The sequence below is a fragment of the Phoca vitulina genome, unplaced genomic scaffold, assembly GCF_004348235.1.
Source record: "Phoca vitulina isolate PV1807 unplaced genomic scaffold, GSC_HSeal_1.0 scaffold53, whole genome shotgun sequence".
Lineage (NCBI taxonomy): Eukaryota > Metazoa > Chordata > Mammalia > Carnivora > Phocidae > Phoca > Phoca vitulina.
Window position 1 is genome coordinate 2,016,580 of NW_022589756.1, and position 143,504 is coordinate 2,160,083.

A 143,504-nucleotide genomic window follows, 5' to 3' on the forward strand; every position below is an offset into this window, starting at 1 on the left:
GTACATACTGTTCTCTACCTTGCTTTTCTGCACTTGACAGTATGTCTTACACGTCATACAAAACTTTCTATTTCCTGTTTACAACTGCATAGTACTCCTCGCATGGGTGAAACATTGTCTCCTAAAAAGACTCCTCTTGATGAACATTTACATTGTTTCAAATCTTTTCCCATTGCAAACAAGGCTGCAACAAATAGCCATAAAGATAGGCCCTTTGCACTTATGCAAATATATTTGTAGGATAAATTCCCAGAAGTGGAATCGCTGGGTCAGAAGATCTATGTATTTATAATGTTGATAGCTCTGGCCAAATTGCCCTCCATAGAGGCTATACACATTTATCTTCCCATGAGAAATATGAGAGTGTCTGTTTCTTCACAAATTCACTGTTAGAGTGTATTATCAAATTTCTGGACTCTTGCCAATCTGATAGGTGAAAAAATTATTTATTTATAAATAAAATATTATTATTATTTATCATTTAATTTTTATTAAAAAATTATTTAATTTGTATTTCTCTTATTCTGAATGAGATTGAACATCGTTGTATACGTTTAAGAGCCATTTGTATTTCCTTCCCTTAGATGTACTTTGCTATCCATTCATCTCTTTTGGTCTTCACAACACCCCTGTGAGAAACAGAAGGCAAGTATTAATAAGATCGGCATTTTAAAATGATAAAGCTAAGACTCAAAGCATTTAAGATACTGGCTCAAAGCCATAGGCTGGTACGTGGCAAAGCCAAATTTCATCCTGCATTTTTCTTCCGTCTGCCGTGAATCACTCCCCACTGAACCCAGAACAGTGCTGAGATGCGGCCAGACAAAGGGCCAGGGGACCAGGAGCCGGACCTGGCTTCTCACCGTGGCTCCGGAGTTAGAGGCTCCGTGCCTTTGGGCCAGTCCCTCTTCTAGGGGCAGACTTTCCATATCTATAAAACCAAGATTTGAACTAAATCACTAAGGTCCCTTCCAGGAAATGATTATAGTGGGAAGCACTCCATGAATCTTTTATTATTATTTCTTTTTGAGCGGAGGAAATAAAACTGTTTTCAAACCTCCCAAGATGAGAACTTTCAAATCATACCCGTTCACTTGAACCTAGTCTAATCAGAAGCTTTATGTGAGGAGGCAGGGGATGGGAGAAAGGGGGGCTTCAGGCAGGGTGGGGAAGGAAGGGGGGCCTGTTGCTGGGGCGCGCTGGAGTTGCTCCATTTTGAGAGCCGATGGCAGGATTTTCGGGTGTTTTGCAAGCCAATTGACGTCAAACTGATGACTGAGAGATGGCTATATATGGAATATTTACACCATGGAAATCAGCAAATGCTAGAAATAATGGCCTCCCCATCTACTACCCCCGAGCCAGTTATTCAATATCTCCCGGCCCTTCTCTGCTGGAGAGTCTGCAAAAATCATAAGCAACAGGGAGACTGGGGAGTTGAGAAGATTTGGGGGAGTGTGGAGGATTCCAGGACTGTGCTGAGCCCACCAACGCCAGCACGGTGCTCAGGCCGGGGCAGCTAGGCCACCTCTCCTCGTCACCTCGGGACCTCCAGGGGGAGAGGATGACCATGACTGCTGGAGCAAACCGCAGGGCTTGAAGCCCTGCTCCCTCATCCTGGCAGTGGGACCTTGGGTAAGTGGCTTACCTGCTCTGCCTCAGGTTCCTCCTCTGAAAAATCAGGAAGTAACAGCCCACCCACCTCCAGGGGGTTTTGTGAGGACGCGGGAGTTAATCCACAGAAAGCCTTTAGAAGAGCGCCTGGCCCAGTGAAGGCTCAGTTAGCGCCGGCTCTTGCACAAGAGCCACAGGCAAGCCTGCTCAGGAGAGCCCGGGGAGGGAAGCCTCCCTGTGTGTTGCTCTGGGACCTCGGGCAGCTCTCTGGGCCCCTCTAGGCCTGTTTCCATGCCTGTAAAGGACTGGATTGGACTGAAGTGGACTGACTCGTCCCTCCGCTTCTCTAGGGCCAGCGTTCCCTGATCCCGCTGTGTCTGCCCGGGAGGAGCACAGCTCTCTGAGGCATGCCACCCCAGGCTTGCTCCCTCCCGCCCTGCACCCCTGCTCCTGCTATGCAGCCTTCTACCCACCACAGTGATCCAACTCACCAGTCTCTCGGCCTGGAGCAGCCCCCTTTTCTCCTCTCCCAGGTTGGGAGTGCGGCGGCTGCATCACCTCCCCCTGGAAGCCTTCCCTGATGCCCGGGTAGAGTCAGGCCTCCTTCTATGAGCCAGGCACCCACACTCTGGTGCTATGTGTGCAGACCCCTGAGCACTTAAACACACCATGCCTTGAGTCTCTCCCCATCTCCCCACTAGACTCCTTGAGTCAAGAATTTGTTGCTTTTTTTTTCTACCCCTTTACCTTGTCAGAGAAGACCCTCAATGATGGAATGAGGGAGGGAGGGAAAAGTGAATGGAGAAATGGACAGAGGGAGGGAGGGAAGAAAGGAAGGTGGGAAGGAAACCAGGTACTTTCTGAAACAAGCCCTTGCCCCCCACCTCAGAGTGCTATGCCAAACCTTGACTTTCTGCCGCAAGGTGACCCCTGTAACTCCACAGAGCTCCACCGTTCCCCCCCGCAAATCTTGGTATGAAAAAAAAGAGAAATCACCCAGATTAGGGCTGGGTAATGAGCCATGCGAGGTGAGCAAGCACCACATTCCTCACTCATCTTGGCTGGTCCAGAGCTAGCAAGCTCCACTCACTCGTTCTTCCTGCCAGCCGGGGGAACATTTCCAGCTGGTCTGCCAGGGGGCTGGCTCCCCACAGTCTTCTCTGCTGGGACCCAAGAGCTCTATGGATCTTGGGGCTTTAGTGAAGGAGGAGGTGGGCAGGGACAGATGGCAGGTCCCATGGCACTTGCACACCTGAGAGTGAGTGCCTCAGGTCTCAGCGCTGGCAAACGCCAAGAGGCTAGCTCTTTCTCATAGCCACACCCCCTACCACGAGGTTTGCCCCTCCTCCAGCCGTAATCCTAGCCCTTCCCTGCTTGATTCTTCCCCATAGCACAAACTGATATCCCATAAATTTTATTTGTTTCTTATTTGTTTATTGTGCCCCTCTCCCAAAAGAATGTGAATCCCACAAGGGCAGCGTTTCATCTCTTCTGTTCACTCCGCATCCCCAGGACCGAGAACACTGTTTAGCACTTCCCGCATGCTTGATCAATACTTGTTGAATGAATGGAAAAATATATCTCCCACCATCAACCCAAACACACACACGTGCACATGCACACTGATACCTCTACCCAGACCAAATTTCTGGCTGTTATCTATGTCTCACTAAAATGATAATAACTGAGATGTTGGCCAATAATGAACTTAAGGCATAACTACTTTATAGAGGTATTTACATTTTATAAGGGAGGCCTTTGGAAATGATAAAACCTTTCAAGAGCAAATGGAGTGAAGCTATAATGGTGGATTATATGGGGGAGATATTTGGGGGCCCTCTCCTGCCCTGCTCAGAGTGCCTCAAGGCAGATGAGCACAAAGTGGGGAGTCAAGCCCCCAAATTTCACAGCCAACAGCTGGGCCACCTCTAAGTCCAGTTCAGCTCTCCCCGATTCCCGAACAAGGTGTATCAGCTGTCCAGCTCTCTCCTCTTCCCCTGCCTAGCCCCCACAAGAAGGTCTCATTTTGTCTTTTTCTAGGTAGCCACAGCCAGGAGTGAGTTCAGGAGCATATGGCTCTCCAGAGCAGTGGTTCCCAACCAGGGCCAGGAGTGGCCCAGTCTGAAGCTCCTGGAGGTTCCCTGGCATTTTAGTTAGGTGTTACTAGGTCCAAAACCTCAGGTGCCCAGAAGAGCTGGCATGCTGGCACTCTGGGCTTCAGACCCCACAGTGAAGGTCAGAATGTTCATGGATGAAGCGGGAGACTGCACAGAGCAAAGGGGATACGTGAGCCAATCAATGACAGCTTCCTTACCAAGCATCCTATGAGTGCAGAGCACTTGCTTGGGCCCCAGGGAGAGGAACGTCCTGTGCCCCAGGTCACTGTCTCCTCCTCCCAGCACCCCCAACAGCTCTGATCGGGCCAGGTTCAGGCTGCTTCAGGGGAGCCAATCCAGAGGCTAGCCTTGGGAGGAGCCCCGAAAAACAGAGAGTGCTTCAGATTGTGCCTTCACTTAGGAAGATCGCCCATGTGGGGGATGTCTGAGCTTGCCCATCAGGGAACCCCAGCCTACTGAGGCAGCTCTATCACTCCTCTTAGGGGTGCCGTGAACTGCTGGGGAGGGTTTCTTGAGTCCAGACCTCCCGGAGAAGGAGCTGATGGTGTGATAGGGCTGTCCGTCCTGCAACCCCACCTTCTGGGGGCAGGAGGAGGCCCTGAAGACCCAAGCCATCAGTGACCTAAAGGTGCCCACACTGGCCAGCAGTGATAAGCCTGGGACATTCAGAATGTGATGGCATCCAGATGTGGCAACTGAAGGACACCCTCGCACCCCCACCTGCTCAGCTTTACCAAGGGCACACTTTAAAGTGCCAGGATGCTCTCTCAGATGGAGACCACACCCACCCCCTCAGTTCCTGAAGAGCATAGCCTGGGTGGGGGGTGGAGAAGGCAGTAGAGAAGTCTTCTGGGTTACCCTAGAGTGGGGGTGGGGTGGGAAAGGGCGCTAGGCCTCCAGCCAGAACTGCTCTATTCTCTGGGAGCAGGGCAGTGTATAACAGGCTCTGGGGAGCCCAGCCACTCGCCGCCAGGACCCCTAAGTGCAGCCCCTCCATTCCGATAGTCTCCACTGATCTCCTGGAGATTTTGCCAGTTGGTCAGTTCTCTATCCCATTTCTTCTTGTGGCTCCAATCTCCTCCTCCTCAGGCCATCCATCCTCTGTCCCCCTGTCTGGATCAGCAGTTAGGGGCAGCCTCTTAAAGGAGCCAGGCCCAAGCCTCGGTGTCCCATCAGCCTTCCCACAGGTGCCAAAGACTCCCTCTGCCCTGGCACCTTTACACTGGGTCTGGCTGTTTGTGCTGCCTCCGCCAAGCTTCAGAGGGAGCTGGCTGGCCACACCAAGGACAGAGGTAGCTCCCACCTCCCCGCCATGGGGCCATCCTGTGTGCCATTCACACTGCTCTCAGTCCCGTGCCTCTCAGAAGCTCAGTGGCCCCTGAGATAGGAGCTGATAAGAGTTCAGGCACCTGTTTGCCATGGGGGACTCAAAGATGATAATGACTCATGATGGAATAGAGGCGCACGATTTCTACTTGCCTTCCCAGCTAATTCTCCTCCCATTCTCCCACCCTGCCTCTCAGAAGTTCTCTCATCACAAAGGGTGCCTGGTGCCACCCACCATGCAGGGTGCATGCTGGGACAGGCTTGGCTGAGTCCCACATGGCCCCTTAGGAGCCTCGTGACCTTGAGCGAGTCATCAAGTCTCAAGTCTGAACTTCAGTGTCCCCATCTATAAAATACAAGAACACTCACTGTTTTGAAAGAACAGAGGAGAGTATGGAATGCTCTGGATTCTAGGAAGCCCTGTGTCCAGGAGGGGGGCTCTCATCCCCTCCACTGCTCCAGCTGGTACCCACACCCAAGTGCTCGAGATGACATGATACAGTGTGACGGAGCAGCCCCGGAGGCTGACTGTGACTTCCACAACCCAAAGCTGCCGTCTCCCCCTCATGACTCCCTTTGTGAAAAGAACAAAGAGGACCAGGCATATGGCTGAGAGGAGAAGCATGGAAGAAAGCTACATGGAGCAGAGAAGGGTTCGGGTCAAGGGTGAGTCAAACTTGGAGACAGGCATTCCTGGGAGCTGAAAGAGGGTGAGCCCAGCTGGGAGCATGGGAGGGAGGAAAGGCAGCTGCACTGCGGGAGAGCTTTAAGGCCACCTGCCAAGGAAGGTGATGAAGGATGTTACAGCCCTTTGCAGGCACCTGCTAATGAAGGACCCCAGTCCATGATGAGTGCCCTTCAGATGTTTATGGCTAACCCAGGTACTGGCTGTCTTGTCCTCTAGCACTGATGCAACCTCCACTGAGACCACCATGCCTATGTCTTCTGCTCCTGCACTTCTGTGTCCACTGGGCACCAGAAACTCCTAAGGGATCTGCTGACAGTGCTCGGCAACCTGTGGCAAAGCAAGGAAACTCTCACTTTCCCTTTTCTGTCTCAACCCCAACTGTAGGAAATGCCCAGATGTGCAGCCAGTACTCCAAGTGAAAGAGGGGTGCTGAGAGACAAGACCAAGAGATAGACACCCAAGCACAGCTCCACTGTGGTCTATGTGAATGGCACCCCTGGACTTGTGCAGTGCACAGCCTGTGGCACTATACGGTGGCCACGTAGATGCTGTACAGTCCTCAAAGCACTCCATCTCTCTGACAACTTGTGTGCTCTATTCCTTGACCAAGCTTGTCTCCTTGTTCATTGCCCAACCTGTACAACCATACACAGAGATGCTGCAATGCCATCTCCTTCCTTTATGGTGAGGTCTCTTCCAGAAAGCTCCTCTGTCTCTCATGCTAGAGGACCCACCCTACCAGTTCTCTAGACACATCTGAACCCCAGCTGTGGGCCCACTATATGTTTAAATTAAGATTTTGAATTCATATTTCCCATACTCCCTCTTGTTGAAGTCATTCCTGCTGCCTTGCTGCCTTGGCAATTGCCCTAAAACAAAGGACTATAGAGTTAATGGTCTTCTAATCCAGCTCCGTCACTTTGCAGATAAAAAAAAATCAGGGCTCAGAGAGGGGGTGTGGCTTGTCTAGCATCTCATGGCCAGTTAGTGGCAGAGCAGGGATCCAGACTCCTAGTTCAGTGCTCTGTCTGGTATCCCATATTGTCCCCATCATGGACATACAAGGTTAAGAGCACAGAGTTGCTGAACAAGCAGAGATGCCCCAAACCCAGAGCCCTCTGTACCGCTGCCCCCCTCATTGCCTTCGCCATCAAAGGAATCAAAGACTTTTTTTTTTAAGGAGGCAGCTCTGTTTTGTCTACTGGGCAGCAGGACCCCGTGCTGAGCCAGCCAAGCCAGAAAGCAGGAGCAGGAAAGCACAGGTTGGCTATCAGGATCTGACAAAGCCTGAAGGTCCAAATGCCTGTAGGGAGGTAGGTGGCCCAGTCCCTGCCTTAGGTTCAGGCTGGGCTTGGCTGCTCAGTTCTGCCCAGCTGGTAATGCAGGCCCCAGACACTGGATGCCTGGCTCTGAATGCCAGTTCTTACTGCCTTCAGGTTCCTCTCCAGCCTCCTAGGTCCACGAAAGCCTGCTGGGTGCTCTGTGCCCCTGGTCTATGCCCAGCCAGGCCCAGACAAGCCCACCCTGGCGGGTCATGCTCGCCTGACCTCCTCCCTTCCTCCCCCAGCACCACCTCCCACCCCCAGACCCAGCCAGCTTCCCACTCCATCTCAGCCAGCAGTTCTTGAGAACCAGGGTTTTTCTCACTGGTTCTCAGGCATAACCCCAGGTTTGAACAAACCAGCCTCCTGGGCACCTGGCAGCACTGGATCCAGGCTTTGGTGACCACTGTGCTGTTCACAAACTGTAACTTCTTGAGGCTTCTCCTTCCTTTGTGACCAGGCAACGTGGTCTTATCCCAACTGCTCTCCCCCAGCTCCCCTAGGGATCCCCCCTCCCCATCTTGCTGGAAACTCCGGTCCCTTGCCCGGTCGCCATCTCAGTTTGTTCCTTCTTATGTCCACATCTTCCCGTCCAGCCAGGTCCAGCCATCTGCCTCTCCCCGCTCCCTCTCCTCCCCACCAATCCTTCAGCTGCCCTTGCCCCATACGCATTCATGAAGCAAGTTGTTGAATTGTTCCTGTCTGCAGGGGGAAGTGGGAACCTGGGAGCCCAGAACCAGCCCCTACCCTGCTGAGAAAAGCTGCTGCTGGGGATTAGGGTCAAGGATAACACAGGCAAGGGAGGGGGAGTAGTTATTGGAGGAAAATAGAAAGAGAATAGGACCGCATAGCGTTCCTTTCTGTATGGGTCAGTGAGGTAACCAGCAGAAAATGAACAGCCTCGGTCTAAGCTGCCCTTAATTAACCTGGGCCTCTGGCTCATACCCCTGGGCATTTGCTCAGGGACTTGCAGGGGTGACATTGGGGGAGCGAAGACAGCTTTGCTCAGATATCATCGTTGCTAGGAGAATCAGGAATCCCCACCCTTTGGTCCCTCCGCCATGCACCTAAAAGACTGAAAATGATCTGCCTGTGGGTGTCACAAGACTCGACATCGCGATGTGTTCCTTTGCATTAAGCACAACTGTAAATAATTTCTAATGAAATGTAAATACATCTGAGAGAGATTAAAAATTAACTTGGCCTCAGTTTCCTTAAGTGGAAGATAAGGACTCAGGCGAGAGGGTTGCTAAGGCCCCTTCGGGCTCTGATGTTCTGCTCTTTGAAAAGTCACAGGAGAGGGGTTTCTCAGCCCCCGGGGCACCCAGAGGGCCCCGCTCTGGAGGAGTCGGGCTGAGATGCCCAGGTGGGCACAGGAAGACAGGTGGGCACCAACAGGGGAAGCCTGCCAGTCCACCATTCTAGGCAGAGGTTGGCCTGTGAAGAAGCTGGCTCTGCATCCGGGGGTCAGTCCCCACCAATCCCTTCTTCTAGACCCCAGTCGGCCGCTCTCCCCCTCAGCCCCTCCTCCCTGCCTCCCCCAGTCAGCTGGCAGACTGTGCTTCTCACTGGGCTTCACTTTGCATTTGTAAAGGCCGGTGCTGGGATTCCTGGAGTCAGTTGGGGGAATGTTTCTGGATGGGGAGTCCCACGGTTCCACAAACCATAACACATCGGGGACCACCCTGAGGTCCCCCCCCAAGCCAAGTGGGCTTCCTTTGTTCTTTCCATCAGGAAATAGTTATCTGTGCCTCCCCTGCACGGGGCACTGCGGTCGCTCGGTGCCATGGGTACAACAGTAAGCTGGGAAAGAATGAATCCGCCCTCAGGACGTCTGCAGTCCAGTGGGAGAGATGGCCAAGTCCCTCAGAGATCTCTGTGTCCCTTCTGCCCCCTTCTCCTCAGCCTCCCCCTCCCACCGCCCCTCTGCTGCCTGCAGGGCAGCAGCTCCAGAGCCGCGTTTTGATCCTGCCAGGTGGCAGGCCGCTCCAGCCCGCCGGTGCCCCTACCGGGCAAGGAGCCTGCGCCTGCCCTGGGGTCCCAGCTGCCGGGCCATGAGTGGGTGCAGAGGCTCGGATGAAAGGGGGAGACCTCGCCTGTGGCTTCTGCTCTCTGGCTGTGCCTCAAGCCGGTGGCCTGCCAGTCTATGAAGCAACCTACTTCTAAGCCCTCCCGCTTCTGGGCATGAAAGCGCCAGTCAGGGCTGCTGTGCCCGAGTGCACAGAGTCCCCTCAGGAGAAGCCTCGTAGCCAGCGCTGAGAGGCCTTTGATGTGGCCCCCTCCCCTCTCCTTGACTGTATTCTTGCTTTCTGTCAAAGTCCTACCTCTCCTTCCCAACAGGTCCTCCCGCTTCCACAAAGCCCACGTTCAGCCCCCAAAGGTAGGGGGCTCTGCTTCTCTACGCTTCCACGCCCTTGCTTATGAAATGGGGGCAGCTCACCCTGCCTGCCTCAGCGCACGGCTGGAAGTACAGTGAGGCTGTGGGTAAGACAGGAGCTATGTATGTGCCTGGCGCTGCTCTAGGGGCTCTGTGCTTATTCCCTCACTTAGTCTTCCCAACCAACCTCCGAGGAACATAGTAGAGTAGCTCCATCTTACAGATGTGCACATAGATGCTCAGAGCAGATGCGCAAGGACACGCAGCAAACAAGTAGCAGAGGCAAAATTTGAATGCGGGTCTGTGTGCCTCGCCGACTACCCCAAACTGCCCCCAAAGCCGCTTATAAATAACGAAATGCTGTACGGACTCAAGAGCATTATTATCATCCCAACTGCCGTGGTCTCTTCAGGCACACCTTCACACCACTCCCCCCAGCTCTGTCTGAAAGCAGAAGGCTGACCCCGTGCCCGGATGCAGGTCCTGGAATTACTCAATTCCAGCTCCCCACAAGATCCTTCCGAACCTGGTGCTCCCCCACCCACAACCCCTCCTGAACTCACCAGCTACCTCTGTCTGGCCCTGGGATCCAGGAGCTGGTGTCGAGAAGAGGTCTGCAGACGTGAGAGAGAGGCCAGGAGGAGAGGAGCAAGCCTGGCCAGGGCCGGGAGATGGATGGGCCCTGCTCCTTGCTGGCTGGCATTGGACCGGCCTGGGAGACGAGGATTGGAGCAGGGCAGTGATGTGCAGCTGCTGGCCAGGGGAAGCCAGCCTGATGCCTAATCAGATCAGATGCCCCTGCCCACAATCACCACCCCCCGCCCATTCCTCTACCTCCCTCTGTCACTCACTGACCTCCCCCCTTGCTTCCCAGCCTTGCCCTCCCTGAGGTCTCCAGCTGCCCTAGCTGATTTTATAAATGGCCCTTGCAGGAGGTGGGCACCTTGGCTAATTGAATCAGTGCCTAGGAGGCAGGAGGCTGGTTAGCATCACAGCTGAAAGGTGGTGGCAGCAACAGCTTGAGTGTGACCATTAGGGAGGAGTCTAAGTGAGCAGAGTGGCCCAGGCAATCTGGACCTCCGTATATTCCGAGGTGTCAAGGTGGGAACTCACCAGGGGGCCCTGGATGCCCCCACCATGAGCCCAGAGCAGACTCACAGGGTAGACCACAGGCCAAAACACACATGCACACACACATACCACTCATGCTCTTGGCAAAAAGAAAATATAAGGAGGGCGAGAGAGAGAACAGAAACAGGAAGAATGACATAGACTGCTTGCGTGTGTATCTGCGCACCTATGTGACTCTGTACACATGTCTCTGCTGGGCACCGCTCATGAGGCCGTTCTTCCCTGCCCCAATGTCACCTCTGCATAATGATCAGCCAGTAAAAGCAGTTTCTAAGTGTCCCGGTCACAGCAGAGCATCTCATGGCATCAACAGCTGCCAGGGAGCAGACCCCGGCGCCATGAGGACCTTTCCTGGAGACCTGTCACTTGGTCCCCTGGAGACCAGTCTGTTCCCTTACCTATGAATTTGCCTCTGACAGCCAGGCTGGCACAGAAACACTTCAAGGAAGGCTTTACCTCTGTGTTTCTGTTTGAGATGGATCCCTAAGGCTCACCCGGCCGTTAGTCCATTCAGTCAGCATCCCTGGCATAGCCACTCTGCGTGTGGGCTGCACGAGGGCAGGGGATGGGTCTGTGTGGCTCCCCCAGCTCCCCCACTCTGGGCGGGGTGGGGACATGGCACGGACTAAGGGTGGTGCCCACGTCCTCGGCGACAGTGCGGTTGCGGCTGGCTGCCCTGGCACTCTCTGTGGGATGACCCACCCACCTGGTCACGTCTCCGGAGAGGGACACCGATGGCACGGTCATTGTCCTTAACAGCTGCCTCAAGGACTTTCATTACCCCTCCCAACTTCCCCAAATGCTCCACTTCCCCTGCCCTCCCGCCCTCACACCCACCTTTCCCTAGGGCCCCATCTACCACTTCCCTTTAGAGCAAAGAACAGAAGAACTCAGAAGTCCCTGGATCTCCAAGGAGAGGAAAGCGGGGAGGAGGGGGCCATTTTCAGCTTAGGGGCCCCCACCAGTAGGAGGCAGGGTCCGCAGGGCTCCAAGTGGGATTTGAGCATCCAAAGGGGCAGGCTCCCACACGCCAATTCCTAGGGTTATCCTCCATTCTTGAGCAAACACGGAAGTTCCCTGTCAGCGCCAAGCCCCCACACCTGGTGCCGCTAAGCCCCCAGTGGTCTTTTCCACAGGCTAAGACTGCCCCCTGCCGGGGTGAGCCAGGACATCCACCTCAAGTGCCGCCTGAGGAAATCAAAACTGTGGCATCCTGGCTTAGGAGTCCCCCAGCTCCTGTCCCGGCCTGGGGAGGGGAATGACGGAAGCACTTAGAGGCCTCGGCCTTCCTGCTTCCACTGTATTCTGAGGCTGGGACTGGACGGTGGCAACAGGGACAGCCCTTTGGCCCAGACAAAAGAGGCAGGGCTCTGTCTCTGGCCTGCTCACCCATTGCCTCAACTTCCCTTAACAAGGGGCAAAGGCCTGGTTTGAGATAAAACGTCGATCACAACACACCCACACCGGAGAGGCTCTGTCTCATTTCCCTCCTGAGCTCTGGCGCCCCTTTCCAGCTGCTTTTAGGACTCTCCTGGCTGGATACAATAAAGCCATCTTAACCTCTACACGTCAGAAACCAAGCTCACCTTCTTCACCAAACCTGAATCTTTACAGAAACTCCATTTCTTGGCGTTCCATGCCCAACATGACTCCAAGATCTGCAGGCCCGATCTCGACATCTTTTGAGTCCATTCTTTTCTGAATTTCTCCTTCCAAGGCAGCCTCAAACCATTCCTATCGCCAGTCCCATTTTCCACAGCGCTGGTGGGGTTATTGCCCTAATGCACAGCTCTTCTGGGACTCTGCTCAAAAGCCTCATCGTGCCTCCTTCCTCTCGAATCCCTCCTTCCACAACATGGTTGGAAGCTGCCTTCCCAAAAAGATGGCTGCGTGTTCCCTCCCCTCTGAACATGGAACTCCTGCCTGAGCACCTACATACCCCCACACATCCTCACTTTTCTGCCCATGATGCTCTCTTCACACACTCCTTTAGTCTTCATCAAATTCCTTCCCACCCTTGGAGATCCACCTTCCAGATGAAGTCTTTCTTCGTATGTCCCATGATAAACAGCTGCCTCCTCTGGCCCCCAGGACCCTGGTTCCCCTCTTGTGGCACTAATGCCCCCCTCTTGTAATAGGCCCCTGTGTCCTTGTCTCAGCCCCCTCTGGGCTGCCAGCATCTTGAGGCCAGGGCAGTCTAGAGCCTGACAATGCTCCATAATATTGGCAGAATTGGTTGGTAGCAGAAGTGTACTGACACGACATGGCATAATACTGACATCGACTGAAAGCAGGTTTTGATGAGAGGGAAGGGTACAGGACAAAGAGGCTGACCTGTAGGGAAGTGGGATACTGAGGGCCTATGGAGAATGACAAAGCAGGAAGAGTTCTCAGAGCCTACGTGGTGGACAAAGAAGGCAAGTCTTAGGAAGGCAAGGAATTGATCCAGGGCCACACAGCTCCTTAGTCCCACTTCTAGTGCATAAGAGGCTCAGTGACTGCCAACTCTTTCCCACCCTCCAGTACAGCTCTTCGCATATATACCCTGCTTCCCCACTATTTTCCTGGGGTTGACCCTAAGCTAACAAAGGGTTAGAGATGCTTAAACATGCTTCCCAAGCTGCCCTGACTTTCACAGACCTGCTACTCTGTGGACAAATGCTTGGGACCCAGCCTAGGCTCAGAGAGGATCTTGCTGCTGGGACAGGAAGTATCAATGGTGGCCAGTTGAAGCATTCTTCCCCAGGAGGGCTGTGGCTGTCGCATCCCATCCCCACCCCACAGCACTGATGCCACACAAAAATATTCCAGAAATTTTAATGCCACAGAGAAGTCCAAAACCTACAGAAAGCGACAGCCATCCTCCCGGGTGCCTGGAGCCAGGGCTATCCCCAGCAGGCAGGAGGCCCGCACAAGCCAAGGAACCAGGGCAATTTGCTGACATCCTTTTGTCCTCTGCCCTAAATGCCCAAGGTTCCTTTAGGCCGGGGAAAGAAAGAAGAGGAAGTGGAAAGGGGTAGGAGGAGGGTGCGTCGCTTTCAGGCACTCTTCCTGCATTGGGATGGTGACTCATGCAGCAGGCCCTGGGAGGGACAATTCCTCAGACCAGACTAAGGTAGGCCAAGCCCAGGGTTCCGGAAGGAGCAGAGGGAAGTTCCTGGAATGCAGCAGCCAGGAGGAGTAACCAGCAGAAACTAGAAGGAAGGCCTGCTGCCACCCTCCCGCTCCTTCTCACGGACCTCTGACCCCACCCCCAGGGGGGACAGGCAGGCTTCAGCACCCACAGGCTTCAGCACCCGTATTTGATAAGGTCTACGCCTTCTCCACCCCCATCACTTTGGGCCTTTCTTAAGAATGACATTGTCATACTCAGTTCCCTGTGGCCAGCCAGAGGCAGAGAAGTCCTGCCCTGCTGGGTAGACGTACTGGAGGCTGCCAGGGTCCCTGTCAGCTGTGGCCTGCCTCCTCCAGGCCTCACCCTGGGGCTCCTGTGGGCTATCATACAGGGACAGGACAGCCACTCCCTCAGGCTCATCATATATGTGGTCAGGTCGCGGGGGTGGGTGCTCCTCAATGCTGTCATACAGAGGGTCCGTGGCGGGCTGGGGAGGGACCGCCAGGATGCCCCTCAAGCTCTTCCCCAGGTTACGGGCCACTGCATCGAAGGGCACTGCATACTCCCCCTCTGGGCCCCGTGGCCGGGCGGTGGGCACTGGAGTGGAGGGCGACGGAGGTGGCAGTGAGTCGTGGGGCCGGGAGTAGGGGCTTTCTGGCCGGGGCAGCACCGCAGGGACTGTGGCTAGCTGGGTTTGGGGCCCAGGAGGGGCGCTGTTCTTCTGGGCAGAAATGGCTTCTTCCAGGGCCAAGAAGATCTCGTTGCCTTGCCGGGTTTCGAACTCAAAGTTGCCCTCTCCAGAGACGCAGCGCCGGCCTGCCTCGAAGGAAAAGGTTACCTGGGTGGAGGGGAAAGGGAGATTATTAGCCAGGCCCCAGGGTGGGGTTGCTTCCCCTGGACCCAGCTCCCAACCACAAACCTGTCACCTCCAGCTTCCCTCCACAGGAACTGGGGGAGCTTCTCCCCAAGCTGGTTCTCCTCCCTCTGGGTTTTTTCCTTAACAAGCAAAGCCCTCACTCTTCTCCTTTCTTTCTCCCTCCCATCCAACCAAGTACAGAGCTTGGTATATATTCAACCTCAGGAATGCCAGCCACCGTTCACCCCTCTGACCACTCTACCTCTTCCTGTTCTCCTGTCCTTCCACCCCACCTCACTCTCCCACCCCCACCCCCACCCCCTGGCTCTCTCCCCACTAGCTCTTTTTCTTCTGCTGGCTTTTATCTCTGTCTTTCCTTCCTCCTCCCATTCGCTCCTCCTTTGAGGGCCCCTTTGCCCTCTCCCTGACAATCTCTTCTCTCACAGCTCTCCTTTCTTTCAACCTGCCCTGTGGCGGCCCCTGCTCACCTTGTCCCGCCCAAAGCGCCTCAGAAACCTGTAGGGCCACTCAAACAGCTGGGTGCCCAGCTCAGGGCCACTCCACAACTCCAGGGCAGTCTCCCCAGCCCGGAGGGTATAGGATCCCCGGAGCCGGCACCTCTCACTGGCTTCTGTGGGTCTCATGGTCACAGCAAACTCCTTGCGGGGGACTACTGGCGAGGAGACGGGAGAAGGCGGTCAGTGGGAAATAGCTGGCCTGCCTCAACTCTGCCCTGCTCTAAATGAACGTGCCAGAGGCCTCCAGAAAAAGCATTAGCCATGTGCCCATGACCCCATAGCCTGTGTCTTGAAGGCTGAGCTGCCCTAGGACAGGTCATACTCCCCAAAATGCCAGATACCTCCACCCCCTCCCCTAGTCGGCATCATGCCCTAGCCACACGCACCCCGACCTTGTGCCCACATCCTTCCTGCCCCTGTTGCCAGAGCCACAGCCTTGTCTTCTCCATCTAATCTGCCCCCCCGACGCAGCCACCTCCCAAAGTCCTACTGTCACGGCTGCAGGTGCAGCCGACCCTGCCCTCCCAGCTCTCAGCCTAGCCACCCACTGCTGACGCCATCCCGCGCCTTCTGTGAGGTGGGGCTTGAATGTCACCCTGTGTCCATCTGCTCCCCCCACACAGCCAACCTGGTGGGCTAGACGTCACAAAAAGGGACTGCCTTGTCAGCAGAAAGCTCCCTTGCCACAGGACACCTTAAATCCACAGAAGCAAAACCATTCTCTTCTCAGACAGAGAAGGACAGAGAGTCCAAGAGCAGCACCTTACTGAACCCCCCCAGCCTGGCCCTCTCCCAGCAGCAGGGCCTGGGCAAGAGGGAGTGAGCTCAGGGCAGGCCTGGCTCCCCCACCTCGGCCTCTCCCGGAAGCGATGCAGAGAGACTGATAAGGGGGCTGGCCGGGACTGGGGGCAACCACAGGGCAGGAAGACTCAAAGGCGGCTGTCGCCCACAGCCCCACCCCACCACAGCCCTGGGGAGGCCACCCCCCGGAGAAGATGCAGCCCCTCACCTGCAGTCGTGCTGCTGTACAGTTCATTCTCCTCCATGCAGGGCCGGCTGCCCTTCCCCCCAGGCCCCAGCAGCTCCTTCCTCTGGCCCTGAGGAAGACGCCAGGGTCTCACCGCTGGCCCCCATGCCCAGCCCCACCTCCGGCCCAGGCCTTCCTCCAGACACACTCAGCCTGCTGTCCCTGTCTGCATTCTGGAATGGGGTCCCCCCCTGCAAGGAACTGCCCCCAGCATCCTGAGCTTGGCTCTTACAACACCTGCCCACAGCAAGTACCGAGTGCCCCCCTCCCACATGCCATGCCCCCTCGCCCTTTCTGCACCCGTGGATGGCTCACAGGGAAGGCCAAGAGGCAGATGGCCTGGATCCAGTCACTGCGCTCTGTGGCGGGGGCTGCCAGCAGGTAGAGGCGCTCCTTGGTCTCCAGGAAGAAGGCGCTGGTGTCCCGGGGGCTGCTGGCCTCCCCGCCGGCCTCAGCCACCCGTAGGCAGTCACTGAGGCGGATCACCCTCCTGGCAGCCTCTCCCCGGCGCGGCTTCTCTGGGCCCTCCTGGAGCTCCAGCCGGGCCAAGGCGCAGTCTGACTCTCCATACAGCACAGCCCCAAACCGGCGCCATTTCTGAATCCAGACGCATGGCAGGTGGGGTGCCGAGAGGGAGCCACCGAGAAATGGAGAGATGGTGACCAAAGGGGAGAGGAGGAAGCATGGGAGAGGTCATGGGGCAGCATTCAGGTACAAGGAGAGAGGTGAAGATCACAGGAGACCCAAGGAGTCAGAGAGAATAGCAGGGACCTTAGCAATTAGAAATCATTGGAGATCTGCCCCCCACAACCAAGGAAGAGACAGTGAGAGCAGGTAGAATGCCGAAGACAGAGAGGCACCACGGTGAGCCCATGGAGGCAGACTGCAAGGCAGGCCCAGCCAAGACCCAAGTCAAAGGGCAAAATCCTGTAAGTCCCTGAAGCCCAGAGGAGGGATGAGAGGGCAGCACGAGGGCCCTGACCAGAGACCATGGTTCTCACAAGGTCCGGCAGAAGGCCCCAGGCCAGGAACTTCAGTCCACCCTCTTGAACCTTCCTGCTTCATCCCTTGACAGGTTGGGTCATGAGAGAGACAGAGAAGCCCTAGTGTGAATCAGCTGAGGGAAAGAGGACTTCCTCATTTAAAGAGGCCAAAGAAGGAAAAGGAGGCTGGCCACAGAGACCCCCGCTCAAGCTTGTCACCAACCAAAGTCACCCCACCAGAGCAGGAAAGGGAGAAGGAACCCCACTGCAACCCCGAATTATCCCCTCTGCTGCTCCTTCCCGTCCCTTCCCTTCCCAAGCATCCCCGTGACAAGTTACCACAGAGCCAAAGAGGCAAGAAATGGAGTTAGAGCCCTCCTTTACCCCCCTCCCCATTGGTGAACTGAACAGCCGTCTGCAAACAGCACAGTCTGGGGCCTGGCTGGGGAAGCAAGCGGCTGCTGAGGAAAGACTCCTCCCAAGCTTGAGCTCTGGGTCTAACATGGTGGGTGGCACAGTGCCTATCTTCCCATAAGGGTTTTGAAACATTCGGGGGCTCCTCTTCCTCCCCAGGGATTTCTAGCAGCCCCCCAGGCCTTCTGCCCAGTCCCAGCACAGTCTTGCTCTTACCTTTCCAAAAGTCTGCTGCTGCAGCAGGTGTAAGAAGCCCTGTTTCACTGCCACTTCTTCCATCCTCCCACCGTACCGGCACCCCAGCCCTTCAGCTCTCTCCTTCCACTCCAGCCCTCTTTTTCTCCTCCCGCCTGTGTGTTCCCCCTTCTCTCAAGTTCATTTCCTCTCTGCCTAGAGTTTTCTGCACTGTTCTCGTCTGCTTGATGACGACAAACCGATGGGCCCTGTGGTTTCTTGGCTCCGTGTGTGTGTGTGTGTGTGTGTGTGTGTGTGTGTGTGTTTGACGAATGAGTTTCATGCACAAGCTTCCTGCATTTTCACTGAGTAAGATAATTTCTGAAAAGCTAATTTCCAGTTTTTCGGCCAGCAACAACTCAGGTACAGAAGCTGGCCGAGGAGTCACCAAACAAGGGAATGGCTGACCTAGAGCAACAGAGAGACCCAGAACCAAATTCAACAATAAAACCAATAGCAAAAGGCCCTCATACTCAAGTGGGATGCTCAGCATGACACAGTTGGAAGAGAACTTAAAAATCAACCAGACTAAGTCCTTAATTAAAAAATGAGTAGACTGGGGGCGCCTGGGTGGCTCAGTCGGCTAAGGGTCCGACTCTTGATTTCGGCTCAGGTCATGATATCAAGGTCTTGAGATGGAGCCCCGCGGTCATGGTCATCGGGCTCCACACTCAGTGGGGAGCTTGTCCCTCTTCCCATACCCCTCCCTCTGCTGGCTCGAGAGCTCTCTCTCTCTAAAATAAGTAAATAAACCTTTTTAAAAATAAAATAAAATAAAAATGAATAGACTGAGGCTCAGGAAGATCTGAGGGACGCGTTCAAGGCCACCAAACCGGAACCCAGGTCTCTCAGCTCAGTAAGAGCTAAGCCACACATACACACGCCCAGCATACAGAACACATCAGACAGAGCTCACCACTTTCACACACAGCTGCAACTGTGTTTCATTCCAAGAGGAGCACTCCCTGCCCCAGACAACTGCACAAACACACAGCACCTTCTTGGGATTCTAGAAACATGAACATCCCCACACTGAAACATGCTATATTCCTAGAGCACATCCAAACAATTGGAGTTCACCTTCTTTCCAGCCTTTGTGAGCATTATAAAGGCACTAGAGCTTCATCTGGGGATTATCTTTTTAAGTTACAATAGCAATCTCTTATATTAAAAAAATCAAAAAAGCCTTCATAGTTGCCAAAACAAAAGTACTCCTTAGTTACTAGAGCTTCCAGGCACACAATGTCACCAGCCATACTATCTATCCCTGGAAAAAGGGAATGCAGGTATGAACCCACCTGTTTGCAACTCCCCTGAGGTCACAGGGCTGGTGGGGACAGGAGAAATTACCAAGGCTCCTGATTTTTTAAAAAGATTTTATTTATTGGGCGCCTGGGTGGCTCAGTCGTTAAGCGTCTGCCTTCGGCTCAGGTCATGATCTCAGGGTCCTGGGATCGAGCCCCGCATTGGGCTCCCTGCTCCGCGGGAAGCCTGCTTCTCCCTCTCCCCCATGCTTGTGTTCCCTCTCTCGCTGTCTCTCTCTCTCTCTCAAATAAATAAATAAAATCTTTAAAAAAAAATTATTTATTTATTTATTTATTTATTTATTTATTTATTTGAGAGAGAGAGAGAGTGCATGAGCGAGCATGAGGGGGGAGGCAGAGGGAGAGGCAGGAGCACACTCCCTGCTGAGCAGGGAACACAGTGCCAGCTGGATCGCAGGACCCAGGGATCATGACCTGAGCCGAAGGCAGACATGTAACTGACTGAGCCACCCAGGTGCCCCAGTGCTCCTGATTTTTAACTCAATGATCTTTTTATTGCTGGCCCCTAAGCACAATCCCGACTCCATGCAAGAAAATACATTGCTTTGGGGAAATCTAAGGTCCCCAGAAAATATTTAACTTAGAGCCAGATGGTTTAGAGAAGCAATCTGATGGAGGCATGGTGCAGAAATGTTGGGGAGCCAGAGAATTAGACAAGCACTCTTGGGGTAACCCCATAACGGGTGCTTACATAACCGGGCCATTTCCTCTACCACAGGGGTTTGTTTGCCTTGGGAAGGAGAACAGAGCAGTGTACTGCTCAGACCATCTGCTGTATATGCCGTGTGCTTTACCAAAACAGCTTTAAAAGATGAATGTTATGAGCTCTGGGAGGAAAGGGCTGAGTCACGTAAAGCTCACGGCACTCAGCCCTGCTGCCTGGATTTGAACAGGTTGATCCAGAGATCAAGGGAAAACCAAGGATGCTGGTGTGTGAAAAGCTCCTTGGGAAGTGGTTAGGAGTATGGAAATGGGGCAGGGTCTATTCTGTCTCTTTAGTCCCGAAGGAGAGGCAGTGCTACCTGGGAGCTGTTTGGTCTTTGGCCATCAGCATCTCCTTATGGAGTGAGAAGAGCAGAGCTTTTAGGGTCATCCTGGAGGCTGCCAGAACAGTGCCTTTCCAACAGTAATGTGAAGATCCTGTTAAAAGTGCAGATTCTGATACAGCAGGTCTGGAGTGAGACCAGAGATGCTGATAGTGCTGGCAGGTGGGCCAGACCTCAGTTTGAGAAGCAGAAAAATAGAAAATACCGTCCCCCCCTCATTACTCTGATTGCCTTTCCCTAAGGCAAATTGGATACATTCCACTCGGAACCACAGGGGGGCACCCGAGCTTACCAGATTACTTAAAAGTTATTTCTACCTGGAGGCCTGGGCCCCAGGTATTCCAGACAACCACATGCCATCCCTTGCCTCTGGTAGCTGGAAAAATTCTGTGGCTGTTGTCTGCAAATGGAACAGCAGGAATGTACTATAAGCAACACACTTTAAAGGCCTCCCACTTTCCCTGGCAGGCCTTGCGGGATCCCTGCAGTGGGAGTACTAATTCCAGTACCTTCCGTCTGGCCACAGGCAAATCCTGTGAGCAGAGACCCAGAAGACAGAGCTCCAAGACACAGCAGAGGGGCAGAAAATGAGAGGCCCTTAGGTTACCCAGGCACCGATGATGGGAAGAGAAAGCATCCTAAAGGGAAGAGTCCCAGTGGTTTATACTGAGGCACAAGTGGGGTTTGGAGTGCTCTTTGGTTTCTCTTTGCTTTTATTGGAAAGTAAGGGACATACCACACCTCACCTGTGCTTCAGTGTAAGCCAGGGGATCCTTTCATTTACACTGGTTTCTCTCAATAGGAGTTAGGAACCATGCAGGCCAGAGAACACAGCTCCAAGAGCTTTGCAACTTTTTGTTATTATTCTCACCAGTGATTAGCAACTAAATCCTTAACACAAAAGGGCTTGTGAGCTTGTCTTTGGGGGCCACAAAGGAAGGAGCAGAGAATGTGTCTGATTCCTTGGGCACACTTGGAGATTAGGTGACCCCCAAGCGACGGACAGGTGGAGCACCTACCCCAGTGGTAGCACTGGGCACACAACAGAAAAGAAGGTTTACAATGGGCACGGAGCTGGTGTGGGCCTGAGAAGGATGGAGAACTGAGGAAAGAGATACGTGACCTGGGGTCATAAAGATCCTCCCCTGCTTCTCCCCAACCCAGTGGATCCTGACTGAAGGAGGGAGCACAACACCAGTCTCTCGAGTTTTGTTTCTAGTCTCACCCTTTCTCCATTAAGTATTTCACTTCTCCCAGTACAAGGAAGGAGAGACCCAGTGCTTGAAGCTCTCTGAGAAGAAGGGCTTATAATAGAACGAAATAATTATGTTACTTAACATTGACATAACATTCCAAATGCTTTATGTTCTCATATGAACCCACACACAACATAGAATGAGACAGAGATATAAATAAGTTAATTAACTCAGAAATTATTTACTGAGCATCTACTCGGTACAGAGGGACTAGGGACACAGCATAAAGATTAGAAAGTGGTTACTTTCTAATCGGAGACCCTGACAATGAAAAGAGTAAGCAAGTAAATAGCTTTGGACCATGATCAATGCTGTAAGTATGGCAGGGATGGGGTCAGAGGATCCTAAGTGGTGAGAAGATAACAACTGAACTAAGAAGTCAATGACAGCTGGGAACTAGCTACTTAACGATCTGAAAAAACATACCAGGCAGAAGTGACACCAAATGCAAAGGCCCTGAGACAGAAACACTGTAAATGTGAGGAGTTGCAAGAAAGCCAGAATGCCCAGAGCATTGTTAACAAGATGGAACATGGTAGAGATAAGGTCAGATTATGTGGCTTCTTGGGCCACAGCAAGGATTTGGAATGTATTCTAAACGAAACTGAAGGCCACTTAAGGATTTTTAAGCAGGGGTATAATGATCTAATTTATGACTTTAAAATGTTCTGCCACTGGGCGCCTGGGTGGCTCAGTCGTTAAGCGTCTGCCTTCGGCTCAGGTCATGATCCCAGGGTCCTGGGATCGAGTCCCACATCGGGCTCCCTGCTCGGCGGGAAGCCTGCTTCTCCCTCTCCCACTCGCCCTGCTTGTGTTCCTGCTCTCGCTATCTCTCTGTCTGTCAAATAAATAAATAAAATCTTAAAAAAAAAAAAATGTTCTGCCACTATATGGAAAACAGATTATCACAGGGCAAGACAGGAAGCAGGAAAACTAGTTAGGAATCTATTACCAGACCCCAAGAAAAATGTGATGTAGCTTAGACCAGGGTGTTAGCAGTAGAAATGAAGAGAAGTGGCCAGATTTGGGTATGTATTAAATATAGATTAAATGGGACTTGCAAGTGGATTGGATATAGGGAACTGTTGAGATGCTAGGAATCAATATAATTCCTGGGTTTTCAGTTGAGCAACTGGGTAAAGTGTGGTACCATTTACTGATAAAGGGAGGATGGAGGGAGAACCAAGTGTGAGGAGGAGGATTGATGGAGGAGTGGTTGGGGGCCTGGACCACAGAGAGCTGTTAGTTACTCCCACCCAATCAGGCAAATAATGAATTGGAAGACTGCCACTGCAATTGTGACTCCAAGAATATACCACTGCAGCTGCTATGCCAAGGTCAGGAAGCCCCTGACTCACCACCACCCCTCAATACATTCAGGGAGCTTATGATTGGACACTGGAAGGTTGTTGGGAAAACAAAACACAGCACAACACAACATTCCAGGGATTAGGCTTGCCAGAAGCAACAGTCAAAAGCTTCTGCTTCACTTCTACCTCCAAAATCTCCCAATGAATCTAATTGGCAGAGGCAATCTTGCATACAGAACCCTAGCTGCAAGGAAGTCTGGGTAATGTAGTTTTTAGGTGTCCTACGTCCGCAAACCAGAACGAAACACTAGGAGGACCCAGGTTGAAATGAATGCTGAGCACCAGTCCACTCTATCCACAACAGAAAGTGCTTCACTACCACCTTCATTTCCATTGCAGGTGGTAGCCCCCAGTCAATATAAACTTCAAACAACCAATACTCTCAGAATCCAGCGAAAATTTAATCTGGGGGCCTTGATTGGAAGCAAGAGTGAAATTCAACGGAAAACAAAAACCAGCATTATCTAACACTGATAATTCCCGGTGGAAAAGATTGGAATTGGCCTCAGCGGGCAGGGACTGACCTGATCTGACCCAGGGGGTTGACTATCCCAGTAAGACTGAGCCCAGGGGTCCTAAAACCCCTTTATCTGACCCACCACCACCACCTTTCCCAGCATCTGACCCCTCTCAGGAGGCAGCCTAGAGTACTGATTAAGATAATAATCTAATTGTGAAGACTGGAACAGTGCCTTCTGCGTGTTTCCATTGTCACCACTATTTGGCGGCTATTCCCATGAACGTTTCTGGAGGAGAAAAGGACAGACACGAAAACAGGGAGATCACTATTCAGGTTGCTGGTAAAACACAGGATCAGAGAGCAGTGGCCCTTACCACTGGAGCAGAGAGCTAGAAAGACACTAAATAAATTCGGTCGACGTCGGCAGTTCACTGGCAAGTAAAGAATAATGCAGACATCCTAAGTAGGGGGGTGGGGGTGGATACCAGCGGTGGACGCAGGGAAGACCGTTCGGGGGTGTGATGTAACAGCAGTTGCACGGTGGGGGTGCGGGGAGCATCCAGGGAGAAGTCGAAAGGAGGACAACTCGGGAAGAGAGGACTCCACCAGGTGCTGGGTTCTGGGCGGGGACAGGTCCCAGCCCCCCTCCTGGAGCCCTCACCAAGCCTACGAGCAGCAGGCAACCCCAACCCCCGCTCCAGCGCCCGCCCGCCCGCAGGAGCCAGCGCGGCCCCTTTAAAAACCATGTAAACAAAGCTTTGTTCCCCCGGCTCCCCCTCCCTTCGCGCTCCCCCAGCCCACTCCTTCTTCCCACCCCCCGCGTCTCCGGGCCGCTGACGTTGCCCGCGCCTTTACGCCGTCCCAACGGCGCTGCGCATTCTCCAACCGCGGCCCCGGCCGTCGAGGCCTGCGCAGCCGAGCAGCGCTACGCCGCGAGCGTAGCGCGACGAGCCCCCAGCGCGCAGGCGCAGCGGCGACGGCGGCGGCGGCGGCAGCGGCCCCGGCCGAGGTGCGCGCTGGGGGGGAGGGGGGGCCGGAGAGGAGCATGAATGGAGCAAAATGGCGGATCATGTGCAGGTGAGAGGAGCCGCGGGGGGGGAGGCGGCGGCCGCGGAGAGTGGGGAGTGGGGGGCGCACGCGGACCAAAGGGCTCGAGCCGGCTCGGGGCTCGCCAGGCCCGCGCCACCGCCACTCGGGGCTCCGGAGCCGCCGCCCGTCCCAGAGCTCCGGGGCCTTTCCCGCCTCCCGGGCCGGGGGCCTCCTCCATCCCCTCCCACCCGGTCCCACGCCTCTCGCGCGGGGCCAGAGGTGCAGGAATCCGTGCCCCGGCGCGCACAGCTTACATCGTTTATCAGTCACTGTCTTCCCGCTGGAAGGAGGCCTTCCGCAAGTCCTCTTGCCCCCCAAGACGGGGTAGGGAGGGAGACCCCCTTGTCGGGTCCGCCCTGAGGGGTCTTCCCCATTACATTCTCCAGCTCTAAACAAATAACAAAAAGAAACCTCACACTGGTAAATCTCCCTCTCCAGAGTATTTCCCGCCGCCTTCCTCTTCACGCCCCCGAATACAAGAGACCCCCCCCACCCCGACCTGGCCTCCTTCCCCCTCCCACGGATGCGCCCTTCACTCCCACACTCCCAATCGCACAGCCTATGGGGCCGAGCTCCCCAATCCTCCCAAAATGGGTGCTCAGGCCTGGGCCCGCCCGCCCTCCTGTCCCCCTATCCACAGTGAAGGAGTTGAGTGCCCACATCTCCTATGAAACGCGGGGTGGAGGGGGGTGTGTCTGAAATGAGAGATTCAGTGTTGGGTGCAGACGTTGCTGTGGAGGGTCTTGATCGGGCTCAAGAGCTGCCCCAGGCGTGCTTTGGGCCCAAGCCACTTTCTTCAAAGACATGGCACAGGCCCTAGGAAGGGACAGCCCACACCAAACCTAGTAGTAGCTGAAGGAGTGCAGGGTTATTTCTTGTAATCTCGATAAAGTTTTTCTCTCTGTGCTCTAGACATGATATTTTTATGACAGTTTATTGGTATAAATCTGTTGTCAGAGGCTTTCAGATTTTCTAGGTAACTGCACAGATTTTGTGTTGTGGGAAGTATAGAGAGTATAACAAGTGTCACCTAATGTTGGATACTATATAGTATCATTTCTCAAGTAAAAAGAATGATCTTATTCCTGATATGATGTGTACAAGAAACTAGAGTGGTGTGACTTCTATCAGTTGTTTAATGGGAGAGAAGGCACTAATTTTCAGGCCCAGGGATCAGTGGAGTAGATCTTTGGAGTATGAGGGACAAGTTATCAGGATAGAATTATAAAAAATTGTAACCGCAGATGGAAAAACCACAAGATTTGTGTTTTAAAACCAGTATCATGGCCTAATTCAGAAATAGCAGTAAAACTTGATACACGGTGATAATAGTAGTAATAGTGCAGCACCTTGAGTTTTATAGCAGTCATTTCTAAGAAACATAAAGGATTTTATGTGATTAAAAAAAAAATTCTTCCATCCTAAAAGAGTAGGTAGGTAAGAATTATTTCTCTTTTTAAAGGCAAACCAGAGTACAAAATGATACGAGATTTATGTAAGATCCAGCTAAGAGGCCAAAAGCATTTTGACTCTGGGTCTAGTGTTTTCTACTGGGGGAAAAAACAGTGTCCATGAGCATTCCAAAACATGGTTTGAATGGATAGTCTTTCTGAATGATGATTTGGAAAGCAAAGGAAGTCAGTTTGCTTTTATGAATATACATTTGTTCTATCTCCTGTAAGGAGTATCTCTTAATATAATCTCTCTCATACCTTGAACCCAAAAGGCTGTCATTTCTCACAAGAGGAAAGTCAAGCCGCATCAAAGTAATTAATCTTCGTAGCATTTTTGGCTCAAAGGAGGGTCTGTCGTATTTTTAATAAGGTGATATTTTTCTCCCACCTACCCAAGAATAAAAATCTACCAAAGTTAAGAATTTACTAAGTTTTCGAAACAAAGGGGAGTATGCCAGCCAGTGTTTTATTTTACTTTTAAGAGCTGTAGTGTGTTATTCTTTGTATTAGCAGTCTTCATCGCAAGAGAGTAAGTTTGTGAGGGAATTTTTTTCTCTTTAGATAGATTGGGGCATGTTGCTTTACTTTGTTAGACCACTAAATCAGTTTTAGTATTGGAGACTCACAGATTTTTCCCTGGTACTTCACTGTAGCAGAAAACCTTTCCAAGATGATGCTCTCCCCATTATGGAATGAGTAAATAAAAGGATTAAAGGCAAATCTGAAGTCGGTTGAGGGGTGATACTTTTCTCATAACATTACTGGAACATGAAGTTTAAAAAGGAGTCTGTTACAGATTCAAGACAGTGATTATTTGAAAGTTTCATATGTACTGCTAAATAGTTGAGTCATTTTGTGTCTAGTACTTTTCTGAACCACCAGGGTGAGCAGTTTTGTTGTTGTTGTTGTTTTTGGTTTTTGGGTTTTTTTTTTTACTGACACTAAGCAAGTGTCATATGATTCTCAGGCTGAAGTCCTGAGCATCTCTTCTGATATGTGTTTTATGGAAGACTTAAGTGTTACAAAACATTAGTAATGGGAAAATTACAGCATTTGCTCTGTCTTTCAGCTCTGTCGTTGTCATAGTCAAGCCTCTTTAGAAGAGTGGCAATAAGCAACTCAACTTAACAGTGGTGGGTCTCTTGTTCCTAGATCACCTTATCTAACACTCACCATGCAGACAGTGATTACAGAGCATTGACTGTTAAAAAAAATCAGACTCATTTGTATTTATCTTCAGTTGCTCCCTTTCCTTTTTTTTTTTTTCTTTTAAATATCTAAACTTAGATGAAGTTAATGAGGATTCAGTATCTTCAGTTACTGGCTAGTTACTGCAAAGAGAAGACAACGCTTAGTGTACAGTGGTAATGAAAAAGATTAAGAAGAATCAGATGTTAGCTTTAATAGATCTAGCTGGTGTTCAGGATCTTGAAGGCAAAGGAAAGAGCATATAATATTATACATAATAATATACATTACTTAATTTTTAAGTATATGAGTATACTAAATATATAATTATAATAATATAAATGAAGGATAGTTCTGGGGTTTTGTTAGATTTATTATATTGTTATGCTGGGCCTTACACGGAATCTTAAAGTATTATTAACTGGGCTCTGCATTATGACTGTAATAACAGAAGATACTGTTTTCAAATAGTCATATTTTATTTTAAATTTAAGGTATGGTAATTAAATATTGATCACTGATGTAACTTTAGGGAGTCACACAGAAGAATTTTTACAACTGGCAGGTTAAAATTTAAGGGTGTAAAAGTTTAGCCTGATGATGGCAAAATTGATAGTTGTATTTTCAGCTTTCAAAAATATGTCAGGAAATGATTGGAGCTATGGGTAGTCCCATTTTGAGAAGGGAGTTCTGTACAACTTTTGAGAATTTTAAATGGAAAAACTCAGTAACTTTTGCAACTTTTTTCAGTGATACCATAATGCTTAATGTGTACAAGGCCATTTGCTGTACTGTACACTGCAGAGAATTCAGAGCTGAGAAAGACACAGGAGCCAGACTGCTGAAATATCAAATTCTGCTGCTCTCTTTGGGCAGGCTTCAAAAGTGCACATACAAGAACTAATAACATTGATTTCAAAACATGCTACATTTGTATTGGATGATATTGAAATAGCTATATTCCCTCATTCACCCCATCTCCCTCTTCTGTGGATTTATATAAGGGATTTGTCTGTATTTTGGAACATATTTAATTTACTTAATAATTCTGACTTTAGTATATTTCATCTTGTGAGAAAAGCCTTCAGAAAAATTAAGGTATGCATGTGATATCATTCAAACACTTACGCAGTAAAACATAAAACATTATATTATAATGGAATCTCTAATTTAGATGGAGGTAGGAGAAAGAAGCATTGAGAAGATCCCTATTCTGTATCTTACAGAGAAACTAAATTCCATTTGATGCAGAAATTGGTGTTCATAATCACCAGCTATATTTTCTTTTTTCTTGGTTAGGTTTTTGTTTTTGTTTTAAGATTTTATTTATTTATTTGAGAGAGAGAGAGGGAGTGTGTGTGCGAGTGGTGGGGAAGAGCAGAGGGAGAGGGAGAAGCAGACTCCCTGCTGAGCAGGGAGCCAGAGGTGGAGCTAGATCCCAGGACGCTGAGATCAGGGCCAGAGCTGTAGGCAGACACTTAACCAGCTGAGCCACCCAGGTGCCCCTCTTGGTTGGGTTTTGAAAGCAATATTGTACAACAGCCTTTCGAGAAGGAAATATTCCCAATTTAAACCAATAAGCTAATGTCTCAGGTACAACTACTGAGGTTTTTTTGCTCACGTCAATATATATAAGGAAGGTAGTGTTTAGAAATTGCATCACCTTTTTTTTTAAACACCAAACGTATATTATCCCACAGAATTTCTGAGTCAGGAATCAGGAAGTGGCTTACCCAGACCTTTCTAGTTTAGGGTCTTTCATATGCAGTCGGTGTGTCAGCTGGGGCTACAGTCAGTCTCAAGGCCTGACTGAGGTTGGTGAATCTGCCCCAGTTAGTTACTTGCACGCCGCTGGACTGAGGGCCACTGTGCCTCACTGGCTCTTTCACAGGGAGGTTTCACAGGGGCCTCTCCTAGTACATAATTTTGAAGTACTTATTTTTTACATTGTATAACGATGTCTGCTTTGTATAAGTGACCCATCTTTGTTACTGTTTTTTTTTAACCTCTTAGTGAAATATACCTTCAGACAGGTACACAAATCACGTGTTCAGCTTGATGAGTTTTCACAAAGTGAACGCTTGTGTAGCCAGCATCCAAATCCAATATAATCAGTGCCTCAAAAGTCCCTCTGATGCCCCCCTAGATAACTATCCATACATCCTCCTAAGGGTAACTACTATCCTGTCATTTGATTTTTAAATACACTTTTAGAAGTGAAGCTGAGTAAGACCTGTCTCTGAGAGCTTGAACTTTAAAGCCAGAGAAAACAGTACAGAGCAGTGGTTCTTCACTTTTTGGGGGCAGTTTGGTTTTTTTGTGGTGTGTGTGTGTGTGTTTGTGTGTGTGTGTATTTTAGAATGTGATGGAAGTTGTGTGCTCTCCAGGAAGGAAAAGCATACCTACACAAAAATTTGCCTATAGTTTCAGGCCACTCTTGAACTTTAGAACTAAAATTTAAAGATAACGTTTCTTTTTAGGTGAAAATGCTCACCACATTTTTTGAGAAACTAATTTGTAAGTGTTTCTCTTTTGACCCATGTGAAAGGGTAGTTCAGGATCACAGTATGTGTTCCTGGAGAGTTCCATGCAGGTTGGATTTTTAAATACTGAATTCTCGAGACTGATTAATAGAGACTATTAAGTATCTGCTAATGTCCTGTTGCTAGTGCTATATAGACACATGGAAAGAACTATAAGATGTGATGTCTTATTTTTAGGGGCCTTGCATTTTAATTGGGGAGATAACAAGCCTGGGTTATTGAGTTGTGAATTTATAATGAGACCATGGTTTTTTCAACATGTCCCTGAATGAGGGGGCTATTACTCCCATTACTTCTTCCCCCCCCCCATTCCAGTACATCTGAGCTCATGCCTCACATTTACAGTGACTCACTATAGCAGGGAATTCTCAGTGGAATGAGATTGGGGGGGGGGAGGTATTCCAAAATCCTGGGGAAAGGAGGAGAATTGTCAAAAACCGGGTCCTAAAGTATGTCATATTTGCATCCCTGGCCCTTCACCCCTTTATAAACATTCATGTGTCCTCACACAAAGACATCCACACTCACACTCTTACTACCATAAATGGAAAGGATGTCTTTGAGAGAAGGCAGAAATGGAAACTTTATGTTAGCATTTATTGGATTTTCAGCTGCTTGCCACTTTACATGGTCTCATTTAACGCTTACAGCAACTCTCTAAGGTAGGTATTATAGAGATCATAGTCATGGAATTTTCCTTGGTCTAGGCTGATGAGAGGACCTGGTTTCTCTGGAAGGCTGGAGAACTGTTGGAAGCTTTAGGTGATGATTGTGATGGTAGTTATTGTCAAACTTAACTGGTGTGGGATCTTGGTTGGGGGAGGGAAAAGGGAGATGCCAACATAATTATTGAGCATCTGTTAGCCAGGCATCTTGCTAAGTCCTTTTATGCCAATTAATTGGGCAACTTATCTTGTCTTTTTGAACCTGGATTAGGTGATCTGTTAAGTCTCTTACACTTTGAGCATTCTGACGGGATTTCCAGTTGTCATCCTTACCATTCTCTCCCAAATAAACCACCCTGTTCTTAATACATACTTAATAGTATACTGAATTTTCCTTAAACATTTGTGCTCATACTAATATTTCCATTTCATCTCTCTTAAATATGCCTTCCTCTATCCTCCCTCCCAATTTTTTAAACTCCCAGAGTATTTTTGAGTGATTATCTGTAACACTTCACAAATTGAGCTCCAAATAATAAGTAAAGAGGTCTCTTAGTTGAACAATAAGCATGAAAAACCTTTCTTTTGGGACAAGGAATTGACATTATTAGTGAGATGTTGATGCTAGTATACTAAAAGTTTATTCTCACTTAAAAGTCCCTGGATATAGGTGCATGGGTGACTCTGTTGGTTAAGCATCCAACTCTTGATCTCAGCTCAGGTCTTGATCTCAGGGTCGTGAGTTCAAGCCCCGCATTGGGGCCTAGCGTGGAGCCTACTTAAAAAAAATAAAAAGTTCCTGGATTTAAACTTCTCTTAAAGAAAGATTAGTTAGATGAAAAACAGTTAGAATGCTTTCTTATAAATACCTCTGCAAACAGATTAATGAAATATCCCTTGTGCTACATCAGGAAGTTGTAATTTTATAGCTGCACTGGCCTTTTAATGTTTAAGTGTATGAACTTATGTTGAACACAAATACCAATATCCTTGGTACTTTGTATGGTAAGTTATGATACTTGAAATGTGTAGTCTCCAAATTGAGAGTTATGTTAGACATTTGCCTGAAAGCTTGAGTCACTTGTACAGTTAAAAGCGTTGTGTTTAAGGCCAGAAAAGGGAAACGCAGGGTTTTTTTAAGTGTATTTTTCAATTCTCTTTAGAATTCTTTGCAGAGTTTTGAAAGTATATATTATTTCAAAAGGCAAAAGTCATTTCAGGGCTTGGGTTCTTAACCTCATTCACCTTCACTGACTCCTGATTTTGGTGTTTTATTTCTCTCTTCCAAAAGGACATTGTCAGTCAAGCATGAAATTAATTTGACTATAGGAAGCTGTAATATATAGTTCTCTCTGAAAAGAATCTGGGAAGCCAGATGTATATTTCACATACCTGTACTCAGCTGAAAAAAATTCATCCAAATTTTGCCAAAGATATAGCCACAAATTATTTAGAATATTATTTGTTATGTGTTAGTAGATTTTTTTTTTTTTTTTTGAATCATCAGCTTGTCATTGACCCATCTCAGGAATCCTTATAAAGTCTTGTCAAAAACTAGTCTGAGGAATACCCAAGAATTTGAAAGAATACATAAAACTTCCTGGGAAATGGGACCTTGTTTTCCTTATTAATATTTTGAACTGATAACGTTGTTCCATAGATGAGCAAGTTTCATCAAGCTTTCAAAAGACCTGTAATGAAATGTTTTTAAACAAATTGAACCTGAGTAACAAGGTGTATTTAAAATAAAGACATTATCCCAAAGATGTTACGAATGAAAACCTATTATAATGTAAAAGATTACTTACTAATTCTTGGAATTCTACATTGTAGTCTAACTTAAAAGCCATGTTCTAAACAGGGAGATCAGAGTGTTGAAAACAGGAAAAGTGTAGGTTTACAGAATTCCTAAAACCTTTCCTCAAAGCTCTTCGATTTGCATACCCTCAAGGTACCAGGGGCACATTTTCAATAAGAAGTGATAGTGTGAGACTTCAGACTAACTTCAGAGCAGGCTCTACACCCAGCACCTTGCTTACCCCTCTCCGGCGCCCTAAATGGCACTTTTTTTTTTTTTTTTTTTTTTAAAGTGAGTATGTCAGTTCCTGAAGATTGCTATGTGTAAATCTGATGCCAGTGGAATCAGATATTCCTTTAAATTATCTTTATGTGCACAGTAAATTGCATCCATTTAAGATGTACAGTTTAACAAACACATACCTGTTACTCCTTCACCATGATCGAAATACAAAACATTTCCTCCTAACTCTGCCCATCTGTCCTTCCCCCAGCACCAGACAACTCTGATCTGCTTTCTGTTACCATAAATTAGTTTGCATTTCCTGGAATTTTATGCAATAGACTTATTGTGTATTCTTTTGGGTTTTTACTTCTTTTACTCAGCATGTGATTTTGAGATTCATTCAGGTTGTTGGGTAGTATCAGTGGTTGCCTACTTTTTGTTGCTGTGTAGTAGTCCATTGTATGAATAAATGGATCACATTTTATATATCCATTCACACCTTGGAGGGATAGTTGGGTTGTTTCCAGTTTTAAGTCACTCTGAATAAAAGGGCTATAAATATTCACATGCAAGTCTTTGTGTAGACATATATTTCCATTTTTCTTGAGTTAGGTTAGCCTCGGAAAAGAATGGCTGGGTCTTATGGTATATTTAACTTTTTATTTTTTATTTGTTTATTTTTTTAGAGGGCGGGGGAGGGTCATAGGGCGAGAGAATCAAGCAGGCTCTACACCCGGCACCAAGCCCAACGTGGGGCTCGATCTCACGACCCTGAGATCATGACCTGAGCCGAAATCAAGAATTGGACACTTCACCAGCCGAGCCACTGAGGCACCCCAGTATATTTAACTTTTTTTAAAGAAACTGTCAATTTTCTTAAGGAACTGTACCATTTTACTTTCTCACCTGCAGTGTATAAGAAAGAATTCCAAATGTTACCTGTCTTCACCAACCTTTGATATTGCCATTCTAGTGAGATCTTACTGTGGTTTTAACTAGCATTTCCTCTCTGACTAAGGGGGTTGAGTATCTCTTCATGTGCTCACTGACTTTTCATGTATTTCAGAGGTTTGCAAACCAGGCTGGTGGTTTGGCCCCACAGCCTGTTTCTGTATGACCTGATAACTTAAGAACAGTTTTTAACTTTTTTTTGATGGTTGGAAAAAAAAATCTAAGAGTAATATTTCATGGCACACAATAATTATATGAAATTCAAATTTCAGTGTTCTTAAATAAAAGTTTCATTGGAACATAGCCATACAAGTTCCTTAACCAATTGGCTGTGGCTACTTTTATGCTACAGTGTCAGAGTTGAATAGTTGCAACAGAGACCTGGTTGACTTACTGGCCCACAAATCCTAAAATACTACCTGGCACTTTACCAAAAAGTTTTGCAGACTTTTTGCGTATTTGTCCCTTTAGATCTATTGCCTGACCTTTGGGTAGGGGAGGCAGTAGCCCAGCGTGGTTCTAACCCAAGCCCAGTTTGATAGGAACCAGATCAGGCTATACTTTTTTGTTGACAGTGGCATTCTCAGATCTCTGCTGCACTGGCCAAAATGGTAACTGCTAGCCACATGTTACTATTTAAATTTAATTAATTTAAAAATTTAGTTCTTCAGGGGCACCTGGGTGGCTCAGTCGTTAAGCGTCTACCTTCAGCTCAGGTCATGATCCCAGGGTCCTGGGGTCGAGCCCTGCATCAGGCTCCCTGCTCAGCGGGAAGCCTCCTTCTCCCTCTCCCACTCCCCCTGCTTGTGTTCCTTCTCTCGCTGTGTCTCTGTCAAATAAATAAATAAAATCTTAAAAAAAAAAAAAATTAGTTCTTCAGTCACATTGACCACATTTCCATTACCCCCTAACCTTGTGTGGCTAGTGACTACCATATTGCACAGTGCAGGTAAAATACTTCTTTTATCACAGAAACTTCTATTGGACAGTGCTACTCTAGAATAAGAAAAGCTTGCCAATGAACCAAAGGGAATGGAAGCAGAAGTGGAATGTAGGTTATAGAATTACTTTCCTGGGTGCCTATAAAAGTAAGCTAGATCCTCATTCTTCTAGGTATGTGAATGCAAATGCCTATTTTAAGGTGTTTATTTAAGATTAGTTACTGTTTATACCCTGAGCCTAGGATATGTTCTGTTCTGTTAGCCAAGTGAGGAGAGGAAGCAGTCAACTCATAAAAGAAATTCAGAATTTTACTGATAGGAAGTAGTGTCTTAAGGACTTTAACCAAAAAAACACCCTAAGCATGTATTCTTCCCCAAAGCACTTGACAAAAACAAACCTAAAATTCCTGTGTATTTTGAAACCATTTTACAGATCAGGCGGAGAATATTGAGGAAGGTATTAAACCATGAAGTCATTTATTCAAGGTGCTAAGCCTTGATATACTAGCAATTCTGGTTTCTTTCAGCTACTATTTTTAAAATATTACTGACCTTAAAATTTTTCATAATGATAGCATTAGCTTTGAAAATAACTCAGAGGGGCGCCTGGGTGGCGCAGTCGGTTAGGCTTCCGACTCTTGGTTTCGGCTCAGGTTGCAGAATCTGCTTGAAACTCTCTCTCCTTTGCGCCTCCCCCTGCACATGCATATTCTCACTCTCTCTCTCTCTCTCTCTCAAGTAAATCTTTAAAAAGAGAAGAACCCAGAAATAAGTTAAAATGGTTGAGATAGCCTATTTTAAGATTGAATTTAAAGGCTTTCCTTCACATCACTAAAAACTGTTTTTTGTGATTCTGCTCTCGGGGGCAGGCAAAACTAATTATAAGTGGACGTCAACAAATATATTACCATATGGTCATCCTCTTCTTTGGCAAAAAAAAAAAAAGAAAATTATGTAATTATTATACCTGATGAATTATCTTGTTTGTAACATAGAGATGTTTATAAGATTTTGTGATTGGTCATGTCAATGTGATCTATCCTAGAAATACATGTTTTGCTGAAGTAAGAATCTAAATGCACAAGCTCACACTGAGAAAGTGGCATATGGGTGTTCTGTTGATGTTCTTGTATATAGACCTAAGGAAATATGTAACAAAGGGTATTTTAGAGGCTTCCAGAAAGATAAGATTTTTAAACAACTCTTGTCATTTTGGTTTCAAACATAGTTCTTGTCACATTCTTGAATTGACCTGATGTGTCTCATATGTACCCTCGATGTGTCCCCTATTTGCTATTTGACAGAATGTTGTTGTTTAGAATAGTATCATCCTCTTGGTGAATTGGTAAGATAGGAGAAATGACAACCAAATACACAGATCAGTAAACATTACTTCATTTGGCTGATATTTTTTGATTGTGTGCTGTGTGCTAGGCAGTAGGTATATAAAGGTGAATAAGGTATAACATCTACACTCAAGGACCATAATAGCTAGGAATATATGCCAGTAAGGGAAGTAAAAAGATACAGGTGATATGACACATGTATGCATAGAGTATAATGAGACACACATGTCAGTCCTCCCTTGGAGAGCCAGGAAAGTTCTTTTTTTTTTTTTTTTTTTTAATTTATTTACTTTAGAGAGAGAGTACAAGAGGGAGAGAAAATGTCCAGCAGACTCCGTGCTCACAGGGCTCGATCTCACGACCTAATCAGAAACCAAGAGTCAGATGCTTAACTGACTGTGCCACCCAGGCGCCCCCAAGCCAGGAAAGTTTTCTTAAAGTGGTGAGTGCTTAAGCCAGATCTAAAAAGACATAAAAAAATGAAATAAAAATAGGGCGCCTGGGTGGCTCAGTTGGTTAAGCGACTGCCTTCGGCTCAGGTCATGATCCTGGAGTCCCGGGATCGAGTCCCACATCGGGCTCCCGGCTCGGCAGGAAGCCTGCTTCTCCCTTTCCCACTCCCCCTGCTTGTGTTCCCTCTCTCGCTCTCTCTCTCTCTGTCAAATAAATAAATAAAATCTTTAAAAAAAAAAAAAAAAAAAAAGAAAGAAATAAAAATAAATAAATAAAAAGACGTAGTGTTCTCTAGGTCAATAAGCATACCAAGTAGAGAAATAATACCATAAGGAAAGCTGTATATGTTCATGGAACATTCCAGGAAATTGAAAGCAATTAAGTATGGCTTCTGTATAGGAAATAAAGAGGAGCTAGGTGAGAAATGAGACTTTAATGGTAGGAAAGAACCAGAACATGAAGAACCTGTTATATCATAATAAGGAATTTGTTCTGTAGATGTGTAGTTGAAGGTTTTTAAGTAGAAGTGATGGAATAATCGCATCACTGTGTTGGTATAGAAAACTGATTGGATGTGGACAAAGTAGGAGATAAAGCAGTAGTCTATGCGAGAAGTAACTGGGACTTGTATTAAGGTCATAGCTTTGAGGATGGGGACTAGGAGATTGATATTATGGAGGTTACACTTGGTGGGATTTGACAGTCGAATGTATAAAGTGAGAAGGCAGATTCCACATTTCTGGGCAGCTAAGCAGACAGTGAATGAATGAACAAGATGTTGAAGAAGTAGTAAGGTCAGTCTCAAATATACAGATTTTGAGGTGCTGGTGTACATTTGAGTGGAGATACCCAGTAGGCAATGTTTACCTGTTATCAACTTGGATTAGAACTCACATAATCATAGTGAAAGCCCATTTCAGTAGCCTTCAGATGTTGTAAATACATGTAAAATGCTAGCTGTTCACAATACACACCTATCTGATTTCTTAGTAAGTTTACAGCAATCTTGCAAAACTTTAGTGAAACTGATGTTTTATTCTAGTTTGTATTCTGCAACAGCCTCAAATTAGGAGCAGCAGGGGTAAAATACATTTGACAAACAGCAGTGAAATTGGCATGCATTTAAAAAGAAGAGTTCCTATTGTCAGGAGTTTCAGTAAACCTTATGATGTTAAACTACTCTGGCCACTGATACCTCTTAAGAGTCTCATTCTCATTCTCTGAGCTAGCCGGGCAGTTTGGCCACCAATACCACTTAAAGGTTTCTTTATTGTTAAGATATTTAAAACTAAATCTACCTGATCTGCCCTTGGTCTGTTTTGTCTCTCCATCTCATCTTTAACTTTCAGAAAACAGATGAGTTTTTCTTTTATTTCCCCATCATAACTGGTGTTTGAGGGGTACCGAGAAGAGACTTCTTTTTAAAAAACCTCCTATTTCTTCTATTAGAAGATTCTTCTAAATCTTGTTTTGCAATTTGCCTGTCCTCCTTATTTGCTGACTTGATAAGTTCCTGGAAAGCATTTTTCATAGATCATATAGTAGTGTAGACTTGAAAGGCAAATTGATATTTTACAAAACTGTTAAGGGAAAAATTATTTCGAATTCCAGAGAATCAGAAAACCAGTATGTATGGGGTGTGTATGCCAGAACTTCTTAAGAAATGTTTACTTAATACTCTTTTTTTTACGTTTTTTATCAGAGGGTAAATAGGGAACTCTGAATTCTTTGCTTCTCCGAATCAAAGTTCAGGGTTCCAAGATTAAGTATTTGTGATTGCTTTTATCTCTTTTCCTTTAATGTTCTGTTTTGAGTTTCTTATGCTCCATTTTTGTTGAATCTTCTAAAGGAGTACATACAGTGTTCGGGGTTTTCTCTTGGGAAAAGAGAACTGAGAAGCTATCTTCTGACTTTTTAAGCCAGTAAAAGTCCAGTCCTCTTGGGGCGCCTGGGTGGCTCAGTCGTTAAGCGTCTGCCTTCGGCTCAGGTCATGATCCCAGGGTCCTGGGATCGAGCCCTGCATAGGGCTCCTTGCTCTGCAGGAAGCCTGCTTCTCCCTCTTCCACTCCCCCTGCTTGTGTTCCCTCTCTTGCTGTCTCTCTCTCTCTGTCAAATAAATAAAACAAAAAATCTTAAAACAAACCAAAAGTGCAGTCCTCTTTACACCTTTATTTCTGAAATCTTTCATTCTTACTAGCAAACTTCTAAAAGTTTATTATCAATAGTTAGACTGCACGTCTTAATAGATTAGAGGAGATGCTGTCCTAATATCTCGGAATATTAAATCTCAGCTAGGCTCAGAAACTGCAGGTTGTTCATTCTTGATACCTGTGATATACAAGCATGTAACAGGTATAAAGAAGTAACATACAAAATGGAACATTCGAGGAAAGTTAACTCTGATGTGTACTTAATATACACATCGATTTCTTTTAGAGAATCAAGGATGTATTTCTATAGGGCAAGAAAGTATTATTCAGCCTGTGGTATACTGTAGTATTTTACTGCCAAGATTATAGGTGTGCAGCACATTCTGAGGTTTGAGAAAACAATTGAAATGTCTTCCTCCTTTTCCTGGATTTTATACTGTTAATATTGTTACTGTTGTTTAACCGGTGATGTGGCTACAGTTTGAAAATTCCTCTAATTCAAGCCTTCAAATCATTGGTTCCCCAATCACATAAACAGATTTGTTTAAAATGGAATACTGCCCTGACCCCTGTTTTTAAACAGACAACTATTTTAATGATGTATTATAGTAGTTTGCTTTCTGTTTAATATTTTATTTATGTGGGTGTATTAAGAAAGCATTTTAAAGCCAGTTAATATTTCTCCACCAAATGTACTGTTTTTATTTACACACAACTGAATGTTGAGAATGTTTCATTTATGACTGCAATAATTATGTTACATGTCCATGGTAATCAGAATGATACCATTAATGGGTTAATGAAATGGGATTAGAATTATATAATTTTTAAGCTAGAAGGAATCTTAGAGTGTGATGACACAATTAAAAAAATTCATATGCCCTCTTTTTTGTAGGATAGCTTTATATTATTGTTTTCTAGAGATAATGTAAGAATTTAAACTTTTCCAACCATAACAATCCTAACCTTAATTTTGTTATACAATTAACACAATTAAAGAAAAAGTACAAGTAATCATGCCTAAGGAAGGTTTAGACAAAAATGGGTTTAGAAAATGGTTTCTTTAATTACTACTTCACTTCTATGGGTCAGACACTGTGCTAAATACTAGAGATAAAGCAAAGAACAAAATAGGCATGTTCCTTGTTTATACTCTAGAAATTGTACCAATAAATATAAATTTACAAATTTTGATAAGTGATAAGAAGGAAAAAGTGTACCGATTTCTTACTTTTTTAAAAGATTTTATTTATTTGAGAGAGAGCACGAGTGAGCACAAGCTGGGGGAGAGGCAGAGGAGAAGCAGACTCCCCGCTGAGCAGGGGGTCTGACTTGGGGCTCCATCCCAGGACCCTGGGATCATGACGCACCCGAAGGCAGGCACTTAACTGACTGAGCCACCCAGGCACCCCTGATTTCTTAATTTTATTATTGGGTAGGGATATGAAGGGAAGGAAAGGGACCATGTTTCAGACAAAAAGAAATGATATATTTAAGGCCCTGCAGGAGGAAACCTCCCCTCAGAATTGGAAGAGACTATCCTGACTGAAGCTTATTATGCCAAGAAGGGAGAGAAGGCTACAGATATTAGCACGTGCTAGAATGTGATGGGTTGCTATGCAGGCATTCAAACCAGATTTCTCAGAGATTTGAGTGATTTATTAAAATATTCATTCCATAAATTACATGGAAAAAGCAAGGAGTGAAATTTGGTGTAGTATCTTGATTCTGATTTTCAGTTGCAGGAACAGAGGTTGTAATAGTAAAAGGTGGAAGTCTGCCACAGAGTAGATCATGATTATCTGTGTGATTTTTTTTTTTTTCTTCCTATGTTGTTTTCAGTTTAGCTGTTGGAATTAGTCATGAGAAATGATATGACTGTCTTTTGATGGAGACTGTCTTTTGAATAGAATACCCTTTCCCTGGGGCACCTGGGTGGCTCATTTGGTTCAGCTCAGGTCATGATCTTGGGGTCCCAGGACTGAGCCCCACATGGGGCTCCCCGTTCAGCGGGGAGTTTGCTTCTCCCTCTCCCTCTCCTTTTGCCCCTCATCCAGCTCGTGTGCATGCTCTCTCTCCTTCTCTCTCTCAAATAAATAAAATCTCACACACACAAAAAAGAATACCCTTTCCCCAAGATAATTTGTTATCCCTAAGGAGTGTACTGGTTATGTGCATATACATTTAAAGTTGTGTTTTGGTATATCATGTGTATATTTATGTGTGGGCATGTACCTTATTATTTAGTTTCAACTAGCTGGAACATTTATTCTCATATTCATAGAAAATTGAACTGTTTTCCTGAAGGAAACTTTGGTTAAATCATTCTATTCTGGATATATTGCTATTTATGTGAAAAAGTATTATAAACTTACATTTTTATTATACCTTCAGTTTTATCTACTGAAATTCATTTTTGGATAAAGATATAATTTGACTTTTTCCCCACATGGATTTTCTCAACCTTATTTATTTTATCGTTCATTCAGCCTTTCTCCACTGATCTGTATTGCCACATCTGTGGTACAGGTTTCCTTCCGGTGCTCTGTCTGTTCCATTGGTCTGTTTCTCTATCCCTGTGCCCATATCATACTGTCCTAATTTTTTTTTTAAGTTTTATTTATTTAAGTAATCTCTAAACCCATTGTGGGGCTCGAACTCAGGACCCTGAGATCAGGAGTCACTCACCCTTCCATCTGAGCCAGCCAGGCGCTCCTCATACTATCCTAATTGATGGAGCTTTGTAAGTTTTGGTCTCTAGGAAGGCCAGTGCTCCCAGACTTCTTCTTCAAAATGGTCTCCATTATTCTTGGCCTTTTTCTTCTTGCACATGAATTTTAGGATCAGCTTGTCAAATTTATCAGATTGGATCTGGGTTGCTAATGTTTTATTTAGGATTTTTGTTAACTGTTCATAAACAAAAATTGGCCTATAATTTTCCTTTGTCATACTGTGCTCTCCCTTTGTCTGGTTTTGGTGTCAAGATTATACTAGCCTCAGACTCAGGTGAGGAGCTTTCCTGCTTTTCCCTCCTCTCCGTTCCTTCTTTCCTTGCTTTTCTGGAACAATTTAAATAAGATTGGCATTAGTACTTAAATGATTGGTACTATTCATCATAAAACCATCTAGCATGGTTTTTAGAGGTGGGCAGTAGATCTACTCAGGTTTTCTTTTCTTTCTTGAGTCATTTCTTGAGTTGTAATTTTCTAAATTTTCATTTTATCAAAATTTTCTAATTAATTGACAACGTTGGTAGAATTTTTTTTTCATCTCTGTGCTATCCTTCTGGAATGAATTTCCTTCTCTGATATCGGCATCCTTTAGTAATTGTTTCAACAATTTGAACAAGAAACTCAGTCCACTTTTGTCTGAAAATGTTTTTATTTAGCCCTCACTTGTGAAAGATCATGTAGCTGAATATAGAAGTAAAGAGAGAAGGTTATTTCATTGTCTTCTGTCTTTTGCTGTCAAGAATTCTGCTGTCAGGGGCGCCTGGGTGGCTCAGTTGGTTAAGCGACTGCCTTTGGCTCAGGTCATGATCCTGTAGTCCCAGGATCGAGTCCCACATCGGGCTCCCTGCTCAGCAGGGAGTCTGCTTCTCCCTCTGACCCTCCCCCCTCTCATGTTCTCTCTCTCAAATAAATAAATAAAATCTTTAAAAAAAAAAAGAATTCTGTCAGTCTTCTTATTTCTTTAATAAAACTACTCCATGTTTTGGCTGGGACATACAGACTGGAACAGTCCTAATATTTTACTCCTTTTGTCCTGGGATCCCATGTGGTTTAACATTCACCTCGGACAAAAGTGTCCCAGTTTAAAGAATAAATTATGTGGTCACTCTAAGATTACCTCTTTGTTTTACATGTTTTACTACAAAATGGGTGGGTTGATTTTATTTTTTTATTCTAATTGATATATGTTGCATTTTCTGAAATTGGGGATTTGTGGTTTTTATCAGTTCTGGAAAATTTTCTGAATATTACCTTTTGTGTTCTCTGTCTTCCCTTCTGGAGGCCTTTTTAGACATATTTAGGATCTTCTCGTTCTGTCTCCTGTATGTCATAACTACTCTCCTATTTCATGTCTTTATTTCTCTTCTATTATGGGGAGTTTCTATGGATTTCTCTTTTAGTTCATTAACTCATTCTTCAGCTGTGATTACTCAGGTGTTTAACCCGTCTACTGAAGCTTTTTATTTAATTGACTTATATTTTCTATTTTCACAGTTTCATTGCATCTTTATTCAAATCTGCCTGTTCTTTTTTTCATAGTGTCTTGTTCTCTTAAAGTTTTGATTACTTCAACATCTGTACTCATCTCTGTCATATTATCTTATGTGAATTTCTTAGAGGTTTAATTCTGTTGTTGGTCTGCAGATTCTTGCCTTCTTCATGTGTTTTCAGTCTTAGATTATGAGCTAAACTGGAATAGAGATTTGTGTGTGAAAACCTCTGTGGTCTGGACTGGAGGTGTCCTCTTCCAGAGAGGTTTTGCATTTAACTCTACCTAGCCCAAAACTCTACCTAACATCATTGGCCCAAAGGCAGTCACTTGTTAGTATCGTGACCTGTGATTTCGTAAACTGGAGTGTCACACCAGTCCTTGGTTACAGATTCTTGGATTTTTTTTTTTTTCCTTTACTGAGTTCAGATTAACGTAAACAAGCTTTCTTATTATCTCCCAGTTTGGTGAGCAGATTTTACTTATATTTTAGTATTATTATTTTTAGTCTGCCCTCTTTTTGAGCTACTTTATTCTCTGGTATGAATCCAGAATCCCTGGGAACTTGGTTCCAGCTCCCCAGCCAGTGCAGGCCCAGAGCGTCTCCATTCCTCACATTAACATCAAAACATAAGCACCTACATTACCAAGACCAAAAGCCAACATGCCCGAGCTGCACCAGGACGGTCACAGGACATGCTTGCTTCTCTGGTTTTTAGTTCTCCTAGTTTTTGGCCCTAGCTGGTTTCTTCTGCTCTTTAGTTACACAGCCATGCATATAAAAGGATTTTTGTCTTATTTAAATAGCAGCTCTACATGTTTGTGTCAGGAAGGTTGGAAGCTAACTAGTTTGCTGTTTTGCTGGAACCAGAAGTCTAAACCTGATTTTCAGTGTATCTTCAAATGCATAATTTCTTTTGATTTTTATATCAAGGTGCAAGCTTCTTCCAGGTAAGCAGACTAGTTGGAAATTAAGCTTGTTGCCCAAAGTCACAGAGAGACCTGGGATTAAAACTTGAGTATTAAGCTCCAAGTGTAGGTCTCTTGCCAACGCTCCTTCTTTTCCACTGAATACAAATAGACTTATACAAATATATTTGTTGGTATGTATATTCATTTTCACTGAATAGCTTGGCTTTTTGCTTCTTTCTCATAGATAGGATTTTAAGAGGAATTTATTTTGTCATACAGTCTGGTTTAGTGGAGGGAGCATTGGATTTGAAGCCACATCTAAATTTTAATAGCAATGTAACCTTGGGCAAATTCACTGTCAGAGCTATAGTTTTCTTGTCTGTGAAACGTTGTCTGAGGTATTGGGACTGCCTCCTAATTAAATCTGTGACCCCTCTCGTGCCCATTCCGAGTCCCTGTGAAGAGTCTGTATGGGCAGGATCTTTCTTTGCTCAATTTCTGCAGATCCCAGGGCTTTAATCTGCTTTCCTTATTTTTGTTAGTTGCCACTATCTATTCTGTCCCTTGGGGCCTTCTTTCCCTAAACATTTTTATGCACTGTCTTCCCCTGAAACAACGTCCTAGGCCTCTTCCTTCCTAATAGCTGTACTCCTGATGACCAGTAGAGGACTGGTCAGAGTAGCAACAGCAGTGTATGCTGAGCCCTCTTCACATAGCAGGTGCTTTGCTAAGTGTGTTTATACAGTTATCTCATATAAGCCTCATGACAACACAGTCGGGACCATGTTATTTTCATTTTATAGATGAGGAAACTGAGGCACAGATAGGTTACCTAACTTGCCCAATTTCACTTGGTAAGTTACAGAGTAGAAATTCAAACCCACAAATGAACTATTTCCTATAGTTCTGCAGTATACATTAAACGACACCAGATTCTTATAGTAGTGGCCCATGATTTATTGTTTCCTGACTCCCTTCTGAGATGGAGCTGGAGGCATCTGCCCTTTTGTTTTATTGTCTTGCACACCAGGCTCTCTGGTCTCTACCTCTGTCTTCTAGCCCTACTTCTAGGAGAATCACCTGGGGCCCCCCCCTCAACCTGCTGAATTAGAATCTTGATTATGGCAATGAGGTTTTTTTTTTTAAGAGCACCCCCAAGTGATTCTGATTAGCAGTCACTTAGAGGTTACTGGTAATTATTTATTCCACCATGACCTCTCTTTACATCTAGAAGATAAAATCACCAGAACAATTTTTGCCCTCTTGTTTCACAGAAGCAGTTTGAATCTGCAGTCACATCCAGGTCGCTAGATTTCCGCCCTATAAAGGATGATTATGTGTGATGTCTGTCCTAACCAGTGATGCTCTAATGACTAAATCATACATACTCTGTGATAGTCTCAAAAGATTAATCCCCGAACTTTCCTGAATCTTCACATTTTGTGGGACCACAGTAGCAGCATTTGTGAAGTACTATATTTCTTGGCTCACTGGTCTGTCACCTGTTCCACACACAAAAGGGTTATGTGGTCTTAGAAGTTGGGAAACTACATATTGTATCTCTCAGAAATTTATGGTGTACATTAGCATACTGAAGGACCCTTAGAAATTTTGCTTTGTTCAACTTGTCACTTCCCAAACTGGAAGCTCTTTTATTCATGCAATTCTGTTAGTAGCTAGTGTCGAACATGCACTACTCTGTAGGCAGAATTTTCTGTTGTCTTTTTTGTTTTTGTTTTCATTTGAAAGGGGAAATAATATCTACTTCATATTGGGTGGTTCTGAGGATGAACTGAGAGGTGAGAGGTAAATGTTGAGTAGCTAGGCTACTCTTCACATATGTAAGTGCCTTGCTACTACATACCAGGCTCACCAAATTAAAAACCTTCCTTTGTCATCAACCTGTGAACCTGTCACTTTAGACAGACTCAGACTTTGATTAATCAAACCTATGAGTTCCAAAGTTGTACTATATTTAAAATACCTAGCACAATAACAGCTCAAAAATTTCATATTTGCATATCTTCTGGAATTTTCAACATGGCTAGAAAATGTTTACAGCATGTGTGTAATTTACATAATTATTGGTAGATTATAAATTAACCACCATAAAGCACACACAAATTCATTTTGATTGAATGAATCAGTCAGTTGGTCAGTCTTATTTGGGCTTATTAAATATATTTCCAAAACACACGAGTTCAGTCATTAAACTTTTTATTTGCTTTTTAAAACATCTTGATGTGTTATGTTTCAGGTAGAAGCACTTTTGATCTCTCTATTACCAAGAACATTAAATCTTAGTATTCACATAATAGGAGAGACTGGTATCTCATGTTTTGCTGGCTGACCGATAGGAGCTGAGCTTAGTATACTTTTCAACCTGTGCTTGTCTACTTGTTTAGGATTCTGAAGTAGCTCTTAGCTGTTTCCTTGCTGTTCCCATCACTGTTCTAGTCACTGTAGTGTCCCTATCTGTAACAGCCTACCAGCTGTCAAAGCAGGGAAGGTATTCCTTTTTTGAGTTTATTAATTACTGAAGGCTCACTAAAATCACTGGAAGTTATTGACTAGTAACTTTGTTTAATTGGAGAGGATCAACAGAAACTGAAGTACCCTGGACCAACACGGAAACCTGCATTTCTGTTTCTCAGTGCCTGATTCTTGGTATTCTTGTTCCTCTTTTTTAAAGCATTGTATATTTGTTGAGCAGCTGCTGTGTTCAAATTGGTATTTGGTTTTTGCCAGTAGAAATGTTGCATGGGTAAATGAGAATCTTCAGAGGTCTTGGAGTAGTTTATAAAGAAGAGAGAAAATTTGTATTAAGTCCCATTTGTGTTAAACTGTTTTATTACTAGACTTTCTAAAGTTTCAGAGAAATACAATGTGGATGATGTTTATGAATCTTGCATAACAGTTTTTGTCAAACTTTCTTACTGGATAGTCCCTCTTAAAAGGGCAGATGGTGTGTCACAGAGCCCCAGCATTGATTTAAGTTATTTTGGCTTCAATGTAAGAGATATTAACAAAGATAAAATTAGGCATAAATTCCACAGGGCTGTCACTCTTCCACCACTATAAACAATTACAAATTTAAAACAAGCCACAAGATCAATTATATTCCAGTTGGCCACATACATTTCATATGCCAGGTGATGATGTCTATAATACTGCTGTGCTCTGAGTTCTTTTTTGTTGAGATAAAATTCACCATTTTAAAATATATCACTCACTTTTCCAGTGTATTCAGTGTTGTGCAGTCATCAGTACTGTCAAATTCCAGAACATTGTCCTCACCCCAAAAAGAAACCCCATACCCATTAAGAAGTTTCTATAAGTTCTATTTTGAGTTCAGCATGCCAGGACTACTGGGTGTCATGTGAAGACCCAATTCTCCAAATATTTTTCTGTATTCAAAGGACTATAAAACTCTCATTTATACTATAACTTGACCTTTACTTTGTAGAATGCTTCGTTTACATGTTAAGTCTACCTCTGCATCTTTTTTATTAGCTCTCAATTATTAAAGTATAACTACTTGGCACTAACCCCAAGCAGGTATGTGAGCACCAAAATCACGAGACAGTACTTGATGTTAAGGGGATCAGACAGATCCAAAATATGGTTATTTTTTTTAACAGTCATAAAAATGGGAATACATCATTATAAAATTCTTGTGGAGAACGCAAGGAACACTAAGACTGTTTCTGAGGATCCGAGATTGAGAAACATTGTTATATGTAAGTGTTCAGGTCTTGTGTGTACTTAATGAGAATGAGGAGCATGGGCATGTTAAATCTCTTCTACTTTATTTTTTTTTTTTTAAGATTTTTATTTATTTATTTGACAGAGAGAGAGAGACAGCTAGAGAGGGAACACAAGCAGGGGGAGTGGGAGAGGGAGAAGCAGGCTCCTGGCCGAGCAGGGAGCCCAATGCGGGGCTCGATCCCAGGACCCTGGGATCATGACCTGAGCCGAAGGCAGACGCTTAACAACTGAGCCACCCAGGCGCCCCAAATCTCTTCTACTTTAAAATTTTTACAATAATTGCCCTGCGGTGTGGAAAATATCTTTTTTGAAAAATCTTTTTTTTTTTTTAAGATTTTATTTATTTATTTGATAGACAGCAAAAGAGGGAACACAAGGAGGGGGAGTGGGAGAGGGAGAAGCAGGCTTCCTGTGGAGCAGGGAGCCCAATGCTGGGCTCCATCCCAGGACTCCGGGATCATGACCCAAGCCAAAGGCAGACGCCTAATGACTGAGCCACCCAGGTGCCCCTCTTTTTGGAAAAATCTTAATTCCTTTTAGTGAAAACAAGGTTTTTGTTTACATACTTTTTCCCCGCCACTGGGAACACAATACTTCTCTCTTTTGGAAAACATCATATTGACAATAAAGTGAAATAATTTCATTTCTAGCTCTTTTATTCTTATTTTGTTCCTTATATATCTTTATAATTTAAAAAAAAGGTTAAATACAGAATGTGCCCAGGATTTTCAAGCAGTAACTTACTTTTGGATTTTTTTAATTAGAGTAATTCCTTCCGGGAGCACCCAGCTGGCTCAGTCTGTAGAACATGCGACTCTTGATCTCAGTCAGGGTTGTGGGTTTGAGCCCCATGTTGGATGTAGAGATTACTAGAGTAATTACTTCCAACAATTGAATGGCGGTGTTGTTTTGGTTTGTTTGTTTGTTTAATGCCAAAGTTAATGGAGTCAGAGTCTTATAAAATAATTGTAGTATGAATTCTGTTTAGATGTACATGGATAATTTTTTTTAACATTGTATCAGGAAAACAGCATCACCAAAACAGACAACTTTTTTTTTTTCTTTAGTTTATACTATCCAAAAAGATGAGAGGGTTAGTGGGGCAGAGTGGCCAGAGATGAGGCCAGAGACCAAATGGTGGTGTGCTTTATGAGTTAAGCTAATGAGATTTCCTTGTATTCTGAAAATCAAGGGGAAGTCATTAAAGAATTTTATAAAATACAATTAGCAAACACTTCCCAGCCTTTTTAATTTTATCTGAACTTATTATCTCCACACAAGTGTTAAGAAAATCATATTTTTTAATCTACCCTGAGTTTTTTCATTTAAGAACTAATTAGTTCTCAGCCTTTTCCATAACTAAAATGTCTTTGCTTATGGAGAGGTACCTTTTCAGGTGTGAAGCTGATCTTTACACAGCTAAATCTAATGTAGTTAAATCTAGCCCTTGGTGGCCCAAATGTGCTGTTTGAAAATTTGGCAGGAAGATTAATTAAATATGTTTAAATCCATTAATTCTTAATGATATTTAAAAGTAATAATGAAAATGATTGGTCACCATCAGAGGATGATGGGAAACTAATTCATTATCTTGAAAACTTATAAAGGAAAATAATCAAGTATTTCCCCTGCCTTTTCTATGTGAACTGAACCAGTGGATAACCAAATAGTAGCTAAGGGAGAGAATCGCTTTATAAATGTATTCCAATTAATAAATGAAAAAGAAATTATAAAATTAAAGTATCACTACTTTACAGTCTCCACCAACTAAATAGATACAGGCAGTGAGCATCAGTGGCTCCCAAGATTGCAAGAAGACCAAATTGGGCATTGCGTGTCTCCTCTAGTCTTGCCGAAGGGGGACAGAACCTGAGTGTAATCCAGTCTCTGGATTCATCTGTCAATTTTTAGGTTATACCAAATACGGGAACATGCTGAAGTACACCAAGACTTTGCAGTCAGCAGAATCCAAACCTGGGGAACTCTATAGGTAAAACAGCCCAGATCCTTCAGTAGATAAATTATAGGGAAGTGAAGGGGATGCTGGCTCTCCTGTGGCTTAAAAGAGACCTAAAAGACCACCAAAATTTTTTTCATATGGGAAAAACAAAACTGCAGTGTCCAGGGAAGCACACCATAAAAAGAAAATGTCAAAGGAGTGATTAATTTAAAAGACAGGATAATGGTTACTTACAGCAAGAGTGGGAAGGTGTTATGATTGGGATGGGACAACAGAGAAAGGGCTTCTGGGATGGTTGGTAAAGTTCTGTTTCTGGACTTGACTGGTGTTCACCTGATAATAATTTATTAGATCCTATACTGTAATACTGGAGAAGATGTATAGGTAGCAAATAGTATTTTTTTTTTTTTTAAGTAAATTATTCCCCCATCTTGGGGCTTGATCTCACAACCCTGATACTGAGTCACATTCTCTACTGACTGAGCCAGCCAGGCGCCCCGCAAATAGTATTCTGAAGTATTTCTTGCTAAGTAAGAAAAATCAGGTAGTTTATAAGTCCTGCTGTGTATAAAGTGGAACAGGGCTCGCCAAAGTGATGTCTTTCATTAACTACAGCAGTTGTTAAGCTTTTTGGTCTCAGGACCCCTTTATATTCTTTAATATTGAGGACCCCAAAGAGCTTTTGTTAATGTGATTTATAGCTACCGTAATTACTATATTAGAAATTAAGACAAAATTTTTAGAATGTGTTTAATTCATTTAAAATAACAATCATAACCCATTATAAACATTTTTATGAAGAAATGTTCCAAGACAAAACAAAAACTTAGTAAAGTAGCATTATTTTATATTTTTTTGTAACTCTTTAATAACTGGCTTAATAGAGTAGAGCTGGATTCTCATATTTACTTCTACATTCAGTCCATTACCATACATTGTTTCAGTTGAAGTGTATGAACAAAATCCAGCCTCACACAAATAAGTAGTTGGCAAAGGGGGGAATATTTTAATAGCCTTTCAGATAATTATGGATATTCTTTTTTGATACTTCTTTGGCAAGGAGTAGTTTTGTGAAGGTTAGCTGCACTGTGGAATAGAAACCATACCTGAACTGTCCTTATTACATGAAAACCCCTTGGTATGCAGCGGCAGTTTTTATGCATGCTTCCTATTTGTCATATAGAATATTAAAAAGATATGCTCTCAAGGTTGAGATTTAGTAAAAAATAATTTTTCTGCTTCATCAAGGACATCCTTAAGTAAAAACTGACTTTTTTTTTTTTTTTTTTAAATAAGTATGTGGCAATGAAGAATACAGTGATTGCTAGGACACTGATACCTCTGCCTTGGTTTGTGCCGAGACACCAGTAATTTTGTCCAGCACTGCCTTTGTACCATTGGTGCAAATGTCAATACAGTGAAAAGGTAAATAATATCTTAGTATTATTTTGAAAGTAGCTTGGATCTTACAAACCTGAGTCTCAGTAACTCTCAGGGGTCCATGGACTATACTTCAAGAACCACTGAACTAGAAAACTTCATGGTTTCTCACTAGCTGTTCTATTGAGTTTGGTTATTTTTTGAGAAAGATATGAAATAACTTCTTGTGTTTTTAAGGAATTGGCATACGTTATGGCTTTCCCAGGCTTGTCACAAGTTAAGAACTTGATAGTTTATCGAAGTTCCTTTAGGTGTCATCAAATAAAATATTTAGGACGATAGTGTTAGAATGCTATGGTGATTGACAGTGTGTTTCAGAATATTGTTTCATATCATCTGAAACATACAGGCTCCTTTATTCTTTGGATTGCTGTAACTGAATACATCTCTTTCACAAGTGTTTGTTGCTCTACTTTGTTTGAAGAAATAAGATTTCTATTTCCTGTTTCTTCCCTTCCATTTTCCCCAACGAGGGTAGGACTGGAGATGAGATTTCTCATTCTCTCCCCAAATACCATACATTTAAAAGACATTCTGCGGTGGGAAAGTTGATTGTTTGCTGTTTGTTCAACACCATGTTAAATGTCATGGGTCCCAAACCTTAAACAGTTTTTAAGGAATGCAGGGAGCGCTCAGCATCACTCTGTTGGTATGCTTTAACACCACACTAGATTAAAGGAATTCTGTGTAGCTGTTCAGATGTAAGGTATATTTATATGTGTGGATATGGAAACAAATCACCCATTTGTATTATTAATTTAAGAATGCAAGGTCTAGGGCGCCTGGGTGGCTCAGTTGGTTAAGCGACTGCCTTCGGCTCAGGTCATGATCCCGGAGTCCCGGGATCGAGTCCCACATCGGGCTCCCTGCTCGGCGGGGAGTCTGCTTCTCCCTCTAACCCTACCCCCTCTTGCGCTCTCTCTCTCACTCTCTCTCTCTCTCAAATAAATAAATAAAATCTTTAAAAAAAAAAAAGAAAGAATGCAAGGTCTAGAACTAAATACAGAATGTTCCTGTTTGTGTAAGAAAATTGTTTCTCTTTGTGTAGAAACAGATGTTTGTGTCTGTGGGCACACACAGTTATGCTTGTTGTATAAAGAAAGTTTCTATAAGGGTAAAAGCAACTTTTACAGTGGTTGACTCTAGAAGAAGAAACAAAGGATTAGGGTGGAGGGAAGGTAAAAATAAATAAAATCTTTTAAAAAAATCTTTTTTTACTCTATGAATTTTTAGTCATGTGCATATAATTATTTTAAAATAAATTAGTTTTTAGGGCGCCTGGGTGGCTCAGTCGTTAAGCGTCTGCCTTCGGCTCAGGTCATGATCCCAGGGTCCTGGGATCAAGTCCCACATCGGGCTCCCTGCTCGGCGGGGAGCCTGCTTCTCCCTCTCCCACTCGCCCTGCTTGTGTTCCTGCTCTCGCTGTCTCTCTCTGTCAAATAAATAAATAAAATCTTTAAAAAAAATAAATAAATAAAATAAAATAAAATAAATTAGTTTTTAAATGGCAAAAAAATAAATGTCGGGCGCCTGGGTGGCTCAGTCGGTTAAGCAATTGCCTTCTGCTCAGGTCATGATCCCAGCATCCTGGGATCAAGTCCCACATCGGGCTCCCTGCTCAGCGGGGAGCCTGCTTCTCCCTCTCCCTGCCACTCTCCCTGCTTGTGCTATCTCTCTGACAAATAAATAAATAAAATCTTTTAAAAATAAATAAATAAATGTCGTGGGAAGATAATTTATAAACTCACTAGTCAGTAAAGCAAAAAAAAAATACAGTAAGGCAGCATATAGTTAAAGTATAAAAATTGTGTTGCTGAGTTCAGCGTTGTGCTGAAGAGTCAGTTTGATCTGAATATTCAAAAAGGCTTCATGAAGGATTTAAGATGAGTCAGTAAGGCTAATAGAAAAGGGAAATGTTGTAGACAGAATATATCTGGATTTCAGCAAAGCATTTGATAAAATCTCTCAGAGTATTGTCTTAGACATTAGATAATTGGCTGAAATGTAAAATTTCTTAGATATTTGTTCTTGGTCTTAGGTATTTGTTGAATCACTGAATTGAATAAGTAGTTGAATGACCATAACAAAGAATGCTATTAATGGATCATTGACAGCTAGAAACCAAGTCCCTCTTAGGACCAGGGGTCTGACCATGGGCTTATCCTGTTTAATATTTTTAGCAGTAACTTAATTAAGGACAATCATTCAATATGCATTTATTGAATACCCCCTGTGATTTATATACTCCAATATGACAAAAGTAATTAAGATATTTCCTATTTATTAATCTCAAAGGGCAATAAAGGAAATGATCAGATAAACAAATAACTGCTGGAATATAAGTATAACACACTGTTCATATACAGGGTAAAGGGGTGGATTGTTTGATAATGCGAACTAGAAAGATCTCAGTATATTGGCTAGAAAAATTCTCCAAATCTGACTAGATAAAATGTTACACAAATAAATGCAACATCCTGCCTGTACATGGGTATAAAATGTACAGCGATCTAGTGTAACAACATGTTTGGGGAAAAAACAGGACTTCTGAAATTCCTAGTAGAATGGCAGAGTACATTACTTAAAATTCTTCTGTACAACACTCAAAAATGCTTAGTAAAATATTAAAATAATTCCTTTTAAATACATAGTCAACCTTACACCGAAAAAGTAAGGGAAGTCCCTTGGGAGCAAGAATTAGTAGGAAGATAGAGTTCCCTTTCCTAATGTATGGCAAACCAATTTTTCTGAAGTACCCTGTCACTATAATATAAGTAGATCTGTTAGAATTTGAACAAACATTGACAGGCTTGCAAGAAATAAGGGAATCTCCAAGTCCCCCAGCCCTGTTAAATAATTTCAGTGAACCCACCCAAACTGGAGTATGGGGAGTGAGTGTTGAAGTGAACATTGCTCTAGGGTCAAATGCCAAAACTAAACACTTGTTCCTACTGCAAAGTGAAGAGGATAATGCTGAAATTTCTGTGTTAATCCAGAACCCTAGAAAACAGAGTTGTTAGCTCTCCATGGCCACTAGCAGATTAAGAAAACATAGGTACTCAGGATTTCTACAGACTTATTTTGAGCAATTAGGAGTTTATATTATCCCACACACAGAAAAGGTCCCTGTAAATGAGTTTTGGCAGAAACTAGAAGCAACATTTTTAGATTACCCCATCCTCCCCCGCCCCACCCCAGGTACTGCAAATCATTAGAGACTTAAATTAAACTATGTTTGAAATCTTAACAAAGTAATGAATTTTTAAAAGAAAAATCAAGGAAAGAGTGATCATCAAAAATGACAAAGTACATTTGACAAAAAATCAAGTAGAATATGTTTAAAAATATAACCATTGAAATTTTTAACCCAGTGAATAGGTTAGTATATTTGACATAGCGAGGAAGAGAGAGAGCTGGAAGATCTGAAGTTATTATTCAGAATACAGCACAGGGAGACAAGCACAGGAGGTTAAGGGACATGGAGGACAGAATATCTAACATACCTAGAAGGAGAGCATGGAAGAGAGACATCTCAACAGCAACCTGGAAGCCAAAAGATAGGACAGAGAAAAATAAATGTCAACTTAGAATTGTATACCCAAGAAAAGAATCTTTCAAGAATGAAGGCATTATCAGTCATTTTTAGATAAACAGAAACTGAGTGTACCATCATTAAATCTTTAAAAACTTCTATAAGGGATTCTTAAGAAGGAAAATATCCTTGAAGGGTTTGGTTGTGTGAGAAGTAAAGGTGAGCAAAGAAATTGGTAAATATAAGCAAATCTAAACAAACATATGAAATAATAGTAATGTCTCATTTTTAGTACTAAAAACACAAAACCAAAATAATGGACAATAACAAATATAACACAGGAGAGAACTGATCATAGTTCATGTTCTAAGGCCATTGTGTTATTCAGGAGGAGGGATAAAGTATTGCCTAACTCTGGACTTTTTTGAGAGTGTGTGATAACTAGTATTGAGGAGAAAAATAGAATTCAAAAACTAGCAAACAAAAAACTTTTTAAATCCAAAAAATGGAAAGAAAAAGCAGAGAGAGAAGTAGGACAAATATAGCAGAAAGGAAGAAGGAAGAATGAGTCCAGGATACATTAGAAATCGCAAGTATTAAGTAATCTCAGAGTTAAAATCCAATTTGTCTGAGTGGACTAAAAATAATAATATAAAAGAAGTAAGCTTAACCACCACCCCCACAACGTGGTAACTTCCAATGGCTTTTAGATCTAAAGGTGAACATAAAAGAAACAAAACTTTAAAAAAATAATATAGACTAATAGTTTTGTGATCTTAGGATAGGAAAAGATTTGTTAAACAGGGCAAGCAAAATACTAATCATACTAATCAGGAAAATAATGATAAATTGGACTATTAAAATTAAGAACTCTTCCTCAGAGACACCATCAACAGTAGAAAAAACAATCTATAAAGTAGCGGGAAACAGTAACCGGTTTAAAAAAAAAGCCTTTAGAGATCAAAAAGTCACTAAATAACAAAAGATTCAGCTCTTGTATTTGTATGCATCTCATGAAATAGCTTCAGAATATATAAAACAATAACTAATAAAAGTATAGAGCAAAACTAAAAATCTATTATCATAGTAAAAAAAAGTCACTGAATCATTGATAGGGCAAAGAGCCAAAAAGAATAAAGCTACAAAAGATTTGAACACAAGTTAGGTTGGATTTGATGGAGGTACACAAACATGGTCTTTAAGCACACATGGAACAGCTGCAGAAATGAACAGAGTCAGGGCACCTGGCTGGCTCAGTCTGTAGAGCATGGGACTCTTGATCTTGGAGTCATGAGTTTGAGCCCCACATTGGGTGTAGGGATTACTTAAAAATAAAAATCTTTAAAGGGGCGCCTGGGTGGCTCAGTCAGTTGGGCGTCTGCCTTCGGCTCAGGTCATGATCCCAGGGTCCTGGGATAGAGCTTCGCATCAGGCTTCAAGCTCCGCGGGGAACCTGCTTCTCCCTCTCCCTCTGCCTGCTTCTCCCTCTGCTTGTGCTCTCTCTGTCAAATAAATAAATAAAAATCTTTTAAAAACTATTTTTTTTAAAAAATCTTTTAAAAAAAGAAAGAAATGAACAAGAATCAGAAAACTGCAGTGGTAAGTAGGCCCTGTAAGCCCAGAAGAATGAGCATGATGGATTTGAAAACCAAAGAGACCAAAGGGTTTGTATTGTGAGTGGAAAGTAGATTTAGAATTGATAGATTTCAAGTCAGATTGCTTACCAAATTTGAAATAACACTCACCCTAATATATTGATCTAAAATTGAAAATCAAGGGGTGCCTGGATGGCTCAATCTGTGGAGCATGTAACTTTTGATCTCAGGGTTGTGAGCTCCAGCTCCACATTGGGTGTAGAGATTACTTAAAGATAAAATCTTAAGGAAAAAAAAATGCTCTTTAAAATTCAAGTCCAGCCCTTAATTAGAAGCAGAACGTAAATTTCAAAGTACTTTGAAGGCTTTTTTGTTTCTTTTTTTGAAGGCATTTTAAAGTGTTATTTTTTATATATTAGGTTGAACCACGTAAAATTGCCACTTTTATAAAAGATCAAGAGTGGTTGGATATTTGGCATTTTCATATAGCTCAAGCTAATACAAGGTGAGGAAATGAACTTTTCTGGGTTTGTTTTTGGTTTTTTTATTCATCTTCCAGAAAAAAAGTGAGTATTAGTGAGTATTAAAGTATAATTAGTTAGTATTCAACATTCTATCAAAAGTATCTGTGCCAAAATCTTTGTGAATTTGTTTGTTTTATACTTCAGAAGATGTCTCAGGCTTTGGTAATGACCTATTCTCAGACTGGAAGGATATGGTGGGATTTTTTTTTTTTTTTTTTAAGATTTTATTTATTTGAGAGAGAGAGTGAGAGAGAGAGCGCAAGAGGGGGTAGGGTTAGAGGGAGAAGCAGACTCCCCGCCGAGCAGGGAGCCTGATGTGGGACTCGATCCCGAGACTCCGGGATCATGACCTGAGCCGAAGGCAGTCGCTTAACCAACTGAGCCACCCAGGCGCCCAGGATATGGTGGGATTATTTCAAAGAAACCATCTTGACTTCTCCAAGGATTCTTAAAGAGCCAGTACCCTAGAGAGTCTTGATACTTAATGTGTGGTCTCATACGTAGTTGTTTGAGTCATCACGAAGAAACACCGCCCCTGGGCCTGGGGACTTCTGGCAGCAATAGCAAATAAAGAGTCCTGAGATAGGAGCAGGGTCCTGAAAGTTCCCACAACTCGTTTTGCTAATCTCTGTATTCAAAACTCGAGATGTACTCTGGTTTCTGTTGAACTGTTGAATTATACTTTTCAGAAAATTTCATACATCGACACACTAGTTCCAGATATTAACATTCTAGGCAAAATGAGTTTATTTTTTTCTCACACTGTAAAACTTAATTTCCACATTTATAATTAAGTGACTTTTCTTTGTGTAACGCAAATCTTCCTGGTTTAACCAACTTGTTTTTTGGGATCCATTGTTGCTCCAGTAACTATAAAAGGCTGACAACAGAAGTCATCCTTAGTGCATTGCCTGTCCAGAGGCAATTGCTATAGCAGAGCCGCCTTTCTCCAGAGCCTACATATTAAATAACATGAAACTAACAAGCAGCTAAGATTCTTGCTGTATGCAATACTTCTGCCATCATCCCTACTCAGATGAAAGTATATTTGTGCATTCATTGTGCCAGAGTAGTTACAGACAGGTTTAGCATTTGAGAATTAATTTGTTAAAAGCAATGTGTTTGGGGGGAGGGGGAGGAAAGCAGTGTGGTGTAAAAAGTAGTGTTAACTGTGGCATTAAAGGCTAAGTGCTTCAGGACTCCCTTTCCCCCTGTGACAACTAAGGCGTCTCAGCAGCTGCTCTTAACTCTACCAGGAGTCAGGTAAAGCTTCTTCATGCCAAGGGCAAGGTTCTTAAAAAGCTGTCCACCTCAGTCTTTGAGTCTCATTGTCATTTATTGTTCAGTCCTAAACTTTACTGAGCACTGTTGATTATTTTTGGTAGGGAAATGCAGACAGAACTTTCCTTTATTACAGTTTGGGAAGTCTTTTAACTTTCTGAAAATGTATGGTTAGGAGCACTTTGCTTTAAACCTAATTACCAAAGTAGGAACAGGTTTAAGTTCCAGAAGGCAATTTTATAGTCATTCTTACTGGGATCTGGTTTTGGTTTGGTTTGGTTAAAAAAAAAAGCATACATATTAGATGTGTTTGTCTTTGGCTTAACTCACAGCCATATCCTAAAATACTTGTTTCTAAACAAGTTGGGCTAAATGGATCTAAAGTCATTTCATTTCCTTAGAAGTAGTTTCTTTAATCTCATTTGTCTCACAGGCTCTTACAGACATTTTCAAAGAAACACTTGTCTGGAGATTTAATTAGCATTTGTACCATTCGATGAAGGAATACTTCATGTTCCTAAACTACAGGAGTTGGTTTTTGTCCCTTAAAAGGAAGAGTAAATTGTTCTCCCCATCAGATAAGTAAGATTTGTTGGTAAGGTTATGTGGAGAGGTTTAGGTCACATCATGTCTGTTTCCCGGATTATTACTGTTGTTTTCATTTCAGCGGCTAGATTGTCAATTTCAGGTTCTCTTTACCAGCCTGCAGATGTCACATGGACTTTCTTTGGAAGTATCTTGTAATACGCCATTGTTAATTAAAAACAAAAACAAAAAACCAGCATTGGTTGGATGAATTTTATATGTATTTACACATATATTCCTATTTCTTTTTTTGTAACCTTTAAATTAACTCATGTAAAGTTTTATTTGCCTTTTACTTTTTAAAAAAGAAGAATAACTACCAATAGGATTTTAATATCCTGTCTTAAATTTGTATAGGAAATGAGACATATACAAGTACATAGCACAGGGATTAACACATAGTTGGTAGGTACCCAGCCAAGTGATGGTCTTTCCCTTTTGAGGACCTCATGTGTGTTGTCTTAATCTCTAGGGAATCCTTGTTAGGCGTCATAAGTAGATGTGCCCTCTTTGGTTAACTCCCTCACTTTCTAAACATTTGGCTCATTTTTTCACCTCTCTATGAAGCCTACCTTAACTACCCTAGAATACTATAACCTCAGCTCTTCTTCCTCCATCCCACATACATACACTCACTTTATCCTCCTTTCCTTGCTCCCTTTGTTTCTGTAGTAGTTATCGCCTTCAGTATACCCTAAAGTTAATGTACTGTGTTTATTATGATTTGTCTTTCCTCACTATAGTGTCACCTCCAAGAGGGCAGGGGTCTTTGTTTTGTTCACTGATGTATCTCAAGCATTTAGAACGGTGCTTGGCACATGGTAGGCACTCACATATTTGTCACTAAATGAATGAGTCCTGCTATCTATGTGATAGAATAGAGGTACCAAGTTGGGGAACTTCCAGAGTCACATAAAGAGTCTAAAGCAGAGCTGCCCATGAAACCTCTAGTTAAAACTCTCCTTTCCTGACTTTAAAATTCACTGTTCTTGGGCGCCTGGGTGGCTCAGTTGGTTAAGCGACTGCCTTCGGCTCAGGTCATGATCCTGGAGTCCCGGGATCGAGTCCCACATCGGGCTCCCTGCTCAGCAGGGGGTCTCCTTCTCCCTCTGCCCTCTTCCCTCTCATGCTCTCTGTCTCTCATTCTCTCTCTCTCAAATAAATAAATAAAATCTTAAAAAAAAAAATTCACTGTTCTTTTCTTTAGTCTGCCATTCTGCCCCTGTAGTCAAAATATTGATGCAGCCCTCCAGCATTTGATCACACTTGGAGAAGCCAGGAGCCATATAGATGTGTTATCAACTATTTTGTTTTGGTCTCCAACTACTGCTAATGTTTTTTCAGAGCCTCGTGTTCCCTTCCCAGTAGTTTTGGAAAACTACTTTTGAAGAGTATTTATGGAACTTACATTAAGATCTTAGGTTAATTATGAGTGTATAAAGTTGCAGTTAGTGTGACTTGTGTGTTGTGTATGAAAGAGGAGATCCCAGTGCTGTTTGAACAGTGAGAATCCTTGAAGGTGACAGAGACACAACAGAATCAAAATAGGAGTGACTGGTGATAACCCAACCCAATCTCAAAAAATTTAAATAAAATTGTTCAGTATCATCCCCCCCCATTGTTAGAGAGTTCCTTCTTGTTATTAGTGACCCATTTAGCAGATGTCACTTGTCTTCTTTTCTAGGATATCAAAATCCTTTGGCCTGCCTATTTTTTTTGAGAATTTAGCTCAGAAAACATATATCAACTTAGGATGTCAGAGATGGCAAAATACCAGTAGTCATTTCCTGCAGTAAGTTTATGAATGAAAACATTAGGACTGTCCAAAAATAATATTGGTATGTTGTACACACTACATTTTTTTTATTTGCACATTTTGTTATTTATATGTAACGACAGATCTTCTAAAATTTACGGTAACCGTGGTTCTCCAGGTGAAATGAGTATTGTTTTGGGTTTTTTTAAACTGAGACAAATGCATGATTAAGCTGCAGCAAGTTACAGAGAAAATATTTTCAATTGTCAAAATGTGCCAGAAATGTATTCAGAATTTTGAAAGGACAGAACATGCTATATAAAATAGAAGGCCCATAAGGCAAACCAAGATATATTTTGCTGATTTTTCTATATGTATGTAATATTTCGGTGGCAAGAGGTAATAAAAGTAACGGGGGTGCCTGGGTGGCTCAGTCGGTTAAGTGTCCAACTCTTGATTTTGGCTCAGGTTAGGTCTCGGGGTGGTGAGTTGGGCTCTGTGCTCTCCGGGAGAGTCTGCTTGAGATTCTTTCCCTCTCCTTTTGTCCCTCCCCCCACCCCCCACGCACATGCACATGTTCCCTCTCTCAAATAAATAAATCTTTTTAAAAAAGTAACAGTTAAGTTATTTTAAATGAATATTTGTTTAATATGACCTTATAAATCTAACTTTTACAGATTTTTCCTACATAGATCCTCTAGCTTCTCAGAAGAATATTTTTTATCAGATAGGTATAACGTGGATTCTAATTTAGATATGCAGAAGGGTGCCTGGTGGCTTAGTTAGTAGAGCATGTGACTCTTGATCTAGGGGTTGTTGAATTCGAGCCCCACATTGGATATAGAGCTTACTTTAAAAAAAAATTTTTTTAATTCAAAAAAATTAATTTAGATCTGCAGAGAATCACTGTCAGTTATATCGTCTTTGTGAATAGCGGTGTTTAATGCCTGTGTATTAAACTAGAGAATTTTAATCATTTTATTGCTTTGTCAGTTGAACCAGCAGGGTGAAAGCTAGGATATAAAATGTCATGTTTTATTATAGAACATTGGCTAGTAAACCAGACAATATTAAAATAAAATTTGAGGAGCGAAAGTAGCACTTTTAAACTGTCAAATTAGTTTTTGATAGACTTTATATTTTAATGTACTAAAAGAGCATTTCTAGGTTTACAGAAAAATTGAGCAGAAAGTTCCCACATACCTCCTTATCCTTTCCCACAGTTTCTCCTCTTATAAACATCTTGCATTACAATTGATGAGCCAATATTAATCCATAATTATTAATTAAAGTCCACTGTGTTGTACATTCTATAGGTTCTGACAAATGTATAAAACATGCATCCATCATTACTGTATCATACAGGATAGTTTTGTGTCCTGACATTCCCTGGGCTCCACTATTCTTTATCCCTGTACCCCCCCCCCCCCCCCGCAAACTCTTGGCAGCAACTGCTCTTTTTACTGTTCTGTAGTTTTGCCTTTTCCTGAATGTCATATGGTTGGAATGACACAGATAATAGCCTTTTCTGATTGGCTTCTTTCACATGGTAATACGTATTTAAGGTTCTTCCATGTCTTTTTGTGGCTTGAAAGCTCATTTCTTTTTATCTATGAATAATGTTCTGTTGTCTAGATATACCATAGGTTGTTTATCCATTCACCTATTGAAGGACATCTCAGTTGCTTCCAAGTATTGGCAATTCTGAATTAACCTGCTGTAAACACTCATGTACAAATTTTTGTGTAGACATAAGTTTTCAACTCATTTGGGTAAATACCAGGAGTGCAATTGCTGGATCATATGGTAAGAGTATGTTTAGTTTTGTAAGAAACCTCCAAACTCCCTTCCAGAGTGGCTGTACCGTTTTGCATTCTCACCAGCAATGAATGTGGATTCCTATTGCTCCACATCCTTGCCAGCATTTGGGGTTTTCAGTGTTTTGGATTTTAGCCATTCTAGTAGCTGCATAGAAGTTTGTCACTGTTGTTTTAATTTGCATTTCCCTGATAACATACAATCCGGAGCATCATTTCATATGCTTATTTGCCATCTGTATATCTTGTTTGGTGAGGTGTCTCTGTTCAGGTCTTTTGCCAAATTTTTAATTGGGTTGTTATTGTCGAGTTTTAAGAGTTCTTTGTATATTTTGGATACCAGTCTTTTCTCAGATATGTGTTTTGCAAAGATATTTCCCAGTCTGTGGCTGGTCTTTTCATTCTCTTAAGTAAATTAGATTCTGTTTGTAAATGCAATTTCTATCAGCCACGGAAATTGTAAGAACTAGCAACATAAAAAGAAGGGGGAAAACCCTAAGACTCCTGAAGTTCCCTGAATATTCACCAGGCCAGTCACATTTATTTGGATAGCCTGTTAGTAAAACTAAATATAAATGCTTTAATCTGAATCCTTTTTTATTTAGTCAGTGTAAAACATAATAATCAAGTTTGGTGGTTGGTGGCCAAAGATAATTGATAATTCTGCATTTGATCCCTTTCTTTGCTCTGTTATATACAATTAAGTGTTTAAATGGCACTTTTAATCTTTGGTTTTTTATTTTTTCATTTTTTATTTTTCAGTAGGCTCTACGTCCAACATGGGGCTTAAACTCACATCCCCGAGATCAAGAGTCGCATGGTCTACCGACTGAGCTAGCCAGCCACCCCACTTTTAATATGTTTAAATGATTCTATACAAAATACACCCAAAACTCTAAAGTTTGAATCTTGTACCAAATTGATATTAAGAACACAAAACTAAAATAATAAATGCACCCTGGCCCAACAGTATGCCTCTACAGTGTAACCTAAATTAATAACTCAAAAACAAATCGCTCTTGGAAACCAGGACTAAATGAAGAGAGTCTGTACAACTCACATAGTTTGGCTTCTTTAACCAAGAGGCTATTACTTTCTGACCTTTAGAAGCATGTTTGACCATGCTTGCTATATGGTAAAAATCATTAATAAATTTGTAATGAAAAAATCTGATGATATCAGGAAACAGTATCATTACAGCTAAAATTGTTAGAGATGTGGTTTGACACTCTGAACAGGAGTATTGAACTATTAAAGGATTGTTCTCCCTATAGATCTGCTTTTAAAAAATGAGGTTTCAGGCTGGCTTGCGACTCTTGATCTAGGGGTTGTGAGTTCAGGCCCCACGTCAGGTGTAGAGCCTACTAAAATAAGAGGTCTTAGGGAAGTGGTTAATATAGCAAAAAAGCTAATTTACAGGTGTGCTGTTTGTACTGCAAATTTGGGTTCCCAAATGCCTGGGTGTTGGCTTCCTTTTGTAAGGTGATATGCTTGGCCTACATAGTCTATTCTCTTACTCAGCCATTTTCATAGCAGAGTACATTGTTTTGGTCTTTTACTACTGTCAGCATGACAGAATTAAGTTCCATGAAAGGCATTTGAGAGACAAACAACCTTATTTATAAAGGAAGTGAAGGTGGCAAAAACCAAGTATATTGTTCCTTTTTTTTTCTTATTGGAACTCCATTTATAAATCATAGGGTGCAAAATATTTATGCCTAAAGCCTGTCACCAATTTCTAAAATGCTGTGAAGTACCATACGATGCAGTATTAATTTCAAAGCCACCCTTTAATGTTGCATAACTGCCTTTGTTCTTGGAACGTTAGCTTAAAATGATTACACAGTTCTATAGAAAAGCTTTTGGAAGTTTAAGAGAGAGTGGTTACTTTGTCAGTTGAGGGCTTTTCTACTTCAACATGGATTAAGGGGAAGTCTTAACATAAGAATCCTCACCCAGGTATTCTCCATGGCAGGAGGGATCTTAGTGATGACTTCTTGAGCCACTTTGCTTAAATAAGGCTGGTTGCTTGGATGGATAGCACAGTTATCATCCTAGGATCTCCCTCCACCGCCACCACCCGCCCTAGGGATTTCTTTGATGTCTCTCCAGTGTTGGCAGCTCCCATTTTCTGCATTCCGTGCTTACCTTTATATATGGGGTTACTCTTATTTTGATGTGAAGCACTTTCTTTCCATAGGAGCACGGGTGATAGATTGTTGTGGCTCTACAGGCTAGAAATAGCTTTGTTCTACCCTCACACTTGATTACTTGTTTGTATGGGGTAGGTATAATATTCTATGTTGTCATTTCCCTTCAGAATCTTGCAGATATTGTTCTGTTGGTTTGTTTCCAGTGTTGCTTTTGTGATGTCCAGAGCCATCTGATTCCTGATCATTTGTATGTGACCTCGCTTGGGTTTTGTTTTTATTTTTTGACCCCACCTCCCATCCTCCCACCCTCTGGGCAGATTGTAAAATCTTTTGGTCCTCAGGTCTCAGAAGTTTTACTTCAATGTTCCTTGGCTTGATTTTCACCTATGATGCTGGGCATTCAGTAGACCGTTTCCTTCCTTTATTTTTTTTTTTTTTTTAATTTTATTTATTTATTTGTCAGAGAGAGAGCACATAAGCATAAGCAGGGGGAGCAGCAGGTAGAGGGAGAAGCAGGGTCGCCACTGAGCAGGGAGCCCGATGCGGGACTCGATCCCAGGACCCCAGGATCATGACCTGAGCCGAAGGCAGATGCTTAACCTACTGAGCCACCCAGGCACCCCCCCTCTTTCCTTCTGGTAGCTAATGTTCTTCAGTTCTAGGAAGTTAACTTGAATTATTTTGTTGATAATTTCCTCTCCTTTACTCTTCTCTGTTTTCTCTTTCTGGAACTCCTGTTACTTGGATATTGGACCTCCAGAACCTGGTCTCTGATTTTATCTGTGCTCTCTCATTTTCCATCTCTGTCCTTTTACTCTGCTTTCTGAGAGACTTTAATTTTCCAACCTTCTGATAAAACATTTTATCTCTGCTATCATATTTTTAATTTCTAAGTCTCTTTTTATGTTCTTTGAATGTCTTTTCTTAGAGCATCCTGTTCTTATTCCACAGTTGCAGTATATTTTCCTATCTCTTTGGTGAGCTTAATATTTTTTTCTCCGCCCCCCCACCTTTATCCCTTTTTTTCTTTTTCTTCATGTTTCCTTCTCCCTGCACAACTTCCATTTGTTCCAGGTTGCTTTTTGTGTGCTTATTTAGATTGCAATTGCTAAAAGATAAACTGAGGTATATTAAAAGTTGAGAGAGTTTATTTGGGCAAAAATTAGCAAGCAGCATCCAATCTAGCAGACAGAAAGGAGCTCAAGTTGCTGCACAAAATGAAACACTTATAAGCAAGAAGGAAGTGGAAACAAGGAAGTCCTACTAGGCAAAAAAAAAAAAAAAAAAAAAGGGATTGGTTATTGCAAAGTTACTTTCCTTTAGGGGATGGCAGGGGTCTGTCAGGCAGATTACCTAACTGGTGCTGATCAGGTGACTCCTGATTCAAATGGTTTAAGATTCCATTCCTGGGAGAGCCAAACCTGTAATTCTCAGTTTGGTGACATGGGGATTAGCATAAACAACTCCATTTTGGGCCTGTTGTCTTGTTTTAAACACTGTCTTCCGGGCGCCTGGGTGGCTCAGTTGGTTAAGCGACTGCCTTCGGCTCAGGTCATGATCCTGGAGTCCCAGGATCGAGTCCCGCATCGGGCTCCCTGCTCGGCAGGGAGTCTGCTTCTCCCTCTGACCCTCCTCCCTCTCATGCTCTCTGTCTCTCATTCTCTCTCTCTCAAATAAATAAATAAAATCTTTAAAATAAATAAATAAATAAATAAATAAATAAATAAACAAACACTGTCTTCCATGTTAAAGGCCTTCTTTAGATTTCTAGTAATCCTTGATTATTTGCTCATAATCAAGATTAAGAGACTACAAAGCTGACTGGAAAACTGAGTGTGCGGGTACGGCTCCTTTGCTTGAAGCATCGCAGTAGGATAATCTGACTGTGCCATTTGTTGGGTAAGCCCTGCATCAGTCATCTTTGAAGTATTGCCTTTCTCAGGGGAGTATCTTCCACATTCCTGCCTAGAGAGTCCTGTCTGGACGCTGGCATTTCTGGGTAGAAGGAATCAAGTAGGGGAAGACTGCATACCATTCAATGTCCTTGTAATTGACCTGTTAGCTTTGTGGTGCCCCTGTCCTCAGATGTGCTTTTGAGTGGTTTGGTGTCTTCCATTCCAGAAAAAGAGGGGCATGCAGTGAGGGAAAGTATCTGGAATCAACTTCTCAAAAATATTTTCATCCTGTTCTTCCTTGCTTTCGCCACCCTACTTCACCTTAACATCTGAGCAGGGAGTACCGATCATGTTGGTTTTCAGATCTCAGTGACAAGGGATGTGGCTTTCTTGAGTCAGGTAAGTCAGTTACCACTGATTTTTCTGGATTCCAAAATTTTGTTGCTATTTGTCTCCTCTCCTATCTTCCCCATCCATGTAGGATTATGACTTTTAAAAATCCCAGTAGTGTTCTTTTAGTTGAGCTTTGGGAAGGAACAAAATTAGATGTGTGGTCAATCTGCCATTTTAATCCAGAGTCCCTTTAGAAGCTTTTTTTTTTTTTTTTTTTTTTTTTTTTTTTTAAAGATTTTATTTATTTTTTTGACAGAGAGAGACATAGCGAGAGCAGGAACACAAGCAGGGGGAGTGGGAGAGGGAGAAGCAGGCTTCCGCAGAGCAGGGAGCCCGATGCGGGACTCGATCCCAGGACTCTGGGATCATGACCTGAGCCGAAGGCAGACGCTTAACGACTGAGCCACCCAGGCACCCCCTTTAGAAGCTTTTAATAGTTAGACTTACCCATTTATATAAGACATTTTTATGAAGCTCCTATTATGTGCCAGACACTTAAACACACTTTTGTCTTTTCCATCTAGTGTGTTCATTACTGCTTATTAGCTAAAATCACAGTACATAAATAATAGAAATGCAGTTTCAGCAAACATTTGGGTCAGTTGTGCAAGAATTCTAGTAGGAAGTTATAAAAGTTAATAAATACCTCTATTTTGAGATAAATGCCCTTAAGAGTGGCAACATAGTCCACTTTCTGTGAGGAAACGTGTACTGAATACCACTTAATGATGCCAGAAATACGGTCAGACCTCATTATTCATGGTGGTTCTGTTGTATGAGTCACCAAGAACACAGAATTAGGAAATACTAGAACATCGCTCCTATAGGATGTACAGGGTTAGGTTCCTGCAGACCTCTGGTCACAGTATTTTCATCAGCCATTCAACCTGTAACCTTGGTCTTTTTCTGCTTCTGTTTAAAGACACCATATTTAACATGTCTGAGTGAAGCTTTACACATGTATTTTCAGACAGCCTTCTTGGCTTTGGAACACTGGACAGTACTTCAGCACTGTGCTTGAACCATTGTAAACAATAAACTCAAATATGTCGGCTATACTTACTTAAAAATTTTAAAATAATAAAATACTTCTCTCAAAAGAAAAATAAACAGCAGAAAGCACAAAACTGTGAAAAGCATGGCACTAAATAAACCACAAAAAGGATGCTTACACTTGTTCACTGTATGAGAGCTGAATGTTGCACCTCAGCTGAAATATGTGTCGAGTGACTTAAATTTTTCACCATTCTGAGTATGTCTGTGAATGACCACCAGATTGCTGCAAGTATTGATTTTGGGGTTACAAATTAATTTTAGCAAGTAGATAAATTCACAAGTATGGAATCCACAGATCATGAAGATCACTTGTATATCTTAGCCCCAATCCGCCTAGCTACCCACCCTTATAGGGAAGGTCATTTATAACCCCTCTAGAAGAAACAGTGCAGTTTTGGTTGTTTTTTGTTTTTTTTTTTTTAAGATTTTATTTATTTATTAGAGAGAGAGAGCACAAGCAGGGGGAGCACAGAGGGAGAAAGAGAAGTAGGCGCTCCACTGAGCAGGGAGACTGACGCAGGACTCTATCCCAGTCAGAACCCTAGGACCATGACCTGAGCCGAAGGCAGATGCTTAACCGACTGAGCCACCCAGGCGCCCCAACAGTGCAGTTTTTATATGCATTTATCCATGTGCTTCTAAAATGTTTTATTTTTTAAAGATTTTATTTTTCAGTAATCTCTACGTCCAACATGGGTCTCGAACTTACAACCCGGAAATCAAGAGCCGCATGCTCTCTACCAACTGAGCCAGCCAAGCGCCCCCAGAGTTTTCAATAGCCAGTGTAATTGATAATAGCCAGTAATGAAGTCAGTCATTAACAATCTACATAACAATACCTTACTGACTTTTACAGCCTCGTGAAGTATTTCTATTTAAAAGAAATAAAAACTAGTTTGAAAGATTTGAGTAACTTATTCATACTCCCACCGCTAGTAAATAGAGGAGTGGGGATTTGTCTGACAGCTAAGGTCTTAGTCATTACATTACTCAACCTCACCTCCAAAAGAATCCTTATTCTGCTAGGTCACTGAAGTTGTTTGTGAGTAAAGCTCCCATGCTATTGTGAGAGGGATGTGTGGGAGTGTTACCAAATTTATTTTTTAAGTGTAATTCTCTCTTTAAGAAAATTTGTCCTGACTGTGGCTTTCGTGATTATCTTAATATTTGCTTACTTTTAAATCTGATTTCCTTATTTAACTGAAAGAGAAAGAATAGTATATTACAATCACAGAATTTTAGAGCTGGGAGTGTCTTTTGAAAATAATATAATAAAATCCATTTATTTTACACACGAGCAGACAGAAACTTCAGGAAATTAACTTGCCCCAAGTCACAACAGTTAATTACTAAGACCAGTGTCCAAATTGCTTTAACTCTCCGTCTGTCTCCTCTCTGCCTAAGTTTTAAACAGATCCAGCAAAGAGTTAGTACCCAAAGTTATTAGCCAAAATCTATGGTATGCTCACTAGTTTTTACCCTTGAGATCTTGGAGGGAGCCACTGATAGTAGACAAAACTACATTAGAGCCCAGGGAGAAGGCACTCAGAGGCATGCAGGAGCTGTGGTGAACTACGAGAACCTGCCCGAGGCAAGTGTCATCTGATTAGCAACACTTGAAAATGCAGGTCCAGTATTATCAGATCCTTGAATTTTTCTTGGGAAGCTCGAAAACCAGATATTATTATGAAATACTGGCAACTATGTCTAACTTTAAAACCACGCTGTAAGACAAAAAACAGCAATGTGTGTGGGCCAGTTTGAGGCTACCAGTAGTTTGAAACCCGTGCTTTAGAGGATTCAGCTGACGCTGCAACTTTCATTCCTTGCTCCTGAGTGACAGCAAGAAGGAACCAAAACCAGGGCTTAGTGACATGCTAAATGAAAACACTTGAGTGAAGTTTATAAGTCAATAAGCCATTAAGTGACCAGGCACAGTTAATCTGTCTACTTCTTGAAATAGGTTGTTTACATGTATTTTGGCTGCCAATTACCCACAATGCAAAGATCTTACGTGTTTATTACAAGTTCGAATTGATTAGTATTTTGAGGCTAAATGTAGAATTCTGCAGTCTCATATGTTAGCAGACTTGCTGTCCTTATCTAATGCATGCAAAGCTCTGGCATAGTATTATCACTTGCTGGAAATACATATTTTATCTTGTTTTACGGCAGTAGACATTACACAGCATCTGCAACCAAAAAGTTTTACTCAGCCTCATAGTACTCTCAGACATAGAATGTCCCCCAGAAGCATCCAGAAGCCTTACCTTATTCATTTATTAAGAAAATAATGGAAGTTATGGTTCTGAAAGCATGAATTGATATAAAAGTACAGCATTCTAAATCTAGAGTGTACCTGTTGGTTATGATGAACTTCTTTTCCATGAATATCAAAAAGAAATATATGAGAGTGACTACCTGGAGAACTGTGGGAAAACTGTGGCATTCAACCATCTTTTTTTAAAGCTTCTCATTGAAGTATAACATACAGAAACATACAAATTAACCAGTTCAGTGGATTTTCTCAAAATGAACGTACCTGTGTAACCAGCACCCAGATCAAGAAATGAGCTATTTATCCATACTACTGTTGATGGACATTTGGCTTTCCATTTGGGAACAATTACATTTGGTGCTGCCTTGAACATTCTTGTACGTTTTTTGGGGGGGGGGGGGTTTGGTGGATTTAGCACAAATCTCTGTTGGTTATTTACACAGGAGGGGAATAGCTAGGTCATAGGGTATCCATATTTTGAGCTTTAATAGATGGGGGTCAATTTTCCAGTGTGTTTGCACCAATTCAGACTCCACTAGCAGCGTAGGAGTTCTTGTTTTCACATCCAAAGCAACACTAGATCTTGGCTTTTTTATTATAATCGTTCTAATAGATGTCTCATGTGGTTTGAATTTACATTTCCTGACAATTATTGTGATTGAGCACCTTGTCATTTGCTTATTGGCCATTTGTATATCTTGTAAAGTGCGCTGGCTTTGTAAATTTTTTTCTTTAACTTTTAAAAATAAGTAGTTTGCATTTATAAACATTCTCATGGGAGAGCTGGCTACTTTCCCCCCCTTGACTCCACTGCAACAAATAACATCTTAGAGATCTGCTGATATATGTATAAAACCATAATGGCTTTGGCCCATAGGATTGCCTTCTAGACAACATAAACAAGAGGAATCTTTTGTGGAATGTTCTTTTTAGGCCATTTAAATTATCAGCATTTACAATTGTTAAGAACAAAATAAAAGTAATAAATAGAGACATAGTTGTTTAAAATTTCATTTTTAGAATAGCCTTTTGCCTTTTTTGGTTTTTTGAATTGGTTTTATGAATTCTGATTGCAAACAGAATCAGCTGTAATATGTTACTAATTAGAAAAGTTTATTTAGAAGGAGAATGTAGCTCAAATCTGTCCTTTAAAGAGATACTTATCTGTATAGTTGTTGGGGGGTTTTCCTACTTACAAGTAATATATGGTCGTCAAAAATTCAGAAGTTACAGAAATACATAACATAGAAGTTGACAGTTTCCCATAATCTTACCTCCCAGAGATGATTGGTTTGTATTCTTCCAGATTTTCTTCTGTGAATTTGCTAACATATATCACAAATGATACACACCACATACAGCTTTGCCACTTGCTTTTTTAACCTAACAATTAACTGTTGTTACTGGATCTTTAGGAGTTTTAAAAGATATTATCTATGATAATTAGGTACTCATTATTGACAGAATGCCTTATTGAATAGATAAATAATAAAATGTAATTAGTAATTAATTTTATTAACCTTACTGATAGAGCTTCAAAATGGTTCACCTGTTCAGTACGCATCTTTAATTAACACAATGTTTTCCTAGTATACCAAAAAGTTCCAACTAAATGTAAATTAATGTAGTTTATGAGCAAGTTGAAACTGGTTTATTTTTTTCAGCAATTTTTTTTTTTTGTATACTTAAGGCATCCGAATCATGAAAATTCAGATCCAGAATTGGTAAATCTACTCTACATTTTTCATGAGAAATTCTCCGAATGGAGCCTGCACTTCACACTTTGTAATAGGATGGTGGTTTCTGATCATTTCAGGGGGTGCTGGAGGCTGTCAGATTAAAGATGTGCTCTACAGAGGACCTGCAGATCTGACTAGTCATCCAAGGGTTATGTTTGTTTTCTGTTCAGTACTGAGCATTATGGGACTGTTATCAAATCCTTCCTAAAATTGTGTATCCTAGTCTCTGATTGGAAATCTCCAAGTGAATTTTTTTTTTTTAAACAGTGAGGCTAATTTAAAAATATATACTGGTAGGCTTTTTAAAAAGCAGTATTTTACAAATTAAGATAAGTTCCCAAAGTACTCTGCTTTGTGGAGTAGTATAGCATCTAACCCAGGAACAATCTTTATTTTCTTCGAAACTCTTCAGGTTATTCTTCCTTATATTCTAAGGTCTATAGTCTCAATTGGTTGCACCTTATATTGAAATGAGAGTAAACGAGTTGCATTTTCTCTATTCAAGTTTAAAAGACTGTATAAAATAATATTGTTGCTAAATATTAGTGAAGCAACTTTTCTTTCAGTACCTTCATCTTAACTATCACTGCTGAAATCAGCGTGGTCAAGGTTTGGGGGTTTGTCTTACATTTCTTGTACTAAAGCCACACTTTGCTAGTGAAAGATCGCCTTCCAGCTTTGTGAAGTATTTCACCCAAATGTGCTTTTCTGTTCAATGAGACCAGATGGATGTTTCTTTGTGGACTATACATTTGGCAGTCTCAGGAATAGAAAATAGACGTTCTTCTCTAGAGGCTTTTCTGTGACGGAACTGGCATCACGTAATAGTTGTCCTCAATAAGATAGGTGGATGGGAGAAGGTTTAATACAGGTGTTACTGTGCAAAGGGGGGGAAATGCTGTGATGTGTTGTTGCTATCCTAAATGTGAAGTACCACTTTTAATAGCTAATCAAATAATTGTAGGATAAATTGTTTTATCAGGGTCCCAAAAAAGGTGATTCAGAATAATCTGTTAGATTTGCTTTAGAAACATTAGGATCCAGAAGGCATAAAGATAAATGTGTCAGTCTCCTCTCCTTCCTTGGGTAATATGCGTAATATTCCCAAATAAAATGACTGTTAACCCTGTGGTTTTTAGATGTTTTCACTAATTGTTTGGGAAAACAAAATTGTTTCCCATTCGTTCTGGAAACACAGAAACAGGGCTATAGTTCTTCAAACTGTTTGTGTAAATGGTCAAATTGCTTTTTTGTTTTTTAAACAGATTTGTTTCCTGAGCTGAGAACTCATTAACAGACTTACCCTGCAGTATGTTTTTGTCTGCTGAATTAAAGCAGATCAAAACAAAACAACCACCGAGAAAGCCCACCATAACCTGCATGTAGGGTTTTAGCAGTAAGGAATTACTGGTGACAGATGCCTAGCCATTGTCATGTGAACAATTTTGTTGTAATAAACATAAACAAGAGATGCACTGGGGGTGCTACCAGAACTGATTGATCAGACTTTAAGGAGAGTCATTATACCTTAAGCAACATGACTATGTAGGGAGTATCTGTTCAGGATATTGGAAAGCTCCAAGTGTGTGGTGGCTGTGGGGTTATGAGGCAGCTGCTGCTCCCTAATACCTAATACCAGATTTTATAGCTATTTTCAGTTTTAGAAGTCATGTTCTGCTCATGACTTCTGTGTTACCTTTTCTTTTTTTTTTTTTTTTTTTTAAGTAATCTCTACACCCAACATGGAGCTCAAACTCACAACCCCTGGGATCAAGAGTCGCATGCCCTACCAACTGTGCCAGCAAGGCACCCCTGTTAACCTATTTTTAAAATAATTCTTTTCCTTTTTTTTTTTAATCATTTTATGGGGTGTGGGGAGACCCAGCCTGCTAGGTTGAAACAAAACCTTGTGAAGGAGATTTAATCCCTTGCTTAGGAACGTGGGGATTTAAAATTAAACTGATTTCATTTGTCAGTAAGATCTTGGGCCAATATTGTAAGCGTATCACTTTCACTTGTGTTTATGGAATATATGTAATTAATTTGCCTTATCCTCTATTCCTTGTGTTCATAAGCTTTTGAAAAAATCAGGTACTACTTATGGGACTTCACTGAGATCTAACTTTTTTGTAAGTGCAATTTCCTCTGTGCTTTATTTATTTTTTTAAAGATTTTATTTTTTATTTGACAGAGAGACACAGCAAGAGAAGGAACACAAGCAAGGGGAGTGGGAGCGGGGAAGCAGACCTCCCGCTGATCAGGGAGCCCTGTGTGGGCTCGATCCCAGGACCCTGGGATCGTGACCTGAGCCGAAGGCAGACACTTAAAGACTGAGCCACCCAGGGGCCCCTCCTCTGTGCTTTTAAATTCAAGAAGGTATTAAGTGAGACTCCTGGAAGTCAGAGAGGAACAAGTTAAACATAAGGCTAATCAGAGTCCCAAGATGTTTTAAAGGGTGGGTGGGTGGTTTTGTTTTGGAAGTAGGGGTTGTCGTGTCTGTTATTGGGGAGCTCTCTGAAGTGAGAACTGCTGATCTTAGAGTGTCAGTATTTGTCTTTCTTGTTTCCTTTGGGTTAATGTTTGAAATTTATTAATCAGGTTGAGTAAAATAGGTATCCTGTCCTAAGGGCGTTCCTACTTCGTGGAAAAGCTGTGATTTATAAAGTAACACCATAATGAAATAAAGCGATCCTGAAAAGCCTTGGGCAGACAGGTAGTGTAAGAAATTTTAGGCTATTTACCCGGGTCAGTTTGTTTAATTATTACTGTTATTATTATTTCTGTTCCTGTTGCAGTTGTCATGTCTAATAGTAGGATCCATCATCCCACATACTGTTTAAACCAAATCTTGCTTGCTACTCTAGAAAATAGGCTCAGATTTCTTCTTAAAGTCCAAACCATTCCTTTGAAGACTAACAGATGTTTGCCCTCCTCTTCAGTCCGTGAAAGGTGACAGTTAAATGAACTCTTACTGGTTTCTTTCCTCTTTGCTTTTCAACACCACGGTCAGTGGAAGTAGATTTGCATCCCTTTCTGCCATCCCTTTGGGTTTTTGACTGAAGCACACACCCATCCCCTTCCTGCCTCCCTGGAACTGGTTCAAGATTTGGAGAGAAGGGTTTGTTTGGGGGCGTTTCCCTGGTCTTATCTCCGTCTGAGCATATGTGAGGGTTGCATTTATTTTGACCCTTGCACTTTAAATTTGGAACTGAAGCAAGAGTTTAAAGTACGACAGGAGAAGAGAGTCTGCTGAACTTTAAACATGAGGGACCCAGGGAGGAAGGTGCGTACATGCATTCTGAAGCTTTCTCATAGAGGTCGGCCATCTTTATTCGTACGCATAGTTGTGAGCCAGTAACTACTAGGAAAAGGGAAAAATTTTAAATTACAAAAAGATCTATGTGACACTTATATTGTGTATTTATGTGCTTAATTTTCCAGCAGTGCCTCCAGTATTGTTTTGAAATTGATGGCAGAACAAGTAAATTCTGAATTTTTATTTGAAAGCCTTTTGGAAAAGCTTGGGAGGTTGGGTATTTGCAAGGGAAAATGAATGTATCATTTGTGATTGACCTCCAACAGAATGACTAAAAATGTATGGGTATTTTAGGTGTTTTATCATTTTGTCTTCTAAAACATAAAATTTGAAAAGCTGTAAGTGGTTATTATTAGATAAAGGTCACCCAGATTCTCCTCAGAGTTGAGAAACAAGTCTCTCTCCATTGATTAGTACTTACCTTCATCTGGTGGTTTTGTGCACAGTACGTTGTATATATAGTAGGCCGGACTGATTTCTTTCCTGACTGATCTTTTCCAGAGCCTGGCCCAACTAGAGAATCTGTGCAAACAGCTTTATGAGACAACAGACACAACCACTCGACTCCAGGCAGAGAAAGCCTTGGTCGAATTCACCAACAGCCCTGATTGCCTGAGCAAGTGCCAGCTGCTCCTCGAGAGAGGAAGTGTGCGTAAGATTTGAAAACTCCTGAAGGAGGAGAGAGGTTCAGGAAAATATATTCCAAGTTTAAGGGCGGATTGGGATAGCTTGTGTTCCTTAATCCTTCTAGGTGCCTCTCTGCCTTCTTAATTTCACCTTTAAAAAGCACCATCGCTAGCTGCCAGGTTGACAGTGAAAGGACACACAGCCTCCTCCTCAGGAAAATCTCATTGAACATATACTTTGTTCTGTCATTTTTCATCTTGAATCACATTTCTGGGACTTTCTGTTTTTCACACTTAAGTACCACCTCGGATCCTTTACAAAGGAGCCAGAGCTGTATACGAATGAGCCTTCTTACCCACAGAGCCCATGTCACCGTGCAAGCTCCCCAGTGGTCACTGTGCTGTCGCCTCTGTACCACAGCTGCTGTTTACTGCCTCGGAGGCATGGGGGGAACGTTCCACAACGAGAACCACCAGAGGTTCGAGCTTTTAAAATGCAATCAGAGCCTCTTGGAGCTTAAAAATGGCAGTGCAGTGGTCAGTATAATGCTGTCAGTGAGACCTCGTTTGGTTAAATTAGTATTTGGGGCAAGATGGCGGTCTTAGGAAGGCTAAGAATCCAGCCAGGGTATCCTGCAAGGGCCCGAGAGTCAGAATCCCAACTAGACCAGCAGCTAGCACTCTTACTTCAGACTGGAAGGACATGTGGAAAGAACAAAAGCAGTTAATTTGTTTTGAAGGTAAAATTCTGGATGACTTCATGTTTGAATTTTCATTGACAGTGTAACAGTATTTGTTCGGTTGGCTAAAAATTATCCTTTAGTAGCTAAGAGAGCTAACTGTTTTTCCAAGCATCAGAAGGTTACAGAGCCCTGGTCAGAGACTATATAGTGCTCTGTTCTGTTTTCGCATGTAGTATGTTGTAAATTTCTTTCCAGTCCCTTAGTTTTAGGGTTTGACCCACTTATATTCGTATATTTCGTGCTCCGGGAGGTGCACAACCAGCTCTTCCAGGTGACTCCCACTGGAGCCCCACAGTATCATCGTATCATCTTTGACCCTGTTAACTCCGGATCCTCATGTTGACAGTCAATAAATAAAACAAGCTGCAGTAAAACAGGATTGGTGCAGTACTAAAAACAATCATAGTGGAATCTTCCTTTTAATCTCTATTGACTTCTTAGTGACGTAGCAGGTTTATTGGAATTGTATATAAGAACCATTTAGATGTTGCATAATGTCTAGTTACAGTTGTATGCTGTATTCTACAGTTAGAGTAGCCTCTCATGCATTATTAGTGATTTGACACACCTGCTCTAATCAGTTTAAACCATGTTCAGGGGTGTTGAATAAAAATCACATGTCAAAGTCACTTTATAGATTTTTTTTCTTAAGCATAAATTTTTTTATAACTGGTGGCATTATGCAGTGCCTGTGGATAGCCTACTGTCTTAAGGATTCTTAGTGTTATAGGAAATTATCCTTGACCCTTAATTAAATTATTTTAATAGTCCTGAGTCTGTCCCTGTTATATAGGACATTATCGTAATAGAGCCACCTAGAAGAATTTGCACATGGCACTTTTTTATACATTATGATCAGTTAGAATACCGGAATATTTTATTCTCCATAAGGTTAAAATTCATAAAATCCACATGTGAGAATATGATAATGCTGTTCCCTTGCATAGGGCATAATTTTTCTTTCTCATAAATAATTGGTATAAATTTACTTTAAAACTAGCATATACATCCCCCAAAGCTGTACCTGATTGATAGCCGTGCTGATGTAAAGATATAGGTTAGGAATTAACTATATAGCATAATGTAATGGCTCCCTCTAATGCTGCTTTAAAAAAAAAAACAACTTTCTAATGGTATACTATAGCAATATTTTGAGTTGAAACTTTTTGAAGCATCACTATAACAAGGCTTTTGACAGAAGATTTCTTGGTTTAAATGAAAGAAAAGATCCATCTGCTAAAGATTTGTCTTCTTAGTATATTTCTGAAATGATCCTCTCTAGCATGGGCCCCCTCTAAGTGATGCAGAATCTGCCCTGGATTCAGTTCAGTCAGGCCATTCACTTCATACTGCACCTTGTTCATAACTGAAATCAGCTCAGTGAACATAGACTCTATGTGGGACTCATTTTTCCTTAGACCCTCTAAAATGCGGAGGATCGACTATTGCAAAACTGATTAATATTTCTTGAATCTCAGCATAGATCTCCAAATAAAAAAACCTCATGACTGACTAACTTAATAAAATTGAATTCTAAGTCCTTTTCCCCGTCTTTCCACAGTCCTCTTACTCCCAGTTACTGGCAGCTACATGCCTTACAAAGCTTGTATCACGCACAAACAACCCTCTACCATTGGAGCAACGCATAGATATTCGTAAGTAGAGAATTGATCTGTTTTCAAGAAATTAGTTTGTTTAGTGATGTGCTTAGTAATAGTTAAATTTATGTTGCTTGTTTGATAATGTTCTGGAATTGGTAAGCATACAAAATATGTAGAATCCAGGTTCCCCCCTTGCCCCCCAGAATTTGGGGCTTTTGAAAGTAAAGAGGATCTTATATAATTATTTCTAGATAAAGTCTTAAGTCATCCCTTTTGTCGTCAAGAGGTTTCTTTCGTTCAGTCCTTACTGCCACTAATAACTAAGAAAAATGTTGTTAAGGATTTTGAATTCTGGGCAGGCATGTTATTTAACTATCTAGTAGTAGATTCAAGGCTGCCGTACTCCAGGGTCTTCACTGTGACAAGTATAAAATCCTGAATTGGAAAGCCTACTAATCTTAAATTCAAAGTCCCATTTCTCAGTCGCATTAAGAATTAAGGGAATACAGCAGAAACAAGAATTAAGGGAGTTTAGGGGAAATAGGCTAAATTTACCATTTCTTGGATGTTTAATATATTTAAAGATGTGTGGCCTTCCCTGGCAGAGCTTTCTGTTATGCAGAGTTTTTTGTTTTGTAGGGAACTATGTGCTCAACTACCTTGCCACTCGGCCAAAGTTGGCTACTTTTGTGACACAAGCACTTATTCAGTTATATGCCAGAATCACAAAACTGGGCTGGTTTGACTGTCAGAAGGACGACTATGTCTTCAGAAATGCAATCACAGACGTCACAAGGTTCTTACAGGTATGATGTATATATCTGATGTGATGTAGTAGGAATGTGAGAAGCAACATGTATATGCTTATATAGTGATCTACTTTTTAAAAATTACACAAAATGGAATTATTTTGTACATTCTCTTCTGTGTCTTTTTTGCCTTTAATATTCCTTGGCTTTACATGCTTACATGTCAGCACAGACAAACTCTGGTTTTTCTAATGTCTGTATACTATTCCAATCTGAAAATACCATCGCTTAATAACTAATGTCTTATAGGTGGGCATTTAGTTTAGTTCTATACTTTGACTGTTAAGTAAACACTTCAGTAAGTAAGTTAAGTAAACCTAAAATATATATACACCTGTCATACTTGGAATAAGTGTGTTTGTAGGGTGAATTCCTAGCCTTGGAATTATACGGTCAAAGGGATATGTGTATTTTGGGCTTTCAAAGATATTTCCAAATTATCCTCAAAAAAGGTTGTTTCCTACAACAATTAAAAGAGTGCCTGTCTCTATACCTCCACCCCAGGAACTCAGCTTTTTTATTTTTCAAATTTAATAGGTAAAAAGAATTAGTATCTCAGCATTTGAGTTATGAATGAGACAGAACAAATTTTCATATGTTAATTTACTACTTGTTTTTTTTTTCTCTGTAGAACTTCCGATTTATATCTTAAAAATCTGGAGTTCTTTATCTTTTTCTTATTGTTGTATGTGGTCTCTTTGTGAATTATGTTACACATCCACTTGTCACTTACCTTAAATGTATTTTGCCAGTTTCTCTTTGTATAATGGGTACGGTATAATGCTTATGACTTTTTGAAATACAAAAGGTTTCAGTCTTGATGAAGTCAGATTTAGCAGTCTTCCTCTGTGGCAGTTATATTTTATGTCCTGCAAAGCAGCAGTTTTAAACTACAATTCCTCGCTGCCTTATCTGGGCAGTTTTAATAGCTACACAGGACGCTGCCACGTCCAAAGCGCGGCTGCGCCGCCATTGCTAAAGTCTCGCTGCACACACCAACTCGTGCCTCACGTTGTTTTTACCAGGATAGTGTGGAATACTGCGTCATTGGCGTCACTATTTTATCTCAGCTAACCAATGAAATTAATCAAGTAAGTGCTACAGCCTTCCTCATTGAAGTAAGTGCCATATTTTTTCTTAGTATTGGTGTTTTCTGCTATGTGTGAGATGATCTTTTTTGGCAGTTGTGTGCTTTTGCGGTAAGTGATTAATGCCCTTTGAAACAATAGTTCCATTGGATTTTCCTCTGTACGTGCAGCCTACCTCGTTCTTAACATCCTGGTCCCCTTCTGTCTCCAGAACAGCTCTCCTTGCTGATATTAATGTTCGTTGTGCGAGATGAGAGCAACAGGCCTAAGTCAAAGCCTTAATAAATCACTGCTTTGCTAATAAAAGAGAATGTGTTCAAAAAGGGGATCACAAAAGTGGAACCAGACCGTTTGTGTGCCACTTCTGCTAAATACATTAATATGTATTTATAACCCTTTAAAACTCAATTCCCATGTGCTGCTATTAAAGACTTCTCTGGTGGTATTTTTGGAATGCATAAAACATTCTGCTAAATACCAAATAATTTTTTGAGTAGTCCTTCTTGTCACAGGTTACTACAGAGGAAAACACCAGTGGCTTTCTTTTGCTCTGGCTATTATTTTTTTTAGTCATTTACTTTTGTATCCAGCTAAAATTTTGTAATTATTGAACAGGCCAGTATTAATATTAGTTGTGACTTCTCACCCTTCGGTCACCAGCTGTAAATTACATTGGCATCACTGTTGCTATTGCGCGTATTTATGCAGACCTTTTTATTAACCCTGAGAATTTTAACTGTGAGGTAGTACTGTTTTAAATGCATCAGCTTCTAGCCATTTAAACTCTGGAGTCCATACTGTGTTCTCTGTCACATGCACTCCCCACTATGGTCAGTAATTATCAAAATAATAATAGCTTGTACTCTTGAGTGACTACTGTGCAGCAGACGCTGTTCTGAGCACTTTACTGATAGCAGCTAATTTTATTCTCACCGTAGTCCTGGGAGGTAGGTTCCATGGCTGTTCCATTTTCTAGGTGAGGAACCTGCAGCACATAAAGGTCAATAATTTGCCTAACGTATCCCAGTTAGCAAGCAACAGTATCTGAATTTGAACCTGCATAGTCTTATTCCAGAGCCTGTGCTCTTAACAAATAACTTATTACTGAACCACTATTACCTTTGTAATACAAGAACATGCATTAACGGAGAACAGAGATTGTGGGGTTAATGTTCTCCTCTTCAAAGCTTGGCCCCACGAAATACACCAATGCTGATATTTTTTAAAACTCCAAAATTTTATTTGTCTTTCTTAATGGAACAGTAGAAATGTGTGTAATGTACTTAATGTGTGCAGTTATTCTCTGTAGTATGATCAGCATAACCAATTATATATGGAATATGGTATATAATCTGGCAGTGCCATATTATCCAAGACATTTATGATAATACAGTGACACTGAAGCTAGAATTGGGGGATACTTTGAACCTCTGCAAAACTTAGTTTTCTGTTGTTTTTTTGGTTGTCAGATTTAAATCAGAAAGCATATTTCTGTTACCAACCCTGTCTGAACTTAGAAATAAAATCAAGGGGAGGGGTGCCTGGCTGGCTCAGTCAAAGGAGCATGTGACTCTTGATCTCGGGGTCGTTAGTTTGAGCCCCATGTTGGGTGTAGAGATTACTTAAATAAATAAAGCTTTAAAAAAGAAAATCAAGGGGAGTCCATAACTTGATTGTCAGAAATCTTGCTGCATTCTTTAATGTGCCAACAGCAAATGCGCCCCCTCCTGGATGAATTGATTGGTATATAGAAGAGATTTAAGCTTTCAGTAGGTGGTTGGACTAAAAATTCCCTTGGTAACCTTGAAATCCCTTTATTCCACTTACTGAAGTGTCTGTGTGTCAGGAATAGAGGGCGTACTAAAGAAGTAAAAGACAGAGTTCTTAACCATAAAAACCTTTAAAGTTTGGCTGAAAAGAGGGGCGTCTGGGTGGCTCAGTCATTGGGCGTCTGCCTTCGGCTCAGGTCGTGATCTCAGGGTCCTGGGATCGAGCCCCACGTCGGGCTCCCTGCTCAGCGGGAGGCCTGCTTCTCCCTCTCCCACTCCCCCTGCTTGTGTTCCCTCTCTCGCTGTGCCTCTCTCTGTCAAATAGATAAATAAAATCTTTAAAAAAAAAAAAAGTTCGGCTGAAAAGAGAGGAACAGAGGAAAAAGTGAGAGACTGATGCTGCCCTTCAATTAAGTGCTCACTTCTGGGATAGAGACTACGTGTTGAAATAGGTTAGAGAAGGCAGAGGGTGTTATGGGCTGTTGTCAGTTATCCTAAGTTCATGGCTGTCAGTTAATAACTGCTTTGGAAATTCTGTGGCAACTTTAGTCTTGAGTGGATTGTTTACCAAGCTTTGCCACTGTCTGTTTCTGAGACTGAGCCACAATACAACATGCTAGTAATTATTAGCAGTATCTGCCAGCAATTGGTTAAATTTTACCTCCCTAAATGCAGAGGAAATTAAAACTTTACAGTGGAGATGCTCATCCCTCTTTCTGTCTTCCGTCTGTAAGCTGTAGACCTATCCTGCTGTTAGCAGCTTATTGTCCTTTGCATCCTCTCATTATACGTGAGTTAACAGTGATTTAAACATTAAAAATGTATTTTTATGTAAGTTGGTTTTATTGGAAATCCTAGTTTATTTAAAGTCTATATGAAAATTTTTTTTTTTTTTGCAATTAATTCTAAAACTTGGATTGGTTTATCTTTTTGCACAGGCCGACACCACGCATCCTTTAACCAAGCACAGAAAAATAGCCTCTTCCTTCCGAGACTCATCATTATTTGATATCTTCACACTTTCCTGCAATTTACTAAAACAGGTGAGATTGTAGATTGGGTCCTGCTTCCCAGTCCCCTTTGAAAGGATGAGAATGAGTGGGGATCTGTTAGAGTTCAGTTCCATGCTGACCCCTTGAGAGTTGGTGCAGCCCTAACCATCACCATCTCTCACATGATGCCAGTCTCCGAGATGTGGAAGAAAGTGCCACACTGACAACTGATTTTAGAGAGGGGATTAGAATTGCCTCATTTCAGAGCCGTTCCCCTAAGCAAAGCACAGTAAGTGAACACGTATCCCAAAGAATCTAGTTTACCACGAAGTTTGGGATTTTGTTGTTTGCTTTTTTTATACCCACATAAAATCTTTCTGCATGGAATAAAGGCATGTTAGCTTTATGGTGTTTGGATTCTTAGCGCTCTAAAAGCAGGTTCCGACTGCATTGTTAGCATACTGAAACAGGCCGGCTCCCCTGCCCCCTGCTGAGTTACAGGCAGCACATAACCAAGCAACATCTGTAGGGAAAAGGAGATTTTGAATTTTTAACATCCATTTAGATTTCATAACCTGAAGGGGTAGACAGTTATCACATAAGGAAATTACCTGTTTTAAAACAGAAAATGGGTGTTGAAGTTCATTTAGGGATGAGTTGAACTAGGAAAGAAATGCTCACCTGTGAGTCCTACCCATTTATAACAATCTATAGGGACCTCCCCATAGAAAGCTAAATGGGGTTAGCCTCTGGCTGTTCGTTCATTTTGGGTTTGTTTGTTTTGGGTTTTTGTGGGGTTTTCTGTTCTTAGTCTCATTTTCCATTATGTCATGAGTTTTAGAAGCAAGTTTAGATTCTTTGTGTTGTCCCAGTTAATGATATTTAGCTTTTTCCTCAATTACCTAGTTCTATCTCAGAACTCCCAGACAGTCCTCGGGTTGGGCAAGCTACCTAGCAAAAGCTATTATACCCCCTGAGGGGGGAAAGCTTTTGAGAAAACTGAGGATTGACTCCTCCTGGCTGATACCATCAAAAACAATTAGCCAGCTAGTCACTGAGGTCACCAGCCCCATCTAGAAATACCTAGGATCTCATAGCAAATGGAGTAACCATCCATCCCATATTGCTTCAGAATCCTCTGTGGTCAGTATGTCTACAACATGTAAAGAATACATGTCAAAAGGGGGATTTCTTTAAATACCAGTTCCATGTTTTTATAGTAAATAAGGAGCTAGGATTTTCATAGTGACATTAAGGTGACAGAAGTGCAGCCTCTTTTGCAGGGGAAACATCACTTTATTGAGTTGAAATACTGCCCTCCTTTCTGGCTTAACAGCCTTCTCAGGAGTCTGGCACCAAGCTTGGAAGAGGGGAGTGATTGTTTGGGCTCATTATGTGGTGATTTTTACAGGCTTCAGGAAAGAATCTAAACTTGAATGATGAAAGTCAGCATGGCTTGCTCATGCAACTGCTCAAACTCACTCATAACTGCCTAAACTTTGATTTCATCGGCACTTCTACTGATGAGTCCTCAGATGACCTGTGCACAGTACAGATTCCCACCAGCTGGAGATCAGGTAGGAGCACTGCACCAGCAGGAACAGACTGCTGCTCAGCCCCACACCATGTCTGCGGGATGGTCTAAGGAACCCCTGGCTAGCCCTCGCTTGCTGTTAGAGAAAACTTAGAAAGTCAGTCAGCATCTGTCTTAATACAGTGAGGAAGAGGGTGTTGGAGGAACCTTACAGATCCCTCAGCCTGGGAGATCTTTTTTAATTACTGGGTTACTAATGGATGTGAGTTTGACCTTCTTGCATTCATCACCTAGAGACTCCTGTGATCTTACTCATTTGAGGTCATTTCTAGGTTTAAACACGAAATCAAAGAAAAGGACTTGTGCTTATGCTTGTTTTTGTGTTCTTCAGGATCAAACATCTTGCTTTGAACATAGTCCTGACTGTCTTAAGTTCTCTGAGAATCACAAGAATGAATCTGTTCCTTAGAGGAGCTAAAACCTAGTGCTTTAAAAAACAAAAAAAAAAAGGGAAAACCAAAAGCCCCTCTTAGCTTATGACTTGAAAGGAAGTAAACCCTGTGAGAAGAAAAAACAGAGGACGCGCCCCTAATACACAGTGCTATAGGCATGCCACTAGCAACGAGTGACGTACTCAGTAACGGCTCCTCTGTCTTTTTTCAGCGTTCTTAGATTCTTCAACTCTGCAGCTGTTTTTTGACCTGTATCATTCCATCCCTCCTTCATTTTCGCCTCTGGTGAGTCAGGACTACAGTTTCTAAAGCCTAACCTACATCTAGAAAGTAGCAATGGTGAATGAGCCTTATGCTCGTTCATTTTGTTGTACAAAATCATGCAAGTAAAGCATAGAAATGCTAGGGTTAGTTATCTAGCCTTTTGTGGTAAAACGTGTGGCCTAAACGTTCTCGCAATAAAGTCTTAATTCTCTTTAAATTATTCCTCTCTAATGACAAATTGCTGCAAATGTCAAGCTCTTCTGGTCTCATCTTGAATCTGACTTTATACTGTACCTCAAACAGCCACAGGCTAGAATGGGGGAGTGGGGCGGGGTGGGGATTCAGCTTATATTGTCTAATTGAAGATTATTCTGCCCAAGAAAATTTTAGAAAAATCCTTCAGGCACATGTTACATAAGTGATAAATGGAAGCTGTAAGGGGAAGGCAAATTTGTGTACTATCCTGGATAACATTAGAGAACTCTTGGAAATGATGCATTTCTCCTTTAAAGCAGTTAATTACCCTCCTCAAATCTCAAAATTCATCCAGGTCCTGAAAGACATTGGCCTAGTATTTCACACTGTTTGGTGTAAAATGCTACCATACAAAACACACAGATAAGACAATAAAGTAATGGGTGTTTTACATAGTTTTCTACAGTAGGCTGTTTTCCTGGTTATTATGGTACTTTTCCAAATGTAGACCTTAGCTTTAGTAGAAACGTGAGTTCAGTGTTGTTTGTATCATTAAGTTTACTTCAGGAAAAGGTAGCTCACTCAAGAGAGGTAGTTCATAAAAGGACTCTTAGTAAAGATGTGGGCAACACTAAGGGAATCCAACAAGGTGAGGTGAGGTACACCCTCTAGAGGGTGCAATAGTGGGAAGCCCCAGGGGGCATGGGGGAAACCCTGGAAGGAGCTAAAACTGTGTCTTAGGGGAGGGCTGGGCAGCACAGGGAGAGGGACACTGCCAGTCATGGCCCAGCCAGGGGTCCAGAGGGGGTGCCTCTTTTCTTCCTGCCCTTAATCTCCTTCTAGTACTATCCAGTGGTTGAAGCCTACTAGAGGCAAGAGGGCAGCGGAGCTCTGGCTGTTGGTGGACAGAAGTCAGCCTCCCAGGGAACAGAGCATGTGGAGAAGGATAGAAGACAGATCTGGAGAGGCAAACAATATAAATAGCACAGTGTGGAAAAGGTAAAATGTTTTCAGTGTAAAGCCTATTCTTTTCAGGACACAGTTCTAACTTGGTTATTTCATTATGGCAAAGCCTAATTAGCCAGAAGTCTTCTATTTATTTATTTATTTGACAGAGAAAGAGATAGCGAGAGCAGGAACACAAGCAGGGAGAGTGGGAGAGGGACAAGCAGGCTTCCCGCTGAGCAGGGAGCCTGATGTGGGACTCGATCCCAGGACCCTAGGATCATGACCTGAGCCGAAGGCAGACGCTTAATGACTGAGCCACCCAGGTGCCCATGATTAGCCAAAAGTCTTAATGAAACAGAGAAAACTAAATCTAAACTAAAACTAATAAAACAGAGAAAACTAGATCTTTCTATATCGTGATAACTTCCCACTATTGCACCCCCTAGAGGGTGTACCTCACCTCACCTTGTTGGATTCCCTTAGTGTTGCCCACATCTTTACTAAGAGTCCTTTATGAACTATCTCTCTTGAGTGAGGTACCTTTTCCTGAAGTAAACTTAATGATACAAACAGAGAAAACTAAATCTTTACTTAATCTACAAATTGTATGGTATTTCCAAGCCTTAAGTATATATCTTAACAAGAATCAAAGAAGCCATTGGGTGGTCAAAGAATAATACCTAAATGAATTTCCACACTATGAATTTAACTAGTTGTTATGGTAACTTGGATTTAATGATCTTTTTTTTTCTTTTAATAAAGCTGTTTCCAGTATCCTCAGCTGCACTCCCCTTGATCTTTCTATATCGTGATAATAGTAGCAGAAGTTGAAAGAACAGAGTTAACAGCATATGTAAAGAAGAATATTCTAGGAGGGGAAGGAGGGAAAAGATAGTATGGAGGAGCCATATCATCTTTTTAATCGGTTGTGTTTGGTTGTGCCTGCTTTTAGGTATTATCCTGTTTAGTACAGATTGCCTCAGTAAGAAGATCCCTGTTTAACAATGCAGAGAGGGCCAAGTTTCTCTCACATCTTGTTGATGGTGTTAAACGAATACTGGAAAACCCACAGGTAAGATTTTTGAGAATTTATTATTTGAATACATATTTAAATATATGTTGTGTGTGTGTGTGTGAGATTAGTATGTGCCTCTCTGTTGAGTCAGAAGGAAATCCATCTAGAGGCCACACTTAGCAGAAATCCTAGAGAACAGTTCAGTGTGTCATTCTCAGAAGATTTAAGTGAGTCTGTATCTGTAGGCAGATTCTTTTTTTCTTTTTTTTTTTTTAAGATTTTATTTATTTGTCAGAGCACAAGCAGGAGGGGAGCGGCAGGCGGAGGAAGAAGCAGGCTCCCTGCTGAGCAAGGAGCCCAATGCGGGACTCAGTCCCAGGACCCTGGGATCATGACCTGAGCTGAAGGCAGACGCTTAACTGACTGGGCCACCCAGATGTCCTGTAGGCAGGTTCTTTTTTTTTTTTTTTTCTGTAGGCAGATTCTTGAGAGTTTACCCAAATGAGGAGTTTGTATCCTCCAGCGTCAGGAATGCAAGAGTTAGGGGAAAGGATCACTTTGACACAGGAAAATAAGGAGAGAGCGCTAGTCATTTTTCCCCCAAGAAATTAAGAATCTAGAGTTTGGTTTTTGTTTCTGTTTTCCTTTTTTTTAATATACATTATTTACCCAAGTGTGTAGGCCTGCTTTTAGGTGGGAAGGGAGATACTGCCCATTTAGTATTCAATCCATAACTCGATTGCCCTTTTTGTGTTTTTCAGTCTCAGAGATTCAGCCAACACCTACTTTTTTTTAAAGTACCGCTTCTCTACACTAGGAAGTACCAAACAAGCATTTCATTTTTAAATATGCTCAGTTCTGGGGGCGCCTGGGTGGCTCAGTTGTTAAGCATCTGCCTTTGGCTCAGGTCATGATCCCAGGGTCCTGGGATCGAGCTCCACCTCGGGCTCCCTGCTCAGCGGGAAGCCTGCTTCTCCCTCTCCCTCTCCCCCTGCTTGTGTTCCCTCTCTCACTGTGTCTCTCTCTGTCAAATAAATAAGTAAAATCTTAAAAAAAAAAAAAAAAATGCTCAGTTCTGTCCCTCTTTTTAATAATTCTTTTTTTTAACTAAAGTACAGTTGACTCAGAATGTACATTAGTTTCAGATGTACAACATAGTGAAACAACTCTCTACATTGTTATGCTTACCACACAGCACTATTATATTCCCTGTGCTGTACCTTTCATCCCCAGGACGTCTTCACTCCATAACTGGAAGCCTGTGCCTCCCACTCCCCTTGGTCCATTTTTGGCCATCCCCCCATTGCCTCCCCTCTGGCTACTCTCAGTTTGTTCTCTGTATTTATGGGTCTGTCCCTGCTTTTTTTGTTTGTTCATTTGTTTTATTTTTTAGATTCCACATATAAGTGAAATCCTGTGGTATTTGTCTTTCTTTGTCTGATTTAGTTCACTTAGTATAATACCACCTAGGTTCATCCACGTTGTCACAAATGGCAAGATCATAGTTATTTTTATGGTGGGGTAATATAATACATTGTATGTATGTGTATGTGTTCTATATACACATATATGGAACATATATAGATATATAAACCTCTTCTTTAACAATTCATCTATCAGTGGACACTTAGGTTGCTTCCATATCTTGGTTATTGTAAATAATGCCGCAGTACACATAGGGTTGCATATATCTTTTCAGATTAGTGTTTTTGTTTTCTTTGAGTAGTTACCCAGTAGTGAAATTACTGGATCATATGGTAGTTCTATTTTTAATTTTTTGAGGAACCTCCATACTGTTGTCCACAGTGGCTGCACCATTTTGCATTCCCACCAACAGTGCACGAGGGTTCCTTTTTCTCCACATCCTCACCAACACTTGTTCTTTCTTGTCTTACTAATCTAGGAATTAAATTGTTATAGCAATGATGATATAATGTAAATAAACATTTGTGTAACTTTGCCACTGAAGTATAGTCTTATTTAATGATAAATTTGACAGATGTAAAAATGAAAATTTCATCATCTCTGATTAGTGGGAAGCAAACAGACCAGCCACATCTTCGATTGTACCCCTTTTCCGTTATTAATCCACTTTACAACTTTAGGCAAGTAATGTGATCCTTCTGAGCTCCCATTTCAGACTTGGAATTGAGGCTAATAATTTCATCTCACAGGATGATTGTTATGAACAAATGAGATAATAGGTGTGACCATCTCTTTTAAAAGTGACTTTGTAGGGCGCCTGGGTGGCTCAGTTGGTTAAGCGACTGCCTTCAGCTCAGGTCATGATCCTGGAGTCCTGGGATCGAGTCCCGCGTCGGGCTACCTGCTCAGCAGGGAGTCTGCTTCTCCCTCTCCCGCTCCCCCCTCTTGTGCTCTCTCTCTCTCACTCTCTCTCTCAAATAAATAAATAAAATCATTAAAAAAAATAAATAAATAAATAAAAAATAAAAGTGACTTTGTAAAAAATTGTTTTTAAATATTCTACAGATGTATCATTCTAAGTGAGGACCTGTAGCTGAGAAGTTTAAGTAGATTCTCCCCTCCCCTTATGCCATCCCCAATGTCATTCTGGAAGTATAGTGCATCACATGTTACATTTTATTTTCCTCCTGTGCTGTCACCAGAGTTTATCAGACCCAAACAATTACCATGAGTTTTGCAGACTACTGGCCCGATTGAAGAGTAACTATCAACTGGGAGAATTAGTAAAGGTGGAAAACTACCCTGAGGTCATCCGATTGATAGCTAACTTCACAGTGACCAGCCTACAGGTTTGTCTTTGCTTGTCTTTCTCTTTCCTACACATTGGAACCTCTTCTCTTGCTCATTGATTTTAAAGTTAAAAGAATACGGGCATACCTCATTTTAATGCACTTCACACATACTGCGTTTTTTATAAGTTGAATGTTTATGGCAACCCTGCATTGAGCAAGTGTATCGGGGCCACTTTTCCAACAGCACTTGCTCACTTCATGTCTCTGTTGCATTTTGTTAATTCTCGCAATATTTCAGACTTTCTCATATTTGTTATGGTGATCTGTGATCAGTGATTATGACTCCCTGAAAGCTCAGGTGATGGTTAGCACTTTTAGCACTGAAGTATTTTTTAGTTAAGGTATGTACGTTGTTTTTTGAGACAATGCTATTGCACACTTACTATAGTATAGTGTAAAACTTTCTTACGTGCACTGAGAAACCAAAACACTCATTTGACTCGCTTTATTGCAGTGGTCAGGAATCAAACCCGTAGTAATATCTCCAAGGTGTACTGTATTCCCTTCTCCACCCACCCCCCCGGCAAAAGTGAATATCAGTATAGGGCAACCCTGCAGAGTAGTTATTGCATCCTGCTCATTTGCCTTACATAAGTGCAAGGAGTTTGGTTAGAGGAACATGTGGGAATTGCAAGGATAATATTTAGAGTATCACTCTGAAAAAGGCAAGATTGGAATGGAGTGAGACAGAAGAGTCAAGAGAGAGAGCTAGTGACCTCTCTTTCTTAGTCGTGTAATATAGGACAGTGGTTCTCAAATTTTATGGCTTGCATCAAAATCATCTGGGGAGTTTGAAAAATACAGGTGCTTGTGTTTTACCCCCATAATTTCTGCTTCACTAGATCCAGGGTGGAGCCTTGGTGTCTCTGTGTCCAGCAAGTTCTCCAGGTGATTCTCATGGATACTAATGTTTGAGAACCATTTACACAAGGCTTTCCTTGTGGGAAGGCTTACACAACCAGCGTAGAACAGCTCTTTTTATTAGATGCTTAATCTCTGAAATAATAATAAGCACATTGGATGGATGAGTTGTCATGCACAGAACAGAGCCCATAAACATTTATCCTTTTTTTTTTTTAAGCCTTTTTCCTTTGTGTGAAGTGTACAAAAAATGAGAAATGTGCCTCCTGCTCTTTTGGTTTTCCTTAGCACTGGGAATTTGCCCCAAATAGTGTGCACTATCTCCTGAGCCTATGGCAGCGGCTGGCAGCCTCTGTGCCATACGTGAAAGCCACAGAGCCCCACATGCTGGAAACTTACACTCCTGAGGTCACCAAAGCCTATATCACATCCCGTTTGGAATCTGTGCACATCATCCTGAGGTAAGGAAACTGGGACAGCTGCCTGGTGTCAGACTTGCCAGAGGTCAGACACCCAGTTGGCAAAAGCGCACTTGACTTGGGCCTCCTTGGAGCTGACGCCGTTAATGGCCGTTTCCTCATGTCAGCCCCGAATAGCAGGTGGAGCATAAAATCTGAGCGAACAGGCTTTCTCTGCAACATCCTCATTCATGTCCCCGTTTTCTGCCCTCCTTAGCCATCTCTTTGAAATCAAGGTATATCAGTATTCTGTTTGCCCTTGCTGATGATTCCTTTTCAACATGACAGGAACATTTATAACCAATAGATGATAAGAATTATGTGTAAGTTATAGGTGGTTTAGTTTCCTGAAAAAGAGGTGGATAAATAAGATGACACAGTCCAGAGATTACTAGCACAAGTAGAATCCTGGGCAGCTGATTGCCGATCGCATTACAAGAATGCATGGTTTCTGTCTACCTTGACTGTTAACTGGACCAGAAATCTATAGCTAAAGAAATGTTAGATCCTTTCAGAAATGACTTATATAAAGTGAAGTTATTCTTTGTTTAGGGACCTGTCTTTTAGGGGAATTGACTTGGACTCTGAAGGTCTGGGTTTTGTTGTTTTGTTTTTTTAAATCAGATCTTAATTGGCATTTAATTGTCATAAGAGTTATAGGCTCAACTGTTAACGACTTAAATCCTTTCAAAATGCACGTGTTTGTGAAGTCCACTGGAAAGCATTGTTCTATCAGCCACATAATTTCTGTTCTTAAGGATTCAGCTGGTCTCAGTGAGGCGTTGTTGAGGAGTGGGTGCAGGTGTGGGCTTTGGGCCCGGATAGCCAGTTAAGAGCTGTGTGCTCCTGGGCAAGGTTATTAAAAGGATTAAATTACTATGTTCTGGCCCAGTGTGTGGACCACAGTACACACACAACTGTGGACTCTAGTAATGGTCGTGGTGGTGCAGCTGTTGGGTTGTCACACTGTGATACAGCAATAGACGAAGAGCTCAGAGTCTGACACATTCCTAGCTCTAGGAGCCGATAGATAAGGTAGGACCTGGTGTGGATCCATGGTGCCTCATCTGCGAGTCTGAAATGCAAGACATGAAAACTAAATTTTCTCTTAAGTTTGGAATCAAAACTCATTTGGTGGCAAAATTTTACATGTGCTAATATGAGACCATTTAGAGCCTTTTTTAAAACTTCTGCTTTGTATGATCATTCCTGATGGTTATATATTTTGCTACAGGAATATTGAAGTTGATACACCAGAGAGTTCATTGAGGGTTCATATCACGTGGTAGAAGCATCATATTGCTTCTTTAAAATCTGAAGATCTCTGAATTCTAAAACATATCTGGCCACCATCGCCCCACACAAGGACAGGATATTTGTAGTCCCAAAGCTTATTAGAGTCAAGAACAACAAGAGGAGCTCCTGGGGTGAGAAGCATAGGACTGAGAGGGTCGAGGCAGACTAATGTTAAGGGAGCAGGAATTCAGCTTAGAAGGCTGGACACCAACTCACAGAGTGTATCTGAAGAAGACGGACGTTAGGGTGAAGACCCCCATCTTCCCACTTCTGATATTCCTTTCTTGGTAAAAGGTAGTGTTAGGCTGTGGGCCTCTGCCATTGGAAACGGTGGCTAAATGCAGAAGAACGAGAGCTGTTGTGGGGAAGTCAATGGCATATTTTAAGAGAGCGCCTTCCTTCCTCCCTTGGGAGCAGGGATGGCCTGGAAGACCCTCTGGAGGATACCGGCCTGGTGCAGCAGCAGCTGGACCAGCTGTCTACCATCGGGCGTTGTGAGTACGAGAAGACATGCGCACTCCTCGTGCAGTTGTTTGACCAGTCTGCCCAGTCCTATCAGGAGCTGCTGCAGAGTGCCAGTGCCAGCCCGATGGATATCGCAGTGCAGGAAGGTGAGTGGACAGTGCTGAGGCCTGAAAGGCGGGGCTGTCCGCACCCCTTCACTCACTGCCACCTCTCTTTCCTACCTGCCCCCCAAAAAGACTCTTCCATCATCCATCGCCTCCATCTACACAAAAGAATATTATGAATAAATGCCACAGGGCTAGGGAAGAGTAACTGAAATCGTGTCTACATGGATGTGTTTAACTTCAAGAAAGTACTGGACTCTAAAAATAATGACCTTGTCTGATAGGGGACCGTTGGTTATCTAATGAATTTCCCCCTCGGCATCACCCTTACCAGAGCAGGGTGATAGCTATACTTGGTAAGAAAAGTTAGACCTCATGGCTTTACCATAGTGTTCTTAAGATGACAGAAGCTCCTAGTAAGAAACGCACCTCACTGTGAGGAAATTTCTTCAATGAAATGACCACTGGAGGGGACACTAATAGGTCTTCTTCCTGTTGCAGGAAGGCTGACGTGGCTGGTTTACATCATTGGCGCAGTGATCGGTGGCCGGGTTTCTTTTGCCAGCACTGATGAGCAAGATGCTATGGATGGCGAGCTCGTCTGTCGGTAGGTGCTCTCACAGAGGCTTTCCATTTCACTGCTTTGACCGCCACCTGTTTGGGTCCCAACATCACAGGAACTTGGCATGCTTCTATGCTTTCCTCCCCGTTTATAGAATATAATCTCATGAAGCTGATTGCCCATGAAAATGAAGGACTGTTACAGGTCCAACTTCAGACATTTTATAAATACAGCAAAAATTCTACCTACAGTCTTTACTGAGAAAACACTTGCAGTAATTCAGCAAGGAAATGATGGATACAGAATTAGGAAGACCAGAGTAAGGAGTAGCTTTTAGTCTTAAGGACAGTATCTCAGAGTTAATGAAATGTAGACTGCTTTTGCCATAGCAGAGTAAGACTAAGAGGAAAATATTGTTCTTCAGATATCCTCAAATATGAAATTAAAGAGTTTCTACAGCCTTTCAAATCTCTTGACATTTCAAATCTCTTGACATTTCAAATCTCTTTTCCACCTAGAGGATTTCAAGTTATTATTTTATATCTATGTAATTCTCATCCATCTTTCTAAAAACCTATAAATGAACATTTAACGATTTCTAAAAATTCACCTAACAAAGAAATAAAAAGGCAGGATTTTGGGGGTCCCTGGGTGGCTCAGTTGGGCGTCTGCCTTCAGCTCAGGTCATAATCTTGGGGTTCTGGGATCCAGCCCCGCATCAGGCTCCCTGCTCAGTGGGAGTCTGCTTCTCCCTCTCCCTCTGCCCTTCCCCCCAACTTGTGTTCTCTCTCTCTCTCTCTCTCTCTCTCGCAAATAAAATCATTTAAAAAATAAAATAAATAGGGGCGCCTGGGTGGCTCAGTCATTAAGCGTCTGCCTTCAGCTCAGGTCATGATCCCAGGGTCCTGGGATCGAGCCCCGTATCGGGCTCCCTGCCTGGCGGGAAGCCTCCTTCTCCCTCTCCTACTCCCCCTGCTTGTGTTCCCTCTCTCGCTGTGTCTCTCACTCTCTCTGTCAAATAAATCTTTAAAAAATAAAAAAAATAAAAAAATAAAATAAAAAGGCAGGATTTTTTAATACTCTGCCACAGAGGTTCTTAAACCTTTTCATCAGGACCATTCACCCTCTTAAAAAGTATTGAGGATCTCAGAGTTTCTGTTTATAAGACTAGCTATCAATATTTATTGTATTAAAAAATAAAACTGGGCCTCCTGGCTGGCTCAGCCAGTGGAGCATGCAACTCTTGATCTCGGGGTAGGGAGTTCGAGCCCCATATTGGGTGGAGAGATGACTTAAAATGTTTTATAAAAAAATTTAAAAACTGAGAAAATTTAAATTTATTCCCTTAAAAATAACAATAAACCCCATTACATGTCAGCATAAGTAATGTTTTTTTAAATATTTTTCAAAAAAATTAATGAGGAAAGTGGCTTTGTTTTAATATCTGGCCCAGAAGTCAGCTGGATTCTCTTATGCGCATCTGCATCCAGTCTGTCATGGTGTCACAGGTCCAGTAGCCCCTGGACAACCCACTGTACCCTCCTGTCAGAATGCAAGTAGAAGGGCAGATCATGTTTCAGGATGGTGTGCGAACAGACTGCAACCTTGGGGAAATGCCACCCTGAAGGGTTCTGAACTTTCAGATGCTCTCCTTAGAGATAAAAACATTTTAACATGATGCCTTAGAATAGATTGGTTCCTAGACATTTCAGTCCATAATTCTTATTCTGAAAATCCCCATTTTTGTCTTATCAGATGCCCATCTGCCCTTAGGTGCCTTAATCCTGACAAAAGTCTCCATGGCATGTCACACTGGCATTTTTTGAAGAGTTGAGCAAAGATTTGATAAGAATGAAAGCTAATAAGCTTTCTGATTTCAGCAGCCTGGTGTGATCCTGTGTGTGTGACATAAATTGAATATAGAGAATGTCTTGTATCCTGGTTCTCACACTGAGCATTACAACATCACGCCTGAGTCTAATTCACTCATGATACGTCAAAATGATAGTTTACCTGTTCTGACATCATCAGAATGACAAATGACTCACTTGTAATAATAACATTTTATTCATTCAGTATTTACACACTTTCACTCCAGTATGCTTGCTTTTGCGGGGGGGAAGGTGCAGGGAAGAGGTAAAGGGATGAAGTCACGGGTAGCATATCTGCTCTTGGTCTCTGGAACTTTTATCTGCCCATGGACATTGCCCTTCATGTGTCCATTCCCTTCATGGCTCTGTGAGAAAAAAGATTGAGAACCACGGGCTTAGTGCAGTCTCCCTCATTTTATAGATGAGGAACTGGGACTTAGAAAATAAATTGCTTTACTTATGGTCTCACATAAGTTTCAAGGAAGACCATTACCCCAGTGCCAGTGTTTTCTTTTGTTTTGTTTTCCCACTATTTTTAAGCCAATTACTAGTTCTGCCTTAGTCTGTAGTCTTGGTGGACTGGAACTTTTAAACATCCAAACATCATTCATACTAATTCTTCAGCTGTGGTTCCTGTGGGGCAGAAATGGAGCATTCTGTTCTCTCAGCAGAGCATTGAGCCTGCAGAGAATGCCTTTCAGATAGGATGGGTAAGGAGAGGAGATACATAGGACTATTTGAGGGTAGGTTGGATTTTCTAGAGTGACCAGGATATCCTGCTGTTGAGAGAATCATTGCTGTTCTTCCTCTAGGGTGCTCCAGCTGATGAACCTAACAGATTCTCGCCTGGCTCAAGCGGGTAATGAGAAGCTAGAATTGGCCATGCTGAGCTTTTTTGAACAGTTTCGTAAGATCTACATTGGGGACCAGGTGCAAAAATCCTCTAAGGTAACAGGATCTCAATTGGCTCCACTTGGTTGTCACTTACGTAATTGCTGGCTGAGAAACATCTGATAGCAGTTCAGACACAGATTTTAGTATTAGGATGGTCCAAATGTCTCTTCTTCATCTGTAGAATTTTGAGAGATTCATTAAAAAATTGGGTCCATTTCTGTAATGTTCCACGGGCTTAACAGATGGCCAGTCAGAACATCTGTTGGTTTCAACATTGGCAGTTCTCAGTCTCTGTCCATGAGTTGATGTTCAGAGCAGCAGAACGTTTTGACAGTCTTTGTACTCTCAGGGCTGAAGGGGACTGATAAGATAGCTGAGCCTCTCTCCAGTATCAAGTAACACTTAGAAACTAGCTTATTATCCCTGCAACAAAGACCTCCCCACACTTCTGTCCGTTTTCTTCCACATCTTACCCCTGAATAAGGACAAAAACAGTGCTGGGATGTGATTTTTCTAATCCATATTTTCTGATTCCTTTCTCTTCCCTTAACACAACGCCAGCTGTACCGCCGACTCTCAGAAGTTCTGGGCTTGAATGATGAGACTATGGTCCTAAGTGTCTTCATAGGAAAAATGTAAGTGTTTGGCTTGCCATCAGCAAGAGTCCCTTGCAATCCTGTTGCAACTGTAAAATGTGATCTTGGCATTATGCTGCCAGTGCCTTGGTATTCCAGCATTGATCGTTTGCGTCAGAAAATTGTGCATTTGAGTGTGTGACAAGCTGTGCTTAGAGATATGGCCCGGCCCCAGAGCATTCCAGGCTTGTACAGGCAAGGATTTAATTTGTTCATGTGGAATCTCATCTCTAGCTTCTGGAATCACCGGTGAAACCCTGTCATGGCATTAGCAAAATGGACATCTCTGCCCCAGTGATTGGTTCTCAGCCTCTCACCCAATCACCCTGCTGCCAAGGATGCCCACAGTGGGCATTCACTTTCTGGTGCTGATTTCCACTAGGTGTGCCCCCCCCCAAGGAGGAGAGCCCCACTTTAAAACAGGCTTTTCCTCTCAAGAAGCATCCACACCCTTTGAGAGTCTTGAATCTGCAAAATTGAGTGCTATTTGAACTGTCTTCAAAGTTGGAGCTCCTAATTGGCCCTTTTTCGTTTGTTTTGTTTTTGTTTTTGTTTTTTAAGTTATGCCCCTTTGTTCACATTTTCCCCTTTTTAGGAGCTCAGTATCTCAAAGCACACACTAGGAGCCAAATATTTTACCCAGGGCTGTGTGCAAAGTGACATTTTGCCCCCTTCCAGCCATCCCAATCCTAAACACTCATATCCATGAGCTGGTTAATAATTTAAGATGCAAAAAACAAAGGGGGTCTAAAGGACTCTGCCAGCCAAGAACCCGGAAGCAAGGGCTACTAGAATTCTGCAGCTGACAGTGGATGGTGCAGGTGCAGAATTGCATACGTCTGCATGTTATCACTGCCGCAGAAATCTCTTACCCTTGCTGCAGAAATCAGCCCTGGAGTGCCCCAGAATTCCAAGGGCCTGGGTATGGGCCAGTGTAGCTTTGGAACCAAGTAGTGAAGATTATCTGAAGGATAATTTTTCTAGTCAACCAAATGTAAGTACGGAGATTTTATACCCATTTTTTGTGGTTGTGATGTCTGTGAATTGGTGATGCAGATGTGTGGTGACTCTTGATGGATGATTTTCTTCTTCTCCCAGCCCTCAAGGAAACCAGGCAAATCAAAAGTGTCTCCTGCTTTTTTTTTCTTTTTGTCCTCCAGCATCACCAACCTGAAGTACTGGGGCCGCTGTGAACCGATCACCTCCAAGACACTACAGCTTCTCAATGACCTCTCCATTGGATATCCTTTTCTAAGTCAGCTTCTGTGCACAGCAGGAACTGTGGCTTGCCATGGTCTTAGAAATCATGGCCTCCTGCTGTTTTCACTTTCATTTAGTTTTATATGTGCTCAAGTATCTTCCATTCTCCTAGGAGCCAAAGGCAGTACCCACACAGAATCCAGGGATAATTGCAGACTCCAAATATGAGCCATCCCACAAACCATTTCTACAGATTTATCCCTGGTTATCTCTAAGATCCAGAAATGCCCAGCAGATCTGTCCGATCAGTATATACTCTGTAGCCAATATTTTTACATCCTCAGTGATACAGAGTCCATCTTGATTGTCTGTCAGCCTTTTGGTAGAAGCAGCCTGATTCCAAGCTCTGCAAGAAAAGTAGTGGCTATACTCCCTCTTGACTTGACTTGGACCAAGTCTGCTATAAAGTTTGAATTGCTCTGAGACAGCCTTCCACAACCAGGGGTCTGCAGGAGACTAAACCCTATAAAAATGAGTGACTTTTTTTCTGTTATCCCAAAGATTGTACATAGCTAGTACTATTCTAAATGCATAGGAGAGAACTTAATTCACCACACACAATTGATGCCTCAGGCAGGGAATTAGGGCCTAATTCGCTCTTAGAAGCCCCAGTGAGAAAAGCTACCCTAGGATATTCATGATTCTTGGGGGAAACTGGTGGGTTTTATCTCTTCTCTTACAGATATGAGTTTGGTATGGGTATTCTGTCATTGATCAGTTAAATACTGCTTAGTAGAGAACACATCTTTTTTCCATTTGGCAGGTGTCATTTTCAAGTGTTTAAGGAAAATAAGATAATCTGGGTATGGAACTCATAGTCAGGAAAGAAACTGTACTTACTTTATCCTAGAAAGCTGCATTCTGCATTAAAGATTCCTCATTTGTACACACTTTCCTTGACCTTCTTTCTTTGTCTTCACATACAGTAGTGTAAGGAAACTAGTGAAGCTTAGTGCGGTACAGTTCATGCTGAACAATCACACGGTGAGTGATTTAGCACCTCTTCCTGGTTCTCTCCAGCCAGCCACACACACACTTCCTCAGCCATATAAAGGGGGTGTTTTCATTTGAGGTCCATAGTGCCCCCCAAGCCAGAGACTGCTCCCTGACTCCCTTCACACTGCCAGATCACACTTAACTGGCATCTGAGCTGCTCTTTAGGAGCCAGATGATCTGAGTTGTGATGATGTGCCTACTATTATTCATACGAAGATAAATTAGTTGTAGACAACAACAATAATCCAAAAAAATTTTTTTAATCCCCCTCATACTCTTAAGACAATATAGCCATTAGCTTGAAAAGGCTCCATAATTCTGAAATTCCTGGCTTGCCTTCTGCCTGTGACCCATGTCTTTATCTTTTTAACTTGTCTTCTTTTTTTCAATAGAGCGAGCACTTTTCATTTCTGGGTATTAACAATCAGTCCAATCTGACAGACATGCGGTGTCGGACTACCTTCTACACAGCACTTGGGCGTCTCCTCATGGTGGATTTAGGTACTGCAATAAATCCTAGAGGCTCGTGCAGTAGTCTGGCACTGTGCTAAATTTTTACTTGAGCATAGAAAACTGGATGTTGGGGAGGTCTTTCCTGTTGTTTCAATAGTAAGAGAACTGTCTGAAATAACAGTCTGATTTCACCAAGAGCACACCATGCTATCACGGTCCCTGTAACTGGAAGAGAAGAACAGTATGTGCCAGAAGTTTCATCTGATGTGCAGTGGTTTTAAAACCTATTCATATTTCTCCTCTGAAAGTTAAGAGAATTGAGAGTCCTAAATGCATCTTGTTGGCCAGATAACCCCTCCACCCCAAATGAAGGCGCAACCTACCTAAGACCATCAACAGAACCTTCCATGCCCCAGTTCACTAGCACATGTGAACCCGCAGGGCTGAAGAACCTTTCTAGCTCTGTTGTGATATTAGCAGTTTTGGATCAACTAATGACTGAAACTCAATGCTGTCATCCTCATTTTGAGCTGTTTAAGTTTAATCCTACTACATAACATTAAAAACCTTCTAGCTTTATGGAAGATTAGTGAGAAGAGAAGTGTGAAGAGAGCCTCCACAAGCACCTGATTCAAGTATGAGTCCATCAGGTTCTCATACACCAGACTCAGTCCTTTCTCAGCTGACTGTTAGCTCTCACTTAAGAAGTAAATAAAAACATAGTATCTTGTACACATATGAACCTCTGGTATTGTGGCTCGGTGTCGGAAAAAAAATGTGGACGTCCCTGGACAGGATGATTTCTGCCTCTTCTAGTTTAAAAATGATCTATTTACATTTCATTCTGAAATTACTGCTAATACCCGTGGGGATTAAAGGGCCCACTTGAATTATCCTTGGGTCTGCTCACCTTTCAAACCATCTTATTTTCCTTGCATACACAGCTTTGAGTTTTTTATATTGGAGTCACAGCCCGGGCTGTTTCCCTTACAGGAGAGGATGAAGATCAGTACGAGCAGTTCATGCTGCCGCTCACAGCAGCGTTTGAGGCTGTGGCCCAGATGTTTAGCACTAACAGTTTCAACGAGCAAGAGGCAAAGGTGAGTCCTTCACCCACTGGCCAGCTTCTGCTTTCTGGCAACCCGACAGAGACTAGATTAGCTAGCGCTGCAGAAAATAGTGCTCGTCCATACATTTCCCACTGATTTCACTTTTTAGGTAATCTCTTGGACTCCTGGGATTTTGAAATAGAAGAACCAGTAGAGACATACAGAGTCTTATTTTTATGCTAAAGTGTGTTCTTAAGCAGCACTTAGGAGTTTTTGTCTACATTTTCAAATGTGGTAGCATAAAGTTGTATATTTTTCTATTACCTTTTTAATCTGTGTTGTATCTTCAGTTATGTTCCCCTTTCATTTTTAATACTGCTTATTAGTGTTTTTCTCTCTTTTGATCTAGATCAGTCCTGCCAGAGATGTGTTTATTAGTCTTGGCAAAAATAAGTTGTTTTTTTTTTTTGCTTTATTTAAACTCTGTTTTCTGTGTTTTCTATTCTATTTCTACTCTTTATTTTCATATATTTTCCTTGGGGTTTCTCCGTTGTTCTAACTTCTTTTCAGCCCTCCTTCTTTCCTGATGTAATCATTTAAAACTATAAATGTCCCTCTAGGTATATTATTCCACACATTGGTATTGGGTGTTTTTTTTTTTTTAATTGTAAAAAAAAAAATGTAATGTAAAATTTACCAGCTTGACCATTTTTAGGTGTACAGTTGAATAGCATTAAGTATATTAACATTGTTAATGCTCTAAGTCTTCAGAGTCTATAGTTTTTATATGTAACGTTTTCATTATCATTCAGTTTTTTTGTATTATCTGATTTCCATTAAGATTCCTTCTTTGACAGGAGTCATTTAGAAGGCTTTGTGAATTTCCATATATATGGAATTTTAAAGTTACTTTTAGTTATTGATTTCTGGCTCTCAGAATTATCATTTCTTGATTTTTGCTCTCTTCATCTTCACACACACCTGCTTTCCTTATCTATAGGTCTCTGCACCAAAACCAGAAGACACTAGGCTATTAATATTTGTAGGACTTTATTGCAGTGTTCATAATGACACTGAGGCTGAATTACAATCGCCAGATACCAGGAGTATTGCCCCGAAAATGCCAGGCTTTACCTAATATTCTAAAATTCTCTTTTTTTAATCATTAGAAAGCCTCTTAGTTTTCTGTCTCCAAGTCATCAGGGAAGTTAGAGAGCAACACTACTTTGTCCAGCTCTCTCTCTTCTCTTTATACCAGTGTCTTGAGATAGATACCATTCAAAGCTGAGGTTAGTGTGGAGCATGGCAGTAACTTGAGCTAGAGTACCAGCCAATACCAAGGATAACTGAAGGATATCAGTGAATAACCGCCCTTTTCATCACTTTAGTTCCATACAAAGCAAGTAAAATTAATGAAAAGAACCATTTTGGCCATGAACTACAAGCATGATCCATGTCTTTGTTACACTTCATGTAATAAGTCTTTTAGAATGTCCATGTCTTAGACTTGGAAACAGCTTATGTATCAGTTTAGGAACAGAACTTTGCTTAAAGCAGGCTGTTATGTTAGCAGAAGTGCAATCATTTTTGACAAGTGAATCAGGACACCCAAATGTGCCATGTCCTTGAACCTGTTGATGACTGTTAGCTTTTCAAAGCAGTCTTACTGCTTTTCAAGGCCCGTAAGACAAGTAAAAGTTCTACTGAGAAAAAGCAGTGGATTTGGAGTCTTGATGGTATGAGTCTTAACCCTGGCCCTCTTGCCACTTAGCAGCGTGACTCTGGGCATGGTATCTGACCTCTCAGGCTGCGATCTCTTCTATAAAAGCGTAACTTCACAGCTCCAAGATTTGACCCATCGGTCTTATTTCCAGGCACCCCAGCCAGAGGGGCAGGTAACCTGTAGGCTTCTTTGTCTTCCTCCCAGCAGGGTCTGCATTTGATTTCCTATGGCACCGGTGCCTTTGTAATTAGTTGTGGTACTGGACCTTTAGGATATATAGTCCTTCTGCCTCTTCTGTAAATGTTTTGGCCTTTTTTTTTTCTTTTTTTCTAACTCTTCTTGAATCAAGCTTTTTTGCTTTTCTGCTTTTTACATATGAATTATCACATTAGTGTCTTAAAACTTTATCAACCTCTTGTTTTGCTATGATGGACCAGGAATCATTGCTTTTCCTTAGTATATAACAAGCTTCCAAAACTAATTATCCAAGTGAAAAAGATTCCATCCTAGTATGGAAGAGATCAGTTCAGAATATCTGGGAAGGAGTATTTGTTGAATGATAGAAGAATTTGATTACACATTTGTGACATCCCCATTGAGTAGTTATATGTTTGGTTTTTCTTCTATTTTAATATATTTTTGCCTTCTACTACAGCGAACTCTGGTTGGTCTCGTAAGAGACCTGAGAGGGATAGCTTTCGCCTTCAATGCCAAGACCAGCTTCATGATGCTGTTTGAGTGGATGTATCCTAATACAGATCAGGAAGGCTTGCCACTGAAAGCCTTAACTGGAATGTGGATGGGCAGTGGAGGCATCAGGGAAGGGAGAGGGGGAGGATTAGGGAGGCAACGAAGGCAAGGACTTGTGCCCAAAGACCTGCCCTGTGTCTTGTAAGCTGCCGTTCCACGGTGGCCTAATGGCAGAGGGCTGCCTGCTCAGGTCAGAGAGACGGGGAAGTGAGTGCAGTCATTTCCCACGTTCTCTTCTGGGTCCCAGATGCAAATGCCTGTGGAAATGCTGCACATGAAGTTTGCTACAGTCAGAAAAAAGAGACATTTCAATCTACTAAAATAAGACAGCTTTCCTAGGAATGAGAAAGTCTAACCTTGTTGAATTCATAACCTTGAACAAATCCTTTCAAAGCTGAGTGCCTCTGTTTCTCCAATAGTTATATAACAGAAATAGCTTATTTCCTATCATGTCACAGAAGGGAAAGGAAGATAAATTAACAATGAGATACATTATTCTCTTCAGAACAAAGTCATTATGTAAATGACAGTGCATTATTATATGCTTATTACAATTCCAGGAGCGTACAGTCACCTTAGCACCTTCGGGTTAAAAGACTGCAAGATTAGCAAGCAGAAGACAGGCAGTTGGAGAACTTTCATTTGACAGTTTGTGCTTGGCCAGTGCGGAGAGATTACTTTCAGTTCTGTACCTTTCTGGATTTAGAATCTTCCTTAGCTTTTCATGTACAGATATCCATCCTACATGCCAATTCTCCAGCGGGCAATTGAGCTCTGGTACCATGATCCAGCTTGTACCACTCCTGTGCTCAAGCTGATGGCTGAGTTAGTTCATAACAGGTAAGCCGGACGAAGATTTTCAAAGGACACAACTGCGCTTTTATATGAGAGAATTCTGGGACAATAGATTTTAGCTCGTGTTTGGTCAGATTGTGGAAGATAATAACATTTCACTGCTTTCAGAATTTGAAAAACGTCTCTAAAAGTTAATGTGTATATATATGTTTTGGTTTGTTTGGAAGAAGGGTGTCCCAGCCACACAAAGTCATAGCTGCTTGCAGGAAATAAGTCACTTTGGAAAGAGTCTCAAGATAACCCATTCTTGGGACGTCTGGGTGGCTCAGTCGGTTAAGCATCTGCCTTTCGCTCCTCAGGTCATGGTCCCAGGGTCCTGGGATCGAGTCCTGCATCGCGCTCCTTGCTCAGCAGGGGAGCCTGCTTCCCCCTCTGCCTGTAGCTCCCCCTGCTTGTGCTCTCTCTCCCCCCCCCCCGACAAATAAATAAAATCTTTAAAAAAAAAAAAAAAAAGATGACCGATTCTTACGAGAGGTGAATCTGGCAACCTGTATTCTGACTTCCCCGCCCACATATAAAAGTTAACATTTAGTAATAGTGTCATGTCCACCACATTTCAAAGTTCACGTTTCAGAGGGACAATTGAGAGTAATGCCAGACGCATTAGAATACCCTGTTTTAAGAAAGGTGTCTGTTCTGCAAATTGCAGCTGGATGGGTAAAGACTTACTTAAGAAGAAAGTAAGACACACTTCCAAAATACTAAATTTTAAATTTGCCCAAGAATTTAGGGATGGAGGAAAAGAAAAATCCACCCCCTTGACTTCACTAGAATTTCGGGTCCATGTATCTGCCTCTCATGGCACTCCTAAGAGAATTAATTTTTAAAACTACTTTAGTGAGGGGGTAGGTAATACTCAAAGAGCCGATAGCCTCCCGGGAGCCTCACAGTCAAGAGTTATTCATTTCCAGAATAGATATTTGAGAGCATCTACTCTTTGCCAGCCACTTTCCTAGCCGTTGTGCCAGACAAAACCTCTCCCCTCTTAGATGTTACATTCTGGGAGAACAAACAGTAAAACAAGCATGGAAAATGATTTCAAATAGTAGTAAGTGCTGTGAAGAAAAAAGTTAATAAAACAGGGAAATTGAAGGAGAGGAGGGAGAATCGACCTCTCAGAGAAGGTGATGTTTAAGCTGGGATCTGAATGACAAGAGAGATTCTGGTAGCCCTGCAAAAATAAGGGGAAAGAGTGTTCTAAACTGTGAAAACTGCAAAAGTCCTAAGATGGGATGAGCTCACTGGGACTGGAGACAGAAAAACGCCACAGGCTGGAGCTTGGTGAATGAGGGAGGCCATGGGAGGGGAGGGCTCAGTCAGGCAGGCCGAGGCCCAGCCCTGTAGTGACTTAGTCCAGCAGGAGTGAGGAAGGCACGCACACTCTCATGCCAGCGGGAAGCTGCTGAAGTATTTGAAGCACGGGATTAAAACGACCTTGTTGACATTATTACCATGTGAAGAAGGGGACTGTAGAGGGGCAAGAGTGGAAGCAGAAGAACATACAGGAAGTGGATAGATTCAGGGCATGTTGTAGAGCTAGACCTTGATGGATCCAATGTGGGGAGGAAAGGAAAGAAGAATCAAGAAGGACCCCTGGGGGTTTGAGGCTTTAACCAACCAGAGTCAATAAAAAGACCAACTAGCAGCTCATTAAAAGGTGGCGCAAACCAAAGAGATGCTCTGGTCCAGGGAACAGTCAGGAACTCAGAACTCAGAAGTTGTTTCAAATGCTTGCCTCACCTACTTTTCTCTAGTAGCAGTCCCAGTCCCTTCACCTCTTTTCTTCTTATCAAGTGGTAACAACGTTTGTACCCTCCCGTAGTTGCCACCGAAGCTATAAAGGTAAACATAGGTTAATGTCTGAAGGGTCGTGATTTAGTCCTTCTAAGAAATGACTCACAGAAGCCATACTTTAATCAAAATGGAGAATTTTAAGAAAGTAGTTTCATCTGCTGCCTCACTTTTCTTTTCAGTGTTTTCAATTTGAGAAGCAGAACTTGAGTCTAGCATGTGAGTCTTCAAGATAGAAGCTCTGTCACTGGTTAAATATCTTTAACTTGGTTACTCTACATTAGGATAGGTAATCTGCACATCTTTGTGCAAAAAGAATCACCCAGGGTACTCAGATGAGAGCCTGAAGTTCCCCAGTCTTCCAGTAGCATACCTCTGACTTTCTCTGCCTCTGTGTTCTCTGCTCAGATCCCAGCGACTCCAATTTGATGTCTCTTCCCCCAATGGCATCTTACTCTTCAGAGAAACCAGCAAGATGATAACAATGTATGGTACGTGCTTTAGAGGAGCAGAACCTTGGGGGTGATTTCCAGCTCAGTCACCACACTGTATGCAGTGTAGACTAGCCCTGGCGACAGCCAGGACAGTATGACAGGGCCCCTGGCACCAAGGGCCTTTCGAATAGGAGGGTTGAGTTGGTGACCTAAACTATCAGTAATAATGTGGTTGAATAAATGTATGTATCACGTCTGTCTACTCAGGCAATCGCATCCTGACACTAGGAGAGGTCCCAAAGGATCAGGTCTATGCACTGAAGCTCAAGGGCATCTCCATCTGCTTCTCCATGCTGAAGGCAGCCCTCAGTGGGAGCTACGTCAATTTTGGAGTCTTCCGTCTCTATGGAGATGATGCCCTGGACAATGCTCTACAGACCTTTATCAAGCTGCTCCTCTCTATTCCCCACAGTGACCTCCTGGTAAGTGTTAAGCTTTATTGACAGGATCCGAGCCCCTCATCATATTCAGGTGTTTTTGGTTGTTTTGGGGTTTGGGTTCTTTTGTTATTTTGCCTGACACTATAATTGAATATTTCTCTGGAGAACTATAAGCTAACTCCAGCTAGCTCTTTTGTCTTCCCATCTGAAGGGAACTGAGCTGTTTCATTTAAGATCTTACTCCCTGTTGAGGTGCCTGGGTGGTGCAGTCGGTTGAGCGTCCAACCGTTGGTTTCAGCTCAGGCCCTGATCTCAGGGTCATGAGATTGAGCCCCACGTTGGGCTCTGTGCTCAGCGGGGAGTCTGCTTGAGATTCTATCTCCCTCTCCCTCTGTCCCTCCTGCTTATGCTCTCTCTCTCAAATAAATAAATCTTAAAAAAAAAAAAAAAAAAAGGCTTGCTTCCTGCATATTGAGGTACACCATGCCTAAGTTGATTTCTGTCTTCTTCTCCCACAGGACTACCCCAAGCTCAGCCAGTCTTACTATTCACTACTGGAAGTCCTGACCCAGGACCACATGAACTTTATTGCAAGCCTGGAACCTCATGTCATCATGTATATTCTCTCTTCCATTTCTGAAGGACTTACTGCACTTGGTGAGCACATGGATTGTTTGGTTTTTACCATTTAACAGAAAGGGAGAACTTTGCCCCAGTATCCGAAAGTGTTACTGCTTTGGGGTATATGTATGACTCATGGATACATTCTCATCTAGAAATACTTATCGACCCTATCCTGAGGACCAAGCACTGTGCTAGGCACTAGGGGTACAGTAAGTATTAATAACCACAGTCCCTGTCCTTTAGGAGCTTTTTATCTGGTAGATGAAACAGACATGTAGACCAGTGCCTATTTACTGCACTTACCTACTTCTGCACCACAGTGGGGGTGAGGAGGGAGTGCTGTGAGAGCTATCAGGAAGAATACCTAAACTTCTGGTGTTGAGAAGTGGGGTCAGACAAGGCTAGCCAAAAGCATTGATAAAAAACCACGGGCCAAAAAGCTGCACAGGCGTTAGCAGGTTAGTGGGGAGGCTTCCTAGCAGCAGGAACAGCAAGTACCAGCAGCTGCAGGCAAGAGAGAGTCAGGAAATCCAGATGCCCAGCACATTGGTGCAGAGAAGCCAGAGAGGGGTGGGCGGGGCAAAGCCGGAGACCACCCAGGGGCCCTCATGCGCATCAGGGTGTTGGATTCTTTTTTTTTTTTTTAATTTTATTTATTTATTTGAGAGAGAGAGAGAGAAAGAGAGAGCGCACATGAGAGGGGGGAGGGTCAGAGGGAGAAGCAGACTCCCCGCTGAGCAGGGAGCCCGATGCGGGACTCAATCCCAGGACTCCGGGATCATGACCTGAGCCGAAGGCAGTCGCTTAACCAACTGAGCCACCCAGGCGCCCAGGGTGTTGGATTCTAACCTGAGGACAGTGGAGGCTATGGAAGGCACTCACACAGACAGCTCCACGGGTTGTTCATCCTACTCCACCTGGTTCCTTGTCAGCCCTTTTGTTCCTAGGCTACCATCGAGCAGTCTCAGTAGGTATGCATATATTCAGAGAAAGAATACATTTTTTTATATTAGGCTGAGCAAAAAAATAGGATTAAGTCACCTGTAAGATAATCACGATATATTGCAAGTGCACATAAAATGACTTTTGGATTGCCTGCTGTGGTGAGTTACACCTCCATGCCCCTTCTTCCATAGGCATTTACTTCCAGCAGGTGCAGAGCCATACCTAGGACAGTCCAGCCAAGGGCTCCGACCCTACTCTGGAAGGCTATTTTATAGCTTCTTGAAAATCGAGGGACCTCTGCATAAACAGAAACAGAAGGGTTGACTCTTTTAAGGGTTCATCCCTTAGTCCTCTGGCCTGTGCCTCACCTCGTCAGAGCTCTGTCAACAAGCCGTGCCGCAGCGTCCCCTTTGTAAAATGCATAGATGAGTCGCAGCTTCCCCCCCCACCCTTACCCACCACACTCCCCGCAAAATGCTTCATAGATAAAGAATACGGTACCTCTAACAGACTCTAAATGTCGATAGACTGTATGAAGCTGGGTTTAATGACCTCCCCCCAGTAACTCAGACTTCTTGGATTCTCATCACAGCTTGTCCAGTTATTAGCAGTGTGATCTGGAGGCGAGTCACATAACCTCTTCAAACTTTGGTTTGTTAAAATGGAACAACTACCTCCCGGAGTTCTCAAGAGGGTAAATTAGAGATAATATCTATAAAGTCTTTAGCAGAATATCTGGCACAGTAGAAGTACTTGCTGTATGTAAAGTATTCGTTATTTTTTATGAAGCAGAAGACATGCATCTGCACCACATTGAGCAGTAATGTCGATATTATTAATTAATATATTGTCTTATTACCACACACTCACTTTCAAACTTAGAATTGGGCCTTGCTATATGATGAGGGTGAGAGGTCAACAGAAAGCACCCAAACACAGGCCTTAAATGAGCTGGGGACAGTTCCCAGTCTGCTGGGGTACCTCTACCTCTACCTCTACAGGCTCTCAGCTAAGGGCAACCCCTTGGCTGCCCATGTCACCATCAGCAGCTCCATACCCCGGCTCTAATCCACCCCTCCCTCTTTCTTCCAGACACCATGGTATGCACAGGCTGCTGCTCTTGCCTGGACCACATCGTGACATACCTCTTTAAGCAGCTGTCACGGAGCACCAAGAAGAGGACGACACCCCTGAACCAGGAGAGCGACCGCTTTCTGCATATCATGCAGCAGCATCCAGAGATGATCCAGCAGGTAAGGAACGTGAGCGTTAGGAGGCAGTGTGGGGTATCCGGCAGTGGAAGAACCTCTCAAGAGAGGAGAGGCCAAGCAAAATGGGGAGGCTGACATCTCACCAGCCTCATGCTGCCGAAGTGAAGTGTATGCCTTAAAATTGCAGTGGATTTTGAGTTTGCTGAGTAATCATCAGATATTAAAAAAATCTGGGAAGAAAAACAGGTTCTGAATTGTTTTTCCGAGCGTCACACCAGCCCCTGTGCCTCGGACCTGTGCTCCTTCCACGACGACGACTGTGGCCACCCGTTGCCGTAAACGGAGCCTGAGTTAGCAGTTGCCAGCTGTAAGGCTTGTACTCCCATCTGCAGAGTGGCCACAAGAGTACGGGATAAAAGGAAATAACTGACCACACAGATCAAACCATATGTTTGCCATTGCTTTATTTGTATGAGGCATCTTTCCAGAAGGAAGATTTGCCTTGGGTAGCTACACACTAGATCACTGCCTCAGATGCTCCATTTCCAGATGCTGTCAACGGTGCTGAACATCATCATCTTTGAAGACTGTAGGAACCAGTGGTCAATGTCCCGGCCCCTACTTGGCTTGATACTACTTAATGAAAAGGTAAGAGAGCCATCTCCCTGGTGCCCAGAGCCAGAAGCATGGGTAGACACATGTTTGGCTGTCATTTTCCAGGGCACTGTGAGAAAGGCTATAGGAACACCCCACGATGGTGAAGCCGAGGGAAAACGGCTCATTTTCTGAGCATGTACTGTTCATGCTTTGAACAGTACATAATCACTGAACTGTTAGAAGTCAGCATGTGTGGCAATTCAGACAAAGGATGAGGAAGTGTTACTAGAAGAGAATATACCTGGAGAGCAGACCACCAATGACCTAAATTCTAGTTCCAGCTCCACCATAAACAAACATAAGGAAGTCTAGAGAGTCCTGTAAAAGAACCTGGATCAGGGGCACCTGGCTGGCTCAGCTGGTAGAGCAAGTGACTCTTGATCTCGGGGTTGTGGGTTCAAGCCCCACACTGGGTATAGAGATTACTTAAAAATAAAATCCTTTAAAAAAAAAAAAAAATAGAACCTGGATCAGATGACCCTTAGAGTGTTTACAAATTTAAAACTCTTTGATTTTTAAGTAAGATAAAGATACATTATCTTGCAGCAAATACTTACTTGAATCAAAAAAGGTACCCCATTTTGGTAGATAATTCTGTGTTTTGGAGAACATCCCTTCAACCTTGCAGATGAGGGAGGGCTAATCCCTATCTCCTCTCCTTACCCTGTCTCACTCCTTGCCCCACAGTATTTTTCTGACCTAAGGAACAGTATCGTGAACAGCCAGCCACCAGAGAAGCAGCAGGCTATGCATCTGTGTTTCGAAAACCTGATGGAAGGCATCGAGCGAAATCTTCTTACGAAGAACAGAGACAGGTGAGTGTAGGGGGCCCTGCAGAGAAGTCCTAGGCAATTTCTCAAGTCATCGAAACGGGAGACTCCTTAAGAGTCTTTTTTTTTTTTTTTAAGATTTTATTTATTTATTTGACAGAGAGAGACACAGTTAGAGAGGGAACACAAGCAGGGGGAGTGGGAGACGTTGAGAAGCAGGCTTCCCGCTGAGCGGGGAGCCCGATGCGGGGCTCAATCCCAGGACCCTTGGATCATGACCTGAGCCAAAGGCAGACGCTTAACGACTGAGCCACCCAGGCACCCCTCCTTAAGAGTCTTTTAGAGACCATCTTAAAGCAGTGCTGTCCAGTAGAAAAGCAGGCCACATATGTAACTTTGAACTTTTTAGTAGCCACATTAAAAAAAGGTAAAAAGAAACAGACAAAACTCCTTTTAATACATTGTATTTAACATATGCAGATTATCATGTCAATGTGTAATCCATATTTAAAAACTGAGAATTTTAACATTCTTTTTATTGTACTAAGTCTTTAAGATCCTGTGTATTGTACACTTAGCAGGGCATCTCAAGTCAGATGCTAGATATTCATTTGAATTACTTGATTTGTATTAAGATTTCATAAAATTTACAGTTGACAAAGTAGATTCCCATATTCAGGTATACCAGAGGTACTTAGAAGTTGTCTAGTTGTCAATTGAATATCAGGCTTTTCTGAATTAATGCTTAAATTTTATTTTTTTTAATTAATTTGAAAAATGGTATTTTAATTTAAAATTAATTAAGGTACAATTGGGGAACTGAATTTTAACTTTCATCTAATTTGCTTCAGTTCTTCAGTTGAACTGGGCACACTTCAAGTGCTCAGTAGCCCTGTGTGGCGAGTGGCTACCATACTGGACAGCACAGTGCTTTAGCACAGGTCTCCGGCATTAAGCATTGAGTGAGACAGCCTCATTCTCTTCATGCCCTCACTTTGGGAGGGTTACTTCCCACCTCTGTCAGATTCCTTTTGTGCTGCCAGGAGCCCAAGGTGGCCCTCAAAGCCCCAGATTTGACCAGATCTCAAGGTCTGCCGCAAGGTTGTCAGGTTGAAAGGGTTGCAAAACTAGCCCACCTTTCCCTTAAGGTCTGAAGACTGAGGTTAACTGACCTTAGAAACAGATGCATACGTTCTGCCTCTCAGTAGCCGCTTCTCTGCCAGAAATGTTTTAGTCCAAGACCTTTCCCCTCCACCCTCCTCCCCCAACCTACATGCATCCCCTCTGCAGGTTCACCCAGAACCTGTCGGCATTTCGTCGAGAAGTCAACGACTCGATGAAGAATTCCACTTATGGCGTGAATAGCAATGATATGATGAGCTGACACCTCCTTGGACTCTACCTGTACAGAGCAGCGCCCTTTGGTCTGGCCCAGAGGGGCAAACAATTACAAGGGAGAGGGCCTGGCTGACCCTGGCTCCCTCCTCCAGGGGTGTGGGGAAAATGGCAGAGTCACCTGGCTACTTCCCCAGGGAATAGGGGTGTGAGTGCACTCACTAGGGGGCAGGGCGCTGCTGGTTCCTGGGGGTTGGGTGGGAAGGGTGGTGGGAGGAGATAGAGACACAAATGTGTGAGACTCCAGCCCCTCCTCCTGGGGCCACCCCAGGGGGCGGGGGGGAACCCCCAGTGTCCTGCCACAACCTGCCTTGTATAAACATGTACATTTTTTCATAACATTTTGAACAAGGTTTATATTGACTCAAGTTTAAAAACAAAAAGTGTGACTGAAAAATTTTTACAGAGTCTAGTGCACCAATGCTGATGTGAGGGGTTGTGTATGCGAGTGAGGAAAAAATGTGTATTCTGGTGGCCTGAAGCTTTACTGGACGAGGATGTGTGAACGTGCAGAGATATATTTAGTGACACAGTGTAGAGAGGCAAAAAAAAAAAAGTAAAAATTCCAAATGTATATTTTTTCTTATTGCCCTTTCCTTGCCCCCAAAATTATCACTTCCTGTTACTGTATTACCCTTGTTATTAGGAACTCTAAGCCATGTGGAGCACCATCCTTCCCCTTCAACCATAGATGCTGCCCTAGGTCCCTCGGCCTCTTGCAGTGACAGACAACTCCAGCTAAAAGTGTTTGGTGTTCTAGCTTCATCCTTTTTCCCACTTTGCTTATCCTCATCCTCAGACAGATGCCTCTTGCTTTTACAAGTCAGATGTAATTCTATGATTTAGGGTTCTCGGTCTCTGTAAAGGTAGAGACCAGAGAGAAGGAATTGAGCCAGCTGCTCTCCTGGTGAGCGATTTGGATGAGTCCACCAGAGGCCCAGTTGCGTGGCCGATAACTTTGAGTCTTCCCCAGCCCTTGAGGCAGTGTGTGTGGATGTGTGCGCGTGGATATTTATATATGTACCCTGCACTCGTGAATGTATGAACTGGAGGAAGTTACTACAGCGGAGGGGTTCTTAATAACAAGGTCTGCCTAGCATGAAGTATTTAACAATCTCCCACCCCTTTAAAAATATACATTTTTATAAAATGAAAACCATAATAAATGTTTTGAATATTAAAAAAAATTAACCTACAGAAGAAAATTAATGGAGAAAGCTATTTGCCTTGTACTTTTTCCACAATTGCTGCCGCTAGTTGTACGCATCTCTAGTTCAGCTCTTGCCCATGGGACACTCATCATCAATTAGGTTTTATCTTTATTTCTCTCCTCTGGCCCCAAAAACAAGCCTGTTAATTTTTTTTTTTTCCTTCTCCTCTGGCGACTGTGTGGTGAATCCTTTCTTGCGTGATCAGGTTGCGGATAGACTTGTAAGGGTGTTTGCTGCATACAGTGTAAGCATTGTGACCGCCAATAAACTTCAATGGTTTCTACTGACCTGGCTTCAGCAATCAAGTCTAGTGTGTCTATAGGGACATGTCTCACTCTAAACACACAAAGATGTTTGAAACATGCATTCGTAAAAGCCAGTGGATGACAGGTGCCTCTCGCCCTTGTAAAATTAGCTTCTCATTCAACTAAGTCTGACTCGATTTCTTTTACAAATATGATTGTTTTAGTTGAGACAGATCTATACAGATAGATATACAGTGCTGCTGGCCACAGGTAGAAAGGTGAAGCCACGCTGCCTCTTCTAGGTAATAACATGGCAACCAGCAGAGAAGTAATAATTGCAGAAAGCCCAGTTTTGTTAATGTTCCTTTTTTTTTTTAAGATTTATTTATTTAAGAGAGAGCACACAGGTGAGCAGGGGGAGGGGCCAAAGGAGAGGGAGATAAGCAGACTCCCCACTGAGCGGGCATTGTGACGTGGGGCTCCATCCCAGGACCCTGAGATCATGAACTGAGCCAAAATCAAGAGTCTGACGCTCAAATGACTGAGCCACCCCAGCGCCCCTTTGTTAATTTTCTGACCTCTGCCCTCTTACGAGGGCTGGGCTTCACTCGTGAGACCCTGACAAGCTCAAGGATAAGTTCTCTCCCTGTACCACTTTGCAGGCCTCATGGGCCAGAATTCTCAAATGAAGAACACTATAGTTAATGAGGACTATTTCTCATCCCCATACTATGTAGTACCTAGATATAAGAGAACTTAATTGCCAGGAACATTGTATCTGTATCTGTACCTTAATGTAGATTTATATCCAGTGAATCACAGGCTCTAGAGTGCTACTTAAAAAAAGAAAAAGATTTATTTATTCACCTTAGAGTGTGCACAAGTGGGGGAAGGGGCAGAGGGAGAGAAACTTCCAGCAGACTCCCTGCTGAACTCGCATGAGATCACAACCTGAGCCAAAACCAGGAGTCAGCACTCAACGGACTGAGCTACCGAGGGGCCCCTAGATGCCTCTCTTGCCCACCTTATCTAGATATCCTGATAACCTTTTCTTTGCTGTTTCAGTGTCCTGGGGACTGTCTTGATCCTAAGTTATTTTGAAGGCAAAAATTTGTATTCTCAGGGCTAGAAGGCAAGTAGAATTGATTCATCTTAGCCAAGTCTGTCTTTAAGCCTAAGAGAAATATAAAATGGTCAGGCTTCATTAATAGGCAAAGCACTCCAGTCACATGGCCCAGTGACCTGGAATTCTAATTCTATAGTAAATAAGATAAAAAAACAACTTTCTCACGGGTACTTGAAGAAGAACCCCTCTCCCCCCAACTATCTTGAGATGCTGCTTGATCAGCAAAACCCCAGACCCCTCCTTTCCCTTACACAAAAAACAATTTCAGAGGCAAGAAACTCACCGTAGATGGTGGCCTCCTCGTTGCAACCCTAAGTGCAGTCCAGTCATGACAAACCGCCATAGTTAAAATCTTCCACAACCACATCAAACTTTTTAAACAGTGAAGGTGTTCCTTTCTTGGCAGTTAAAAGAAGGGGCACCCAAAAAACAGCCAAGTAGGAAAATTTTTTCTGGTCAAATGATCAGCAATGTAACATGATCCATCCTTTAAAAAACCAGTTATCTTTAAACATTGGTTTCCGCCAAGAAGTCATGTGGAGGTTTTATTGAGTTAAAACATGAGTTTATTAGTTTCTAGGCTATCCTGGGCACTACGGTTATCAAGTCAAGTCTTCACACAGTGTCTCCTGACACAGACTGTACTTACGTTGACAGAACACCTGAAGTCTTTGTGGCAGAGTACTAAATTGTATTATGGATGTACGTGTTTTTTTGTTGACTCTGCCCAAATAAGGGTTATTTATTCCCAGTAAAGTATAGATCAGAGGAAGAAGAATTTGACCAAGGGTCAAATTTTTACATTTTTAGATTTTAAGAAGTAATGACTTTCACCCAATTGTTAATTTTCTAATGACAAGTGACAACCTACTAAGAAATAAGAGTTTTATATTGTGCAAACATGAACTTTTCTTAAGAACTTGTGTTTTTTTTTCCACCCAAGTGGAAGAATGTTCTAGCACCTTATGAAATTTCAACCACGTGCAGACACAGACCACCTTCCAAAAATATTCACGGTCATGAGGTAAGAGGAATTGAGTGTAGACAGCCAAAGCACCTCTCTGTATCCTATTTGCCACCAGCCAGCCCTCCCCCAACCCAAGATTTTTGGCTACATCTACAAACACACCTAAGTTGTTTTCTAATGCTGCCGCCAAAGTGCCAAAGCAAAAAAGGAAAGCAAAGATAATTACAGGGAACCTGCAAAAGCCCTAAGTCTGATAATAAGGCCTTGAAAAATGTAAATGGTTGTGACTTTTAAAGTCCTACTTTAGATATTTCAAAAAATAAATTTGAAAGGATAAAAATGTACATAACAACCGTAATTAATACAACTGCCAATTAAGTGCTAGGTAATGTCTTAGGTCTTAGAATTCTTGCCTCTTGTAGCTTTTCTCCCGGGTCCATTACATCTATTTTGCAGTTTTTAGATCCCCTGGAATTCACTGGTCAGCCACTTTGGTGTATTTCAGGAGCAGTGGGTCAACTAAACAAATCAGCTGCCAGACAATGGGACATCATATGAGCAGAATGGAGGAGGGGATCAAGCTTAGACTATTATCCCCCTTCCCCAGAAAACCCTTATGGTCTTCAGGGCAGCCTGACTGCTGCTGTCTGTTCATTCATCAAATACTTAGTATCCACTTCAGGACAAATACCTTTTTGATGGTCAGCAACAGAAAAGGAAACTCAAAAGCAAAAAACATTGGCAAGGCAAATTCATTTCCACTCTTCGGCATAAAATCCCTCAACAGTACAAACTGACTCCGAAACATAGTGAACAGTACTTAAAACACTTACACAAGCACCATACACAATTATATTTTTAACTGTTTGATAATCATGAAGACAGACTTCATAATAGATTTAAGCATACAGCATCACCTAATGGGCCAAACCACCCCATTAGCAGTTACAAAAGACTGAAGAGTGACCAGTGGGGAATCTCCTAACCCTTGCTACTGGGTAACAAATTAAGTCCAGGCATGTCTGAATTCAAGGTTTGAAGGACAACCAAACTCAGGAAAAAAAACTGACTCCTTATCTGAAGCTCAGAGGGGCCACTATAGAGAGTCTGATATTGTAAAAGGGTGGGCGAATTTAAGAGCAGTATTCTCAAAGCCAGAAAACCCAAGCTCTCCTCAGCTCTTAAAGACTGATTATACTGTGCAATGAAGGTAAAGCAAACTCTAGAAGCTGAACTAACTCAACTGGAAAATCAATTAAAATGAAACCACTTTTAAGAGTATAGCAGACCATTATCGTTTTTATTTATCAGAAAGCCCATGCCCCACCCTTTAACACCTGGCAGGCAGGGATAGGTGCCACAAAGCATATCAAGTTACCGACTTTGCCAACCAGACTACAAACGTGCAGCAGAGCCCTTCCATTCAACTACACGTCTGCCACTGCCATCTCTGCCTCCACATCCTACCTTGTCTTTCCCCCGTCTGCACAACCGTCTCTTCTCAGTCTAAATTTCCATGCCCTTTGCCCATCTACCCTTTTAAAGACCCAAAGTAGAACCCCATTCCCTCTCTGAAGTCGCTCCCTATTGTCCCTGTCCCAAGTCTTATAGCCTACTCGGGTTTATTTGAGATATTCCTAATCCTCACTCTCCCCGCCTCAACAACCAAAATGTGCTCCTTACGAGCGGGGACCAGATGGTAAGGGGGCCGTGAAGAGAAAGTAGTTGGACTAATTTGGGTGAAGGCCCAGCAGACAGGGCCCCCGGCTGCCTGGTGTGGGCGAGCTAAACGCAAACGTTGCCACAAGCCTCTACTGAAAGGAAAAGAGCAGAAGCTGGTGACAGCTCCCTGACCTCGCGAAGGAAAACGGTAGAGTTCACTCCCGACCCCGCACTTCTGCCCCCAACAAACCGCCGCGCCCCGGAAAAGGTTCCGCGCGTTCCTTCCGTCCTCGTCGCGTCTGCGCACGTAGGTCCTCTCTGCCGGCGCGTCTCCTCGGCGCCACCGTTCGCTCCGCCTCCGCTGCCCTGCGCAAGCGCAGTCGTGACTCCTGACTGTTCTCGAGCCCTGGGCGTCGGGGCTGGAGGGATCGTTCCTGGGGAAGGTGGAATTGGGCTGCGGCGGCCCCTGGACCCCCACCCAGCCGTGTGCCCGGTAGGGGTTCGAGTTCACGCGTGCCATGGCATCACACCCAGTGTCCGCGGTAGTAATCATAGAGGCACTGTTCAAGGACTTGGTCCCTGGGTGGGAAGGACTCTGGAGTGGGCAAACGGGCTGAAAAGGATGATCGTTGGCGGCTCAGTATACCCTGGGAGTGCGAAAGAGGGCCTCCCCCGTCCCCCACGTCGAGCCCTAGCAGAACGAGTCACTAGGAAGAAGGCAGGGAAGAACACTCACAGTGCCAAAACACCGAAGCATGAAACCTTGTATCTTTATAGAAGTTGCAAAAATAATACGGTTGGAGGGGAAAGTGTAGCTAGCTCTATACGTGTCTGGTTGAGGGGTGGGGCACCAGAGGTTGGGATTTGATCCGAAAAGCCTCAAGTTTCCAGAGGCTACATTACAAAGCAGGCTAATGACCAGTCTTTGTTGAATCGACCAGCTGGTGGGTAATGAGGATTTGAACCAAGACCCAAGACAAGGACTGTTGGGTGAGAGTTGAGAAAGACTAGAGAGATAGGGGGTGGAGGTTGGAATTAACAGACTTTGGATGTGAAGAGTAAAGGATAGAGGATTCTGGTAGGATTCCCAGGTTCTAGAATGGAGCAGCAGCTGAGTCAAGGCAGAGGAAGCATGAAACAGTATGGGGATGAGTGCAGAGCTCTTGGTGAACCTGAATGGAACTCTGATCTAAGGAGACTTCCCTGCTCTTGGACAAAACATCAGAAAACAAGGGGGAACACTTCCCAGTCATTTTATAGAAAAAACATCTCCCTGATACCAAAACCAAAGACATTAAAAGGAAAAAAAAAAAAAAAAAAGCCTTTAGACTAATAGACCTCATAAACGCAAAAAATCTTAAAATATAAGCAAATTAAATCCAGGAATATATGAAAAGGATAATACATCATGACCAAATGGGATTGATCCTAAGAATGCAAGGTTGGTTTAAAACATTCAGAAAACCAATAAATGTAATTAGCTGTATAAACAAAATGAAAGAGAAAAAGCTGATCATCTTGGTAGATAAAGAAAAAGCACGTGACAAGATTCAATACACATGAAAATTCTCAGCAAATTAGGAATAGAAGGAAACATTCTTTACCAATTAAAAGCTATCTACGAAAAGCCTACCACCAACAGAATGTAATAATGAAAGACTGAACGGTTCCCCTAAAAATCAAGAACAAAGAAAGAGTACCTCCTTTACCACCTCAATTTAACATTGTACTTGAGGTCCTAATCAGAGCACATAGGCACTTAATTAATTAACTAATTAATGGTTCACAGATCAAAAAGAAGTGAAACTATTCACAGATGTCACGATTTGGGGCTCAGAAAGCTACTGGAACTAATAAGCGAATTTAGCAAAATCACAGAATACAAGGTCAGTATAAAAAACCAACTGTATTTCTATATACTAAAAATAAGCTATTAGAAGATGAAATTTCAAAATATATACTATTTGTTCTAGCATCCAAAAAACATGAAATACATAGGAATAAATTTAACAAGCTATGTGCCAAACTTGTACACTAAAATCTATAAAACATTGCAGAGCACAATCTTTAAACAACTGGAAAGATCATAACATGTTCATAGTTTGGATGACTCAAAATTGTGATGTCATTTTCTCCCTAAATTGAACTATGCATTCAACAAAGTCCCAATAAAAATCCCAGAAAGTTTTTTTGTAGAAACTGGCAAGCTGATTCTAAAATTCATTTGAAAATGCAAAAAAAAATCTAGAATAGCCAAAACATTTTTGAAATAGAAGAACGGAGTTGGAGGGCTCCCCTACCTGATTTCAAGATACACCATAACGCTACAGTAATCAGTACTGAAGTGTTGGCACTAGGGCAGACAGATCGATGGGACAGAAAAAAACTCCAGAAATAGACCAATATGTACATGCTTAATTCATTCTCAACAAGAGTGCCAAGGTATTTCAATAGGCAAAGGGTAGTCTTTTACAAAAATGGTGCTGGAGTAACTGGGGATCCACTTGAAAGAAAAAAAGAAATGAACCTCGACCCTTACCTAACACCACACACAGAAATTAACTTCAAATGGATCACAGATGTAAAAGTAAAAGTTCAAACTACAAGATTTCTAGAAGAAAATTTAGGAGAAAACTTTCATGACCTTGGGTTAAGCAAAGATTTCTTCGAATACCAAAGCCATGTGCCATAAAAGGAAAAAAATTTATTGGACTTCATCAAATTTTAAAATGTCTGCTCTTCAAAAGATGCCATTTTAAGAAAGGAAAAGACAAGCCATAGGCAGGAATAAAAAAAACTTTGTAATGCATATACATGACACAACACAGGTATCCAAAGTGTATAAAGAATCCCTACAATTCAGTAACAATCACCCAAAATAGACCAATTTTTAAATGGACAAAATATTTAAACAGGTATTTTGCAAAAGGAGATACACAAGTGACCAGTAAACACTTGAAAAGATGCTCAACATCACTTGTCATCAAACAAATACAAATAAACAGACGTCACTATATACATCCACTAGAATGGCTAAAATTAAGAAGACTGACAATGCCAAGTGTTGATGATGAATGGCCACTGGAATTTTCATACATTGCTGGTAGAAATGCAAAATGGTACAGGAATTCGGAAAATAGTTTTACAGTTTCATATAAAGTTTAATATATGCTTACAAAATGATCCAGCAATTTCACTCCTAGGTATTTACCAAAGAAGAACTAAAACATATATCCATGCGAACAAAGACTTGCTCTCTAATGTTAATGGCATTTTTATTCATAATATATGTCTAAAACTAAAAACTACCCAAATATCCATCAAAGGATGTATGAGTCAGAGACGTATCACAAGGAATTGGCTCATGCAGTTATGGGGGCTAGCTACAGGTCTGAAACCTGCAGGGCAGGTCATCAGGTAAAGCAAATTGGAAGGTCTCTGGCAGGAACTGAAGCTGCAGTCCACAGGCAGAACTTTTTCAGGGAAACCTCAGTTCTGCTCCTAAGGCCTTTCAGCTGATTGGATCAAGCCCACCCCTATTACTGAGAGTAATCTTTATATAAAGACAGCTGATTATTGGTGTTAATCACCTCTCCAAAGTGCCTTCACAGCCACATCTTCATTAGTGTTTGATTGAGTAAGTGGGTATGATAGTCTAGTCAAGTTGACACATAAAACTGACAAGCAGGTGACTGGGTATACAAATTGTGGAATACTACTCAACAATAAACAGAAACAAACTACTGATAGAAGTAACGGTATGGATAAATAAGTCTCCCAACACATTTTGTTCAACAAAAGAGGGCAGACGAAAAGACCCTGTAGGATTCTACTTATTTGAAATTCTAGAACAGTCAATAATGATCCACAGTGTCAGAATAGGTAAGTGCTTGGGGCGCCTGGGTGGCTCAGTCGTTAAGCGTCTGCCTTCGGCTCAGGTCATGATCCCAGTATCCTGGGATCGAGCCCCACATTGGGCTCCCTGCTCTGCGGGAAGCCTGCTTCTCCCTCTCCCCTCCCCCTGCTCGTGTTCCCTCTCTCACTCTGTCTCTCTCTGTCAAATAAATAAATAAAAAATCTTAAAAAAAAAAAAAAAAGAATAGGTAAGTGCTTGCCTGATGCCAGTTAGACATTAGGGTGAGGATTCTGCCTGCAAAGGGAAACAAGAAAATTTGGGAGAGTGATGGAAATTATAACTGGACTGTGGTGGGGGCTACCCAGCTATATACATTTGTCAAAATTCATCGAAATTATGCACTTTTTAAAAGATTTTATTTATAAGTAATCTCTACACCCAATGTGGAGCTTGAAACTACAACTCTGAGGTCAAGAATCACTTGCTCCACTGACCGAGCCAGCCAGGCACCCCAAATTACACACTTTAAACGAGTGCATTTATGTACATAAATTATTTCTCAGTAAAGTTGATGTGTTAAAAAGGGGGGGGGGGAGCTGATTCCTGCACAGCAGAAGCTCCAATCAAGGTTCCAGAGAGATATGTCCAGTTCCTATAGCACTATTTTTGGAAAAGACTATCTTTTCCCTATTGAATTACCTTGGTACTTTTGTTGAAAAGCATTGAACCTTATATGTAGGTGAGAAGTTTCCTGGATGGGAGTGAAGGATAAAAATGCAATCAGATCAACTATACTTCATGAAAGAAAGAAAGAGAGAGAGAGAGAAAGAAAAAGAAAGAAAAAAAAGAGAAAGAAAGAAAGGAGAGAGAAAAAGAGGGAGAGGAGAGGAGGGGAGAAAGGGCAGGAGAAGGAGAGGAGAGGGGAGGAGGAAGGAGAGGGGAAGGAAGGAGAGAAGAAGGGAGGGAGGGAAAGAAAAGAATTTAATCAGAGAGATCCCTAGTTATTTCTGACTTCAGAGATGTCACATGAGCCAGAGAGACGGGGTGTGGTCGCTGGAAAGCCTCCTCCTCTTCACTACCCCTACCCCGCCGAAACAAACATTTAAGAGCTGCCCTGTGCCCCATGAACGGCTGTTTGTTCAATGACTGGTCCTCATAAAGTGTGTCCCACGGTGTATTCCTCACCAGCTACCACAGCAGCCTCTCTGGTGACCAAACTCCTTCCCACCCCTTCTTGGCCATGGGAGAAATCATCCTTCTGGAAACAGGGCTCTTCTCTGGGGACCATAACCCTGGGGGACCGGCCCTCCTGGCCTTGGAAAGGGCCCACACCTAGAGGGTAGGGAAAGGGCAGGAAGGACGGCGACGAGCAGGAAAAGCCTTAAAGCGGCTTCCCATGGGGCGGCGAGGCAAGCCTAAGCTCGGCGGTCTCACCCAGTAGGCCTTGGTGAATCCCCAGTGGTCCTGAAGGTGCTGCTCACGGCTGGTCCTGCACCAGCGGCAAGCAACTTCACCTGGGAACCTGTTAGAAATGCAAATGACCTTGGCCCCACCCAGCCCTCCACCGCCCCGCGCCGCGGAGATGGGACCCGGCCCTGCGCTTTAACAAGCCGTCCAGGTGCGCCGAGGCAGGAAGACGAGGAAGGAATGGCAGAGCGGAATGGGGAAAGAAGGGCCTCTCCTTTAAGACTGAGTCGACGCCCCCGTGCTGCCCCTTCGCGAGCCCCCTAACAGCCTGCAGTGGGCGGCGGCGCTCAGGTGGGGCTGGGAGGAGGCCGGAGCGCGGGAGGCGGCGGCGGGCGGGCGAGAGGGCCCGGCCCAGGGGAGGGACGGCCGGGACCACGACGGCACCGACGGGGCTCCCAGAGCACCCGAAGGGCCCGCCGGGGCGGCTCCCATTCCCTCTCCAGCCCGGGCGACCTAAGCGTCGAGCGCCCCGCTCCGCTGGCCCCGGGACTGCGCCGCTGTACCCGCCGGGGGCTTGGACTCGGGGCGGCGGGGCGGGATGCGGGTGGCCGCGCTGGGCGCCGGGCGGGCGGGGGCGGCGGGCCCGGCCTCGGCTCACCGCGGGCGCCCGTTCCGCACAGCCGCGGGGACCCCGGCTCCCGCGCCCCGCGGCATGAACCTCAGCAGCACGAGCAGCGCAGCAGAGAAGGCGCCCAGGGCCACGCTCTGGGGTGAGTGAGGGCCCGGCGGCTCCCGAGACCGGGGGGGCGCGGGGAGCCCCTCGGGGAGCCCCTCCCCTGAGCCGGCCCGGCCCCCTCGCTCCTCTCCCTTCGCAGGCTGTGAGCTAAACCAAGAGAAACGGACTTGGACGGTCAAAGCCCAGAAGGAGGGGAAGCAGGACTGTAAGCTGTTGCTCAGTACGGTGGGTGCCTCCCCGCAGGAAGGGTGGTCGGATGCAGCCGGGAGGGACTTGGACAGCTGCGGAGGGCCAGGGGGCACTCTCTGGTCCCAGAAGGTGGAACAGGGTTGCCCTCCGCTGACGAGGTGGCCTGTCTCCAACCGCTCTCAGATTTGCTTGGGGGAGAAAGCCAAAGAAGAGATGAACCTCGTGGAAATCCTGCCCCCAGCCAGCCAGGAAGACAAGAAGACCAAGCCCATCACCATTGCCTCGCTTCAGGCGTCTGTGCTACCCATGGTGAGCCTTTCCCCGCAGGCTTAGGGAGACTGCCTGCCCTGGGGCGCTAGGAGGGCCTGCTCAGGCCTCACCCCCTGGGTGGGGATGGACAGACACCAAGGGGGGTTAGAGTCGTTCTGCAGTAGGGCAGTCCTGCCTGAGAGGCCGTATAGCCCATGACCGAGAGCCCTGGACTTCGGAGGCAGAGAGCCCTATTTCCATCCCAGCCCACCCTTTACGAGCTGTGTGACCTTGGGCAAGTTAACCGCTTTTCAAAATCACGTTTTTAAACCTTTTGATGCTGGTGACAGGACACCGTTGATGACTTCCATACTGATTGTGTATCCAGAAATTCTTTTTCTAATTATCTTGAGTTCTTTATGCAAATCATCGTTGTTAACGGCAGTTTTTGTGTCTTTTTTAATCCAACTACACGGTCTCGGACCTCCAGTATAATATTAAGTAAGATTATAACGGTAAATGTCCTTGTTTCATTCTTGATATATATGTATATTTTTATAGATTTGTTTATTTGAGAGAGAGAGAGCAAATGTGCATCAGCGTGGTGGAGAGGGAGACAGTCTTAAGCAGATTCCATGCTGAGCGGAGAGCTGGATCTCCTGACCCTGAGATCTTGACCTGAGCTGAAACCAAGAGTCGGCCGCTTCCCTGACTGAGCCACCCAGGAGTCACTATATGTATATTTTTAAAGGAATGCTTCTAATGTTTCTCCATTAAGTATGACATGTTTGGTAGACACCGTTTTTCAGGTCAAGGAAGTCCCCATCTAGTCCTGCTCTCCTTTTTAAAATTGGGATTTCTTCATTTTAATCATAAATGGTTAGCAAATGCTTTTCTATTCAGATAAGCATAGGTTCTTTCTTTAACCTGTTAATGTGGTAAGTTATATTAATAGAATACTATTCCGTCAACTTTGCATTCCTAAAATAAACATTATTTGATCATACTATAAATTTCTAGATTTGCTTTGCTAATATATTAAAACTTTTTTTAAAAAACTTATATGCTCATAAGTGAGGTTGACCCATAAACTCCTTATCTTATTTGGGTGTCAAGGCATACTGGCCTCATGAACAGGGGGATGGAGTGTTCTCTCCTTCTATGTGGTGGAACAGTGAAGGTAAGACCAATATCATCTGTCCCTGAAGACCTGGGAGACCCATCTGTAAAACTGTCCTTAAACTTTTTTTTCCCTCTATGAGATCTCATTCATTGGCCAGGGTTTTAAAGACCATTTATACAAATGAAGACTCTGATACTTATTTCTGTAAACCCACTCTCTCTTTCTCTCTTGCTCCAGATCCTCTGTCCAGCTTAATGTATTTGATACCTAAGAGATAACCCATACTTAACAAATCCAAATCCAAACTCTTGATTTTTATCAATAATCTCTTCCCCCACCCCCAAACCTGATCCTCTCCCAGGATATAATTACTCTTCCAGTTAATCAGGACAAAAACCTCCTTCTCAAACACCGCGTATCACCAGCAAATCCTGTTGGCTCTACCTTCAAACGTACACCAACCAGTCTGACCACCTCTCAGCACCTCCCTACTATACCCTGGTCCAGGTGACCATTACCTCTTGTTCAGTTTTATTGCAGGGCCTCCTACCTGGTCTACCTACCCTTTACCCTTGGTTCCTTATAGTCTATTCCAGGGTTCAACATACTCCAGAATTAAACCCAGCCCACTGCCTGTTTTTGTAAATAAAGTATTATTGAAACACAGCCACACGCCTTCATTTATGTATTATTCATGCCTATTTTCACTTGGTAACAGCAGAACTGAGTAGTCTCCGCAGAGACCATATGGTTCACAAGCCTAAAATATTTACCGAATATCTACAGAAAACTTTTCCCCAACTCCTGATCTATTCTATGCACAGCTGCCAGAAGGATCCTTTTAATTTCTTTTTAATACTTATTTAAGTAATCTCTACATCCAATGTGGAACTCAAACTAACAACCCCGAGATCAAGAGTTGCATGCTCTTCTGACTGAGCCAGCCAGGCGCCCCCAGAAGGATCCTTTTAAACAAAAGTCAGACCACATTGCTTCTCTACTAGAACACCTAGGTCAGTGGCTTTCCATTTCACTTCGAATGAAATCCAGGATCCTTTATGTTCTGGCCTGCAGAAACCTCTCTTAATCTCAACCTTTGCTACTCTCCCCTCCCTAACCCTGCTCAAACCACACTGGCTTTCTTGACTGTACCTTGAAAATTCCAAACATACCCCTTTCTAGGAGTCTTGCATTTAATGTTTCTGTGAGAAGGACACACTTGCCCCCAACTTCAATTCAACCTTTGCTCATATGTCCTCTCACTGAAGAAGTCTTCCCTGACCACAAACAGCACCCCCTCTTCCTACCCTTCAATAATCACTTTTTCCCCCATGGGACCCATCACTGGCTCAGTCTTCATTTGTGCTTTGTCTTTCTCCCCAGCCAGGATCTAAGCCTCAAGAGAGCAAGGACTCTGCCTGTTTCGTTTACTGCCTTCACCATAATGCCTATAGAATAGTGCCGGGTATATTGTGGAAACTCGGCATATAGTGAATGAGTGAGTAAGGAAGTGAACAAACTAGGTGGGACTGGTTTGATTTTAAACTATTGTCATTTATTTAGTAGTTTTGGGTCTCAGTGTTTCCATTTCTTTGAGTCGTTTTTTTATATCTGCTTTATTGAGATATAGTTTATATGCAATAAGATTCACGGTGTTGGAGCGCCTGGGTAGTACAGTCCTTAAGCGTCTGCCTTCGGCTCAGGTCATGATCCCAGGGTCCTGGGATCGAGCCCCGCATCGGGCTCCCTGCTCCGCGGGAAGCCTGCTTCTTCCTCTCCCACTCCCCCTGCTTGTGTTCCCTCTCTTGCTGTCTCTCTGTCAAACAAATAAATAAAAATCTTTAAAATATATATATATATATATATATATATAATATATATAAGTAAATATATAAACATTTATACATAAAATATATTTATATATTTATTTATGTATAGATATAAATATATAAAATATATATTTATAAATTTATATATTACTTATATATTATTATAATATAATTAGTCTTTAAAATATATTTATTTATTTATTTATTTCAAGTATTTTCTCCTAGTACATGGCTTGCTTTTTCATAATAGTTTTTTTGAAGAGCACAAGTTTTTAATTTTTACAAAGTCCAATTTGACTTTTTTTCTCTTTTTTTTAAAATATTTTATTTATCTGTTTGAGAGAGAGAGAGAGAGAGAGCATGAGCAGCGGGGAGGGGCAGACAGAGAGGCAGGCTCCCCGCTGAGCAGGGAACCTGATGCTGGCTCAATCCCAGGACCCTGAGATCATGACCTGAGCCGAAGGCAGCTGCTTAACCAACTGAGCCACCCAGGCGCCCCTGACATTTTTTTCTCTTATGGTTCATTTTTTTAGTGTCCTGAGAAATCATTGCCTAAACTGAGGTCACAAATGTTCTCTTCTAAGTTTACTTCTTGAAGTGCTATTGTTTTAGCTCTTATATTTAAGTCGATGATCCATTTCAAGATAATTTTTTTGCATGGTATAAAGTAAGGACAGTGAAACATTTTTTTCCAAGTTTCTATCCAGTGCTCTAGCACACATTTTTTTTAAAAGACCATCCTTTCACTATATTTGTATTTGTTGGCATGTTTCCATAAATCAATTGCCCATATATGTATGCAGATATTTCTATATTGTTTCATTGATTGATTTTTTACCTTTACTTTCGTAACAGTGATTTGATTATTGTAGTTTTATAGTGAATCTTAAAATTAGTGTGATTCTTCCAACTTTGTTGGTCTTTTCCAAAAGTGTGTTGGTCCTGAGCATTTCCAGAGAAATTTCAAAATAGGCTTTCTTTAAAAATCAGTATTTTGGGATTTTGATGGAGGTTGTATTGAGTCTATAAACTGCTTTGAGGGGAATTGGCATCTTAACAATTTTGAGTCATTAGTAATTGAACATATGTTTCTCTATTTGTTTAAGTTTTTCACTTTTCACTCTAACATATGTCTTTAACTTAACTTTAACTTTTCCTACTAATATTTTATAGTTTTCAGGGAACTGGTCATATACATGCTTTGTAAAATCTACCCCAACATACTGCATGATTTTGGGTGCTTTTGAAAATGGTATTAACGTATTTATTGAAAGATAATTCATGTACCATAAGCTTTGCCTATTAAGGTAAAATCAGATGGTTTTTGGTAAATGAAAGGTGATGTAACCATCACAATCTAAGTTTAGAACATTCTCATCACCCCAAAAAGTAACCCCATACCTACTAGCAGTCACTCCCCATCCCCCAGACCTGCAGCACTAGGCAACTGTTAATCTATTTTCTGTCCCTCCAGATTGGCCTGTTCTGGGCAGTTTATATAAATCATAAAACGTGTGGTCTTTTGTGACTGCTTCTTTCACGTAGCATAATGTTTTTAAGGTTCATCGGTGTTATAGCATATAACAGTACTTTTTTTTATTGCCAAATGATATCCATTGTATGGACAATACCCCATTTCAGTTATCCACTCAGCAGTTTATGGAATTTGTTTTATTTCTACTTATTATGAATGCTGTTGTGAACATTCATGTACAAATTTTTATATGAGCACGTGTTTTCATTTCTCTCGAGCATATACCTGGGGGTGTAATTGCCAGGTCATATGGCAGCTTTACATATATAACATTTTGAGGAACTGCCAAATTGTTTCCTAAAGTAGTCACACCATTTTACAATCCCACCAACAGTGTGTGAGGATTCCCATTTTCCGACATCTTTCAATGCTTGTTATTGTCTGTAATTTTGATTACTCATTTTATTGGGTGTGAACTGGCAGTTCAGTGTGGTTCTTTTTTTTAAGGTTTTATTTATTTATTTATTTATTTATTTATTTATTAGAGAGAGAGAGAGAGCAGGGGAAGGAGCAGAGGGAGAGGGACAAGCAGACTCCACACTGAGCATGGAGCCCAACATGGGGCTTGATCCCAGGACCCCAAAATCATAACCTGAGCTGAAATTAAGAGTCGAAGGATGCTTGACCTACTGAGCCACCCGGGTGCCCCCAATGTGGTTTTGATTTGCTTTACCTAATGACTTATGATGTTGAGCCTCTCTTCATGTTTTTATTGGTCATTTGTATATATTTTTTGGAGCATTGTCTATTCAGGTGTTTATTCATTTTTTAAAATTGCACTTGAGTTTGATATTTTAATATTTGTCTTCTTTAAATCGTGTGAGTTTTCATATACTCTGCATACAAGCCCCTTGTCAGATGACTTGCAAATATTTTCTCCCATTTTCTGAGTTGTCTTCTCACTTCTTGATGCTATCATTTGCAGCACAGAAGTTTTTACTTTTGATGTAGTCCAGTTTATGTTTTGTTGCTTATCCTTCTAGTGTTGAATCTAAGAAACTGTCACCTAATCCAAGGTCATGAAAATTTGCTCCAATGTTTTCTTCTAGGAGGTTTATAGTTTTAGTTCTTATAGTTAAGTCTCTGATCCATTTTGAGTTCATTTTTGTATACAGTATAAAGTATGCAAATGGTGAGGCACCTGGGTGGCTCAGTCAGTTAAGTGTCCACTCCTGGTTTCAGCTCAGGTCATGATCTCACATTCATGGGATCAAGCCTGCATCCGGCTCTAGGCTCAGTGTGGAGTCTGGTTCATATTCTCAGATCCTCCCCCTCTGCCCCTCCGTGCTCGAACTTGCTCCTGCGTGCACTCTTGTGCTCTCTCTCAAATAAATAAATAAAATCTTTAAAAAAATGTTTTAAAAAATAAAACAAAATAAAATCTCTAAAAAGAAAAAAAGAAAGAGGGGCCCCTGGGTGACTCAGTTCAGCATCTGCTTTCCACTCAGGTCATGATCTCGGGGTCCCAGGATCGAGCCCTACTAGGGCTTCCTGCTCCACAGGGAGTCTCCTTCTCCTTCTCCCTCTGCCTGCCACTCCCCCTGCTTGTGCCTGCCCACCCTCTCGCTAGCTCTCACTGTCAAATAAATAAAATCTTAACAAAAAAAAAAAAAGAAAGCAAAAGTATGCAAATGGTATTTTTAAATGTCATTTTATTGCTGTTCAGTAGTAGTGTAGTTATGTAATTGTTTTTGTATTATCTGACCTTGCTAAACTTGCATATAAGTCCTAGCACCTTTTTGTTGATTCCTTAGAATTTGTTATGGATTTATTCATGTTATCTATGAATAAAGTAGTTTAACTTCCTTCATTTCTTTTTCTTGCCTGCCTTCACTGATGAGGACCTCAAATATAATGCCGAATAAAAGTAGTAACAGCAGGTCTGTCCTTGCTTTTTTCCAGTCTTCTACCATTAAGACAGATGAAGGACTTTTGTAGATGTCCAAATGAGGGTGAGGATGTTCCCTTCTAATTTCCTGAGATATTTTGTCATGAATGGATGTTGAGTTTTGTCCAAGAATTCTTTTCTGCATCTATTGAGGTTATTTTTTCCTTTATCCTGTTACGTGGCAAATTACATTTATTGATTTTTCAAATTTTATTTCTTTTAATGTTTTTAAATTTTAGGGTATGCTCCATGCCTAACATGAGGCTCGAACTCACACCCCCGAGATCAAGAGTGACATGAGCCAGCAATACATAAAAGGACAATACATCATAATCGAATGGGACTTATCCCAAGAATGTACAGTTTTATATATTGCTGAATTCCATTTGCTAATATTTTATTAAGGATATTCATGTTGGGGTGCCTAGCTGGCTCATGCCACTCTTGATCTCAGGGTTGTGATTTTGAGCCCCATGTTGGGTATAGAGATTGCTTAAAATCTTAAAAAAAAAAAAAAAAAAAATATTTGTGTCTATATTTATGAGCAACATTGGACTGCTGTTTTCTTGTCATTTCTTGTTTCTGTCTGGTTTTAGTATTAGGGCAATGCTGGCCTCATAAAATGAATAGGAAGATACTCTTTTCTGTTTTCTGAAACAGTTCATGTAACTTTGGTATTTTTTTCTTAAATGTTTTGGTAGAACTCAAGTGTGAAGCAATCTGGTTAACTACAACTTAAATTTCTTTAATAGATTTAGGACAATTTGGGTTGTTTCTTCTTAAGAGAGCTTTATGTCTTTCAACAAATTTTTCCATTTTGTTCAAGTTGTCAAATTCATTGGCATAGAGTTGTCCATAATATTCCCTTCCTTTTCTGTAAACTCTGTAGTAAACTCTATTCTTTTGTTCCTGATAATGGTAATTTGTGTCTTCTCTCCCATTTCCTTGTACAGTCTGGTTACAGGTTTAATATTTTTATCCATCTTTTCAGGAACCCGCTTTTGGTCTCAACTTTTCTCTATTGTTTACCCACTTTTGTATTTTATTGATCTCTGTTCTTTATTTCCTTTCTTCTGTCTATTTGGATTTTAATTTGCTCTTTTTCTAGTTTTTTAAAGCAGAATCTTACATTATTGATTTTTTTTTTTTTTTTTTTTAGACCTTTGGTCTTTTTCTGATACAAACATTTCATGCTATGATTTTCTTCTAAGCACCTTTCTGACTTCATCCCACAAATGTTGATAAGTACAGTTTTCATCTTCATTCCATTTAAATTATTTTATAGTTTTCTTTAGCCCCTGGGGTATTTAGAAATATGTATGTCTTTCTAAGATTCTCACATTGATTTCTAATTCTGTCTCATTGTGGTCTGAGAAAATACTCTATATAATTTCAGTCCTGTGTTCTGACTTTTGTGACCCATAATATGGTCTAGTTTGGTGAATATTTCCTTAATGCTCAAAGAATGTGTGTTCTATGGTTGGATGTATTGTTTTATTACTGTCAGTTATATCAAGTTGGTTGGTAATTTTGTTGGAGTCTTCTGTATCCTTATTCATTTTCTGCTACTTGATCTGTTACTGAGAAAGGACTGTTGAAGACTTCAACAATAATTATGCTTTTGCCTATTTCTCCTATCAATTATCAGTTTTTACTTCATGTATTTTGAAGTTATTTTATTAGGCACGTATACATCTAGGATTGCTATATCTTCTTGGTTAATTGATCCCTTTATTATGAAATGTCCCTCTTTATCTGGGGTAAATATTCTGAAGTCTACTTGGTCTGATTAATTTAGAACATCTAGCTCCCTTTTGGTTAGTGTTTGTGTGCTATATTTTTCCTATTTTTTTTATTTTGTCATTTTACTTTTAACTTCTGTATCTCTCTATAAAGTAGGTTCCCTTTAGATACTGTATAATTGAGTCTTCCTTATTTAGCCAATCTGGTCATCCCTGCCTTTTAATTAGAGTATTTGGATTGTTAATATTTAAAATAATTATCAACAAGGTTGGATTTTAACCTATTGTCTTGCTATTGGCTTTCCTATTTGTCCTATCTGTGTTCCTTTCTTTTTTTTCTGGCCGCCTTTTGGGTTAGCTAAGTGGTCTTTATGATTACATTTTCATCTCCACTGTTGGTTTCTTAGATATACCTCATCTCTATTATTTTTTTAGTGGTTGCTCTAGAATTTATAGATGCATCTTTATTTTTTTTTAAAGATTTTATTTATTTATTTAATTGACAGAGAGAGAGAGACAGAGAGAGAGGGAACACAAGCAGGGGGAGTGGGAGAGGGAGAAGCAGGCTTCCCGCGGAGCAGGGAGCCCGATGCGGGGCTCGATCCCAGGACTCTGGGATCATGACCTGAGCCGAAGGCAGTCGCTTAACCAACTGAGCCACCCAGGTGCCCCTATAGATGCATCTTTAAATTACAACAGTCTATATTCAAATAATATTATACCACTTCATGAATGATATGAAAATCTTGCTACAGTATACTTCATTTCCCATTTCCCATCCTTTGTGCTATTCTTGTAATAACTTTTATTTCCACATATGCTATAAATCCCACACTACATTGTTAATACTTTATTCACTACCCTGAGATCAAGACCTGAGCTGAGATCAAGAGTCAGATGCTTAACCGACTGAGCCACCCAGGCATCCCTTAAGTTTTTATTATTTTAGTAACCTGTACACCCAACATGGGGCTTGAACTCACAACCCCAAGATCAAAAGTTGTACACTCTTCCGATTGAACCAGCCAGGCACCCTAGACAATCTATATTTTAAAGAGATTAGAAATTAGAATAAAACGTTATGTTTACCATTTCTGGTACTCTTCATTCCTTTGTGTAGAACTCTAGGTTGACTTTTTTGCCTTCAACACTTAATAACATTGCTCCATTGACCTTCTAGCTTGCATAATTTGGAGAAATCTAGTATCCTTGTCTTCAGTCCTCTTTATGCAATGTCTTTTTTTTCCCTCTGGCTGCATTAAGATTTTATCCTTATCACTGGTTTTGAACAATTTATAAAATGCCTTGAGGTTCATTGAACTTCTTAAATCTGTGGTTTCATTGTTTTCATCAAATTTAGAAATTTTGGGGCGCCTGGGTGGCTGAGTCGTTAAGTGTCTGCCTTCGGCTCAGGTCGTGATCCCAGGGTCCTGGGATCAAGCCCCGCGTCGGCTCCCTGCTCAGCGGGGAGCCTGCTTCTCCCACTCCCCCTGTTTGTTTTCCCTCTCTCGCTGTGTCTCTCTCTGTCAAATAAATAAAATCTTAAAAAAAAAATTTAGAAATTTTTTGGCCATTATTCTGCAAATATTTTTTTCTGCTCCCCACTTCTCTCTTGGGGAGTCCAATTACAAGTTTATTAATTGTGTTCAAACCTACCTATTTTGTCTCCCTGATCTATCAATTACCAAAATGATTTGTGTTAAAATTACCAATTATGATTGTGGATTTTCAGTGGATTCCTCTTATAATTTTATTATTTGCTTTATATATGTTTTTCAATTAAAATTTTTAGATAATTGTAGATTTACATATAGCTGTAAGAAATAATACAGAGAGATCCCTATATATTTGCCCAGTTTTCCCCAAGTAACATTTTGCAAAACGGTAATATAACATTGAAATGAGGATATTGACATTGATACAATCGAGCCATCTTGTTCAATACAATTTCATCACCTAAGTTCATATATTTAGCACCAACGGGGCAGGGAGACAACAGGGATCCTTCAAAATACCCTTTTATAACCACACCCACCTCCCTTCTGCCTCCTGTTCTATCCCTAACCTCTGGCAACCACCAACCTATTCTCCATTTCTAAAATTTTGTTCTAGAAATAGTATCATACATATGTAACTTTTTTGGAACAGGTTTTTTTTTTTTTCCTCAGCATAATCTCCTGGAGTTTCATCCAAAATGTTTTGTGTATTCTTTTTATTGCTGAGCAGTATTCCATGGTCTCACTGTACCACAGTTCAACCACTCAGTGTGGAAACACTGAGCTGATTCCACTTTGGGGCTGCTGTGAACATTTGCGTAAAAAATTTTATGTAAGTATAACTTTTCCTTTCTCTGGGATAAATTCCCAAGAGTACAATTGCTGGGTCATATGGTGGTTTCCTGCTTACTTTATTAAAATGCCAAAGTGTTTTCTAAAGTGGCTGTGCCGTTTACATTTTTACCAGTAGTGCATGGGTGATGCCTTCTTCTGCATCCTCACCAACATTTAATGTTGTCACTATTTCTGTTTTTAGCCATTCTAAAATGGGTGTCTCGATATCTCCTAGTGCTTTTAAGTTGCATTTCCCTAATGGCGAATGATGCTAAACGTCTTGTCATGTGTCTGTTTGCCATCTGTGTATTCAGTAAAATGTCTGTTCGTGTCTTTTGCCCATTTTTAACTTGGATTGTTTTGTTACTGTTGGGTTTTGCTAATTCTCTATAGATTCTAGACACTAGTCCTTTGTCAAGCCTATGGTTTGCAAATATTTTCTCCCCAGTCTGTGAGTTGTTTTTTTATCCCTTTCCAATGAACTTTTTTGGAATAAAAATTTTTAATTTTGTTGAGGCCCATCTTACCAGTTTTCCTTTTATGACTTTTGCTGTTAAGTCTAAGAACTCTTTGCCTGCTCCAAGGTCACAAAGACTTTCTATGTTTTTTTGTCCAAAAGTCTTATAGTTTCATGTTTTGCATTTAAGTCCACAATCTGTGTAGAGGTAACTGTGGTAGAAGTTGTGGGGTTTAGGTCAAGCTTCATCTCTTTGCCTCTGGACGTGCAGTTGCTCCGGCACATTCATTGAACAAGCTGTCCTCCTCCCTTTAACCAATCGTGCACCTTCGTCAATAATCAGTCGCACATGTCTGTGGGGGTCTATTTCTAGGTCTTCTGTTTTATTGATCTTTGTGTCTCTCCTTCCAGTACCACACAGTCTTGACACTGTAGCTATAGTCTATGCATGTTTAGTCTACGTTGTTGGTGCATATGATTTACAGAATTATCTTCCTGGTAAACCAACGTAAGTTTTTCATCCCTAAAAATGCTTATTGAATTCAAGCTTACATCATCTGCTATTAATTTGTTTTCCAGTTTTCTCTTACAAGACCAGTGCTCTAACCCCTGAGCTATGGAGCCTCCAGTTTTCTCTTAATATCCATTTTCCTTTATTCTTTAGTAATGGAATTCATGACTTTTAGCTGGCCACAGGCTACTGAGAATAAGGCATGGCCATGAAGTTCTGGCCAATGGAATGTAAGCAGAAGTGGTAAAGTGTCCTTAAAGAGAGATCATGTGACCATTTTTATCCCTTCCTCCATCCTGCTGGCTGGAATATGGATGTGATGGCTAGAATGTGAGCAGCCATCCTGGACCGGAAGGTGGAAGCCATATATTAAAGATGGCGGAGTAACACAATAGGAAGAGGCTGCATCCCTGATGATTGAAGAGCAGTATACCCACAGCTGACTGCTTATATCCAGATTGAGTTTATGTGACAAAGAAACAAGCTTCTATGTTGTATAAGCCACTGGCATTGAGTTTTCTGCTGCTTGTTACCAAACCTAATCCTAACAAATACAACTAGCTTCATTTTTGTTTTAAATAGTTATGTTTGCAGTAACAGAGACCCAACTACAGGGACTCAAACACATTCAAGATTCATTTCTGTCTTGGATAGAAGACATCCAGAGATAGGCAGTACAAGGCTGGTAAGATGGCTCGATGGTCACCAAAGACCCGGGCTTCTCTTCTCTCCTTGGTTCAAAACTTCCATCCTCAAGATCATCTTATAGTCCAAGAAGACTGCTGCAGCTCCACCTCTCACTTCTGCATTTAGGGTAATAGGCGAGAAGAAACAGGGGGAGACCAAAGGGGGTTTCTCAGTTCTCTGTCTACCTCTTAAGGAGTCTTCATACAAGCACCACCCACCAAATTCTGCTTGCAACTCATTGGTCCAGAAATTAGTAACATGATCACAGCCAACTACACAGGAAACTGAGGAATACAGTCTTTGGTGGGTACAGTATTTGAATAGTATCAGGACACTGCTATGATGGAAAAAGGGAAGAATGGATATTGCAGTAGCCTTGAGAAGCTTCTGCCACACCTGCTAGGTATGCTTCCATATCTTTTCTTCAACATTTCTATGTGCTTATGTTTTAGGCATGTATCTTAGAAGCAGTAAATAGCTACATTTTATGTTCGTCTATCTGGCCAATATAGTCTGTTTATGTTTACTGTGATGCTAATATACTTGGATTTATTTGTAATATGTACTTTGTGATTTTATATTCCTTGCTTTTTCATGTTTTGTTTTTCTTTTTTCTCCTTTTTCTGTCTTTTATTAGATTAAGGTTTCTTTTCCCCTTTTCTATTGATTTGGAAGCTGTTGAATCTCATTCTGATTTTTATTAGTTCTTAATTTTTTAACAATCATGCATGATTAGTCTAAAATTAATATTTTACTCCTCCCCCCAAACAATCAAGGAAGATTTTCTATTTACCCTCTTCTTAACTTACCTGTTATCATGCAGTGTCTTAGCTTCAGCTTGTTTTAAACCCACTCAATACTAGTCAATACTAGTATGATTTTGTTTTACAGTAATGCTTGCTTGGATTTTTCTTTGTTGACCAAGTTGCTTGCTCACCACTGCTGCTTGTATCCACTTCTTCCTTTTCCATGTAATTGTCCTCTTTTTTAAAAAAATTTCTTTAAATTCAATTTAGTTAACATATAGTGTAGTCTTAGTTTCAGGGATAGAATTTAGTGATTCATCACTTGTATATAACAAGTGCTCATCACATCACGTGCCCTCCTTAAGGCCCATCACCCAGTTACTGCATGCCCCCACGCCCGTTCCCTCCAGCCATCCTCGGTTTCCTGGAGTTAAGAGTCTCTTATGGTTTGCCTCCCTCTCTGTTTTTATCTCATTTTTCCTTCCCTTCCCCTTTGTTCATGTTTTGTTTCTCAAGTTCCACATATGCATGAAATCATATGGTATTTGTCTTCCTCTGATGGACTTACTTCACTTAGCATAATACCCTCTAGTTCCATCCACGTTGTTGCAAATGGCAAGATTTCATGCTTTTTGATGGCTGAGTAATATTCGTGTGTGTGTGTGTGTGTGTGTGTGTGTGTACCACCTCTTCTTTTTGTTTTGTTTTTTTAATTTAAATTCAATTAACATATATTATTTGTTTCAGGGGTACGGGTCTGTGATTCATCAGTCTTACACAACACCCAGTGCTCATTACAACACATACCCTCCCCATTGTCCATCACCCAGTTATCCCATCCCCCCACCCCTCTCCCCTCCAGCAACCCTCAGTTTGTTTCCTAAGATTGTGGGTCTCTTACGGTTTGTCTCCCTCTCTATACCACCTCTTCTTTATCCATTCATCTGTCAATGGACATATGGGCTCCTTCCATATTTTGGCAATTGTGGACATTGCTGCTATAAACATTGGGGTGCATGTGCCCCTTCAGATCACTATGTTTGTATCCTTTGGATAAATACCTAGTAGTGCAATTGCTGGGTCATAGGGTACCTCCATACTGTCTTTAAGGAATAGGAGGAAACTCCATGCTATTTTCCAGAGTGGCTGCACCAGTAATTGTCATCTTTTTGACACCTCATTGAGTAGGTCTGGGAGTAGTGAACTTACTTGGGCTTTGCCTGGAAATATCTTTATTTTACCCTCATTCCTTCATGATAGTTTGGCTGTGTATAATTCTACATAGAGAGGTAGTTTCCCTCAAAATTTTGAAGATGTCATTCTATTTTTCTGGTTTTTGACGTTGCTGTCAAAACCTTCAGTCTGTCTGGTTATTGTTCCTTTTTTGGAAATCTGTCTTTCCTCTCTGGTTTCTTTTAAGATAACCTCTTTGTTTTTGCTAGCCACCATTTCACTATGGGATGTTCAGGTGTACATTTATTTTTATTTATCTATTCAGAACTTAGGTTTCCTGGATGTGAGGATCTGTGTCCTTGATGGTTTCTAGAAGCTCTTGGTTATCACTTGGCGTATTGACTCCATTGCTTCTAGTCCCTTATTGTGATGAGATGCGTGTTGGATCTGCTCATTCTGTCCTCCATACCTCTCAGCTTCTCTTTCATATTTTGTTCATCTGTCTCTCTGTGCTGAGTACCAGGCAGTTTCTTCACAGCATGATTCCAGTTTCCTGATCCTTGTTTTAGCTGGCTTATTCTGCTTTTTTAACCCTTTGTTCAGTCTAGAAGCTGCATTTGGTTCTTTTTATTTCTCCTAATACCTGTTCTTACAGTTCTGATTCCTACTTTTGTTTATTTGATTTTCATCAATCTAATTTCACAGTTGTTTAGATTGTTATTCTTTTATCTCAGGTTCTTGCTTGTGCTGGTCTGTGGTCATTTTGTTTCCTTCTGCTCACTCTAGCAGGATTGTGTCTTGTGTGTTTTTTGTGATTTTTAGATGAGGAGCTGTCTTCAGGGTCTTGTTTTTTTCTCTGAAAGAATTCCATGTGAAAAAAATTGACAGTGTCCCAAGAGAACAGTTTTGTGTTTGTGTCTGCCATTTGCCCAGGAATGTCACCAGTCTGGGATTTTATACAAGTTTCTGGACTTGGCAGTACTCACCAATTCAAACTTTGTGTGGGTGAGAGGTACAGCCATGGGTTTTTGGGTTCTCACAGGAGACTTATTTGTCCCCCTTGCATTTCCTTCCTTCAGTAGTGGGGGGAGGGGGAGTTCCTAGTAGGTGGGTTTGGAATTCTGCAGTCCCCTAGCCTCTCCCTGACCCTGGAGCTTTTTACTGAGGTGCAACCCTTAGAGGGTCCTAGCCTCCATTCGGCGGGCTCCGTGACAGTGTTCCTCTTTTGAACGTAGGCCCTGTCTCCTGTCCCCTGTCCATGAGTGTGTGTTAAAACCTAAGGCCACGGGATGCCTGGGTGGCTCAGTTGGTTAAGCGTCTGCCTTGGGCTCAGGTCATGATCCCAGGGTCCTGGGATCAAGTCCCACATCGGGCTCCTTGTTCAGTGGGGACCTGCTTCTCCCTCTGCCTGGCTCTCTCTCTCTCTCTCTCTCTCTCTCTCTCTGGCAAATAAATAAATAAGATCTTAATAAACTCAAGGCCAGAGCTGTTTTCAGGCACATCTCCCCCTCAGCTGCTTATGGCACCTGTGCTTGCCATGCCGCCCCTTCGTTTCTGGTGCATGGGACCTCTTCTGTCTTACTATTCAGCCATGCAATGAAAACATTGGAGTATATTTTATCCAGCATTTCTGGGTGTTGATGGCTGCAGAGTTTCAGTTTTCGCTTATCTCCTTCCTGTCTGAGCCCAAAACTCTAAATTAATCTCCCTACGCCTCAGTTCTCTCCTCTGTAAAGACAAGGCACCTCCATCATGGGATTGTCATGAGGGGTTCGATGAATAAAGCCGGTAAAATGCTTAACATAGGGCCTGGCACACGGTAGGCAGTCAATAAATGGGAGTATCATCATTGATACTCCAGAAAATTTGGAAAGTTTGGAGAAGTATAAGGAAAGGAAATATCTTACTGTCCACTGAAAATTATGGTTCACACTTAAGAGAAGTCTAACTTTATTCATATGTATATCCACACACTACTGGTACTGTACATACCACTTTGCGTCTGCTTTTCTCATTTGACTCATGTCTTATTCGAGTGGGCCGCCATAACAAAATACCATAGAGTGAGGGGCATTTATTTTGTCACAGTTCTGAATGTCTGAGACCAGGGTGCCAGCAAGGTCGGATATGGGGAGGGACCCTCTTCCTGGCTTGCAGATGGCCGCTTGCTCTCTCTGTCCTCACACGGCAGAGAGACAGAGACAGAGGGAAGCCTCTGGCCTCCTTTACAAGTGCACTCATCCCATCATGAGGGCCCAGCTCTCATGACCTCATCTAATCCTAATTGCCTCTCAAAGGCCCCACCTCCGGATATCCTCACACTGGAGGTTAGGGCTTCACATAAGAATTTGGGGGATAGGGGCGCCCGGGTGGCTCAGTCGTTAAGCGTCTGCCTTCGGCTCAGGTCATGATCCCAGGGTCCTGGGATCGAGCCCCACCTCGGGCTCCCTGCTCTGTGGGAAGCCTGCTTCTCCCTCTCCCACTCCCCCTGCTTGTGTTCCCTCTCTCACTGTGTCTCTCTCTGTCAAATAAATAAAATTAAAAAAAAAAAAAAAAAAAGAATTTGGGGGATATAGTTCAGTCGGTGGCAATCACACTTCTCTACTGAACAGCTGCCCCTCAGCTTGGAAGCCTGTCTGGGATCTTTAACAGGAGCGGGGTTATCAGATTCACATTCTTCTCCGACAGAATCCACCTCAACAGGAAGGGGCTGATGACACAGTGAGGCCCAGAGAACCTGAAGTGTGTGTAGTTGGGGTTTGGGGAATCAATTCTGAGTGTTTCTGCCAGAGAGCAGCCCCCAGGCAGCCTCCAGGGGTGAGTGAGCCCATCTTCTCTGCTCCTGCCCCTGCATCCTTCCCCCTGCAGGTCGTCCTGATGGGACTGGAGCTTTCTCCTCCAGTCACTTTCCAGCTCCGGGCTGGCTCTGGACCTGTGTTCCTCAGTGGCCAGGAACTTTACGGTAAGTCAGAGCTTGGACCTGGGGAAGGTCTCAGAGTGCAGTGCCTAGCACAGGGCCAAAGGGGGAACCGGCACTCCAAAGCTGGAGGGATTCTTGAGTTATTAGCGAAAATCCCCAAAGGCAACGTGATTGCCAGTAGTCTGGACTGGAAGTCCTCCTTTACCTCCCTGCCTCTGTGGGCCTCAGTCCCCTTGCCTGTAACACCAGGGTGGGGGTATACTTGGTTTCATCTCCAAAGAGCAGTTGGGAGGAATAAACGGGATATTCAGGAAAAAGCAGTTTGCGGGGTGCCTCATACTACCCGCACTGAGAATGTTAGCTGCTGTGAGGCGCGTCGCTGGAGGGGCAGTACGGACCCCAGCAAGCCGCTGTGCTGCCGACTCTCTGCCTAGCCTCCTCTGTGCGGTTGTCCCTCTTTCATCAGGGCACTGTCCTACCCCAAGACGCTGGCAGGCTCTACTTCCCTTAGGATGAGGTCTGCATTCCTTAGCTGCTCCCTTCGCTGGCACCCTCCGCCCACCCTCCCCTCCTCTGACTCCTTCCCAGCCAGAGCCACAGCGGGCCACTTCCCCTGCCCTCCCCTGCCACCCCGGCTCTCCGGGGTTCCGGACCCCTCACCCCACCCGAGCCTCCACTTTGTCAGAGAGGCCAGAAAGGGTCTAGAGGAGGTGGCAGGTGCTGGCTTCCCCAGGGCAGCTCTGACGGCAAGACCCATGGCGGGACGGGAGCCAGGCAGAGACCCAGAGCTCCGCGGCCCTGCCCCCTTCCATGCGCCGCAGACACTGCAGACCCGTCCTGGGAGGAAGAGGAGGAGGAGGAGGAGGAAGAGGAGGAGGAGGAGGAAGAGGAAGGTGACAGCGGTGAGGTTGACGACGACGACGACGATGACGACGTAGATGTGTCCCTAGAGGAGGAGACCCCTCTTAAACAAGTCAAGAGGCTGGCGTCCCAGAAGCAGACAAGCATTGCCAAGGTGAGGGCAGGGACCCCCAGAGGCTCCTCAGAAGCCTGGGCCAGGCCTGCCGCGTGCTGGGTGCCTGAGTGTGCCAAAGCCTGGGCAGGGCCCTAACCCGCCCCATACCGCTTGTGTTTGGTTCCCAGAAAAAAAAGGTGGAAAAGGAAGAGGAGGCCGTGAGGTAACTCTTTCCCTCTATTAACTCGGCCGCGATCTTGTAGCGGGGGTATGTGGGGCTAGGAAGGGCCTGGCGTGTGTGCACATGGGTAGGAGCCTACTGCCACAGCCTCTGGGGAAAGCATTAAGGTATTCTTTTGACCTAATTCCACTTACGGCAATTCCTTCCAAAGGATCCCATCCAAAATATGGGTAAAATGATAGGCACTGAGATACGCATTATTCAAGTAATAGTAAAAAATGGAAGCATTCCAAATGTTGACCAATGTAGTATTTGATTAAGCCATGTCACATTTTCCCAATGGAATGTGACCTATGAAGAATATAGCATCCTGGAAAGTGTTTATTGAATTTTTAAAAAACAGGATATTAAGTCATTTTCATGTTATTTCACATGTTTTTAGAAGAAAACAAAGCAAAAAGCCCTGAAAGGAAACACACCAAAATGTTAATACTGGTGGGGAAATAAAGAAAATAAGTAATTTAATCTCTATTTGCTATATATTGTGCAACATAGTTAAACATTACTTTTATAATGAAAAAGACCCATTTGTGATAAATAAAAGAAAGCAGATGGAAGCCTGAGAAGAAAAAACATCTTGTTTAAAATAAGAGTCAGAGTGGTTCCCGGTAGGTGACAGGTGGAGAGGTGAATTCGGCAGCTTCCAATTCTCCAGGTCACAGCCCCCTGCTTTCAGTGTGGGCACTAATAGGGTCTGGGCTACTGGTGTCAGGCTGAGCACACTCTTCTTCCCACCCACATCCCCTCTCCTTGCCCCACCCCACCCAACTCCAGACCCAGGCTTAAAGACAAGAGTCCTGTGAAAAAGGTGAGTACCAGAAGAAAGGGCTGGTCCTGCTGGGGGGTGGGGGGGAGGGGGAGGGACAGAGGGAGGGAGTGGGACACTGGCGCCCTCCCTTCTCTCCATAGGCCAAACCCACACTCAAACCTAAAAAGCCGGGATTCAAGAAATGAGGAGCCAGGAGTGGCCTGGCTGCAGGGACTGCGGGAGAGCCAGCTAGAGCACATGCAGGGTGGCCTTCCTCGGCGCGTTCCCCAGGTTCCCCCCACCCAGCCTCTCTCCACCTGAGTCTGAATGGGATGGAGCTGTTGGGGGCGACACAAGAGGCCCTCACCCCCAACTCTCGAGTTTCAGCAGGACCTGGAGGGAAAAGCTCCAACCTCGGGGCCACAATAAAGTTTGCTTTGTCAGGACCTTGTTTCTGCCATCTGTTCCCAGGGGCCGGCCTTCTTGCTGGCTGCAGTGAGCCTGTGTGCCCGGCAGAGGGCGGCCGCGCGCCAGCTGGGTTCTGCTCTGCTCTTTTACCTCCCCTTACCTCCCTCTCTTGTCCTCAAACTCTCACCCACTCCCACTCCCACCCACCACCACCACCCCCAGCTTCAGGGAAAAAACCAAGTGTCTCAACCCCTTGCCCAGCTTCAACTTTCTGCCCCTGGCCTGAGGGAGGGAGCTCCAGCTGGTGTGAGTCTTCCTGTGTCCACACTCCCTTGTGGCTGGACCATTTGCCACGTGCTGAACCAAGGGGTGAGAGATGCCCACCCTGCCAGGAAGAGCCTTGGCCCGTCAGACTAGCCTGAGGATCTTCTCTCCTGGCCCTAATCACGTCTGTCTGTTGTCAAATACACAGGACGTCTGTTGGAACCCCGGAGGTGGATGCTAGTTGTGTGCTCCCAGGCTTGCCTCCTGTTCAGGGTGAGCTCCTGCTCATTTGTGTGCAGATCTGTGTCAGGCAAGAGCCCGGAGGCCTGGACCTTCAAGGACACCCTCCCAGGCAGGGCACATGAGGCAGGCTTTACAGAGGCTCTAGAGGGTCTCTTACAGGAGGTGGACAGGTAAACACTCTTAACTCCCCTGTGAGGCATCCCCCAGGACAGTTCCCGGAGCCACGGAACAGGGCTCCCCAGGGTGTTCGGGTGAGGCGAGGGGGGACTGGCAAGGGGGTGAATGACCTGGAGCCTGGGTCACCCATGGTGACACACAGATGGCCCCCCACTTGGGCTTATACTTGCAGGGCCTCTGCTGGGCTTCTCCCTGGCCCTCCCCCACACCTCCACCGGCCAAACCTAAAGTGGGCCAATGGGGAGATGGCCCTGCCTCTCTCCAGGATCCGGAGGCAGGGTCCCAGAAGGTGGGAGGTCCAAATGCCGGCATGGGAAGGTCAGCAAGCAGGCTTTTGTGTCCGTGTTCAGCCTCCAGTTCTCTTG

At 42.8% G+C, this 143,504-nt stretch overlaps 3 protein-coding genes across 6 annotated transcripts; 2 read left to right on the forward strand and 1 right to left on the reverse strand.

Annotated features, from left to right (window-relative positions):
- Window positions 1-13,389: 13,389 nt before the first annotated feature.
- On the reverse strand, window positions 13,390-17,941 carry DOK2 (docking protein 2). Its single transcript, XM_032389138.1, has 5 exons — window positions 17,705-17,941; window positions 16,407-16,688; window positions 16,074-16,161; window positions 15,035-15,219; window positions 13,390-14,528 (listed from the first exon to the last, which is right to left on the reverse strand). The coding sequence occupies exons 1-5, from the start codon at window positions 17,765-17,767 to the stop codon at window positions 13,908-13,910; spliced, it is 1,239 nt and encodes a 412-aa protein (XP_032245029.1). The 5' UTR covers window positions 17,768-17,941; the 3' UTR covers window positions 13,390-13,907.
- Window positions 17,942-24,185: 6,244 nt separating this feature from the next.
- Window positions 24,186-113,013, forward strand: XPO7 (exportin 7). 4 transcript variants are annotated; one of them, XM_032389242.1, is made up of 28 exons: window positions 24,186-24,256; window positions 74,705-74,851; window positions 77,134-77,227; window positions 77,813-77,979; window positions 79,008-79,073; window positions 81,778-81,882; window positions 83,243-83,408; window positions 84,029-84,102; window positions 86,177-86,296; window positions 88,867-89,013; window positions 90,166-90,338; window positions 92,049-92,242; window positions 92,702-92,807; window positions 95,446-95,581; window positions 96,089-96,162; window positions 97,323-97,403; window positions 98,343-98,406; window positions 98,811-98,919; window positions 99,865-99,971; window positions 102,299-102,387; window positions 103,126-103,233; window positions 105,448-105,530; window positions 105,741-105,955; window positions 106,432-106,570; window positions 108,575-108,735; window positions 109,243-109,341; window positions 110,038-110,165; window positions 111,411-113,013. In XM_032389242.1, exons 1-28 carry the CDS (start codon window positions 24,239-24,241, stop codon window positions 111,502-111,504), a joined length of 3,264 nt encoding a protein of 1,087 aa, XP_032245133.1. In that variant the 5' UTR covers window positions 24,186-24,238; the 3' UTR covers window positions 111,505-113,013. The 4 variants fall into 4 exon arrangements, with proteins under 4 accessions (XP_032245133.1, XP_032245130.1, XP_032245129.1 ...); XM_032389239.1 differs by having other exon boundaries at window positions 79,008-79,100; window positions 111,411-112,996; XM_032389238.1 differs by lacking the exon at window positions 24,186-24,256 and adding an exon at window positions 73,188-74,170 and having other exon boundaries at window positions 79,008-79,100.
- A 9,646-nt stretch (window positions 113,014-122,659) lies between these two features.
- On the forward strand, window positions 122,660-142,487 carry NPM2 (nucleophosmin/nucleoplasmin 2). Its single transcript, XM_032389237.1, has 8 exons — window positions 122,660-122,759; window positions 122,865-122,950; window positions 123,098-123,223; window positions 140,052-140,145; window positions 140,925-141,118; window positions 141,247-141,281; window positions 142,074-142,107; window positions 142,209-142,487. The coding sequence occupies exons 1-8, from the start codon at window positions 122,702-122,704 to the stop codon at window positions 142,251-142,253; spliced, it is 672 nt and encodes a 223-aa protein (XP_032245128.1). The 5' UTR covers window positions 122,660-122,701; the 3' UTR covers window positions 142,254-142,487.
- Window positions 142,488-143,504: the final 1,017 nt, after the last annotated feature.

Excerpts from the sequence above, each read along its gene's own strand:
- DOK2 (XM_032389138.1), bottom strand. The coding sequence starts at position 17,767 with ATGGAAGAAGTGGCAGTGAAACAGGGCTTCTTACACCTGCTGCAGCAG. Across the intron at positions 15,220-16,073 it reads GTACAGCAGCACGACTGCAG|TAGTCCCCCGCAAGGAGTTT; the intron begins GTGAGGGGCTGC and ends TCTCCTCGCCAG. Across the intron at positions 14,529-15,034 it reads GGCGCTTTGGGCGGGACAAG|GTAACCTTTTCCTTCGAGGC; the intron begins GTGAGCAGGGGC and ends CCCTCCACCCAG.
- XPO7 (XM_032389238.1), top strand. The coding sequence starts at position 74,150 with ATGAGGGACCCAGGGAGGAAG. Across the intron at positions 74,171-74,704 it reads TGAGGGACCCAGGGAGGAAG|AGCCTGGCCCAACTAGAGAA; the intron begins GTGCGTACATGC and ends GATCTTTTCCAG. Across the intron at positions 92,243-92,701 it reads GGATATCGCAGTGCAGGAAG|GAAGGCTGACGTGGCTGGTT; the intron begins GTGAGTGGACAG and ends TTCCTGTTGCAG.
- NPM2 (XM_032389237.1), top strand. The coding sequence starts at position 122,702 with ATGAACCTCAGCAGCACGAGCAGCGCAGCAGAGAAGGCGCCCAGGGCC. Across the intron at positions 122,760-122,864 it reads GCCCAGGGCCACGCTCTGGG|GCTGTGAGCTAAACCAAGAG; the intron begins GTGAGTGAGGGC and ends CTCCCTTCGCAG. Across the intron at positions 122,951-123,097 it reads GTAAGCTGTTGCTCAGTACG|ATTTGCTTGGGGGAGAAAGC; the intron begins GTGGGTGCCTCC and ends AACCGCTCTCAG.